This window comes from Sycon ciliatum, chromosome 3, assembly GCF_964019385.1.
Source record: "Sycon ciliatum chromosome 3, ocSycCili1.1, whole genome shotgun sequence".
Classification (NCBI taxonomy): Eukaryota; Metazoa; Porifera; class Calcarea; order Leucosolenida; family Sycettidae; genus Sycon; species Sycon ciliatum.
The window spans coordinates 34,525,580-34,669,758 of NC_088645.1; the positions used below are offsets into that span (position 1 = coordinate 34,525,580).

A 144,179-nucleotide genomic window follows, 5' to 3' on the forward strand; every position below is an offset into this window, starting at 1 on the left:
AATCGGCCGGCCAAAAAAATTCCCGAAAATGAGACTTATCGAAAAATCGCTAAGCTTTTCGCCGATTTTGGAGGGTTCCTTTGAGAATCGCCGAAAATCTACCAAAATGTTTTGCAATGTGCGTTGATGAACGAATGATGTTGATGCAAGCATGACCGCTCGAGCTATCTTCTTCAGTACTTGTAGTACTAGTGCGTTGAGGTCATGTGACTCGTGTCCTTTTTCATCCTCTCAAACAAACATTAGCCATTATCAAGATCATTACTAGTAAAATCGCCAAATGGGCCCGCCGAAAAATTCGCCGAAAACACAAGACTTATGGAACCGTCGGTCAGTGTCGTGCAATGGTATCGCATGAGCTGATCGTTTAATTAATACCTGGTGATATTAGTGGGCATTATAGCGTAACTTGTAGTTCCTTGGTCTTTTTTTATTTTCTATGGAAAAATCGCTAAGCTTTTCGCCGATTTTAGAGGTTACCTTTGAGAAGCGCCGAAAATCTACCATAACTTCCAATGTCTCAACAATTTTGAAGCCAATATGCCAACAATTCTTTTAGCCGATTTTCAAATATATTCCAATTTTGCAGCCTCTTTTCGAACGATCGATTTTGCAGCCCAATCTTTTGCAGCCAAAAACTGATGTATATTTGAGCCGGGCAAAAAGCCGAATAGGGGGGATTTGGGGAAAAACGGGCCGATTTGGGGAAAGTCTAACTACGCCCGTCTGGAGAGCCTCAAGGCTCAACTACTCATCAGCCACGCCGTGCCCTACAAGCCAGTTTCCACTGACACTGTTCCCCGTGGGTCTAGTTTGTTATGACCCAGGCTGGGATCCACACTGAAGTGTTCCGTGCCCAAGGTGTTTGTGGACCCAGTGCCTCAGCTAGGCATTGGTGGATAATGCTCGAAAAGGTGGCAGATTCTGCTCGAAAAGCAGTGAAATTGGCAGAACCATACAAACCTTATGGCGGGCAATTCCTCGAATTCTGCTCCATTTCTTTATCCACATACTAAACATGCATGAAACTTACCAGAAAAAGTAACCAATTCTGCCAATTTTCTGCCTGAATTATCCGCAAAGGCCTAGCCTCAGCTGCCATCATGCTCAACAAGCCCCGGTAGAAGCAGTCTGGAAGGCCGGTGATTGGTCCGGTCAGTGGTCATTCAGCCGACATTATGACAGACGGGAAGCTAGTCCACCCTCTTGTACAGTATCCAATGCTCTTCTGAAGCATAATACGAAATGGCTCCCCACTTCTTCATCCTGTAGTTCACCATGCTATACTCATCTCATGCTATTTGATGGCTTCAGATGGAAGTATTATTTTTCGTTGGCTGAGCGTAGCGAATGAAACGAAAAATGATTTTTTTGCCAGCATTTTCACCATAGTTACGGCGCCAGGATTGCGTCTCCTGTTTTTTTGTCAGTGTTCTCACACTTTTCTCTTTATCGTGGTCTTTCTCTTTTCGTTGTAGTAGTCGTAAGTGAACAAAGACCACACTAAAACTGTGATCTGTATCTTTCCGTTGCGTGTGGGTGTGTCTGCGGTGTACGCAGGGGCAAGCTAGCTGGCAAGAAGTGATGTTGTCTTACAATGACAGTGCCTTTCGAGTTGATTATGTGACAATGACTTGTTGGATACGTCAAGCATTTCAGCTTCTGCTTTGAAGTCTCAAGTAGAACGTATCACACTGTGCATGCACAGTGTGATAGGATAGGGAGAGCAGGTGAAGTAGAAATGGAAATTGAAGGAGTTTCGGCAAACTGCAATTAGAGTTCTACTAGCCTCCATGTACCATCCAGGAATACTGTGCACTCAGCTAGTTCAAGGGTTGAACTACTTGTACCCCCTCTAGAAATGCTTGAGGGAAGAACTGACTTGGCGACGTGCCCGAGTGCACGTGCGGACCAGAAGAGACGAGAAAGGGAACATTATTTTTCGTGAAATTGTTTAATATTTGCGTGATCTGTGATTACTGTGTACAGTATGTGTCAAGTTAGAACGTATCAACTGTGCAGTCCTTTTACATACACATTATTCCTGGATGCTATAATGTCTTCTACGAGTTAGCGTGGCGGCGGAGTCGCTACTTTCCCACTTCGGAGTTGCATCGGATTTTCACTGGACAAGACTGTCAAAAGCAGCTTCCCCACAGCTAAATATTTTCCGGTTCAGCCCCTGCTTGAAACACACTGACTCAGTGCGAGCCGGATGAACACTCCGTGGCCGATGTGCATGATACCCAGAAGGAAACAACACAAAACCAAGAAACCAAAGCAAGCGAAGCAGAGCAACTAGCCTTGAGCCTCGGAAAGCTGCATATGTGCACCAAGCGAGTACAGCTAGAGTGCTGCTCAATGAAATCCAGTCGTGTCACTCACGTACATGCCGGGCGTTGCGCAGCCCTAGACCTACGAACACTGGGCTGAGAAATGGTTCAAAGCGAGAACTGTTATTTTGAGTGTAGCGACTGGATTCATTCATTCATTCAGCAGCACTAGGCTCTGTAGCTGTCAATCCTCGCTCACATGACATGATCGTAACCGTAAACGTAAATGTCCACCATGCATGATTTTTGAAATAAGAACACTCCTGTACACTACACAGTATCATGAATTTTGACGGGCTGCCGGCAGACGTACCTTTGGATGTAGTCTGAATCACATCAATCGGTATTATGGAGTTTGACAATCGTAGATCTACTTGAATGTGAACCTAATCATGTGGAACACAGTAGCTACATGTAGCACTGGTGAACCATCCAATATCGATGGTGCCACGTACAGTACTGCACACCCACTGTACCCGACTGGCCGCCGAGACGTCTGTTGTAGCCCTGTCCGTACAGCAGCACATACATGTACATACTGCATTGGGCTTGCGGACGGATCCACCACGTCCGGCTTATGTGTCTACATCTCGATCTCGGAACGCTGAGGCTGAAGGTGCAATGAGCGCACCCCATCCTGCATTGTGTGACCCGTGCGAGTTTTCCTTGCCACATTTGAGGCCAGAGAAGTCCAAGAACATGGAGATAGAAATTCAACCAGGTTTTAGAAAATTAGGACAGATACATGTACATGTATGCCATGGCAAAATGTATGGAGAAGCAGATCCTAAACCCAGATGTTTTTAGGTGTAAATTGGGTTTGTTCATGGTCAAGTCGGCCCAAATCGGACTTTCCAAAGCCAGCGGGACTGTTTCCGATGAATGAACTGTAGAGTGCTGGACGAATCGCTCCCACGCGCTCCGTTCCTTGTAGTCCACCTCCGAGAACCACTCCTTTGGCTTTGATTTGGGTCTACATGTACATGTACATGATTGTATACTAACTCCTTTTGAACGATATACATGTACTGCGGCAGCTCCGTACTTTCCCACTTTGGGTTGTATCGGATTTTCACTGGACAAGACTGTCAAAAGCAGCTTCCCCTCAGCTAAATTCATATTTTCCGGCCCACCACGCTTGAAACAAACTGAGTACGAGCAAAATAAACAATCCGCTCGTGAAGGGCAAGATATCCACAAGGATACACCTCCAAACCAAGATATTATCAACAATGCTGCAGAGCAGCTACCCTCGAGCCTCAGAAAGCTTCACACGTTGTACATAATCAGCAAGCAATTGCAACTGTAAATCCCCCCTGACATGCCATGGTGGCAACCGCAAACCCAACCCACGACACTTTCCCGTTGTCCAAAAAAACACGACTGCTACCGTACACTGCTCTGTATGAGGGAAATTCACACTCAGACGTGCCTTTGCCCGTAGTCTGAATCGAAAAAATCAGAATTAGAGATTTTTCATACATGTACATCTACATGTACATGTACGTACAATCATGTACATGTAGATGAGCAGTACCGCTCTCCTGCAGCATGCTGCATTGGCATTGTGGACGGATCCACCACCGTGGCACGTTCAGCAGTTATGGGGCTACATCTCGATCTCGGAACGATTACATGTAGATAACGCCACGTTATCATTATCAGTCAGGCCTCCTGTTCTGTATCATGATCGACATTGGTAAACGCTTTTGTGCTGTTTGCGTCTCAAGAAAGAAGGGACACTTCGTTGCTTCATGAACTCAGTTGAGTAGGTATAAGCTCAGTGCTGGTGAACGCTTTTTAGCTGTTTGAGTCTCAAGAACGAAGGGAGAATTGTCTAGCGTAATGAGGTAGTTCTGCTGTGTGCGTGAGCGTGACAGGGATCCGCTGTCTTGAAAGATTTGCGACGCAATCCCAGCTAAGAACGAGGTAAGCGAGAGCGATATAGATTAGTTCCGTTGAGACTTTAGTTAGTGTGGTGTTTGCAGGAAACTCTGTAAAATTTTGTTTGTGTTTTCTTCACTTTTGAGTACCGTGGTTCATTTTACGCCTAGCTGCAGTATAATACATGTACATGTACATGTATGTACTAAACTTATATTTACATATTCATTTCCCTTCGCGGATATTGCTAAAAATTGACATACCAGTGCTCAGTCAACCCCAGAAACGATTGAATGAAGCGAGGGAAATAATCATCCCCTGATGCACAACTAGTATGGTGGGCATGGAAAACCAGTTTGCTAGAAACCTTACTCCTCAGTGCGAACAGATCGTTGCATGCAGTGCATTATTATGTTGAACCGATGCGACCTGCGCGCTGCAGCGCAGAAACACGGCTGTACGGCCAGCGCCTTGGGGCCGCTAAACGTGCTACCGGTCTTCCATGTCCACGACATTGCAATTACATGTACAGTCATGTATGTACGAGTGACTATCTCGGTGTATGCATGTCATTATGCAGCACCCGGCAAGTCAACAAAGCAAAAGGTCAAAAAGACGATATTCCAAAAATATGTCATGTTTTTCTAAGTTCATTTCTACATCTTCTACTGGACCAGATATCGTTTCTCTTCCTGTTTTTCTTGAACGTTTAGCAAAATGTAGTCATGGGCATGAAACCGTGTGGTTATTAGTACTTCAGGGTTTGCTGATTTTCCCATTTCCAAGCGCTGAGCTGCGCAAAAATTGTGAAATCACCGAACGAAATAGGGATCGACGAGAGAACAAACCCCCTCGCACCAATGGTAGCGCACTGCTTCGGGACGGCAAAGTTCCTAAATCTCTCTCTAGAGGCCATCGCTGCTTCCTCTGTGCGAAGCTGCAAATATTCCCTCAGAACTGGCTTACCCCGGGCCCCGTGAAAAAGTCATCGCAGAGACCTACATGACACATTGTACACGTACATGTACATGCAAAGTCAGAGCGAAACAGTAGCTGTCCACAGATTTCTGTACATGCAAAGTCATGTACACGTACAATGTACACTGTACATGCATTGAGATTAGCGATGCGCAAGAGGGAACGTGGCTGATAGCTGATATTGTATTCCCAGGCCAGAGGCAGAACAGTCTAGATCCTGCCTGCAACACTGCAGAGTCGGGACTGCAGTAGACATGACATGACATGTTGTACACATCACAGTCGTGTCTTGCACAGCTACATGTACAATGTAGGTCTACACTGCTGTCAATAGCCTGTCGATGTCATGTAAGGATGTTTTGACAAGGAGGGACATTGGAGGTTTTGCATCTCACCTTGATTGCCGTTCATGCATTTGATCTGAACGCAGTTCACAGTACAAGTCATGGTTCTGATGTGCACGCGCAGTTTGTACAGTTCTAACTGCGAGGTATAGTTACTGTGCTAGTAGACTACAGGCACTGAGAGTGAGACAGTCCATTCATTGAAAACTGGCACCCTAGCGGTACCTGTTTGGTGTCTCCGCGGGTCCAGCATTGCAAACTGGCACCCTAACTGTTTGCTGTCTCCCGCATATACACGTGTAGTGTCTGCCAGCCTGCTCGTGTCTGAGGCACTTTGGGCTTACAACAGAAAGTGATACAGGCTGACAGCACTAGCGGGAGGAAAACAAGCTCTTGGGCTTAGACTCTTCACTTCATAATTCCACACAGCAATGAGAAAGAATGATGGGTTTATATAGGCCAGAGGGAGAGAGCAGCTGGGAGCGAGGGCAAAAGATTACTAGGAAGACAACTGTTGAAAGATCTAAGGAAAAGACCTTTGAATGTGTGTGAGCTAGGGCTGAACAATAACATGGATTCGGGGAAGAAAGCTGTTGGATGCCTAGAACCAGGAAGGAATCTCGCAAGGGATCAAGAGGATCAGTGATGGGGAACGAACTATACAGGAATCAATGTAATGTATAAGTACAGCATGAACGCAATAGGTCATGCCGTATCGGTCTTGCAAGCAGGGCTATCTAGTCCTAAGTGGTTGCGCGTGAGAAGCACTTAGATAGAATGTTCCTGTAACTACTGGTAGAGACTTGGCTGTGTAATCACTGTTCACTGACAGAGCTAGAGATACTACATCCGCCCCTCCTCCGTTGAGACACGTCCTCGTGTCTACGGGACGGATGTTTGTGAAGACAGACAGACACAATCTAGAAGTAGTTTGGTGGACGGATAAGCTGGCAGTTGCGGAGATTGTATGGCGGTGGAGCGGGGGTCGGTGGCGGAGGCGGAGGTGGTGGAGCATGGGGAACGGGTTGATCTGGATCTGGAGGGTGAATGCAGGCGTATACTGTATTGGGTTCGGCGGTGGCGCTGGGCGTGGGAGAAAACGTTTGAGACGGTCAGCATGGACAACCTGGCGACGGAGCGTGTTTGGGTCTTGAAGCTGGATAGTGATATCATCAATGACACGGGTTACTTGGTAGGGTCCGGTCCAGTATCTTTGGAGTTTTGCTAATGTGCCTTGAGGAACAACCGGACTGTAGAGGAGAACTGTATCACCGGGGTCGTATGCAGTAGGAGGACGGGCAGTGTGCTCATATCCATCTTTCTGGCGAGTAGCGGCGCTGGCGTTGTTTTCTCGGGCCATGTTGAACGCATACTGGAATGATGACTTGAGTGCTTGTACATACTCCGGGTGCTTGGTAGGCTGCTGGGCTGGTGGTAAGTCGTGAAGAAGGTCGACTGGAATGGTGGCTTCTCGTCCATACATTATTATTATATATATTTGAGGGTTTCCCAAAGACGTAGTCTAAATTGAAGGGAGTTCCATTATAATGGGAGGCTGTAGGGTTGAGATAGCAGACAGTGGAGGGCTAATAATTCGTAATGAACAGCCTAGCAAGAGAAATACAATTATGCTGAATGTTCCAGAATGGTCCTTTAATCAATGATACCTATAGCCTCGGGGTATGCCTTGAAATACGAAATGTACCGAAACAGAAACACAAAAATTAATAAGAATATGCGCAACGCACAAAGAAGGAGGACAGAGGCATGTCAGTGCGGAGTGGCATTGTGTTTGGTGTCAGAGAAGTGCGTGCAAATGTGACTGTGAAACAGGGAATGCGAGGCTGTGGCTCTCAGGTCTGCGGGCAAGGCATTCCAGACAGTAGCGGTGCGGAAGAGAAATGACCTCCCGGCGTGTTTCCCAACCCGTGGCAGAGTGAATGCGAGTTGGCGGCGGCGACTACGCGTGGGGCAGTATCCCGCTGCTTCAAAAAGTTCTGGTTGGGTGGTGACCAAATGGAAGAATTCCATAAGGCAGGCGATCTTCCTGCGCCAGGATAGACTTGGCCACCCCAGCTGTTTAAACAATGATGTCAATCTGAACTGGGTGAAACCGGTGACCGAGTTGTGGCTTGTGCGGTATGCGAATAGTACTCGTTGTAGGTGAAGGTCCCAGTCAGTGTGTTTCACGACACAGGTAGAGAGCATCTTCTCCAGAGTACGGTTGAACCTTTCAATAAGGCCATCCGATTGTGGTCGGTAGGGTTTTGTCCGGGTCTTGTTGATATCGAGGAGTTTGCAGACGTGTTGGAAGACAAGTGACTCAAATTGCGGTCCTTGATCTGAGTGAAGCGAGAGGGGAACACCATGGCGACAGATGAAACCATCCACTAGACAAGTAGCGACTGTAGTGGCGAGAGTGTCTTGCAGGGCATATGCTTCGTACCATTTCGTGAAATAGTCACCCACTACTAGTATGTATCGGTTACATCTAGCAGTGACAGGAAGCGGACCCATGAGATCAATACCTACTCGCTGGAGAGGGAATGAGGATTGGTGTGCTTTGAGTGGCGCTCTTGGGCGAGGTACAGGAGCTTGACGTTGCTGGCACTGTGTACAGGTCTTGACCCAATCAGTTATATGAGCTGTCATGTGAGGCCAGTAGTACCTTTGACGAGCACGGACCAGTGTGCGCGACGTGCCGAGATGTCCGGAAACGGTAGAGTCATGGATAGCGTGGAGGGCTTCATCACGGAGGACTGTGGGGAGAACAAGCTGCAGGATCACGGTGTTGTCATCATTTACATAGCGTCGATGAAGGAGTCCATTGTGAAGGAGAAGACGGTTAGACTGGGTCCACAGGCGAATAGTAGCAGAGCTGACATTTTGCAGACGGACATCACCCCTGACGGGAATGTCATTGTTAGAGAGCCATTGATGGACAGGTTCAATATCTGGATCGGCTGTTTGAGCAGCAAGCAGGGCAGCAGTAGTCCAGGCTGGTAGCCAAGAATCTGGGTGAGTGGGTTCTTGGATGATAGCATCGCAAGCAGGGTGAGCAACAGGCAGGGGTAAGCGGGATAGAGCATCAGCAGTAACATGGGCTTTGCCAGGGCGGTGTTGGGCTTCATAGTCAAAAGCACCCAGTTTTTCAATCCACCTAGCTACAATGCCATCTGCATCTTTGAAATTGGACAGCCAAAGGAGTGCCTGGTGGTCAGTGCGTAGGAGGAATTTGCGACCCAAAAGATAATGTCTAAAATGGTGGGTGAAATGGACAACAGCAAGCAATTCTCGGCGGGTAACAGGGTAGCGGCGTTCAGAGCGAGACAAAGTGCGGCTAGCAAAAGCAACTGCATACTCACGACCAGTGGAGTCAGACTGGGATAAGACTGCACCAATAGCGATATCACTGGCGTCGGTGTCGATGATGAATGGCCGGGTGGGATCAGGGTAGCGAAGGATCGGAGCGGAGGTCAGGCGCTGTTTGAGCTTGGTGAAGGCTTGGTCAGTTACTGGCGTCCAAATGAATGGCGCTTTCTTCTTGGTTAACTCATGGAGTGGCTTGGCGATCATTGAGAAACCCTGGATAAAGCGGCGATAGTAGGAGGTGAACCCGAGGAAACGACGTACCTCTCTAGCCTTAGTCGGTTGAGACCAGTCGCGAACGGCATCGTACTTGGTTGTGTCTGGCTTAACGCCATCGGAGGTGAAGATGTGACCGAGGTAGGTAACCGAGGAACGCAGGAGGGAACACTTACTGGGTTTCACTTTCAGACCAGCAGAGAGTAGAATACGAAAGGAACTAGGGGGGGGGGGGACGACAAATACGAGCGGAAGGTCACGGGGAATACGCACACTTCTGACACCAGTGTAGTGTCTGCCAGCCTGCTCGTGTCTGAGGCACTTTGGGCTTACAACAGAAAGTGATACAGGCTGACAGCACTAGCGGGAGGAAAACAAGCTCTTGGGCTTAGACTCTTCACTTCATAATTCCACACAGCAATGAGAAAGAATGATGGGTTGTATATAGGCCAGAGGGAGAGAGCAGCTGGGAGCGAGGGCAAAAGATTACTAGGAAGACAACTGTTGAAAGTTCTAAGGAAAAAACCTTTGAATGTGTGTGAGCTAGGGCTGAACAAATAACATGGATTCGGGGAAGAAAGCTGTTGGATGCCTAGAACCGGGAAGGAATCTCGCAAGGGATCAAGAGGGTCAGTGATGGGGAACGAACTATACAGGAATCAATGTAATGTATAGGTAAGTACAGTATGAACGCAATAGGTCATGCCGTACCGGTCTTGCAAGCAGGGCTATCTAGTCCTAAGTGGTTGCGCGTGAGAAGCACTTAGATAGAATGTTCCTGTAACTACTGGTAGAGACTTGGCTGTGTGATCACTGTTCACTGACAGAGCTAGAGATACTACACACGTACAGCTATGTACATGTACCTGTAAAAGTCTGTAGTTGTAGATATCGTGAAAAACAAACTCAGTCAACAACACATCCTACATTGTGTGACCCATGCAATTATTCCTTGCCACATCCGAGGCCAGAGAAGTCCAAGAACAAGGACAAGTAGAAACTGAGGCAGGTTTTACAAAATTAGAACAGGTATGCAATGGCAAAATGTATGGAGAAGCAGATCCTAAACCCAGATACTTTGAGGTTTTATGTGTTTTCTTATCCGCAATCCGGCCCAAATCGGACTTTCAAAAGCCAGCTGGACTGTTTCCGACGAATGGACTGTAGAGTACTGGACGCATCGCTCCCACACGCTCGGTGCCTTGTTGTCCACCTCCGGGAACGACGCTTTTGGCTTTGGTTTGGATCTACATGTACATGTATACTAGCTCATTTTGAACGAACTGGTGGGGCTATTCTGTTCTTCTCCACTTCAAGGTGCATCCGATTTTCATTGGGCAAGACTGTCAAAAGCAGCTCTCCCTCAGCCAAGTACAATATTTTTCGCGGTAGCCCATGCTTGAACCACACTGACTGAGTGCGAGTCAAATGAACGTTCTGCCCGCTAGTGCTCGTGAAGGGCAAGATATCGACAAAGGTACACCTCCAAACCAAGAAACGAAAACAATGCTGCAGAGCAGCTACCCTCTAGCATCAGAAAGCTTCACACGTTGTACATAATCAGCAAGCAATTGCAACTGTCAACCCTGCCTGACTTGCCAGGGTGGCAACCACAAACACAACCCTCAACACGTCCCCGTCATCCACATAATTATTTTGAAACAGGTCTACTACTTCTAGTACTACTGTACTGTACACTGCACTGTATCATGGAAATTCACATTTACACGTGCCTTTGCCCGTAGTCTGAATCGAATCAAACAGAATTATGGATTTTTCATACATGTACATGTACATCTACAGGTACATGTACGTACAATCATGTACATGTACATCAGCAGTACCACTCTCCTGCAGCATGCTGCATTGGCATTGTGGACGGATCCACCACGTCCAGCAGTTATGGGGCTACATCTCGATCTCGGAACGATTACATGTAGATAACGCCACGTTATCATTATTGTCAGGCCTCCTGTTCTGTATCATGATCGACATTGGTAAACGCTTCTGTGCTGTGTGCGTCTCAAGAAAGAAGGGGCACTTCGTTGCTTCGTGAACTCAGTTGAGTAGGTATAAGCTCAGTGCTGGTGAACGCTTGTGTGCTGTTTGAGTCTCGAGAACGAAGGGACAATTGTCTAGCGTAATGAGATAGTTCTGCTGTGTGCGTGAGCGTGACAGGGATCCGCTGTCTTGAAAGATTTGCGACGCAATCCTAGCTAAGAACGAGGTAAGCGGGGGCTATATAGATTGGTTCCGTTGAGACTTTAGTTAGTGTGGTGTTTGCACGAAACTATGTAAAATTTTGTTTGGGTTTTCTTCACTACTGAGTACCGTGGTTCATTTTACGCGTAGCTGCAGTATAATACACAGGTACATGTATGTACTAAAGTTATATTTACATTCATTTCCCTTCGCGGATATTGCTAAAAATTGACATACCAGTGCTCAGTCAACCACAGAAACGATTGAATGAAGCGAGGGTAATAATCATCCCCTGATGTACAGAATTACCGCGGCCGGAGACCTCACTCGTCAGTGCGAACAGATCGTTGCATGCAGTGCACATGTTGAACTGATGCGACCTCCGCGCTGCAGCGCAGAAACACGGCTGTACGGCCAGGGCCTTGGGGCCGCTAAACGTGCTACCGGACTTCCATGTCCACGACATTGCAATTACATGTACATGTATGTACGAGTGACTTCTTCGATGTATGCATGTCATTATGCAGCACGCGACACGTCAACAAAGCAATAAGTCAAAAATACGTTATTCAAAAAATATGTCAAGTTTTCTACGCTCATTTCTACGTCTTCTACTGGACCTGAATTCGTGTTTCTTCGTGTTTTTCTTGAACGTTTAGCAAAATGTAGTCATGGGCATGAAACCGTGTGGTTACTAGTACTTCAGGGTTTGCTGATTTTCGCATTTCCAAGCGCTGAGCTGCGCAAAAATTGTGAAATCACCGAACGAAATAGGGATCGACGAGAGAACAAACCCCCTCGCACCAATGGTAGCGCACAGCTTCGGGACGTCAAAGTTCCTAAATCTCTCTCTCATCACTGCTTCCTCTGTGCGAAGCTGCAAAATTAATATTCCCTCAGAACTGGCTTACCTCGGGCCCCGTGAAAAAGTCATCACACAGACCTACTACTACTACTAGTACTAGTACAATCATGTAGAGGGGACGGTTTCAAATAGGGCATAGGTTGCAAACCGGAACGGACTCAATATTCACTTTCTCTCTTGGTATTTTGATTAGAAAACATATGTCACAGTGAGACTACGATGTGTTATACTCCGAGCCAAAATTTCATGGCTCTGCGATGACCAGAAGCGCCATATCAAGCAGGTGAGTTTTTGACGTGTTGCTTCGCACTGCGACTTGAGTTTTACGACTTTCGAAAAATCAACTTCTTGTCGCAGGTAAAAAGCGGCTCGCCTCTCGCCAATAAAGCACCGCATACCAATCAAAACTAATGGAAGCACACACAAGGCTTATTGTTACTCTGTACTGGCTGTCGTGGAGCGATAGCAATTACCTAATTTCAGACCCAGAGTGAATTTGACGTGCACTCTAAAACGTGTCCGGTTTGGAGCCACCTCTGATTTGAACTTTTTTGAAGCGAAAAATTGGGCAACTTGGAGGCAATGGGTCAACACAAAGAAGTGGCTCAGTTCGATTGACTCTGGCCCCAGAGCAAACTTCAACATGCCAGTTTCCTTCCACAAACATATTTCGAGTGAAAAATCAACGTTGATGATCGGTTTGGGTCTATACAAATTTGGCTGTCAAAGCGTCCCAGTATCGAGCCGTCCCCTCTACATGTACATATCGTCATTACATGTACATGTACATGCAAAGTCAGAGCGAAACAGGTACTACTAGTACTACTACTAGTTGCTGTCCACAGATTTGTGTACGTGCAAAGTCATGTACTGTCGTGGACATGGAAATCCGGTCGCACGTCTAGCGGCCCCAGAGAGCGCTGGCCATGCAGCCGTGGATACTGTAAACAGAACACTGCGCTGCAGCGCGCTGGACGCTGGTCGCATCGGCCCAACATGACGTAACCTCGTTGTGCACTGCAAGCAGCGTTCTGTTACTTCTGTACGCGCTGAGGCCCGGGCGCCGGCCCGGTCAATCGTCTCCTGCCTGCAACACTGCAGAGTCTGGACTGCAGTGCAGTAGACATGACATGACATGTACACATCAGAGCTAGAGTCGTTTCTTCCACAGCTACATGTGTCATGTAGGTCTACACTGCTGTCAATAGCCTGTCCATGTCATGTAGGCATGTTTTGACAAGGAGGGACATTGGAGGTTTTGCATGTCAGCTTGAGACGTCACAAATCATGTGCACTTCTATACATTGCCGTGCATGCATTTGATCTGAACGCAGTTCACTGTACAAGTCATGGTTCTGATGTGCACGCGCAGTTTGTACAGTTCTAACTGCGAAGGTTCATAGACTACAGTACAGACAGTCCATTCATTGCAAACTGGCACCCTACCGGTACCTGTTTGGTGTTTCTGCGGGTCCAGCATTGCAAACTGGCACACTACCTGTTTCCTGTCTCCCGCATATACATCACGTACAGTTACTCAATCTGCGGACAGCATACTGTTTCGTTCTTTTTGAACTCATCAGCGCAGCACAGAGGAAATGAGGCCGAACCTGATAGCAATGGAAATAAAAATTTCCAATCAGGCCCGAACGTACCTTGCCAGAGTGCTCAAACTGACAAGTCAGTGAGCTCTGCGTAACGCAAACAGCAAAGGCACTACCCCACAGTTATGTACATGTACCTGTAAAAGTCTGTAGTTGTGGATATCGTGAAAAACAAACTCAGTCAACAACACATCCTACATTTTGTGACCCATGCAATTATTCCTTGCCACATTTGAGGCCAGAGAAGTCCAAGAACAAGGACAAGTAGAAACTCAGGCAGGTTTTACAAAATTAGTACAAAAATTAGTACATGTATGCCATGGCAAAATGTATGAAGAAGCAGATCCAAACCCAGATACTTTGAGGTTTTATGTGTTTTCTTATCCGCAATCCGGCCCAAATCGGACTTTCAAAAGCCAGCTGGACTGTTTCCGATGAATGGACCGTAGAGTGCGGGACGCATCGCTCCCACACGATCAGTGCCTTGACCTTGTGGACGGTCCCACCACGTCCGGGTTATTTGTCTACATCTCGATCTCGGAACGATTACATGTACATGTACATTACGGTACGGTATGGTTATCAGTCAGGCCTCATGTTCTGTATCATGTTCGACATTGGTAAACGCTTGTGTGCTGTTTGCGTCTCAAGAAAGAAGGGACACTAATTTGCTTCATGAACTCAGTTGACTAGGTGTAGGCTCAGTGTATTCTGGCGAGAAGACGTTTGTCTCCCTTTCTGGAACAGTTCTTCTCAAGTTGATTCCTGGCCGTATTTCTTCTTGGAGGCATTGCGCTCATTGCAACCTCAGCCTGAATTAGTTTAGGACGGTGATTTGTAATCTTCCCAGATCTACGACGTTCGCCTCGGTGAAAGGACAAGGTAAGAGCGAGCGATATAGATTAGTTCAGTTGAGACTTTAGTTAATGTGGCGTTAGCACGAAACAATGTTGGATTATTTTATTTTTTTGTTCACTACTGACATGAGTACAGTGTACCGTCGTTTATTTTTGAGCCCGGTCATTCAGTTAGTGAGCGCGTAGAGCATGTGGAATCCTAATTATTCGATTTCCAGAACTTTTTTTATTACCCGAAGTCCCAAACCATCTGGCTTGAAGGTGGTGCCTATCAAAATTTGATATAAATACTAATAACGATGACATCAAAACGGCCAGGGAAGTAGTAAGTTGTTGTGTAGTATCCCTGCCCGACCAATACGGAAGCAGTACGGAACTAATACGGAGCTTGCCTGATGTATATTTAGTGTATCTCCGTACGTAAGCGTACGTCGTCTGCTGCATAAAAGCGGCTGCGCATTTCTGTTTTGATGAAGAGAAGATTATATTAGATTGGATAGCAATGAAAGCTAACTCGAAGAATAAGGATTCAGCCTCTAGGTGAGCACCGGAGAGAAAGTTATTTATTTTCCCTCTTCTTCTTTCACGAACGATTATATCTCAGGTGTGTACCTGAAAGTAGAATAAAAGTAATTATTGTTGATTTCACCGCGCCTACCACTCGGCTACCCATTACATTGGTGGCAGCGGTGTAGTTTTAAATAAAACAACGTGATTCGACCCCAGACCCCCATGGCTCAACCCGCTGCAGCTCCCTGCGACGAATCAAGGGAGGGTATTCCCCAAGACCAGCAGTGTTTGATTTTCGCCGGCACGCAGTCGGAAGCAGGAGCCCACTCTTCACTTTGGTACTTCGCCTCCGTGGTGGAATGCAGATTTTCGTCAACACTCTTCCTGGCTAGACCATCACTCTTTACGTCGCGCAAAGTGATGCTATCGACAATGTGAAGACCACGATTCAAGACGAGGAGGGAGGTCATTTGTCTGACGCCGAGCTAGCCGCTCTGAGTGACGGGCTCAACCAAGATGAAGATAAAACCTGGCTCGCCCTCCGCCATAGCTCCAGCCGCCGCCGTGGTTACTAACGCTGATTCCAGGTATGGCATTTTCTTTCCTGTCTTCCTTCAGTCTCCCTGTTCTCTTCAGTCTTCCTTTATGCGAGTGTGTGAATCCAGTTTAGTTTGGTAGGCGTCTGATCATGGTGAGCCACGGTTTACCCAGCTAATGTGGGACAATGTGTGTGACAACGCCCCTTATAGTTATAGTGTATTCAGTTCGGTTTTTGAACTCCGATGTTCCTGGCGGGTTGTGCCAGCGTTGTGCAGCAAGAGTGCTGTGGATTTTCAGGTCCTATTTGGAGGACAGTTCTTTCCCCTTTTGACCCCGTGAGATCGTGTGAACCTGGTGTGCTTCTACTTTATGATTTGTTATCAGTTCATTTCTTCTGTCTACTCTAAACGTTATCATTTCCGATATAATTTGCCATCTTCCGGTTGACGCTGTGTTCGTAACTCTTCACTAATTTTTTGAAAACCACGAGGGCGTGATAATCTGTAGGAAGGGAGGGTGTAGTATCCCTGCCCGACCAATACGGAAGCAGTACGGAACTAATACGGAGCTTGCCTGATGTATATTTAGTGTATCTCCGTACGTAAGCGTACGTCGTCTGCTGCATAAAAGCGGCTGCGCATTTCTGTTTTGATGAAGAGAAGATTATATTAGATTGGATAGCAATGAAAGCTAACTCGAAGAATAAGGATTCAGCCTCTAGGTGAGCACCGGAGAGAAAGTTATTTATTTTCCCTCTTCTTCTTTCACGAACGATTATATCTCAGGTGTGTACCTGAAAGTAGAATAAAAGTAATTATTGTTGATTTCACCGCGCCTACCACTCGGCTACCTATTACAGTTGGAACTTCCCTAGTAAAATAATAAAACTACTACTACTAACTACTAAGTTCACGTCAGATTTCTACTTTTGGATCCACTAAGGTGTGAATTCGCTCTAGCGTACAGTGTGTGGGACACTGTGGGTGCCTAGCAACCCACTCATGTCGAATGCAGGTGTGACGTTTTCTTCACCACCTGTCACCCCACCTCCATTACTCATTAGCCAACCCAGTCACCAGCGACATGTTCATTGTGATTTTGTGTATCACCTTGCTGTGAGTAAGACCGCTTGAAAGGTGCTTGAATCCATACAAAAACTGGATCCAGTTTTTGAAGTTTTGCAACCGTTGCTATGCCGGGACGTAGCACTTTCCACTTCAAGCCTAACGTGTTAATTGAACAGTACTGCAGTCTGAAAACCTGTCAAGGCGACCACTCGGAAAGGCGACCACCTGTCCAAGAAGACCACTGAAACCGGGATCAAGGGATACTTTTTCCAGTCAAATGACCCTGGATAAGGAGACCACCTGGTAACAGAGACGGCATTTTGAAGGTCCCTTGAGCGGTTGTCTAAGACGCTCTTGGATAGGATTCACTGTATGATCATGTAACTGCCAGTGGTTTACAGGGTTTTGGGCCGTTACACGCCCGATTGGTTGAGAGACTCACCTCCTCTACCCCTGTCTCACCTGTGAGGTCTGGAGTCGCCACGAAGGTTACCAGGCATAGTGGTGGCCTGCGGATGCGAAGGCTAGTTTATGTGTTTCTGAACATCCAAGCGATGCCAACGCAGATCCCACGAATATGATTATATGAACTGCCAGTACTACATACTGCTGCAGTAATTTGTTTTCTTTTTTACTTCGTAGTACTAGTAGTAGTAGCTCGCTATTGCACTTGCTGAACATGTACATGTAAAGTCATGATAGAATCCAACTGTCAATCTAACATGACCAGTCATGTACATGATTGTATTATGTACATCATGCACTGCCGGGGAATTCCCTGGCCCAGTGCCGGGCCGTCCAAGTCTGACGTCACTGCTTCTTGACAGTGCAAGTGTGAGCTCAGAGTCACAGCACATAACAGTGAGCACTGAGCCTGAGGCTAAGCAGCTGGAGCGCGGCTAGCTAGAATGTCATAACAATGTCATCATTTTGACTGGGGTTCGCGCGAGCAAGAATTTTTTTATTTTATTTCAAGTGAACACGTACCACTTGTCGCTGAGTTTGTAGTTTTCGCTTTGTAGAGAAGGAAAAGCTGTAGTTGATTGGCAATTTGCCACAGCCACTGTTGTGCCTGTACTAAAGTTACTGTCGTTCGGCTTTACATGTACATGTAGCCGCCGTCCAAGAAAGAATGATGGGTGTCTCTGTTATTTCTATCGCGGGTGATCGCTGATTTCTTTAGGTTCTGAGACCTACCAACGCTGGGCACGTTTCCTTGTGCAGCGGCAAGCGAAAATCAGAACTCCTATCTCCCAGGTGTTGGTGAACACTCAGCAGGAAAACACTACACAATGGCTGAACAGCAGAGGAGATGCTCCTTGAAGACAAGCATTAAAAACCTTTTAGTGTCATTTTGATCTCCCGATCGTGCACGAGACCCATGCCCAGTCAAAGTGATGCCGTGACCGTTGGAAACAAGACAAGCGCAGGTAACGCGACTTTTGTTTGAAAGTACTAGCGTGCTCACACGGCTCTTTTGCGTGTACGATTACGATGCACACAAATATCAGGGAGTACAAAACACCTATATGTACATGTATTTCACTACTCTCTGGTGGTATCCTGTGGGCGCGGAGTGGATGTGGATCGCCCCAAGTTTTTACTTCCTTACGGAGAAGACAGCTCACGACGGATGACCGACATGCGGCTCTGGAGTTCTTTTTTTAACTGCTCAGTACCTCACGAGATGAAGGAGAGATCGACTCGGCTCCTCTTGTTCTTCACGTGGACTGTTCATGCCCGTTTGCCACACTTACTCTTTATTTTAGTTCTCATTTTTTGTAATACTTACCACAAGTTACCAGTTCATGTGTCACACTTCTTTGGATTTTAACCTTTGTTTTCCCTTGATCTCTTTAGTTCCGTATTTCCACTGATGATCGGAGCGTGAAAATCGATTTTGGAAACACACAAAATAAAACCTTGAACAAATTGTCATGTTGCGTGGTGATGTCTGCGGCATTCATACTTTTCATAGCTATGATATTACTGTAGTGATTTTGTACAACTCCCTGTTGTTGTTGTTTATTTATTTTACATCGCATGGCAAACGGGTTCTGCCCAATATTATGAAAGCGATGACAACCAGTAAGAAGAGTCAGAAATGAAGAGAAAATAAATGAAAATAAAAATACGAAAACGGAAGTAGCAATGAGGGGAGGCAGGGTCAAGACGAGCAGAAAAAATGGATCTCAAATTTACAAGTCGGGTCATCGTAGCATGATTCTATCGAGCCTCATCAGCAGGTTACGAATACCATTACATTTAACCGAAGTAGAATACGCGTAGCATGCGTTTGAATTCACGGACAGATACTATGGACTTCATACATTCGGGCAGGCCATTCCAGAGTCGGCAGCTGGCTAGGAGCGGTCGGCATGCGCCAGAAGCACTGTGGGCCAGGGGGAGGGGAAGGTTGCGTCCCAATTGACCTCGAGTGGTCATGCCTGTCGGCGGGCCTTGCAATACAATTCGGGACGACAACAGCTCACTGACGGTTCCAGAACGGATTATACATGTAAATGTCAGGAGTCGGAGCTTGCATTCCCCTCGTTCCAGCACCGGGCAGACACCCAGCCTGGTGTACAGGGGAAGAGTGTGGGCCAATCGGTCCCTGTCTTGACTCTTTGCACCCGCGCGGCCGCCGAGTCCACCCACTACGAAAAAGCTCACGCGTTGCGCTCAACATCAGGGTTCACGAATGTTAGTTAGCTTTTTCCTTAAAAATATTCGTTACGACGCTACGAATTTTCGTTGGGCGCAACCTCTCTACTGCGATTAGGAATTTCGCGGCACTCGATCCAATCGCCATGGTCACTTTCCTTTGCGCGTCGTGTGAACACAACCTAACCAGGTTACAACATGTACGTGGAACCACGAGCTTTCACACAGCCTGGCGTCAGCACTCCAAGGCCCATCGTGGTCTGTCGCAGTCTGTTACGCACCATACATTGTATGAATCCGCTTTGCTGTTGAACAGACATTGACATTGGGTTGGTCAAAGACGATGAAAGGTATGACCGAGATTCCAGAGGTACCTTGTCCAAGCTCAGACTAAGACCACCAAACCAAGCCAAAGGACGGATCACTCATTCCCAGATTACTCTTGCCCTCTGCCCGAACTACACTGTACTCTGTAGTCTTCGTAGGCTAGGCTAGCATTATTTATTATGCATGCACGGCACTCTCGTCTTGTATTGTAACTGTAAGCTAGTTGTAGACCTGGTAGACGCACTCTTGAATGCGCTGGACTCTACAACCACGTCAGTCAGTCACCATGATTACAATGTACTTCAACAATTTAGTTCAAAATGAATGGGCCGCGTGCGACCCGTCGTCGCGTCGCGCGATCAGCTGAAACATGTGTTTGGGTTTTCGTAAAAAAAATTGAGAGAATTAATGATGCAATGACAAAATGTGTTCTTTCAATCAAGCGCGTTCGCGCTGCATGCAGCTAGCTACCTGCGCTTCATTTGTGAACCGGTTGCGATCATTTTCTCAAACTATTTTCTTCAAACACTTGTTTGGCGGTCTAGCTCAAGTAGCTGGCGAGGAAAGACTAATAATATTTGTATTTAGTGATACTAGAGCAGCTCGTAGAGCCAGACGATTGCTGTGCATGTCGCAGGTGTCAGCAGGTCCGTGGCGGCGGTCTGCAGAGCGACGATGACAATAATTATTTGTTGGGATCTTAGTGTTGAAGTCGACAGCGAAGCTGAATCGCCCCCGTCCTCACCAGTACCGAAGAGGCACAAGTTGTGGGCGAGTACATTAGGCGACGATCTGCCTTACGGCGTTACGTGCCGTTCAGCTCTCATGAGTGGTCTGACGCAGTCTCGGAAGCGCAGTTTACGATCAAATGTGTCACCGCCAGATTCGAAAGAGTATGCAAGGGCAACGCCGCCCAGAGCATCGTGGTGCTTTCCAGGAAGAACTTGGTCTCTGACTTGGAACTGATGTCGTTGACATGCTCAAGTATTTGTCACCATCTTCAGTTCATTTGTATTTTGCTCCTCCACACAAAAGCCACTAAGTTTGTCTGTGTGTCAGATTGTGCAAAAACTGTCATTTACTATTTCAAAGTGTATGTTTTGAAAGCGGTGTCTGGGGCACTTTTAGGTTGCGTTTGTTCGGTGCCATTCCGCCACCATACCGCCACCATACCAAAGTCATTCTGCCGTGTTTTGATTCCGGAGCGTTTGTTTGATGCACTGGACAGCGTTTGTTCGGTGCAATTCCGATTCCAGTCGCGGAAAGAAATTGGCAGAATTGATTCTGGAGATTCCTAAGAAAAATTGGAATGAGGTCTCATTCCGACCGAAATGAAAATGCGCGGAGGGGCTTCGTCGCTGCTGCATAGCTCTCCAACAAAGCTTCAAACGCCATTATCGAGATACAGACATGCTGGTGGGCGTAATGCAGGGTATATGCTGGTACTGTAACCTCGGCATAGTCATTTGTACGTGGTCGCACACGTCTTTCTTCTCTTTCTCATTCTACTAGCTCTTCTTTCATTCTCCTGGGTGGTTACCAACAGCCAGTGTATGCCGGAGTATGTCGTGTGGCGTGTGCATGTAAAAAAAAGAATAAAAAATGGAAAAAAGGAGAAAAAGGAAAAAAATAGGGATTCACTGGCCAGAAAAAGCCGCTTCTATCAGCTGTGTGGTGGATACCAGGCTAAAATAATTAGTGGCGGTCAATTCATCAGCCTAGCAAGCTGTTGAATGGTGTAATCCCAGCACAAGTTGCTATGTCTACCATAGCTCTTCGCTATCATCGCTTCTGCAATTTGCAGGTCTGAGGTGTGTGTGTGTGTGTGTGTGTGTGTGTGTGTGTGTGTGTGTGTGTGTATGTATGTGCATGTGTGTGGGTACATGTGTGTGTTCGTGTGTGTTTGTGTATTGCAGGGCAAGACCCAGTCAAGAGATCTCGTACCAGCGCGGCCCGTGCATCAGGGCAACTGGCAACGCAGGGGAACAAAATCATGGCCTCTTCAGGACTTTGCTTCGGTAAGTGGTGAGAGGTGAAACTACTGTTGTCGCAAAAAAAGATCCGGCCAAATGCAATGCTAGCTACTGGTAGCTGCATGGTGGGTGGCATGCACTTCCACTGCTAGTGTTAGTGTAGCCTAGTGCACGGCACTTGCTACCAGGCCTGTGCAGTGCAAGTGCTAGACTCGACTGCAGCAGGAAGAGTCTGAGTGCAGTGCAGACTGTTCACTGGTGTGCTGGTAGACCTAGTGTAAATGCACGCAACATGTCACCATGATTCAGGAACAATGAAGTACCGCCGGTGAATGTGTACCATACCGCTGTACCCATGCCATTGGCCGGAGTTTTTTTGTCGACAACTGTATTACGAGAGCATGTCTGAGAAAACCTGACGAAAGTGTGCAAGTCGATCTCTCCTCTTTCGCTCAAAAAAGCACAGCTGACGCCACAAATGATTATGTGGAAAATAGCCGATATACCGGTACAAGCGCTGATGAAACAGCGAGCTATGTCCGCAATTAGCGGGAACTATAGTATTGGCAGACAGTAGAACACCTCTTTTAGCACTGAAGACTTGTCCCTCATCATCGTTTTTGGGTTTTCTCGATATAAATGGGTTTGAATTGTTCCAATCCATCATTCTGAAATACGCCCCAACTCATACCCGCGCTGGAAAGCTGGCCTCTCCGTGACCTCTACTTCAACACTACGCCCAACGCTGCAGAAAAATGCATGTTGTTGAGTCTGACAAGGAAAAGCAGTGGTGATCACTTGTCACTCCAAGCGTAAGGCTTCTCCTTGCGCACCCAACATTTTAGGCTGCACCAAGTAATGTTTTGCCGAATGTTTTTCAATTTGAAACATTCCTCTTGCCGTAAACAGCACCATGTGTCCACACAACCACATTCATGGGCATACCGCGACAACCGGATATGCAGACCCCGCAGACACTTGCAACGCAATCGTTGTCTAAGATGCTGCCACAACATACAAACACGGAGCGCATGCACTCGCAGCCATTGTATGTGTTGCGGCCGTTGTCGCAACCGTTGTCTCTGTGTCAGTCTTTGTCGCAGTCAGGGTCTCATCCGTTGCCTTGGTCACAGCCGCTGTTTGCTTCGCAGTCGTTTTCACAGTCGTTGTCTGTTTTTCAGGCATTGTCACAGTCTGTGTCTCATCCTTTGTCACAACCATCGGCTTTTTCGCAACCGCTGCTTGCGTCGCAGTCGTTTTCGCAGCCGTTGCCTGTTCCCCCGTAGATGTCGCATCTGTTGCCAGTGTCGCAGCTGGTGTCGCATTTGTCGCGGGTGGTGTCGCATTTGTTGCATGTATCGAAGCCTGTGTCGCAGCCGTTGCCTGCATCAGAGTCGTTGTCAAAGTCGTTGTCGTAGACTTAAGCCTCTACCGTTCTACTAATAGCTACTAAGGGCAGAACGAGATTAGTTTTTCTAGAATTGGTCCTTCGAACCCAGAGAAATACTGCACTCTTACTCGCAGTGGCTATTCCGATTGACGGTTTGGCTCTTCAGTCAGTTCGTCTTAGACACTGGGTGTCTTTACACTGAGATACTGTTCCGTTCACGCTGAACAATGTAATCTTGTGACTGCCCTCAAAGTAAAAAAAGAAGAGGAAGCAGCGCCTACACTACGACGGCTCGGGTAGATATTTTCACCAGCCGTACATGACGCCGAAAATGCTGGTGTTAGGATAAATAATATCTAGATGCGGAAAGAGAAAGGAGTTATCACTTACATCGTGCATGCAACGAACAGTCATCCTCCGTCAGGGAGGCAGTTCTGCACTTGCATCCATGTGGTAGATCTACAATTTACCATAATGACATGCATTATGTGTGACTGACTGTCCAGACTCAGTAGAGTGTAGACTTATCTTTTCCTTTCCAGAACATAGGACTGTTTCATCCTTTTCAGAGAAGGGATGGGAGAGCAAGTGGGCCTCACAGCACAAACAAAATTTCATCTCATGAGACTTTTTACGAAAACCTACTGCAATGATAAGGCGTTTGCACCTCTGTTGCTTTTTAAACGGCGTATCAATGTCTCCCGCAAAGTCGAATGCGCCCCCTTGTAGACCCCTTCAGCTGTCTTCAAATTCATGCTTTGGTCATGTGTCGGGGCCTATGCCTATCAGGATTTTCATGTGGGTTGATATTTCACATCTTACCAGACAAGGTTTTGTATGCAAATGGAATTGGTTGGAGACAACCCATTCAATGCAAGCATGCCCAACAAAGGGTGCATACCTGGTCGTAGCGTGTGCAATTCATTTAGCTTCCCATCCTTTCTTTACCCAAACTCGACTGTAGTGTTCCTTCTTTTTAAACTCATGTTCATGTCTGTGTTCTCATTTTCACTTTGTTTGTTCCACTATGTGAAGGTATCCTGATGGGCTGCTTGCTTCTCTTCAGTCCCCTGTTGCTGATTGGCTGCAATGGTAAGATAATTATATTATGGTGGATGAATTTGGGTATGCCAATGTCATTTATTTCATGTGTGTTGGATATCAATGTTGTTTGCTTCCCTGGTGTTGTGTGAAGGCAAATAGTCAAATACCAAATGCAGCATTGTGCTAGTATTGACAGGTCATTGTCACTAGTGATTTGGGTATTGAGTTAGCATTGTGATAGTATTGTCTGGTCACTAGTCGTTTGAGTATTGAGTTAGCGTTGTGACACTGCACTCTCCTGTATACCCATGCAGGTCAACCTGTCAGTTTAATTGCAGATGGTACAGGACAGCACCCACCATACACAGTGACATTTGGTGATGGACAACCTACAGCCGATGTTATCAGTTACTTACCTGGATGTGTTGTGCTCAGTGGATCAGGGCCATGGATTCGACTGGAGAAGACTGATGGTAGTCTAGTGTTGGGTGAGACAGGTGCCTTCTCAGGACTTACTAGTGCAACGGTGAACAGCACAGCACATCCGATACTGGACACGTCATACACTGGCCTGTACCATTGCAGAACAGTGGATCACAACTCTCGCCAGACATATCAACTCAACATTGTAGGTAAGTTTAAAACCATTTCCTATTTTCTGTGCAATAATCTCCTACTGACTGTGTACTCTACAGCATGGTTACTGGAGTAGAATGGAGAATGAAATTGAGAAATGATTTATAAGCAACCATGAATAGAGTAGAGTCACGGTTCACTGCACAGTCCACTGTTCACATTGCTGGGATTGTACAGTCCAGGACTGGTATTTCCACAAGGCTGGATTTCATTTACCAGCACTGTATCTGTATTGTACTGGTACATGCTGCATCATTGATGTGCTGATTGTACATTTTTAAATGTCTTGTACCAATACTGGGGTAAGTCGCTGTGTCACTTCTCAGTGTGCATCGTGTTATAACCGTGAAGTATACACTACAATTTTTTTCCCTAGGGTTCCCTGGAAGAAGGTCATGCCTGTTGGGACTCCTCTAGTCAAATAATACACTCTACTACTACTACTTATACTACTACTGCTGCTGCTGCTGCTGCTGCTGCTGCTGCTGCTGCTGCTGCTGCTGCCGCTGCTGCTGCTACTGCTACTACTACTACTACTACTACTCCACTAAGTACAGTCATTAAGTTTTATTCACGCCACAGATTAATTGCTGACCCTCTGATCATTTGGGAGACTAAAATCCGTCTTCATTTATATTATGACTTATGGTATGAATTCTGGAGCTGAGTTTTCGATTCCTTTGAGCAACTGGCTTGAATTTTTGCTTCCTTTGTCTCCAGAACTGTGCCCTGATCTAGTATCAGCGCACTTCAATTACCAACCCATAGCAAGTTTCAGCAGGGCGATTGGTACGCATATCGAAATCATGTGCCAAGGAGGGTATCTTCCGAGCAATGGTCTGGCTATCACCAACTCTATATGCCAGATTGGCGGAGTCTGGTACCCAAGTCCACCAGGATGTGAAAGTAAGTGTGTATATTAAATATGCGGGCTTTAGGAGTATGGGGAAGTGAGTTGTTTTGGAACTTCATCTGGGTATGCTCAGTTGCCGTACAAGAACAGTTTGAAAGCGGCTTCGAATGGACATGAAGTTGTGCGCAGGTCATTGGTGTCTCAAAGTGTTAACTGGTGATGGAGGTCACATTCTACTTGCTGTGCTTGTCTAGATATAATGATCACTCAATCTCTATACAGAGAGCGAGTGTGCGGGTAAGTACCTAGCTGCATGTACCACAACTTAACATTGGTCTGTTGTGAATTGTGAAATGGTTCCCACTTCGGTGCTTAAGCCTAGTTCACATTCGAGGCAACGGTGACGGTACGGGTTGTAAGGGCTTGTCGGAACGGCTGCGGCGAGATGTAAAAGCCTGTACGATTCGAATGACATTGCAATGCTCAACGTCGAACGGCGCGAGTCATAAGGCATGGTCCGTGACAGATTCACGGACCATGTCAGTCACGTAGTCACAGACTTCTTTTAAATTATTTCTCCTTGCTTGAAGCGCAATCAAGTTCACAATACAGTAAAAGGTGTAACTACCGAACACCGTGACTAGCGACCAGCCTGGTACTACAGACCACCGTGACTAGCGACCAGCCTGGTACTACAGACCACCGTGACTAGCGACCAGCCTGGTACTACAGACCACCGTGACTAGCGACCAGCCTGGTACTACAGACCACCGTGACTAGCGACCAGCCTGGTACTACAGACCACAGTGACTAGCGACCAGCCTGGTACTACAGACCACCGTGACTAGCGACCAGCCTGGTACTACAGACCACCGTGACTAGCGACCAGCCTGGTACTACAGACCACCGTGACTAGCGACCAGCCTGGTACTACAGACCACCGTGACTAGCGACCAGCCTGGTACAACAGACCACCGTGACTAGCGACCAGCCTGGTACTACAGACCACAGTGACTAGCGACCAGCCTGGTACTACAGACCACCGTGACTAGGGACCAGCCTGGTACTACAGACCACCGTGACTAGCGACCAGCCTGGTACTACCGACCACCGTGACTAGCGACCGGCCTGGTACTACAGACCCCCGTGACTAGCGACCGGCCTGGTACTACAGACCACCGTGACTAGCGACCGGCCTCGTACTACAGACCACCGTGACTAGCGACCAGCCTGGTACCACAGACCACCGTGACTAGCGACCAGCCTGGTACTACAGACCACCGTGACTAGCGACCAGCCTGGTACTACAGACCACCGTGACTAGCGACCAGCCTGGTACTACCGACCACCGTGACTAGCGACCAGCCTGGTACTACAGACCACCGTGACTAGCGACCAGCCTGGTACTACAGACCACGGTGACTAGCGACCGGCCTGGTACTACAGACCACCGTGACTAGCGACCGGCCTGGTACTACAGACCACCGTGACTAGCGACCAGCCTGGTACTACAGACCACCGTGACTAGCGACCAGCCTGGTACTCCCGACCACCGTGACTAGCGACCAGCCTGGTACTACAGACCACCGTGACTAGCGACCAGCCTGGCACTACAGACCTCGGTGACTAGCGACCAGCCTGGTACTACAGACCACCGTGACTAACGACCGGCCTGGTACTACAGACCACCGTGACTAGCGACCAGCCTGGTACTACCGACCACCGTGACTAGCGACCGGCCTGGTACTACAGACCACAGTGACTAGCGACCGGCCTGGTACTACAGACCACCGTGACTAGCGACCAGCCTGGTACTACAGACCACCGTGACTAGCGACCAGCCTGGTACTACAGACCACCGTGACTAGCGACCAGCCTGGTACTACAGACCACCGTGACTAGCGACCAGCCTGGTACTACCGACCACCGTGACTAGCGACCAGCCTGGTACTACAGACCACCGTGACTAGCGACCAGCCTGGTACTACAGACCACGGTGACTAGCGACCGGCCTGGTACTACAAACCACCGTGACTAGCGACCGGCCTGGTACTACAGACCACCGTGACTAGCGACCAGCCGTGTACTACAGACCACCGTGACTAGCGACCGGCCTGGTACTACTGACCACCGTGACTAGCGACCAGCCTGGTACTACAGACCACCGTGACTAGCGACCGGCCTGGTTCTACAGACCACCGTGACTAGCGACCGGCCTGGTACTACAGACCACCGTGACTAGTGACCAGCCTGGTACTACCGACCACCGTGACTAGCGACCAGCCTGGTACTACAGACCACCGTGACTAGCGACCAGCCTGGTACTACAGACCACCGTGACTAGCGACCAGCCTGGTACTACAGACCACCGTGACTAGCGACCAGCCTGGTACTACAGACCACCGTGACTAGCGACCAGCCTGGTACTACCGACCACCGTGACTAGCGACCAGCCTGGTACTACAGACCACCGTGACTAGCGACCAGCCTGGTACTACAGACCACGGTGACTAGCGACCGGCCTGGTACTACAGACCACCGTGACTAGCGACCGGCCTGGTACTACAGACCACCGTGACTAGCGACCAGCCTGGTACTACAGACCACCGTGACTAGCGACCAGCCTGGTACTCCCGACCACCGTGACTAGCGACCAGCCTGGTACTACAGACCACCGTGACTAGCGACCAGCCTGGCACTACAGACCTCGGTGACTAGCGACCAGCCTGGTACTACAGACCACCGTGACTAGCGACCGGCCTGGTACTACAGACCACCGTGACTAGCGACCAGCCTGGTACTACCGACCACCGTGACTAGCGACCGGCCTGGTACTACAAAACACAGTGACTAGCGACCGGCCTGGTACTACAGACCACCGTGACTAGCGACCAGCCTGGTACTACAGACCACCGTGACTAGCGACCAGCCTGGTACTACAGACCACCGTGACTAGCGACCAGCCTGGCACTACAGGCCTCGGTGACTAGCGACCAGCCTGGTACTACAGACCACCGTGACTAGCGACCGGCCTGGTACTACAGACCACCGTGACTAGCGACCAGCCTGGTACTACCGACCACCGTGACTAGCGACCGGCCTGGTACTACAAAACACAGTGACTAGCGACCGGCCTGGTACTACAGACCACCGTGACTAGCGACCAGCCTGGTACTACAGACCACCGTGACTAGCGACCAGCCTGGTACTACAGACCACCGTGACTAGCGACCAGCCTGGTACTACAGACCACCGTGACTAGCGACCAGCCTGGTACTACCGACCACCGTGACTAGCGACCAGCCTGGTACTACAGACCACCGTGACTAGCGACCAGCCTGGTACTACAGACCACGGTGACTAGCGACCGGCCTGGTACTACAAACCACCGTGACTAGCGACCGGCCTGGTACTACAGACCACCGTGACTAGCGACCAGCCGTGTACTACAGACCACCGTGACTAGCGACCGGCCTGGTTCTACTGACCACCGTGACTAGCGACCAGCCTGGTACTACAGACCACCGTGACTAGCGACCAGCCTGGTACTCCCGACCACCGTGACTAGCGACCAGCCTGGTACTACAGACCACCGTGACTAGCGACCAGCCTGGCACTACAGACCTCGGTGACTAGCGACCAGCCTGGTACTACAGACCACCGTGACTAACGACCGGCCTGGTACTACAGACCACCGTGACTAGCGACCAGCCTGGTACTACCGACCACCGTGACTAGCGACCGGCCTGGTACTACAGACCACAGTGACTAGCGACCGGCCTGGTACTACAGACCACCGTGACTAGCGACCAGCCTGGTACTACAGACCACCGTGACTAGCGACCAGCCTGGTACTACAGACCACCGTGACTAGCGACCAGCCTGGTACTACAGACCACCGTGACTAGCGACCAGCCTGGTACTACCGACCACCGTGACTAGCGACCAGCCTGGTACTACAGACCACCGTGACTAGCGACCAGCCTGGTACTACAGACCACGGTGACTAGCGACCGGCCTGGTACTACAAACCACCGTGACTAGCGACCGGCCTGGTACTACAGACCACCGTGACTAGCGACCAGCCGTGTACTACAGACCACCGTGACTAGCGACCGGCCTGGTACTACTGACCACCGTGACTAGCGACCAGCCTGGTACTACAGACCACCGTGACTAGCGACCGGCCTGGTTCTACAGACCGCCGTGACTAGCGACCGGCCTGGTACTACAGACCACCGTGACTAGTGACCAGCCTGGTACTACCGACCACCGTGACTAGCGACCAGCCTGGTACTACAGACCACCGTGACTAGCGACCAGCCTGGTACTACAGACTACCGTGACTAGCGACCAGCCTGGTACTACAGACCACCGTGACTAGCGACCAGCCTGGTACTACAGACCACCGTGACTAGCGACCAGCCTGGTACTACCGACCACCGTGACTAGCGACCAGCCTGGTACTACAGACCACCGTGACTAGCGACCAGCCTGGTACTACAGACCACGGTGACTAGCGACCGGCCTGGTACTACAGACCACCGTGACTAGCGACCGGCCTGGTACTACAGACCACCGTGACTAGCGACCAGCCTGGTACTACAGACCACCGTGACTAGCGACCAGCCTGGTACTCCCGACCACCGTGACTAGCGACCAGCCTGGTACTACAGACCACCGTGACTAGCGACCAGCCTGGCACTACAGACCTCGGTGACTAGCGACCAGCCTGGTACTACAGACCACCGTGACTAGCGACCGGCCTGGTACTACAGACCACCGTGACTAGCGACCAGCCTGGTACTACCGACCACCGTGACTAGCGACCGGCCTGGTACTACAAAACACAGTGACTAGCGACCGGCCTGGTACTACAGACCACCGTGACTAGCGACCAGCCTGGTACTACAGACCACCGTGACTAGCGAATAGCCTGGTACTACAGACCACCGTGACTAGCGACCAGCCTGGCACTACAGGCCTCGGTGACTAGCGACCAGCCTGGTACTACAGACCACCGTGACTAGCGACCGGCCTGGTACTACAGACCACCGTGACTAGCGACCAGCCTGGTACTACCGACCACCGTGACTAGCGACCGGCCTGGTACTACAAAACACAGTGACTAGCGACCGGCCTGGTACTACAGACCACCGTGACTAGCGACCAGCCTGGTACTACAGACCACCGTGACTAGCGACCAGCCTGGTACTACAGACCACCGTGACTAGCGACCAGCCTGGTACTACAGACCACCGTGACTAGCGACCAGCCTGGTACTACCGACCACCGTGACTAGCGACCAGCCTGGTACTACAGACCACCGTGACTAGCGACCAGCCTGGTACTACAGACCACGGTGACTAGTGACCGGCCTGGTACTAAAAACCACCGTGACTAGCGACCGGCCTGGTACTACAGACCACCGTGACTAGCGACCAGCCGTGTACTACAGACCACCGTGACTAGCGACCGGCCTGGTTCTACTGACCACCGTGACTAGCGACCAGCCTGGTACTACAGACCACCGTGACTAGCGACCGGCCTGGTTCTACAGACCACCGTGACTAGCGACCGGCCTGGTACTACAGACCACCGTGACTAGTGACCAGCCTGGTACTACCGACCACCGTGACTAGCGACCAGCCTGGTACTACAGACCACCGTGACTAGCGACCAGCCTGGTACTACAGACCACCGTGACTAGCGACCAGCCTGGTACTACAGACCACCGTGACTAGCGACCAGCCTGGTACTACAGACCACCGTGACTAACGACCGGCCTGGTACTACAGACCACCGTGACTAGCGACCAGCCTGGTACTACCGACCACCGTGACTAGCGACCGGCCTGGTACTACAGACCACAGTGACTAGCGACCGGCCTGGTACTACAGACCACCGTGACTAGCGACCAGCCTGGTACTACAGACCACCGTGACTAGCGACCAGCCTGGTACTACAGACCACGGTGACTAGCGACCAGCCTGGTACTACAGACCACCGTGACTAGCGACCAGCCTGGTACTACCGACCACCGTGACTAGCGACCAGCCTGGTACTACAGACCACCGTGACTAGCGACCAGCCTGGTACTACAGACCACGGTGACTAGCGACCGGCCTGGTACTACAAACCACCGTGACTAGCGACCGGCCTGGTACTACAGACCACCGTGACTAGCGACCAGCCGTGTACTACAGACCACCGTGACTAGCGACCGGCCTGGTACTACTGACCACCGTGACTAGCGACCAGCCTGGTACTACAGACCACCGTGACTAGCGACCGGCCTGGTTCTACAGACCACCGTGACTAGCGACCGGCCTGGTACTACAGACCACCGTGACTAGTGACCAGCCTGGTACTACCGACCACCGTGACTAGCGACCAGCCTGGTACTACAGACCACCGTGACTAGCGACCAGCCTGGTACTACAGACCACCGTGACTAGCGACCAGCCTGGTACTACAGACCACCGTGACTAGCGACCAGCCTGGTACTACAGACCACCGTGACTAGCGACCAGCCTGGTACTACAGACCATCGTGACTAGCGACCGGCCTGGTACTACAGACCACCGTGACTAGCGACCAGCCTGGTACTACAGACCACCGTGACTAGCGACCGGCCTGGTACTACAGACCACCGTGACTAGCGACCAGCCTGGTACTACCGACCACCGTGACTAGCGACCAGCCTGGTACTACAGACCACCGTGACTAGCGACCAGCCTGGTACTACCGACCACCGTGACTAGCGACCAGCCTGGTACTACAGACCACCGTGACTAGCGACCAGCCTGGTACTACAGACCACGGTGACTAGCGACCGGCCTGGTACTACAGACCACCGTGACTAGCGACCGGCCTAGTACTACAGACCACCGTGACTAGCGACCAGCCTGGTACTACAGACCACCGTGACTAGCGACCAGCCTGGTACTCCCGACCACCGTGACTAGCGACCAGCCTGGTACTACAGACCACCGTGACTAGCGACCAGCCTGGCACTACAGACCTCGGTGACTAGCGACCAGCCTGGTACTACAGACCACCGTGACTAGCGACCAGCCTGGCACTACAGACCTCGGTGACTAGCGACCAGCCTGGTACTACAGACCACCGTGACTAGCGACCGGCCTGGTACTACAGACCACCGTGACTAGCGACCAGCCTGGTACTACCGACCACCGTGACTAGCGACCGGCCTGGTACTACAGACCACAGTGACTAGCGACCGGCCTGGTACTACAGACCACCGTGACTAGCGACCAGCCTGGTACTACAGACCACCGTGACTAGCGACCAGCCTGGTACTACAGACCACCGTGACTAGCGACCAGCCTGGTACTACAGACCACCGTGACTAGCAACCAGCCTGGTACTACCGACCACCGTGACTAGCGACCAGCCTGGTACTACAGACCACCGTGACTAGCGACCAGCCTGGTACTACAGACCACGGTGACTAGCGACCGGCCTGGTACTACAAACCACCGTGACTAGCGACCGGCCTGGTACTACAGACCACCGTGACTAGCGACCAGCCGTGTACTACAGACCACCGTGACTAGCGACCGGCCTGGTTCTACTGACCACCGTGACTAGCGACCAGCCTGGTACTACAGACCACCGTGACTAGCGACCGGCCTGGTTCTACAGACCACCGTGACTAGCGACCGGCCTGGTACTACAGACCACCGTGACTAGTGACCAGCCTGGTACTACCGACCACCGTGACTAGCGACCAGCCTGGTACTACAGACCACCGTGACTAGCGACCAGCCTGGTACTACAGACCACCGTGACTAGCGACCAGCCTGGTACTACAGACCACCGTGACTAGCGACCAGCCTGGTACTACAGACCACCGTGACTAGCGACCAGCCTGGTACTACAGACCACCGTGACTAGCGACCGGCCTGGTACTACAGACCACCGTGACTAGCGACCAGCCTGGTACTACAGACCACCGTGACTAGCGACCGGCCTGGTACTACAGACCACCGTGACTAGCGACCAGCCTGGTACTACCGACCACCGTGACTAGCGACCAGCCTGGTACTACAGACCACCGTGACTAGCAACAAGCCTGGTACTACAGACCACCGTGACTAGCGACCAGCCTGGTACTACCGACCACCGTGACTAGCGACCAGCCTGGTACTACAGACCACCGTGACTAGCGACCAGCCTGGTACTACAGACCACCGTGACTAGCGACCAGCCTGGTACTACAGACCACCGTGATTAGCGACCAGCCTGGTACTACAGACCGCCGTGACTAGCGACCAGCCTGGTACTACCGACCACCGTGACTAGCGACCAGCCTGGTTCTACAGACCACCGTGACTAGCGACCGGCCTGGTACTACAGACCACCGTGACTAGCGACCAGCCTGGTACTACCGACCACGGTGACTAGCGACCAGCCTGGTACTACAGACCACCGTTACTAGCGACCAGCCTGGTACTACAGACCACCGTGACTAGCGACCGGCCTGGTACTACAGACCACCGTGACTAGCGAGCGGCCTGGTACTGAAGACCACCGTGACTAGCGACCGGCCTGGTACTACCGACCACCGTGACTAGCGACCGGCCTGGTACTACAGACCACCGTGACTAGCGACCAGCCTGGTACTACAGACCACCGTGACTAGCGACCGGCCTGGTACTACAGACCACCGTGACTAGCGACCAGCCTGGTACTACAGACCACCGTGACTAGCGACCGGCCTGGTACTACAGACCACCGTGACTAGCGACCAGCCTGGTACTACCGACCACCGTGACTAGCGACCAGCCTGGTACTACAGACCACCGTGACTAGCAACAAGCCTGGTACTACAGACCACCGTGACTAGCGACCAGCCTGGTACTACCGACCACCGTGACTAGCGACCAGCCTGGTACTACAGACCACCGTGACTAGCGACCAGCCTGGTACTACAGACCACCGTGACTAGCGACCAGCCTGGTACTACAGACCACCAAGATTAGCGACCAGCCTGGTACTACAGACCACCGTGACTAGCAACCAGCCTGGTACTACCGACCACCGTGACTAGCGACCAGCCTGGTACTACAGACCACCGTGACTAGCGACCGGCCTGGTACTACAGACCACCGTGACTAGCGACCAGCCTGGTACTACCGACCACGGTGACTAGCGACCAGCCTGGTACTACAGACCACCGTGACTAGCGACCAGCCTGGTACTACAGACCACCGTGACTAGCGACCGGCCTGGTACTACAGACCACCGTGACTAGCGACCGGCCTGGTACTACAGACCACCGTGACTAGCGACCGGCCTGGTACTACCGACCATTGTGACTAGCGACCGGCCTGGTACTACAGACCACCGTGACTAGCGACCAGCCTGGTACTACAGACCACCGTGACTAGCGACCAGCCTGGTACTACAGACCACCGTGACTAGCGACCGGCCTCGTACTACAGACCACCGTGACTATCGACCGGCCTGGTACTACAGACCACCGTGACTAGCGACCGGCCTGGTACTACAGACCACCGTGACTAGCGACCAGCCTGGTACTACAGACCACCGTGACTAGCGACCGGCCTGGTACTACAGACCACCGTGACTAGCGACCGGCCTGGTACTACCGACCACCGTGACTAGCGACCGGCCTGGTACTACGGACCACCGTGACTAGCGACCAGCCTGGTACTACAGACCACGGTGACTAGCGACCGGCCTGGTACTACCGACCACGGTGACTAGCGACCGGCCTGGTACTACCGACCACGGTGACTAGCGACCGGCCTGGTACTACAGACCACCGTGACTAGCGACCGGCCTGGTACTACAGACCACCGTGACTAGCGACCGGCCTGGTACTACCGACCACCGTGACTAGCGACCGGCCTGGTACTACAGACCACCGTGACTAGCGACCAGCCTGGTACTACAGACCACCGTGACTAGCGACCAGCCTGGTACTACAGACCACCGTGACTAGCGACCGGCCTGGTACTACAGACCACCTTGACTAGCGACCAGCCTGGTACGACAGACCACCGTGACTAGCGACCGGCCTGGTACTACAGACCACCGTGACTAGCGACCGGCCTGTTACTACAGACCACCGTGACTAGCGACTGGCCTGGTACTACACACCACCGTGACTAGCGACCGGCCTGGTACTACAGACCACTTCGTCAGGCACGGAAGGTCTCACATTCAAAATGCACTGTCACTAGCGACTACCTGCTGAACACGACCAGCGACCGCCTTTTCTTGTCCCAATGTCGAATTTGGACCCGTAACTAGCGACCGTGATGTAGCAAATCAAACATTGCTAGAAGCTCCTTCTCGAAATTTTGATGATTTTCCATGGTCGTTTCGATACTACAGCTGGACAAATGAACGCAGTCTCATTTTTACTGTGGAATCAGTGTGAACTGCACTACACCTGTCATAATTTCAAGTGCTGTCAAGAACAAACATGATAGGAAACGTCTTTGGAGAACGCATCCAAAGCGCTCTGTGATCGAATTTACTACTCGAAGGAGAAACTACGACTGAGCGGCTCCCAGTCGAAGTGCAATCACACAGCTCACCAGGTCACACTGACAGTCTGTACTGGCTAGCTAGCATGCTACGGTACATGTGCTCACCTGTACGGAACACAGGCCAGGATACGATGGCGGATACTGTCTGTACTAGTCTACAGTGAAGGTGGGAAAACTCGCAACATCGCCGCATCACGTACTGGTACACACCAGTGCAGTTTACGCTACACTACATCCAAGTCGGAGCGACTGAGTTTCCACTGTAGATCTACACACCGATACCTGTTGCCAGTGTAGTCGCACACAGATGAGGATGGAGTCGATAGTGACTAGTCCACTGCCTGGCCAGGCCAGCGCTGCTCTGGAAACCCAGTGAGTCGACATGTCGTATCGCTTCCGGTGTATAAAAAACTTGATTTTCTCTCTCTCCAAGTGTTGTATGATCTGAAAGAAGAATGTCAGTGCGCAAGTGGTGCGGGACTGTATTATCTGCATTTTGACATACATATCATATAATGGGATCCACATATGGTCGCGCCGTGCAAACCTCTAACTAAAGACCACCTGCCACTAAAGACCACTTTTCCGGGCACCAAGGGGTGGTCGTTAGTTACAGGTTTTACTGTACCAGTTTTTCATGGAAAAAAAGTAGCCCTGAAAGTGGTGGCATTCAAATATTAGCCCCGGGGAATGATAGAACAGTTTCTCTGTCACGCTCCTGAGCTGTCCCTAAGTCCAATGAAGTGGCCTAAGATCATATCTTCAAAAAAATTCAACTCAAGTCGTGCCAGCCATTCTGTGAGTTATCGTGACAAGCGTAATGTTCAAAATGCTAAAATTGTCCTCACGTACGAATCGGGAGTTGTCGGCGCATTGTCGGCGCACGACGACGTCTCCTGTTCACACTCGATTTGCAACCGTTGTGTACTCTTGGGTCTCTGTCTTCACCCATCTGCTGTATTAAACGTTGAATCAATTCACCTCTTGCCCTGGCTTCCCCCATCTGTACGGTAGTAAGGTTGTGTTCCCGTTCCTGGTATTCACGTTCAATGCCGTTAGACCGTCCAGTCGCTTCCCGGTCATCCTCACGTCACGTCCCGTCTCGCCCAGTCGAATGTGAACTAGGAGTTAGCGCCAGGCGGTGAACACTAATGCCACTGGCAATGTTTGAGTGCACACTCATGTATGTGACTGTCTATGTGCACTTAAGATGTCTATAATACATGTGCTAGTGTGTTGGTATCTGTGTGCGTGTTCTGTGCTGTGTTCTATTTAGAAGTCTCACCAACAAGTCCCGATACTGACGGTACGTTCCACTTCTGTTTCTCTTTGCCTTGCACTTTCAGTGAGTGCATCAAGCACTGCAATGGGTTCTGAAAACACTGTAGGACCACTGTGTTGCATCTACCGGTGCAGAAATGAACATTAGATCAGTGACAACACCTTTCTGCAGCATGTACTAGAAAGGATTTGTTCTAGTCGGGCAAAGATGCAGGTGTCTTTCATGGTAGGCTGGATGTGCAGTCTGTATACGAATAGCAGTGCAAAGATGTATGTGTCTTTCAGGGTAGGCTGGATGTGCAGTCTGTATACGAATAGCAGTGCAAAGATGTATGTGTCTTTCAGGGTAGGCTGGCTGTGCAGTCTGTATACGAATAGCAGTGCAAAGATGTATGTGTCTTTCATGGTAGGCTGGCTGTGCAGTCTGTATACGAATAGCAGTGCAAAGATGTATGTGTCTTTCATGGTAGTCTCGGTGTGGACTCTGTATACGAATAGCAGTGCAAAGATGTGTCTTTCAGGGTAGGCTCGGTGTATACTCTATTATACGACCAGTATGTCTGTACCACACCACTCAGCATGTCAGAAGTTGCTGCTGGACCTCTGGTACTGAATTCATTGTTTTTTGGTTGCTACCTTGTTGCCCTAAATATCACAACGGGTGGTTCCTGCACAACTACATCAACAGTCACAGCAACGCCTAAAGCAACATCATTGATACAGCCCGCAGAATTGACAGCAACGGTGAGCTCTGCATCATCTGAACCAAGAGTAAACTCCAATGCTGATAATTCCACAGCGGAAGGCTTGCCGCTTGGCACAGCCATTGGTATTGGAAGTGTGTGTAGTGTCATCGGAGTAGCTGTGTCATCATGGTGCATCTCTTTACTGAGGAGACATTGCAGGTAGGAACTTATTATTGATTCCTAGTTTATACTGGTGTGGCATGTGTACTATTTTCCCTTGATCTGTTCTGTAAAGTACTGCGAGAGCGTTCCGTCTCGCAAGAGCATCCCACCTTGATTTCACAGACAGGAAAAATGATAATCGTATGGCAGAGTGCAACAAAGTGTCCACAGTGTGAGAACCTTGTGTGTGGAGCTCGTGTCCGCTCAGGGAAATTTCCACACACTAAGCGTACAAAAGGTATTCCAGGTTAACGCAGTGGTATTGGTTTCCCAATGCCGTGGTTTGGCTTAGTGGCATATCTGTTCATAGAACATGCAGTGATGACATGTGAAAAATAGTGCTGGCTATTTTCCACAGGTCCACCCCCCCCCCCCCCCCCCCCGGGTTAGACTGAGTTTCAGCATCCGTAGGAATACCACCACTCTGCAAATATATAAGGCGAACATGCAGCTCGTAAAGCAATGGGAGGCCCGCCAGCAAAGGGGTTCAACGACCGAAAAGCCTATTTGCTGCAGCCACATTTCCTTCTTACCAGGCCACAAATTCCTAATTCACTGTGGGATGCAGCGTGGCTGGAAAAATCCTTCCGCTTCCAAGCAGGACTTGATCCTGATACCGGCTCTACCATCCCCTGTGTCAACACACTAGAATACTGCCGAAAACTGGATTACTGATTCGATTATAGAGACTTATTGATAGAAAAGAAAAGAAGCACTGGCAAGAAAGGAATGAAACGACACTAGGTTTACCCTGTCAGTCCAAAACAGGTATGCGCATGCTCATTACCACATTCTCCCAAACGTGGCTGCCCGTAGCACCAAATCTAGACCACAGAAAGCAGACCCACGTGGGCTTGAAATGCGCGGCGAGTAGAAGTTACTTAGGACAATTAATAGAGCAGAACATTGGTTGTATATGACAAAGGTCAGAATTACAATTCATTATTAAGTGCAAGAATATTGAACTTATTGATGATGTCATCAATTCTACTTCAACAGAGAAAAGGCCGGCGACGCCAGCAGCAGTGCATCAGCAGCAGCCGGTAGCAGTGCACCAGCAGCAGCCGGCAGCAGTGGACCTGACGCTAAAAACAGTAATGTCATTTTGATTGGCAATATCAGGATCGAGCAGAGCTGTATTAGCGACAGTACACACGGATGACCGGAGCACATGGATTTGAGATCCCAACAGCATTGATGTGTAAGTCCACTTCCTACAAACCAGTACTACTTGTACATGCAAAGCACAATAGGGAAACTATGGTTCAGAATAGAAATCTCAGTACTCGTAGTCTTCAGGGTGCTGAGCCGAATTGCCTTGGTCCGGGGAAGCGGAGACATTCCCTTCCTCCTTTATTGCCGATCGAACTCACCACTTCCACCAAAACTGGGTGACAGCCGCCCTACTAGATTGTGATTTGTATGCAAAATACCACTGAAAGTGCCATCTCCTTTCAAAAGCATGGAGGAAAGTGATCGACCTATATGTTGTAGTTTATTGGACGCTGAGTCAACTGGTTTTGGTCCGAGAAGGCTGCGATGCAGCTTTCGAGCATTATTCCCAATTTCACACGGTGGGGGAAGAGGATACGTGCTCTGCGTGCACCAGTCAGTGTTCCTGCATGCTACAACTTGCAACCTGTTTGTGTGCTTTCCTGTCACTCGAGTTGAACCTTGGTGTGAAAGTTGTGGCCTGCAGGCATGGTGATCAGGTGAAAGATGTACACATGAGCACGGCACTGCTTACTCGACCGTGTTCAATCGGGAGTAATGGCCCAACGCTGCATCGCAGCCTTCTCGCACCAAACCCCGTTGACTCCGTGTCCAAAAGACTACAACATATGCGCAAATCACGTTTACCCATGCATTAATTAGAAGGAAATGGCACTTTTAGTGACATTTTGCATACAAATCCCCATCTAGGAGGAAACAGTCACCCGTTTTCGGTGTAAATGGTGTGTTTGATTGGGAATAAAGGAGGAAGGGAGTGTCTCAGCTTCCTTGGATCAATACCATTCGACTCAGCACCCTGAAATTTTGATTCTAGGCCATACTCCCGTGCATCTGTTCTGTCATTCCACGAATGGGCATGGAATGCAGCCGGGACCCATATCCCAGAATCGGAATGAGCATGGTAAACAAACGCGCGCATGGACTCGTGAATCTGGCAAACGTTTTGTGCAGCTCCGGAAACGCCGGTCGGTAGTTTTTTTTTTAGTACAAGCACGACATGTTGTTTCTCTAGCCTTGTGAAGATTAGCAGTAGTGGCAATCTTGCTGCCGGACGTTTCTGCATGCGCCATACGACAGTCAAGATGAAGTCGCGGCCGAATGCGGCGTATATCTCCGATCGTCCGTAACTAGGGTGCTTTTGCATGGCGTTTGGCTGTTGCTTCATCATGACTATTTGACCTCGTCTCAGTCACAGAAACATATCTAGCTTTACACGGATTTGAAGTGTTTTTTGGCAGAGACAAGGCAATGTTGTTGGAGGACGTGACGTGACAGGCTCAGTGCCTGTTTGAGTCATTATCTGCTATGGATAGTCGGGCTCGAGAACGAGTTCTGGCTTGTCTCACTGTGATTCTGGAGGAATGGCTCGACGATGAGGAGGAGAAGTGCGAGGGCATCTTTCCAGTTCGTTTCCTGAGCGAACACTTTCTCAGACAGCGAAGTGTAAAAATACTACAAACAAGTAACTATGCCGACGTTACAGTATCAGCATATACCCTGCATGATTAGAGAGAATCGCATTGGAAGTTTTGGTGGCGGAGGTATGCAAGAGCGACAAAGCCCACGGTGGCCGATGTGCATTTTCATTCCGCTCGGAATGAGAACTCATTCCACATTTTCTTTGGAATCGCCAGAATCGATTCTGCCCCATTCATTCCTGGACCGGAATGGGAACTACAAAGAAGAAATGAAGTCGCATGCATTAAACAAACGCACCGGAACCAAAACATGGCGGAATGACTTTGGAATGGTGTCGGAATGACATCGAACAAACGCAATCTCAGGGGATAGTGTAATGCTTCCTAACTGTTTTCTTCCATCCATTCCACTTTGTCTCTCTTTCTTTCTCTCCCTCCCTCACTCTCTCTCTCTCTGTGTCTCTGTCTCTCTCTGTGTCTCTGTCTCTGTCTCTCTCTATCTCTCTCTCTCTCTCTCTCTCTCTCTCTCTCTCTCTCTCTCTCTCTCTCTCTCTCTCTCTCTCTCTCTCTCTCTCTCTCTCTCTTTCTATCTCTCTCTTTCTTTCTCCCTCTCAATGTTGTCATCTTCGGCCTTGTTCTCCGTCAGCTCTACTTCTGCTCTCTCATTCTGTCTGTATTTCCGTGTTTCTTTCTCTCTTCCTGTCCATTTTCCCGTACTCCAGGAAATCGGGCAAGCATGTCATAAACTAGACCACGGTTCTTCTCGCTGACGTGCTCATCTGTACTGCCCTATGTCTAGGACTATCGGCCAACGCATTCACGCACGCACACACGCACATATATATGTGTGTTCGGGCATGACACCAGGCTAAAAATACTGGCGGTCAATTCATCAGCCTTGCAAACTGTTGAATTGTGAAATCCCAGCACAAGTTGTCATGTCTAACATAGCTGTTCGCTATCATCGCTTCCGCGATGGGCAGGTCTGAGGTCTGAGGTTCGTGCATGTGTGTGTGTGTACACACACACACATGCACGAACCTCAGACCTCAGACCTGCCCATCGCGGAAGCGATGATAGCGAACAGCTATGTTAGACATGACAACTTGTGCTGGGATTTCACAATTCAACAGTTTGCAAGGCTGATGAATTGACCGCCAGTATTTTTAGCCTGGTGTCATGCACGAACACACACACACACACACATACGAACATACGCGCGCACAAACACACATAAACCCGCTCACAAAGCTTTCGTATCCACCGTTTGTTTGCTGCGTGCAATTTTCCCCACCGTTAAAGTTGCTGTGCATAATTGAGCATCGCAGCTTCCGACCTACAGTATCTTTGCAAACTGCTTGGGCAGGGGTGGCTCGATCCACACCAAGTTCAACACACACCTGCATGCCACTCTCCTACTTTTAGTCACCAAATGCAAAATCCTACAAAAATTGCCCTTTCCTCATGTGTAACATGTTTGCAATGCCCGCATTACACAATTCATCATAATCAATCTTAGTTGTCACCCGTCCACTTGTATGCACCCCTGGTCACCAACTGCTAGCCAACACCCTTCCTCAGCAAACACTTGAAGAAATAGGATTGTTCTTTTAGGGGTGGCAATTAATGGCCCCTCAGCTGGTTTAGCAAGTTGTATTCTTCCTTTTTTTTAAATAATACATAACTATGGAATGCTTCGGTGCCATGTTTTGTGACCGATTCTGAGCAGTCCCTAGTTTCGGTTCCCTTCCGCCTCGAGAATTACATGTGCTCCCTTTTGCTCTTTTTCTTAGTTATGAACTTTGTATGGATCTGCTTCGCCTTCGATAGTACGAGGGAAGTTGTTGTTTGTTCTATTCCGTGCATTGCCCTTTCTTTCCCGCTTTAGCGCTAGCAAATGTGCCCTGAATTGTCTTTCAATCATATCATCAGATTTTCAAATTGCATCTTTTGTGCATTGCGGTGTTCTGCCTTACGTTGTGTAAGTACTTCTTGAGCCGAGGAATAGATACTCAACGGGAGTAGATAGCATGGTATATATGATGGACCCAGCAGCAGGCCTGTTCCTATAATTAATGGGTCGGTTTGGGTGTTCTCCCTATAGCGGGTCGGTTTGAGTCGCATATATGGACAGCTCAGAGTGCACAGTGCGAGAGGTGCATATCGTATGCCTTATAGACACAAATATTTAGCTGGTCTCAGAGTACACAGCGTCATGCACACTCTGTGCTGAAAATAAGCAAAAAAGCAGATGTAGAAGGTCAACTAACGGAGAACTGTGCTTCAAATAAGCAAAAAGCAGATGTAGAAGGTCAACTAACGGAGAACTGAAGATCAGGGGATCAGTAAAGGTTATGGCTACGGAATGCATACCGGTATCAGAATATTCCCGTAATCTAAACAATAAAATTAATGCCGTTGCGCTACACGTCCAGTGCAGAATCTACGTAAGTTTGGCCTCTGGAAATACACCTCGTACGGAGTTTTCCCGTGTAGGCTTCTGTGGACGCGGTTGTTGTAGCTGTAGTAAAACAGCGGCAGACGATCAGGCCAATTTTTATCTTCCAGCAGGTCACGTCTTAGGAATTGCGCCAGTGTCTGGTTGAAGCGCTCTACCCGGCCTTGACTTTGTGGGTGATACGGTCGGCCGTTGATCTTTTGTGCCCGCATCTCGTCCATGAGTGCCGACAAATCACCATTGTTGAATTCTTTCCCGTTGGCCGTTTGGAGAATTCTTGGAGGTCCGTACAAGTACATCGTAGAAAGGATCACGCGGCACACTTCCTTCGCAGTTTTGCTCTGATGGCACCACCCATCGCGAATCGGCTGTAACAGTCCACAATATTACAGACGTATTGGAAGCCTCGACTCGCTGGGAGCTTTTTCAAGTCCATTTGCCAGCGACTGTTCGAGTAAGGCTGTGTTTACATGAAGCGTTTCAACCCGGGTCAGATTTCAACCCGCCATGTGCATAAAATGAATGGCGCGTTTACATGACGCATTGCGCTTAACCCGGGTTGAAATTTCGCCCCGGGTTGATTTCAACCCTCCCCCCCCCCCCCCCAAGGGGAGGGTTGAAATCAACCCGGGTCAAGAAAATCGTACAACCGTACTTCTCGCGCCAGGTTTGAACAGCACTGCAGATGCAAATTTCGCGCGAACGGATTCACGTGACCATACAGGACTGTAGAAGTGGACTTTTGGCGGCATATCAGTATTTGACCCGGGTCAACTGTGTTCATGTAAACGCTCGCCTCTTTTGTCTGTCGTACAGACTTTCAACCCGGGCTGAACTCGACCCGGGTTGAAACTTCTCATGTAAACACAGCCTAAGGGGCCTATTATTATGTGCAACTCCAGCCCGGGCTGGAGCGAGCGGGCCAGCCCGCCAAGGGTGTTTACATGTGCAAGGCGGGCTGGTCGCCAGCCCGAAGTGAGTTTATATGCACTGAGCACATACCAGCCCGTTGTGAGTATGCAGCAAACACACTACGACTGTATAGTGTGCTGCCCCGGGCTGAAACGCAGGGCTGCAAGCCATACTCAGGTTATAAACCTAACAACTTTTTTTCTCACACAATGTATTCTTCTGCTGATTTCTTTTCGCGCTGTGGCACATGTTTGGTGTGTTGTATCACCTCGTTTCTTTTCCCTGTTTTTCACATTTTTAGCGGTCCATATCACAAGCCGGCTCGTGATAGCGAGCCGGCAGTAGACCTCACGGCATCACCCCGGGCCAAACGCAAAGTGTTTTACGTTGGCAACGTGCAGCCACACTGCTCCGCATCATCAATTGCTGAATGGTGCTCTGCCCGAGGAGTGCAGATTCAGGAAGGTGTCATATTTGCATCCAAGCACTTCAGAACTGCCTACGCACGGGTGACCGTCGAGGCAGCTGATGAGAACACAGTCGGTGACAAAGGGTTCTGGCCGGATGCTCTTTCGCACACGGTTAGGCCCTGGCGTTTTGCCGCGGACAGTTTTGACACCAGCAATGCCAACCAGGCAAACAACGTCCTCTCCTCAGGCTCAGCATGATGGCGCGACCACAGCTGAATCCACTGGCTCGGCCCTACTTCCCCCCTTGCCAGGGTAAACTGACCTTGCTTTCCGTAAATTGCCGCTCAATCGTTAACAAATCTGCCGAACTGTCTGTCATTGCTGATTTCAACAAGCCTGATGTCATCTGTCTAAATGAAACATGGCTAAATCCAAGCATAGCGCTCACCATCTCCGGTTATACCACACTTCGTCGCGACCGACCACCTCATGATAACAAATCCGGTACGGCAACCAGAGGATATGGTGGAGTTGCGATTCTTGTCCGGCAAAATCGCTTCGGAAGAGTCCAAGTTCGCGACGACCTTGCTCGTCCGACCTGTGAATCCGTATGGGTTGAGCTTCACCCAATCGTAGGCTCCCCGACACCCATCCTCGTCTGCTGTACCTACCGTCCGCCCTGTGATATGCTAGCTAGTGCTTTGGTAACCGTTCCCATGTCATCGTACCATGTCATAATGGCTGGGGACTTCAACAGTAAGCACAAACGGTGGTGCCCATCGGATTTAACGTGTCCTGCTGGGGCGGCACTTTTTCGCACCCTTACCTGCTTCGGTTTGGATCAGCTGGTGCAGAGTCCAACGCACACAACATCTTCCGGAACACAGTCATGTCTAGACCTTGTCTTCACCAACCAACCCCTGCTGGCGACGGACGTTCACACAGCTTGCGCTCTTGGCTCCTCGGACCATCTCATGGTTTCATGCCAGTTCGCCGTCTCATTGCCCTCGGATCCAGACCTGCCACTTCCTTCTCGCAAACCGTTCCCATATCGCTTCCGTCGAGTTCCCTCTCAGTGCTGGGACTCTATGAACGCTGATTTCTCCTGCCACGACTGGTCGTTTCTGCAACCAGAAGGCTCTCCCACTGTTGACGCCGCGGTAGATCACTTTGCAGCCGTCCTTGAACGAGGGTTCCAACAGCACCTCTCTAACTTTGCTATCGGCTACAACAACCGGAAACATTCCAACCCAACATCCTCGACATCTAGTCCCCCATGGGTGACACGGTCCCTCGTATCTGAAGTGAAGCGCAAGCGTGATCTTTTCAGCATCTACAAGAAATTCCCAACGCCGGTTAACCGGGAGGCTTACCGAGTTCAACGCAACTTCGTCAAGCACCTTTCTCGTACCTCACACCGCTCCTTTCTAAACTCTCTTTCTGCAACACTCTCCTCCCCCGATCGCCCATCACTCCACCAATTCATTCGCAACCAGTGCCGCGGGACCTCCCGCGCGCCAATCCAGTACCTGACGGACTCCAATGGCAACCGCCAGCACGATGTGAAGGCGATTGCAGACACACTGAACAAGCAGTTTGTTTCATCCGGCATTCCGGAAGATCCGAATTGGGTCATTCCATCGCTGTCCCCAGCCCCTGAACTTAGCGCACCACTCACACGCGTCGTTACCACGACTGCTACCGTCTGTAAGCACCTCAAACTCCTGAAGAATTGTAAGTCCCCTGGCGAAGATGGCATACCCAATGAGGTTCTCAAATGGCTTGCGCCATCTCTGTCCTATCCCTTGTGCCTGCTCTTTAACATGTCATATCGTACAGGAGTATTTCCGTCCGTCTGGAAATCTGCTGTTATCGTCCCGATCTATAAGAAAGGCCAACGCTCTCAGGCTGGCAACTACAGACCAATCTCTCTCCTTCCCGCTGTGTCCAAGGTCTGTGAACGTATTTTCTTTGAGTCTCTGTACTGCCACGTCACCCCAGCGCTTTCACCATCTCAATCCGGTTTCTGCCGTGGAGACTCCACAACTTTCCAACTAACACGTCTAGTACAAGACATCTACACCCAGCGGAACCTCAGGCGGCATGTTGGCATCGTGTTCTTTGACCTAGCGAAAGCTTTCGACACCGTCTGGCATCGTGGTCTGCTTGCAAAGCTAGAGTCCGTCTTCTTGGTACACGGTCCAGCCCTGCAATGGCTCTCATCCTATCTTTCCTGCCGCCACCAGACTGTCAGAGTATCTACCTCCCTATCAGACCCATTACTAGTCGTGTCTGGGGTACCCCAGGGGTCCATACTTGGGCCGCTCCTATTTCTACTGTACGTTAATGACTTGCCAGCCCTTGTACCAAATGTAAGTCTTTTTGCTGACGACACTGCTCTGATGTGCTCCGACAGCTCGGCAGACAACCTCACGGCCTCCATGCAGTCCGGGGTCAACGCTACAGTAACATGGATGGAAACCTGGAAACTGAAGCCTAACCTCGCCAAAACCGAGGCCATGTTCTTCTCTCCCTCGCCCCCCACTCAACTTCTGTATTTTCCTGGTCTAAATAGTACACCTATTAAAGTTGTTAACGAGCACAAGCACCTGGGCGTTATTCTCGACCGCCAACTCTCCTGGTCTCCACAAGTCCAGTCTGTGTGCAAGCGTGCGAGTGCGTCCTTAGGTATGCTACAACCCCACTGCCAACACTTGAATGATAACTGCAGAGAATTGTTCTTTAAGTCGTACATTTTGCCTATATTTGACTATTGCGATATAGCTTGGTGCGGGTTGTCTCAGACTTTACTCCACAGACTGGAGGTACATCAACGCTTGCTTCTGAAAATTCTGTTTCGAAAAGACCAAACATTTGCCTCCCTTTGTCTTTATAAACTTGCTTCCACGCACCCTCTTCTTGCCCGACATCAGCAGCATCTTTGTATCCTTGTGCAAAAAATCTTCCTAGCCCAAGTCCCGAATCATATTGCCAAGTACAACTGGTTTGTTACCACTAGACCAACACGCAATGCCTTATCACTGCCCCGAGCTAGTTCCTCTCTGTTTTTGAAATCCCCTTTCTTCTCAGCATACTCCCTTTGGTCTAACCTGCCTACTAGCATTAAGACATGCCAGGATATCAGGAAATTCACAGTCCAGCTTTCCACACTGTCTCATCCGAAGTGATCCCATGTATTATTAATGTGCCTCCCTTTCTTTTTCTCTCCCTATCTCCTTTCCCTCTCTGACAGCATCTTTCTTTTTTTCCCTTTTAGCTTGCCGTGGTTGGCTATCACCTGACCTCTCATGTTTATTGGCAGTCTTCGGACGGGCCAGGAGATGTTGAATAAATAAATAAATAAATAAATAAATAAATATCAAAGTATTTTGCAAGTAGTTCCCCTTCCTTTTTAATGTAAATCCTGCATGTCGGCAAATAAACAGTGCTCACTGCACGTCCTTCTTGTTGCTGTACAAAAAGCTTCATAGATTTTCAAGACAATATCGGGAATCCTCTTTATAACTTCCCTCAAAAGGTAAAAGTACCTATTTTGTAGTATGAACGCAGTGTCGACACCATAATAATACAACTCTGGCCCGGGCTGGTCTGTTTATATGTGCTTTTTCTGGCCCGCCTAGCCGGGATCCCGGGTGCCTCGAGGCGGGATCCCGCCTCGCCGGGCCAGCCCGCTTGCCATGTAAACGCACCACAGGTTTTGTGTGGATTTGTGGACAACCCCGAGATCCCGTTGCAGGCGGGCTGGCCCGCCTGTCGACCAGCCCGGGCTGGATCTGCACATATAATCACCCCCTAAGTGGCCTTTATTGTTCTTCGTACCAACGCTGTCTTAGGCAGAGGATTCTGTCCGGCACAGTGCTCACATTCGAGTGTTTGGCGCACCAGTTGCAGGACTGTCTCTCGGATGATAGGATAATACGAACACCGTAAGGATTCGTATATCGTCTCGGGTCCCCGATGATCAATACTATGTTCTTCTGCAATCTTGAAGTTGTAGGTTTACGACTCCCTTGATAACATGTCCAGTCCACTACAATCAGTGACGGTCTTAGTTACATGTAGGTCGGACCCCGTTGAACTTTTGCTACTACAGTACAACGCCCTCTACAAAAACATTCCCCTGTTATTTTGCACAGAACCATCATACATTAGGAGCATATGTGAGCATAATGCGGCATAATAATTATGATAACTTTTAGCATAAAAATAGCATAATTCTGCAATTATTTCTGCAATGCGAAAAGCATAATACCGCGAAAATATTAGCATAATATGTCAAGGCCTATCAAGCTACCTTCAAATATTCGTCCTTGTGCAAAGTTGTCTCTGACCCACTGCCCCCCCCCCCTCCCATTTTTCCCATACTTTTTTGTATTTTCACAGGCGGTAGCATGGCAGGAGTCTCTTTGGTGGTAGGTATTTTACTACTCACTTATCGAGAGAACCCTGATTCGCGCGAGTACCTGCAGCACTGCGGTACACATTTTACCACAAGCTCACCGGCCGGGTGAAAACAGTTCTGAGGCAATCGTCAAACTGGCCGTGCATGTCACCTTCTGGTATTTTACTACTCCCTGGTTTGTACTAATAGAAAGTTCGCCTTATCAGTGTTCGTTCTAAAGAGGGATGCGGGTATCTTAATTTTGTTTTGGTCCTTCTCTGTACCTCTCTGTACTTCTCTGTACTTCTCTGTACTTTGATGTTAATTGTGTAAAGCAAATCTTGGCCAAAGTACATTGCGGTAGAATTGATTTCACCATAATACATTGATAAGGCGACTTAGCACTAATTGAATTGAAGCATGCACGATTCCATACCATAGTAGTACACAAGAGAGAGTTTGGAAGCTTTGTCACAACTCCGAGTTTCACGTATCTCTACGATCATCAGGCAACTGATGGATCCAAAACGGGCAGCCAGAACATAAGGGGGAGCAAGGTGGGAAATTCCGAGGGGTGTCATAGGCGACGCGTATCATAGCGCAAGAGTCAGGTGCAGGCGTGAAGTTGCCAAGTCTTCAGACTTGGGGCTATGCAGCAGTAGTTCCGGCATGAATGATATAGAATAGAGCTGGGAGCAAATGCCAAATCCACACATGCCCACACCACAACACAAACATACACCCACACTCTCTCCCTTTTCTCACATACACATACACTCACACGCGCGTCCGCACACACATTCTCTAAATCTCTCTCTCTCTCACACACACACACACACACACACACACATTCATTCTCTATATCTCACACATGCACACGCACACACACATTCATTCTCTATATCACACACACACACACACGCATTCTCCAAATCTCACACACACATTCTCTAAATCTTACATACACACACACACATTCTCCAAATCTCACACAAACATTCTGTCTCTCTCTCTCTCTCTCTCTCACACACACACACACACACACACACACGGCCACAATACTCATCCTTTCATTCTCACACCTACCGCACACATACTTGCACCCGCACTTATCCAATCACCTACACGCACTCTCTTTCTCACGAATGCACACAAACACACACACACACACACATGCGCGCTCACACTCACACACACACACACACACACACACACACACACTTGGCAGCGGGACTACCAGCTACATTCACTTGACCTTGCGCGCAAAGTTACAGAGGTAGAACTTGTTTTCATGACGGCACTTGGACACAAGCTCTGACCTCTTGTTGAGGGAGCGGGTCTTGTTGGCCCAGGCAATCTCCAGCTTCTCGGCCAGACACAGGTTGCAGCGCTTCGAGATGTTAGAGTATGGTGCGGCTCTCCTCACAACGGACCACCTGATACTGTAAGGTTTGTTTTCATCCTTCAGTCTCCAGATGTGTCTGGACAGTCTCGTTGAGGTCTCGTGCTTCTTGTGGCGAATAGTATGTTGATGACCATTGAATCGTGTCTTGAATGTCCCTTCTGTTAATCCAGTGCACTTCTTCATGTCGCTGCCGGTTACATGTGCCCTGTACACAATGCTCGATGCTAGACAGTTTCCTTCCAAGGGGCAATCATTTTTGACACGGCAGTTGCAGGTTCTCACATCCTTGGTCTTATTCTGGTGGTCGCTGCGGAGGATACTATTGTTGTGTTGCTTGATGATGGTGGCGACATTTGGCATGCAACTGTAACTGAACTTTAGCGTGTTCCGGTTAAATATCTTGTATAATTTGCAACCCTTGTGGAAGTGCTTGCTGACGAGTTGCAGGAATCGCTGACCAATGTTCGTGGACACATTCTTACTGAACGGTGGGTTAAACCATGTGATATTCCGGTGTCTCTTCCTTTGTCTCTTCCTTTTCCCACTCTTCCGGCGGAGTATTCGATGTGACGATGGGGTGCTATGACGGTGCTGAAGTCTGTGAGTTGGTCGGCACGCTGGCCCTGGCCAAACTATCCGAGGTGTACAACGGCAGTGACATTTGACTCTACCGCGACGATGGGCTGGCAGTGTTCCGGAACGTATCGGGACCGGAAGTGGACAAGATCAGAAAGCACATGACCAAAGTTTTCAACAGCCTAGGACCAATAATTATCATCCAGGCAAACCTGAAATCAGTCGACTTCCTAAACATCACGCTGGACCTACGCACTGGCAAATACCGTCCATATCGGAAACCCAGCGACCGGCCACTGTATGTCCATCACAAATCCAACCACCCACCAATCATCATCCAGAACTTGCCCTCTTCCATCAGCCGACGACTAACGGACATATCAACGGATGAGGAGACATTCCAGGACGCATCTCAAATGTACAACAATGCGCTCAGAGACAGCGGGTACAATGAGACCGTCCAGTTCTTGGAGGAACGGAAGAGTGGGAAAAGGAAGAGACAAAGGAAGAGACACCGGAATATCACATGGTTTAACCCACCGTTCAGTAAGAATGTGTCCACGAACATTGGTCAGCGATTCCTGCAACTCGTCAGCAAGCACTTCCACAAGGGTTGCAAATTATACAAGATATTTAACCGGAACACGCTAAAGTTCAGTTACAGTTGCATGCCAAATGTCGCCACCATCATCAAGCAACACAACAATAGTATCCTCCGCAGCGACCACCAGAATAAGACCAAGAATGTGAGAACCTGCAACTGCCGTGTCAAAAATGATTGCCCCTTGGAAGGAAACTGTCTAGCATCGAGCATTGTGTACAGGGCACATGTAACCGGCAGCGACATGAAGGAGTACACTGGATTAACGGAAGGGACATTCAAGACACGATTCAATGGTCATCAACATACTATTCGCCACAAGAAGCACGAGACCTCAACGAGACTGTCCAGACACATCTGGAGACTGAAGGATGAAAACAAACCTTACAGTATCAGGTGGTCCGTTGTGAGGAGAGCCGCACCATACTCTAACATCTCGAAGCGCTGCAACCTGTGTCTGGCCGAGAAGATGGAGATTGCCTGGGCCAACAAGACCCGCTCCCTCAACAAGAGGTCAGAGCTTGTGTCCAAGTGCCGTCATGAAAACAAGTTCTACCTCTGTAACTTTGCGCGCAAGGTCAAGTGAATCTAGCTGGTAGTCCCGCTGCCAAGTGTGTGTGTGTGTGTGTGAGTGTGAGCGCGCATGTGTGTGTGTGTGTGTGTTTGTGTGCATTCGTGAGAAAGAGAGTGCGTGTGGGTGATTGGATAAGTGCGGGTGCAAGTATGTGTGCGGTAGGTGTGAGAATGAAAGGATGAGTATTGTGGCCGTGTGTGTGTGTGTGTGTGTGTGTGTGTGAGAGAGAGAGAGAGAGAGAGAGAGAGACAGAATGTTTGTGTGAGATTTGGAGAATGTGTGTGTGTATGTAAGATTTAGAGAATGTGTGTGTGAGATTTGGAGAATGCGTGTGTGTGTGTGTGTGATATAGAGAATGAATGTGTGTGCGTGTGCATGTGTGAGATATAGAGAATGAATATGTGTTTGTGTGTGTGTGTGAGAGAGAGAGATTTAGAGAATGTGTGTGCGGACGCGCGTGTGAGTGTATGTGTATGTGAGAAAAGGGAGAGAATGTGGGTGTATGTTTGTGTTGTGGTGTGGGCATGTGTGGATTTGGCATTTGCTCCCAGCTCTATTCTATATCATTCATGCCGGAACTACTGCTGCATAGCCCCAAGTCTGAAGACTTGGCAACTTCACGCCTGCACCTGACTCTTGCGCTATGATACGCGTCGCCTATGACACCCCTCGGAATTTCCCACCTTGCTCCCCCTTATGTTCTGGCTGCCCGTTTTGGATCCATCAGTTGCCTGATGATCGTAGAGATACGTGAAACTCGGAGTTGTGACAAAGCTTCCAAACTCTCTTTTGTGTACAAGGCTCTGCCCTACATGGGCATTGAGCACTCTTCGGACAGTGAAGCACACCACTTGACTACCATAGTAGTATAGTATTTTATTCATTTATTTTCTCTAGGGCAGTCCCCCAATGTTTGTCTTTTTTCTAAGGTCTACCCCTCCTGGTGGTATACCAGGTTTGTTGCCCTTGCTTATACTGCCAATGGTGTGCTATTGTTAGTATATGTAACTGTATTCGGCTTGTGTGTTAATTGATTGGAGAGAGAGCATTCTTACAACACATAGTGCCTATTGAAAATGCATCTTCACTGATATCTGCGAAAAAGTGTATTCTCTGTGCACTGTTGCATTTTGGCTCCAAGTCCGTTAGTTTGTAATCACAAATCGGTTACTACAAGATTTTTCTCGTACCGGTATAAACTTCCAAGGGATTGGATAACAAACGCCCGATTTCGAAAATTTTATTCAGAAAGTGATCACCAATTTTAAGTGGTATAATAAGTGCTGGCCTAAGGTTTCTTGAAACTGAAGTTTGGACGTTTTGAACGCAGTATAGTATTGCAAAATTGAGTTCATGAACATTTTAAGTTCCCAAAGAGCATTTCATTAATACGCAGACCTACACTCCGCGTGGTCGTTTCTTTTTCTATAGACAACCAACAATCTTTCTTATTGCCACCACCCCCTCCCCCCCCCCCCCCCACCCCCTCCCCCTCCCCCACCCTACCCACAAGTGATGGCGGGCAGTGCTGTTGTGGACATTGAAATTTGGTGTTATAAGCTGGCCTGACACCGTAACTTGCATTTTTCTTTGTAACCAGTTACCGGTAATCCGAACTGTATATCTGCAACACGTCAACGAGCAATGATTAGAGCCCAAAGACAGACAACTTCCCGCACTTTCTTGAGGTAAAAATTCTCATTGTGTTTCGACCACGCAGGCACACTGGGTTGGTCAAAGACCATGATTGAGAAGCGAGAGAGGTACCTGGTTCAAGTCCTGCCTGGGAGCGGTTTTTCCAGCCCTGCTGCAACCCACAGTAAGCTGGGAACTAACGTTACTTGCGGCCATGCACATGGGGTACATGGATGCAGCTAATGGGGTTTCTCTACATTTGCTCTAGTGGTTGTGAGACTTATCCACTAACCCCCTCGTTAGGCGCTGCATCTGCTGGTAGAGTTTACCAGGTGTTAGCGGCCGTCGAGAGTTCCCTTAGGGAACGGACACGACAATTTACTTTTGCTTTTTTAATTTCGCAATTATAACACCTTAAACACAGCAAATTGTCCAGCAAAAGGACATGAATCAGTTTGCGCTAAAAATACAATGTTCAATTTACCTGGAACCCACTTTGGGAGATGCCACCTCTACAACATCTAGAAATGTCGGCACAACTCGTGGTAAAGAAGCTTGGCGACAGGTGAAGACACTCGGCTCACTGTACGGCTCCGGGGAGGACGTAACGCGCCGTACTGGCTATGTTGCTCTCACTGCTTTCTGTACATATGCTACCAGTCAGCCCTTTCGAATAGGTGCACCCCGCTCTTGCCTTACCACAAGTCTCCAGCGAGACGTCCGCCTCAACCCTATCTGCATTTTTAAGCCCAGCTGCCTTCGTGATCTCGGCACCTATGCCCGCGACAGAAAACAATGGAGTAACATCTGCTCAGCCATTTAGTCTAGTACTGCTCTTCTTAAATTTGACCTTTATTACAAGACTCTTCTTTTCTCGCTCCACATATACTGGCATACACAGAGACATAGACAGCGATAGCGACAACACACAAAGTGAAGGGTAGTTGGCCGCAGCCAGATGTGAACCGGACAAACGAGTGATGTATGGAAGCAAGCAAGGACTGAGAACAGAGTGTGTCAGATAGAATGTGCGTGCCAGTGGATAGCAGAAATAGGCCATAATGCAGAACCACTTGGGACCGTCAGATTAATTTTCCTGGACCGAGCCAGCCGGGAAAAAACCCTCGCGCCGACGGACGCATTTGTGAGGGAAAAAGCCGGGTGTATATCCCCAATGGCGATTAAGCATCACTGATGTAGGCATGGCAAGCACATCACGGCAAACAGTGATAAAAAGCATTGATAATATGCACAGAAATAAAGGGTGGGAGGGCAGGGACACTGGTGAGACTCAAAACTGACTGAAGAAGTCAGGAAAAGAATCGACAACAAAGACCGCACCAGATGCCATATTTGCAACTGAAAATATTTCGCGAGAAATCATTTCTCGCCTATCTCGCTGCGCTCGGCCGGCGAGAATTTCGTTCTCCCACTCTCACACACACATGCTCACAGTTAATTCTGCCGTCGTGAGTCCCATTCGGGACGGACACCAGAATAATAAAAAATAATAATTAACCCACCAACCAACTTCCTGACTATTACCGCCGAAGTCGCAACTTCTAAGTGGGTAATAATTAACCTTTCACCTAAAAACCTAAATTGAACGTGAAGTCAAATAGAAGTAACATAACATAGCTTACAACACACCACCACATTGCGCTCTTGGCCGATCCAAACTCTGCACTCACAGCACCATCACCACAGCGAGGACAATTCCGGTATATAGATTGATATTGACAATGACCTTCCAGACAGCTGTTTCGCTCTTCTTCAGCTCATCAGTGGAGGCATATGATGTTGAATGAAAGCATAATAAGAATAGACTGATCTTTATAGGGCTAAATTGGCGCAATTTCGCTTATCCTGCATAGAAACGTGGCATACCCTAACCCTAGAACTACCGGAGGCATCATTATGATGCATTTGCGAATTTCAAAATGGGATTGCTGTTACATGGGGGCTTAGAATCTCCCCAAATTTTTTGTCTTTTATTTATTTTGTTAATGACAGTGTGTTGTGTTTTCAAACATTTAGTACAGTTCCGAAAAGCCAGGGGCTACATAGAACTACCGCACGGCATCATATTATGACTCCACATACCATAGGCATCAATAAAAGGGCGAATTTGGCTTAGAACCACACGTGAATAACGTGAAGAGGAATACATTTGGGAGCAAGGAGATTGGGGACCATGAAGGCGGTGATTTGTACATATGGATATGCTAATATGAACATTTCACGCGTCGTTATGGTCAATATCGTAATCCCGAATCCTGCCGAAACAGACAAATGTGTTTTTCCTAAAATTTGTAAAGTGATTCACTATGTCATCTGCAGCATAGAACGATATGAAGTGCTAGGGCAGTTATAATATTCTAGGAACGTCCTTTGAGTTTACGTTGGTCTGGCGGAAGCCATGTTCAGTAGGCGCATTGTCTCTGCCGATAAAGCATTTAATTTGATTTTGAAAAAACTTGGGCATGAATGCGAGGAGAGTGCCTGGAGCATTGTGAGCGAGCAATTAGAAGTGACCGAACACAGAGACACAATGTCATAGTTATGCTCCAGATGAAGATGAGTGAATACTAATTGCTCCGGCTTCTCAATCAGTCTGATACGGGACCGGAGTCGAGGGAGCAAGCGGATAATGGTGGTGATAAAGCTATGGAGCCATACACATAACAGAACATCAATGTCCAAAACTCGGGATTGATTTCCTTCATGAAGCTGGGTTCTCTGGCAAAGTTGGTAGATAGTGGAAAATGTGTTGCACAAAGCAAGCGCAAACGCGCGCAACCGGTTGTTGTTGCTTCCGAAGTTTGCGGGCCTTTCCGAGATATTCGCAATTTAGAAGATGGGGCAGATGCATTATTTGCATTTATTGACCAGAATATGATCCGTGTCATGATCCACAAGGTAGGAGGGAAAACAGAAAATTGGAGAGGGCTCTACTTTGATTGAAGGCAATATCATGGCATTGGTTTCGCAAATTTTCGCAAGAGGCGTCCTATGTACCCGCAATTATCTGCCGACGGCCCTTCGTCTGGATAGGAATGGACGCCATAATTATAATCAAGTAAAATCCCTAAAAAATGTTTCCAGGAACTACTCTGCTACTTGAGGTTTGATCACGAAGATGGTCTCCCGGCACGACGTCGAACGGAAATTGTTCGTTTGCCATGAGTCGCTACACCACGTTCCCCTTTCGCTCGTAAATGTACTTATAACAGCAGTCAAAGAATGACCAACCTGGCTGAAAAAAATCCAGCAAGTTGGCCCAGCAGCAGCCATTTCCGGGGTAATTTATTTTATTTATTTATTCATTTCTGCACCTCGTGGCATGTCAAGACAGCCAATTGAATTGAGGAGAGGGTGAGACCAACCACAGAAGAAGAGAAAAAAGAAAATGAAGAGCACGTACACAAAGTGGGAAGGAATTAGCAACTTAAAAAGCAATGGGATGCTCAGCGAGCTATGCAGCGGAAGTGGTGACTGTGACTTTGTTTACTGGGAGATACTGAAGTGCTGTCTGACGAGGGTACGGAATTTGGGCATATCTGGAGCTTGTCTAACACTGGGAGGCAGTTGGAGCCACGTGGAGTAGGAGGAAAAGAAAGGGGAATTTACGAATAGGGTAGACCTAGCTAGGGGGAGACGAACGCAGCTTCGGGTGTTGCCACCTGAATTGAACCAATTAAGGGACTGTCAATGAGCAGGGTGCTGGTCAAGAACAATTGAATGTGCCAGGGTGCACTTGGAAGCATCAAGGTAATGTTGCAGAGTGGTAGTGGATGCAGCAGCATACAAGTCTAGATTTGTGATATAACGATCAGTACGAAATATGATGCGCAATATACGGCGATGGAGAACTTCTAATTTACCTATGTGGGTTTTGTTGATGGTGGACCAGGCAGGGAAGCCGTACGTGAAGAGGGGAAGAATGTATGATTTATAAAAATTAATCCGGCAATTTTGGGGCAAATGGGACAAGTGACTTGACATTATGCTGACAGATCGGCATACTTTGGACGACACATGATCAGCATGGTGAGACCAGGAGAGGGCGGAATCTATAACAATGCCAAGGTGTTCATGGTGGGGCGCTACAGAGATAGGGTGACCGAGATCATCGGGAAAGTGGAAGATGGGCACTGGATCTGTGGGAGGGGGAAAAAGGAGGAGCTCGGTTTTGGTCACATTTGGCTTAAAAGGTACCAAGTGCTCATCCAGTGAACAATGTCGTTAATACAGGTCTGAACTTTGGGGTACAGGGTGGCGTGAGATGGGGAGGAAGCAAGGCCAGTGGTATCATCTGCAAACAAAGAAATATTGGGAATTGAATAGGGGAGGTCATTAACGTATGTGAGGAAGAGCAGGGGACCTAAAATGGAGCCCTGGGGCACTCCGGATGTCACAGACGCGGGGTCAGATAAAGTTCCATTTACTGTGACGCACTGATTTCGGTCCAAGAGGTAGCTAGTTATCCAGGCGAGTAGGGAGCCGGAGACACCATGGGCACGAAGTTTGGCGATCAAGCCCTTGTGCCACACGGTGTCGAAGGCCTTGGAGAGGTCGAAGAAACAGATGCAGGAGACCTGCCGCTAATGGACTGAAATGTAGAGTTTGCAGGATGAGCATGGCAAGCAAATGCTCTGACGAGAGGTCTCCCTTTCGCTCCGCGCAATGCCAGCTGCTGGTCTCCAAGATAGTGCACCTGTCATTGGTTCTTCCTTTTAAATTAAAAGGCGCCGTTTACCCCAAGGACTTCTGTTTCTACACATATTGCCGAAAATAATTCCAAGCAGGTATGCTTAGGTCCGTTGGAGTCATTATGATGCCTCCAGTAATTCTAGGGTAGTTGAAATCTTGGTAGTTCTAGGGTTAGACTTAGAGAAATACAGGAACAATAACTGTAATGCATGATTCTAGTAAACAATTTTGTGAAATCCGTGCACGCATGCAGTGTATGTGTGTGTGCTTTTTCCTCAGTCATTTTTTATCTCTATTTTTCTCTTCGTCTTATTATTTTCCGCGAGGTCGCGGTTCTTTTTTTGCTCAGGGGAGGTATGTTAGGCACCTCCTCCCGTACCTTTTCTAGGCGGTCTGCATGCACCCGTACTACGTCATACTCACCTTTCGTTCCGTTGGCCTGGGTAGCTACTTGCGCGCCCATGTTTGCCATAGCTACCCAGGCCCTTTATATTGCGTTGCTTCTCTCTTCAACTCTTTCTCTCTTCAGATAATCTCTTTCTCACTCTTCAATGTAGTCGGTCCGTTCGTCCTGGTCTCTTGTCTCGTCGTCTATAATAAATGTAGTTCCATCAACCTACCTGTTCCCGTTGTCACAACGGGAACACAATTGTGTTAGTGAGTAAGAAACCTCTCTTGTTCGGACCCAACACCTCCATACTTTTTTTGATATGGGAGGCTCGCGTGATGCACGGATCTGGAAGTCAGCAAGTAGACAGGCATGGTCAGATTTGCCAAGAGGTGGCAAGACAGCAACCAATGATTCTCCGGGTAGGTCTGACATAATCACGTCCAGTGTGTTGCGGCCACGCGCTGGTTGGTGGACTGCCTGCTCAAGACGGTGCGGGTAGCACATGTTTTCTTCATGCTCGCCGGCTCTAGTAGAAAAACGTCTTGTACGGGCAAAGCAAATGTTCTTACATATGACACAAAATCTCAATACAACTATTTTAATTTTAAGCTCACCCATTACTGTTCTTGATCTGGGAAGCTCATTGCTCTAGTTGTTCTGCTGCTGTGGAGCACCTCTTGGTTACGTACATTGAAGTCCCCTTCAACTATCACAGCAGAGCTGAGGCAGGCTGTGGAGATGAGGCCCCTGCAGATCACGTCGAAGATGCTGGTGTCTCTTGTGCAATCCAGCTGTGGAATTAACTGCCGCCAGCTTTCTATTTCTAGACTTCGCCCCAACTATTACTTGCACAGCTACATGTACATGTACAATGTCATGTAGGTCTACACTGCTATCAATAGCCTGTCGATGTCGTGTAAGGATGTTTTGACAAGGAGGGACATTGTAGGTTTTTCATCTCAGCTTGAAACGTCACAAGTCATATGCAATGGCAAAATGTATGGAGAAGCAGATCCCGAACCCAGATACTAAGAGGTTTGAAGTGTTTACTTATCCTCAATTCGGCCCAAATCGGACTTTCAAAAGCCAGCTGGACTGTTTCCGACGAATGCACTGTAGAGTACTGGACGCATCGATCCCACACGCTTGGTGCCTTGTTGTCCACCTCCGCGTGAATGACTCTTTTGGCTTTGATTTGTGTCTACAAGTACATGTGCATACTAGCTCATTTTGAATGAACTACAGTGCATTTCAAAACTATAGACGCGTAGGGTTTTTGAAATATTTCAAATTTGGCTGGAACTTTTTGAGAATATTTTTCGGAATATTGCTCAGGACCGCTCCACAATTACTCTCATATAGTTTCTAAACGATTGACGCCCAATTTGGAAAAAAATATGCCCAAAGTGATCACAGATTTTATGTGGTATAGATGCTGGCATAACGGTTTTTGCCTAGGTACGCGTCTATAGTTTGAAATGGACTGTAGTGGGGCTACTCCGTACTTTCCCACTTCGAGGTGCATCGGATTTCCCCTACACAAGACTGCAAATAGCAGCTCTCCCTCAGCTAAATCAATATTTTGCGCGTTAGCCCCTGCTGGAAACACACTGAGTGCGAGCCAAATGAACATTTCGGTTGTGAAGGGCATAATTATATCTACATGTACAAAGAAACAACACCAAATCAAGAAATCAAAAAGGAGCGGACTACTACAAGAAACAATGTTGAGGAGCAGCTAGCCTCTACAATTTTTGAAATACGTCTACTACATCTAGAACTACTGTACTGTACACTGCAATTCACATTTAGACGTGTCTTGGCCCGTAGTTGAACAGAATCACTCGGAATTATGAATTTTTCATGCATGTACGCAGATCAGCAGTACCGCTAGCCTGCACCTGCATGCTGCACTGACCTTGTGGTCGGATCCACCACGTCCGGGTTATTTGTCTACATCTTGATCTCGGAACGATTACATGCACATGTACATTACGGTACGGTATGATTATCAGTCAGGCCTCATGTTCTGTATGATGATCGACATTGGTAAACGCTTGTGTGCTGTTCGCGTCTCAAGAAAGAAGGGACACTAATTTGCTTCATGAACTCAGTTGACTACGTGTAGGCTCAGTGTATTCTGGCGAGAAGACGTTTGTCTCCCTTTCTGGAACAGTTCTTCTCAAGTTGATTCCTGGCCGTATTTCTTCTTGGAGGCATTGCGCTCATTGCAACCTCAGCCTGAATTAGTTTGGGACGGTGATTTGTAATCTTCCCAGATCTACGACGTTCGCCTCGGGGAAAGGACAAGGTAAGAGCGAGCGATATAGATTAGTTCAGTTGAGACTTTAGTTAATGTGGCGTTAGCACGAAACAATGTTGGATTATTTTATTTTTTTGTTCACTACTGACATGAGTACAGTGTACCGTCGTTCATTTTTGAGCCCGGTCATTCAGTTAGTGAGCGCGTAGAGCATGTGGAATCCTAATTATTCGATTTCCAGAACTTTTTTTATTACCCGAAGTCCCAAACCATCTGGCTTGAAGGTGGTGCCTATCAAAATTTGATATTAATACTAATAACGATGACGTCAAAACGGCCAGGGAAGTAGTAAGTTGTTGGAACTTCCCTAGTAAAATAATAAAACTACTACTACTAACTACTAAGTTCACGTCAGATTTCTACTTTTGGATCCACTAAGGTGTGAATTCGCTCTAGCGTACAGTGTGTGGGACACTGTGGGTGCCTAGCAACCCACTCATGTCGAATGCAGGTGTGACGTTTTCTTCACCACCTGTCACCCCACCTCCATTACTCATTAGCCGACCCAGTCACCAGCGACATGTTCATTGTGATTTTGTGTATCACCTTGCTGTGAGTAAGACCGCTTGAAAGGTGCTTGAATCCATACAAAAACTGGATCCAGTTTTTGAAGTTTTGCAACCGTTGCTATGCCGGGACGTAGCACTTTCCACTTCAAGCCTAACGTGTTAATTGAACAGTACTGCAGTCTGAAAACCTGTCAAGGCGACCACTCGGAAAGGCGACCACCTGTCCAAGAAGACCACTGAAACCGGGATCAAGGGATACTATTTCCAGTCAAATGACCCTGGATAAGGAGACCACCTGGTAACAGAGACGGCATTTTGAAGGTCCCTTGAGCGGTTGTCTAAGACGCTCTTGGATAGGATTCACTGTATGATCATGTAACTGCCAGTGGTTTACAGGGTTTTGGGCCGTTACACGCCCGATTGGTTGAGAGACTAACCTCCTCTACCCCTGTCTCACCTGTGAGGTCTGGAGTCGCCACGAAGGTTACCAGGCATAGTGGTGGCCTGCGGATGCGAAGGCTAGTTTATGTGTTTCTGAACATCCAAGCGATGCCAACGCAGATCCCACGAATATGATTATATGAACTGCCAGTACTACATACTGCTGCAGTAATTTGTTTTCTTTTTTACTTCGTAGTACTAGTAGTAGTAGCTCGCTATTGCACTTGCTGAACATGTACATGTAAAGTCATGATAGAATCCAACTGTCAAACTAACATGACCAGTCATGTACATGATTGTATTATGACATCATGCACTGCCGGGGAGTCCCTGGCCCAGTGCCGGGCCGTCCAAGTCTGACGTCACTGCTTCTTGACAGTGCAAGTTTGAGCTCAGAGTCACAGGACATAACAGTGAGCACTGAGGCTAAGCGGCTGGAGCGCGGCTAGCTAGAATGTCATAACAATGTCATCATTTTGACTGGGGTTCGCGCGAGCAAGAATTTTTTTTATTTATTTCAAGTGAACACGTACCACTTGTCGCTGAGTTTGTAGTTTTCGCTTTGTAGAGAAGGAGAAGCTGTAGTTGATTGGCAATTTGCCACAGCCACTGTTGTGCCTGTACTAAAGTTACTGTCGTTCGGCTTTACATGTACATGTAGCCGCCGTCCAAGAAAGAATGATGGGTGTCTCTGTTATTTCTATCGCGGGTGATCACTGATTTCTTTAGGTTCTGAGACCTACCAACTCTGGGCACGTTTCCTTGTGCAGCGGCAAGCGAAAATCAGAACTCCTATCTCCCAGGTGTTGGTGAACACTCAGCAGGAAAACACTACACAATGGTTGAACAGCAAAGGAGATGCTCCTTGAAGACAAGCATTAAAAACCTTTTAGTGTCATTTTGATCTCCCGATCGTGCACGAGACCCATGCCAAGTCAAAGTGATGCCGTGACCGTTGGAAACAAGACAAGCGCAGGTAACGCGACTTTTGTTTGAAAGTACTAGCGTGCTCACACGGCTCTTTTGCGTGTACGATTACGATGCACACAAATATCAGGGAGTACAAAACACCTATATGTACATGTATTTCACTACTCTCTGGTGGTATCCTCTGGGCGCGGAGTGGATGTGGATCGCCCCAAGTTTTTACTTCCTTACGGAGAAGACAGCTCACGACGGATGACCGACATGCGGCTCTGGAGTTCTTTTTTTAACTGCTCAGTACCTCACGAGATGAAGGAGAGATCGACTCGGCTCCTCTTGTTCTTCACGTGGACGTAAAAGCCAGGGCTTGGAGCTTTGGCTGCACAGTGATTTCATCTCGCTCGGGCAACAATGGCAACATTAATTTTTACTGCTGGACCACGATGCTCGCCGGCTGCCTAAGCCTTTTAGAAGTAATACGTTGTTTGCTTCAGACGATTCAATGTGGCACGCTGTATGCCTACGTTAATACACGCGATGATGCCATACACCAAGCTGACAGTCTCCAAGCTTCCATCAACGGCTGGTGGTGATAGTGATAAAACGGCCGAGGAGGAGTCAGGTGGCAGGGAAGGTGATGGAGATGATGAGGGTGAAATTCGTAAGAAGTCAGCTGTGTACTTGCATTTGTTATCTCGTCCCGATTGTTCGAGTGTGTATGATTATTCCCACGTCTCTGTACTGTGTCGTGCCCTTTATGTCCAGCAGTTGAAGGTCCTTGAAGCTGTTTGTATTCGTACGCATAAGCCCGATTTGTGTAAGCAAAAAGAACATGTTTTAGCACTTAGGTTATTTTCGTGAGTTTGCACCCCGTGTTCATGAGTTGTTTCTGCACTGTTCATGCCCGTTTGTCACACTTACTCTTTATTTTAGTTCTCATTTTTTGTAATACTTACCACAAGTTACCAGTTCATGTGTCACACTTCTTTGGATTTTAACCTTTGTTTTCCCTTGATCTCTTTAGTTCCGTATTTCCACTGATGATCGGAGCGTGAAAATCGATTTTGGAAACACACAAAATAAAACCTTGAACAAATTGTCATGTTGCGTGGTGATGTCTGCGGCATTCATACTTTTCATAGCTATGATATTACGGTAGTAATTTTTTAAAACTCCCTGTTGTTGTTGTTTATTTATTTTACATCGCATGGCAAACGGGTTCTGCCCAATATTATGAAAGCGATGACAACCAGTAAGAAGAGTCAGAAATGAAGAGAAAATAAATGAAAATAAAAATACGAAAACGGAAGTAGCAATGAGGGGAGGCAGGGTCAAGACGAGCAGAAAAAATGGATCTCAAATTTACAAGTCGGGTCATCGTAGCATGATTCTATCGAGCCTCATCAGCAGGTTACGAAAGCCATTACATTTAACCGAAGTAGAATACGCGTAGCATGCGTTTGAATTCACGGACAGATACTATGGACTTCATACAGTCGGGCAGGCCATTCCAGAGTCGGCAGCTGGCTAGGAGCGGTCGGCATGCGCCAGAAGCACTGTGGGCCAGGGGGAGGGGAAGGTTGCGTCCCAATTGACCTCGAGTGGTCATGCCTGTCGGCGGGCCTTGCAATACAATTCGGGACGACAACAGCTCACTGACGGTTCCAGAACGGATTATAAATGTCAGGAGTCGGAGCTTGCATTTCCCTTGTTCCAGCACCGGGCAGACACCCAGCCTGGTGTACAGGGGAAGAGTGTGGGCCAATCGGTCCCTGTCTTGACTCTTCGCACCCGCGCGGCCGCCGAGTCCACCCACTACGAAAAAGCTCACGCGTTGTGCTCAACATCAGGGTTCACGAATGTTAGTTAGCTTTTTCCTTAAAAATATTCGTTACGACGCTACGAATTTTCGTTGGGCGCAACCTCTCTACTGCGATTAGGAATTTCGCGGCACTCGATCCAATCGCCATGGTCACTTTCCTTCGCGCGTCGTGTGAACACAACCTAACCAGGCTACAACATGTACATGTACGTGGAACCACGAGCTTTCACACAGCCTGGCGTCAGCACTCCAAGGCCCATCGTGGTCTGTCGCAGTCTGTTACGCACCATACATTGTATGAATCCGCTTTGCTGTTGAACAGACAGGCGTCACAGGCACATAATCATTGACATTGGGTTGGTCAAATACGATGAAAGGTATGACCGAGATTCCAGAGGTACCTTGTCCAAGCTCAGACTAAGACACCAAGACCAAGCCAAAGGACGGATCACTCATTCCCAGATTACTCTTGCCCTCTGCCCGAACTACACAGTACTCTGTAGTCTTCGTAGGCTAGGCTAGCATTATTTATTATGCATGCACGGCACTCTCGTCTTGTATTGTAACTGTAAGCTAGTTGTAGACGCACTCTTGAATGCGCTGGACTCTACAACCACGTCAGTCAGTCACCATGATTACATGTACTTCAACAATTTAGTTCAAAATGAATGGGCCGCGTGCGACCCGTCGTCGCGCGATCAGCTGAAACATGTGTTTGGGTTTTAGTAAAAAAAATTGAGAAAATTAATGATGCAATGACAAAATGTGTTCTTTCAATCAAGCGCGTTCGCGCTGCATGCAGCTAGCTACCTGCGCTTCATTTGTGAACCGGTTGCGATCATTTTCTCAAACTATTTTCTTCAAACACTTGTTTGGCGGTCTAGCTCAAGTAGCTGGCGAGGAAAGACTAATAATATTTGTATTTAGTGATACTAGAGCAGCTCGTAGAGCCAGACGATTGCTGTGCATGTCGCAGGTGTCAGCAGGTCCGTGGCGGCGGTCTGCAGAGCGACGATGACAATAATTATTTGTTGGGATCTTAGTGTTGAAGTCGACAGCGAAGCTGAATCGCCCCCGTCCTCACCAGTACCGAAGAGGCACAAGTTGTGGGCGAGTACATTAGGCGACGATCTGCCTTACGGCGTTACGTGCCGTTCAGCTCTCATGAGTGGTCTGACGCAGTCTCGGAAGCGCAGTTTACGATCAAATGTGTCACCGCCAGAATCGAAAGAGTATGCAAGGGCAACGCCGCCCAGAGCATCGTGGTGCTTTCCAGGAAGAACTTGGTCTCTGACTTGGAACTGATGTCGTTGACATGCTCAAGTATTTGTCACCATCTTCAGTTCATTTGTATTTTGCTCCTCCACACAAAAGCCACTAAGTTTGTCTGTGTGTCAGATTGTGCAAAAACTGTCATTTTCTATTTCAAAGTGTATGTTTTGAAAGCGGTGTCTGGGGCACTTTTAGGTTGCGTTTGTTCGGTGCCATTCCGCCACCATACCGCCACCATACCAAAGTCATTCTGCCGTGTTTTGATTCCGGAGCGTTTGTTTGATGCACTGGACAGCGTTTGTTCGGTGCAATTCCGATTCCAGTCGCGGAAAGAAATTGGCAGAATTGATTCTGGAGATCCCTAAGAAAAAGTGGAATGAGGTCTCATTCCGACCGAAATGAAAATGCGCGGAGGGGCTTCGTCGCTGCTGCATAGCTCTCCAACAAAGCTTCAAACGCCATTATCGAGATACAGACATGCTGGTGGGCGTAATGCAGGGTATATGCCGGTACTGTAACCTCGGCATAGTCATTTGTACGTGGTCGCACACGTCTTTCTTCTCTTTCTCATTCTACTGGCTCTTCTTTCATTCTCCTGGGTGGTTACCAACAGCCAGTGTATGCCGGAGTATGTCGTGTGGCGTGTGCATGTAAAAAAAAGAATAAAAAATGGAAAAAAGGAGAAAAAGGAAAAAAATAGGGATTCACTGGCCAGAAAAAGCCGCTTCTATCAGCTGTGTGGTGGATACCAGGCTAAAATAATTAGTGGTGGTCAATTCATCAGCCTAGCAAGCTGTTGAATGGTGTAATCCCAGCACAAGTTGCTATGTCTACCATAGCTCTTCGCTATCATCGCTTCTGCAATTTGCAGGTCTGAGGTGTGTGTGTGTGTGTGTGTGTGTGTGTGTGTGTGTGTGTGTGTATGTATGTGCATGTGTGTGGGTACATGTGTGTGTTCGTGTGTGTTTGTGTATTGCAGGGCAAGACCCAGTCAAGAGATCTCGTACCAGCGCGGCCCGTGCATCAGGGCAACTGGCAACGCAGGGGAACAAAATCATGGCCTCTTCAGGACTTTGCTTCGGTAAGTGGTGAGAGGTGAAACTACTGTTGTCGCAAAAAAAGATCCGGCCAAATGCAATGCTAGCTACTGGTAGCTGCATGGTGGGTGGCATGCACTTCCACTGCTAGTGTTAGTGTAGCCTAGTGCACGGCACTTGCTACCAGGCCTGTGCAGTGCAAGTGCTAGACTCGACTGCAGCAGGAAGAGTCTGAGTGCAGTGCAGACTGTTCACTGGTGTGCTGGTAGACCTAGTGTAAATGCACGCAACATGTCACCATGATTCAGGAACAATGAAGTACCGCCGGTGAATGTGTACCATACCGCTGTACCCATGCCATTGGCCGGAGTTTTTTTGTCGACAACTGTATTACGAGAGCATGTCTGAGAAAACCTGACGAAAGTGTGCAAGTCGATCTCTCCTCTTTCGCTCAAAAAAGCACAGCTGACGCCACAAATAATTATGTGGAAAATAGCCGATATACCGGTACAAGCGCTGATGAAACAGCGAGCTATGTCCGCAATTAACGGGAACTATAGTATTGGCAGACAGTAGAACACCTCTTTTAGCACTGAAGACTTGTCCCCCGTCATCGTTTTTGGGTTTTCTCGATATAAATGGGTTTGAATTGTTCCAATCCATCATTCTGAAATACGCCCCAACTCATACCCGCGCTGGAAAGCTGGCCTCTCCGTGACCTCTACTTCAACACTACGCCCAACGCTGCAGAAAAATGCATGTTGTTGAGTCTGACAAGGAAAAGCAGTGGTGATCACTTGTCACTCCAAGCGTAAGGCTTCTCCTTGCGCACCCAACATTTTAGGCTACACCAAGTAATGTTTTGCCGAATGTTTTTCAATTTGAAACATTCCTCTTGCCGTAAACAGCACCATGTGTCCACACAACCACATTCATGGGCATACCGCGACAACCGGATATGCAGACCCCGCAGACACTTGCAACGCAATCGTTGTCTAAGATGCTGCCACAACATACAAACACGGAGCGCATGCACTCGCAGCCATTGTATGTGTTGCGGCCGTTGTCGCAACCGTTGTCTCTGTGTCAGTCTTTGTCGCAGTCAGGGTCTCATCCGTTGCCTTGGTCACAGCCGCTGTTTGCTTCGCAGTCGTTTTCACAGTCGATGTCTGTGTTTCAGGCATTGTCACAGTCTGTGTCTCATCCTTTGTCACAACCATCGTCTTTTTCGCAACCGCTGCTTGCGTCGCTGTCGTTTTCGCAGCCGTTGCCTGTTCCCCCGTAGATGTCGCATCTGTTGCCAGTGTCGCAGCTGGTGTCGCATTTGTCGCGGGTGGTGTCGCATTTGTTGCATGTATCGAAGCCTGTGTCGCAGCCGTTGCCTGCATCAGAGTCGTTGTCAAAGTCGTTGTCGTAGACGTAAGCCTCTACCGTTCTACTAATAGCTACTAAGGGCAGAACGAGATTAGTTTTTCTAGAATTGGTCCTTCGAACCCGGAGAAATACTGCACTCTTACTCGCAGTAGCTATTCCGATTGACGGTTTGGCTCTTCAGTCAGTTCGTCTTAGACACTGGGTGTCTTTACACTGAGATACTGTTCCGTTCACGCTGAACAATGTAATCTTGTGACTGCCCTCAAAGTAAAAAAAGAAGAGGAAGCAGCGCCTACACTACGACGGCTCGGGTAGATATTTTCACCAGCCGTACATGACGCCGAAAATGCTGGTGTCAGGATAAATAATATCTAGATGCGGAAAGAGAAAGGAGTTATCACTTACATCGTGCATGCAACTAACAGTCATCCTCCGTCAGGGAGGCAGTTCTGCACTTGCATCCATGTGGTAGATCTACAATTTACCATAATGACATGCATTATTAGTGACTGACTGTCCAGACTCAGTAGAGTGTAGACTTATCTTTTCCTTTCCAGAACATAGGACTGTTTCATCCTTTTCAGAGAAGGGATGGGAGAGCAAGTGGGCCTCACAGCACGAACAAAATTTCATCTCATGAGACTTTTTACGAAAACCTACTGCAATGATAAGGCGTTTGCACCTCTGTTGCTTTTTAAACGGCGTATCAATGTCTCCCGCAAAGTCGAATGCGCCCCCTTGTAGACCCCTTCAGCTGTCTTCAAATTCATGCTTTGGTCATGTGTCGGGGCCTATGCCTATCAGGATTTTCATGTGGGTTGATATTTCACATCTTACCAGACAAGGTTTTGTATGCAAATGGAATTGGTTGGAGACAACCCATTCAATGCAAGCATGCCCAACAAAGGGTGCATACCTGGTCGTAGCGTGTGCAATTCATTTAGCTTCCCATCCTTTCTTTACCCAAACTCGACTGTAGTGTTCCTTCTTTTTAAACTCATGTTCATGTCTGTGTTCTCATTTTCACTTTGTTTGTTCCACTATGTGAAGGTATCCTGATGGGCTGCTTGCTTCTCTTCAGTCCCCTGTTGCTGATTGGCTGCAATGGTAAGATAATTATATTATGGTGGATGAATTTGGGTATGCCAATGTCATTTATTTCATGTGTGTTGGATATCAATGTGGTTTGCTTCCCTGGTGTTGTGTGAAGGCAAATAGTCAAATACCAAATGCAGCATTGTGCTAGTATTGACAGGTCATTGTCACTAGTGATTTGGGTATTGAGTTAGCATTGTGATAGTATTGTCTGGTCACTAGTCGTTTGAGTATTGAGTTAGCGTTGTGACACTGCACTCTCCTGTATACCCATGCAGGTCAACCTGTCGGTTTAAATGCAGATGGTACAGGACAGCACCCACCATACACAGTGACATTTGGTGATGGACAACCTACAGCCGATGTTATCAGTTACTTACCTGGATGTGTTGTGCTCAGTGGATCAGGGCCATGGATTCGACTGGAGAAGACTGATGGTAGTCTAGTGTTGGGTGAGACAGGTGCCTTCTCAGGAGGTACTATTGTACATGTGAATAGCACAGTACATCCGATACTGGACACGTCATACACTGGACTGTACCATTGCAGAACAGTGGATCACAACTCTCGCCAGACATATCAACTCAACATTGTAGGTAAGTTTAAAACCATTTCCTATTTTCTGTGCAATAATCTCCTACTGACTGTGTACTCTACAGCATGGTTACTGGAGTAGAATGGAGAATGAAATTGAGAAATGATTTATAAGCAACCATGAATAGAGTAGAGTCACGGTTCACTGCACAGCCCACTGTTCACAATGCTGGGGTTGTACAGTCCGGGACTGGTATTTCCACAAGGCTGGATTTCATTTGCCAGCACTGTATCTGTATTGTACTGGTACATGCTGCATCATTGATGTGCTGATTGTACATTTTTAAATGTCTTGTACCAATACTGGGGTAAGTCGCTGTGTCACTTCTCAGTGTGCATCGTGTTATAACCGTGAAGTATACACTACAATTTTTTCCCCAGGGTTCCCTGGAAGAAGGTCATGCCTGTTGGGACTCCCCTAGTCAAATAATACACTCTACTACTACTACTTATACTACTACTGCTGCTGCTGCTGCTGCTGCTGCTGCTGCTGCTGCTGCTGCTGCTGCTGCTGCTGCTGCTGCTGCTGCTGCTGCTGCTGCTGCTGCTGCTGCTGCTGCTGCTGCTGCTGCTGCTGCTACTGCTACTGTCGTGAATATGCATCACGAATCCGCGTTACGCTCATTATTATGTCTTTATTTGTTTATGTGTTACATCATGTTGACGTCATGCTGATGTCTTGCTGCACGCATCGCGTGCACCGGTTTGCAGCTCTCAGCCCGGAGCATGCGCAGCGAGCCTGTGGCTCCTTTTTTGCTGCTTTTTCCCTTTTGCATGCTTCACTTGTCACTACCACTTGTCTCTACTTGTCTCAACTAACTAGAACTTGTCTCAAATAAGGTTTTCTGGCGACACTCCTTTTCAAGTCACCCAATCCTTTCAAGTAACAAGTGCAATGTCGTTCCGTGAACCGGAACCACTCCATATTTGAGTTACCAAGACGTATTTGTGCGTGGCTATACAAGCTCTCCCACTCAACAGTTCAAAGTTGCGCACAAACTTGGTGCCGAAACCCGGGAATGCCACCAAAAAAGGCTTCGAGTGCCGATGCTCCTAATCCGGCATCAACTAAGCGGTATCGCGGCAAGATACTTCGACTGCGGAAGAGCATCCAGCAATGCCTCGATGACGGCAACGCATTATTGTCTGGAGCTCCCTCATCTGCAACAGCAGAAAAGCTAAGTGAAACATGTGCATCTTTAGAGTCCGATGTCGTAGCATTTGATGAGGTCTGTGAGCTTTTGTCAAATTGTGTTGATTCCTCCGCCCTGGAGAGCTCTGACGAAGCTGCTTGTAAACAGGAAGCAGACGATAATCTGGACTTCCAGTTCGAAGCTATGAGCGTGATCAAAAAGCTCAAATTCCGAATATCTCAACTGAAATCAGCAGCAGTTTGTCAGACCTCTCCAGAGTCGAGTACTAACAAATCGGACGACGACTCAGTTGTCAAGCTAATGCAAAGCCAGATGAAAGAGTTACTCACCATTCATCGTCAAACACAGGAACAAACTCAATCTCTGCTACAACAGCATAGTGAATCACTCACCACTCAAGCATCTCACAAGTCCACTGTCAATTTACCAAAGTTAGGTTTACCTAAATTCAATGGTGACATCCTGCAATGGAAGTCTTTCCACGACATGTTCATGGCATCCGTACACAAACACACTGGATTAAGCAATGTACAGAAGCTTTCCTACCTAAAGGAGCATGTGACACACAATGCACTCGACACCATTTCTGGTTTGTCTCTGTCAGATGCAAATTATGCTGTTGCTCTTGGCCTGCTCGACGAGCGTTATGGCAACACGCAGGTGCAGGTTAATGCTCACCATGTCGCCCTGATGGAAACTCCACCGGCAACCAACAAGCCGTCCTCGCTCCGTAAGCTGTACGATACGGTAGAACTACACCTACGCAGTCTCAACGCTCTTGAAGAAGACACTGACCAACCAATCTTCATTTCACTGATGACCAGCAAGCTTCCGCGTCACGTGCTTGCGCAACTTGAGTTGCAGAAAGGCATCGATCCATGGTCTGTCGCCGAGTTGAGAGTCAAACTGTGTGCGTATATAGTAGCGCAGGAGACAGCCGAGCGCCAGTCCAGTCATGCCGCCAGTAGCAAACATGAACAGCCGTCTTGCGTACATAAGTCGTCCGTACTTCTTGTCGGCGAGTCGAGTCGCCAGTCACTGCCAAGAAAGAAAGTCTGCGCTTTCTGCCGGGAAAGTCACTACTCCGACATGTGTTCCAAGTATAGCACACTTGAAACAAGGAAACCACGCCTAGGCGACAAGTGTCAACGGTGCCTACGGCCAGGCCACAGTGTTTCGTCGTGTAGTCTGCAGAAACCTTGCTTCTATTGTCGTAAGCCTGACCATCACTCCAGTTTGTGTCCCGTGAAATTCGGTGCACAACCAAGCTCCGCAATGTGTGCCAACGCGGCACCTTTCCAGCCACGTCCTGCCATTACCACAGTCGCAGGCGACAACCAGTCCGTTGTCATGCAAACCGCAGTTGCAGATGTAGTGTCCAACTCTTCCGGTACCCCGACGACGCTGTCTGCACGTATACTGTTCGATAGTGGCTCTTGCCGGTCGTACGTCACGCAGGCGCTCCAGGCGAAAGCCAACCTCAGTGTTCTAGGTCAAGATCACATTGCCCTCTCTACTTTCGGTAGTGCATCGAGGAACACGTCTCAGTACCCACGCGTTGAGGTCAATCTCAAACTGAAGAATGACTCAATCCTTCCGCTGTCCGCCAATGTGATTCCCCAAATCACTTCACCGATATGGCGCGTCCCCTTGGACACCAACAGACACCCGAGCCTCAACACCCTTCCTCTTGCGGAGCCGCTCACGTCATCCAACGATCGCCTGTGTATCGACATCCTCATTGGTCTTGATCACTACTACAAGATCCTGGGCACTGACCGCATCTCCTTTCCCGATGGCCTGCAGCTGTTGGACTCGTCACTTGGTTTCGTTTGCGCCGGCACCGTAGCAACTGAGCACGCCTGTTCGGTAATCGAGAGCAACACCACCTTAGCCGTAGCAAGTCATCGACGTGAAGATCCCTCGTTTGACCTTGAGCGCTTCTGGGCTGTTGAAGATTTCGACTCTCTCAGTGCGACACGCCCCAGCAACGATCATGCGTATGACGACTTTCTCCAATCGGTCGTGTTTGAGGACGGACGGTACACCGTCGGGTGGCCTTGGCGACAACAACATCCGCCTTTGGAAAACAACTTTCCACTTGCTTTCGGACGTTTGAAGTCACTCATTAAGCGTCTTTGTCACGAGCCTGATACCTTCGTCAAGTACAGCAAGGTACTTGAAGAGCAACTATCACTTGGTATCATCGAACGCGTTGCTTGTCCCAGCCAGAGAGACAACTCGCATCCAATCCACTACTTGCCACATCACTGTGTGCTCAAGCTGTCCAGCAGCACCACTAAGATCCGTGTCGTGTACGACGCATCCGCTCGTGTATCGAAGACCTCGCCCAGTCTCAATGATTGTCTGTACCCTGGGCCGTGCATGATCCCTGATCTCTGCGGCATTCTCCTGGGTTTCCGCATGCACCCTATTGCCGTCTGTAGTGACATCGAGAAAGCGTTCTTACAGATGAATTTGAACGTAGCCGATCGTGATGTCACTCGTTTCTTGTGGTTGGATGACCCCAACCAACCAGTCAACTACAGCAATCTCCAAACTCTGCGTTTCTGTAGAGTCCCTTTCGGTGTTGTTTCCAGCCCTTTCCTGCTGTCTGCAACGATCAAGTACCACCTCACGCAGACCTGTTCACCGGAGACAGACGACATTCTCCGAAACACGTACGTAGACAACATCATCCTGGGCAAGGACACCATCAGCGATGCTGTCGCTCACTATCAATCAGCAAAGGCGACGTTCTCCGCAATCAGCATGAACCTTAGAGAGTGGGCATCAAACTCTTCCGAGGTTTTGGACAAGATCCCAGAACACGATCGCTCAAGAAGCACTCGCGAGAAATGCCTTGGTCTCCATTGGGACCCCAGAGAGGATGTCTTGTCCGTACAGTCGCCTAATGCAGCTAACATTGTTGTCACTACGAAACGCCAGGTTCTACAGGCACTGTCTCGCTTCTTCGACCCGCTTGGCTTGTTCGCCCCCGTGTCCATCAGAGCGAAGGTTCTTATGCAAGATATCTGGAAGCTTGCTGTGTCCTGGGATGACCCACTGCCCTCCGACATCCTCAGTCGCTGGCACCCAATAGCCGCCGACCTTGACGAGTCTAGCAGCTATCCGATCTCACGCTACGTCGGCGTACCCACATGTAAGAGTCCGTCGTATCAGTTGCACATCTTCTGCGATGCGTCAGCGATCGCCTATGCTGCCGTTGCGTACTTGGAAAGCACTGTCGGTGACAAGAATCAGCGGCACATCATCTTCAGCAAGACGAAGGTGTCTCCCGTCAAGGGTCAAACGATCCCACGGTTAGAGTTGATGGCGGCAAGCCTAGGATCTCGCCTTATCGTGTATCTACGCAAGCAACTGGACATCCAGTTCCAAGCCACTCATCTGTACACCGACTCAACGACTGTACTCCATTGGCTCAAGTCCACGAAGCTCCCCGTCTTTGAGCAGAACCGCGTCAACGCCATCGCAGCCGTTCCAGACGTTCTCCACCACTACGTCCCGACAAAGCTGAATCCAGCCGACCTGCCATCCCGTGGATTGAGCGCCGCAGCCTTGTTAAAATGCGACACCTGGTGGAACGGCCCCAGCCTGCCGATTGAAGGCACCACTGCAGCAACCGTCACTGTTGCGCCGGCGGAGGGTCCTCCGGAAGTAACCTCAAAGGGGTCGGGGGGTCAGCCATTTGGTCAGGGTTCACAGACAAATAAAAAATCTGATGTATTCCCATATGGCATTGTTGTGAACGACTTCTCGTCGTTCGACTCTTTAGTGCGTGTGTCTGCACTTTGCTTTCGTTTCCTTTGTAGGCTGCGGAAGAAACCAACTCCATCTGGACCTCTCACGCCTAGAGAAATCGAAGCAGCAGAGCAAGTCTGGATCAGCCACAGCCAGTCTGCACACTATGCAGATGTTATCACCGCTCTGTCCAGTGGGAAGCAACATCCGCTGGCAACTAAGCTCAACTTAGTGCTCGACAACGGAGTACTGAGATGCCGTGGAAGACTGGAGAATGCTGACCTCTGCTCCAAATCGAGGTTTCCCGTCCTGATCTCCAAGGAACACGCCATTGCCAACCTGATCATACGTGATTGCCACCTCAAGGTCATGCATGGCGGCGTAGCGCACACACTATCCCGTGTCCGATATCAGTTTTGGATCCCGGAAGGCAGATCAGCTGTAAAGGCCCTCGTGCACCGCTGTCAGACGTGCATTCGCTACAAAGGCGCGCCATACAAGACACCTCAGATGAGTCCGCTACCTTCTACCAGAGTGACCCAAGCGCGACCATTCTCACACATCGGCCTGGACTACTTTGGCCCAGTCCTCGTCCGTACACAGTCAGAAACCGTTAAGGCATGGGTCTGCCTGATCACGTGCATGGTGACCAGAGCTGTTCATTTGGAGCCAGTCCACGACATGACAGCTGCCGAGTTTCTGCTCGCATTGAGACGTTTCGTCGCCCGCCGTGGCACGCCAGAGCTAGTTGTGTCTGACAACGCTCCCCAATTTAAGCTGGCCAAGTCCGCTCTTGACATTGCCTGGAGCAACATTGTGGTGGACACCAGTGTTACGTCCTACATTAGCCACAATCAAATCCAGTGGCACTTCATCGTTGCCAACTCTCCGTGGATGGGTGGAATGTATGAAAGGCTTGTGGGTATTGTAAAGCGTTCTATGCGCAAGACCATTGGGAGACGCCTCCTCACAACCAGCCAACTCGCCACTCTCCTGCCAGAAGTTGAGTCTGTCGTCAATTCTCGGCCGCTAGTCTATGTCTACGAAGAACAGTGCACAGTCCTGACGCCTGGTCATTTTATCAGCCTGTCTGCCACACAGGGGTTCTTCACGGTCAGCAACGACCCAACCGACCCGAATTATCAGCCCATCAATTCCTCTGCAGACAGCCTGTTGGACCTTTGGAAGAAGGGCCAACGACATCTTGATCAGTTCTGGCTCGCCTGTAGGAACGAGTACCTCCTCAGTCTGCGAGAAGCCCACACGTCATCGTTCAAGCAGTCAAGGACTCGATCCTCAACGTTTCCGAAGCCTGCTGACGTTGTCCTCATCAAGGAGGAATTGCCTCGCGGCCACTGGCGCCTTGGACGAATCCAAGAAGTACACACCAGCAGCGATGGCAACATCCGCTCCGCCACCGTCCTCACTTCGGACAAACGCACCGTCAAGCGGCCAGTAAGTCTACTGTGTCCGCTTGAGACCAGCAGTCCCTCGGAATCCCCAGGTACCCCAGCTCAGGAGACCAGCAGTACCTCGGAATCCCCAGGTACCCCAGCTCAGGAGACCAGCTGTTCCTCAGAATCCTCAGCTACCCCAGCTCAGAAGACTAGCACTCCCGTTGCAGTCGTACGAAGACCGACACGAGCCGCTGCCAGCAAGTTTCAGTCCAACTTGCAGGATTTGATCGCCGATGGCCGTGTTTAACTCTCTCTCTCTCTCGCTCGCTCGCTCTCATTACTCTCGCATTCTTTATGCTCTTCAGTAATATCTTTCCACATGTTTTGTGTGAAATTTCTCCTTGTTATTAATTATGGTTAATTCTGTTCTCCGGCCAATGCCCGGGGAGTGTCGTGAATATGCATCACGAATCCGCGTTACGCTCATTATTATGTCTTTATTTGTTTATGTGTTACATCATGTTGACGTCATGCTGATGTCTTGCTGCACGCATCGCGTGCACCGGTTTGCAGCTCTCAGCCCGGAGCATGCGCAGCGAGCCTGTGGCTCCTTTTTTGCTGCTTTTTCCCTTTTGCATGCTTCACTTGTCACTACCACTTGTCTCTACTTGTCTCAACTAACTAGAACTTGTCTCAAATAAGGTTTTCTGGCGACACTCCTTTTCAAGTCACCCAATCCTTTCAAGTAACAAGTGCAATGTCGTTCCGTGAACCGGAACCACTCCATATTTGAGTTACCAAGACGTATTTGTGCGTGGCTATACAAGCTCTCCCACTCAACAGTTCAAAGTTGCGCACAGCTACTGCTACTACTACTACTACTACTACTCGCCTAAGTACAGTCATTAAGTTTTATTCACGCCACAGATTAATTGCTGACCCTCTGATCATTTGGGAGACTAAAATCCGTCTTCATTTATATTATGACTTATGGTATGAATTCTGGAGCTGAGTTTTCGATTCCTTTGAGCAACTGGCTTGAATTTTTGCTTCCTTTGTCTCCAGAACTGTGCCCTGATCTAGTATCAGCGCACTTCAATTACCAACCCATAGCAAGTTTCAGCAGGGCGATTGGTACGCATATCCAAATCATGTGCCAAGGAGGGTATCTTCCGAGCAATGGTCTGGCTATCACAAACTCTATATGCCAGATTGGCGGAGTCTGGTACCCAAGTCCACCAGGATGTGAAAGTAAGTGTGTATATTAAATATGCGGGCTTTAGGAGTATGGGGAAGTGAGTTGTTTTGGAACTTCATCTGGGTATGCTCAGTTGCCGTACAAGAACAGTTTGAAAGCGGCTCCAAATGGACGTGAAGTTGTGCGCAGGTCATTGGGGTCTCAAAGTGTTAACTGGTGATGGAGGTCACATTCTACTTGCTGTGCTTGTCTAGATATGAGCCAGGGACTACAGAAACCACCCTATGGCACTTTTTGGCGAAATTTTTTTTTTCCTCTCAAAATGTTGGTATGGTATGGTAATGTGCTCAAACAAAATTTCAAGTTGATCTGCGATGGTAAAATGTGCCTAACCACCTATTTAATAATGGCATGTCAATTGAGCGATATAGAGCAAATTTATGTACACAGTTTGTAATGTTCGTTGTATATCTCCCGGCATTCTTGCTAGTTAGGCAGCCAAGGGAGCTGACTTCCCTCCGAGAAGTACTGAGCCACATTCTTCTCCAGGTACTGGCGGCGTGCATCTGATATCCCTGGTGCTGGTAATACTGCTGGGCGAACTGCATCCTTGGCTTTCTCCCTGAAGGTTTCATCTTTCAACAGGGTGAATGACTCCTCTTCACCGTGGCATTCCTTCCTCATGTGCACCACACCAGGGCTGTCAGAAGCGAACCTGAAGTGCTGATAGTGCCCGATCCCTTTCAGAGGCTTGAAGATGGTGCTCAGGTAAGTATCCCATTCTCTCCATGACCAGCTGTATGCAAGCGGGGTGTTTGCGGCACATGAGGATGAAGTGCAATCCATGACATCTTGCATAGTGTCCATCTCTAACGCACGGAACTTCTTCTTCAGGAGCCCAAAGTAGCCGTCCACTGCACAGCGAGTATGGCCCACTCGCATGAACGAGAGCTCGATGGTATCTGACATGCCACACATAATGCGCCATGCCATGTAGGCCAGTACAGTTTTATTCTTGTTCTGGCCTACACAGTTGTCCGCGTGAAAGTGAATGTTCCGTTTCCCATCGGTGTGGCATGTTAGGAACTCATCGAGCATCGATACAACTGCATTCGGGCCGTGCGCCTTCTTTCCATCCTCACCGATCGTTTGGCCCTCGTGGAACAGGAAGTTCATTTGCCGCTGGCGGGCCTCTTCTGCAATGCCGAATAATTGAACCCTGAAGCGGACCTTGAAATACAGAGGACCGACCTGGCGAGTATGAAATGGCAGTTCAAGTTGCTGGGCAAAATCAAATGTATAGTGAACTATGCCCTCAGCTTCATCCAGTGACGCCTGCGCGCCGTCCACTAAGTCTCGGTAGTACTGCCGCTCCTCTTGTGCAAGTGATATGTGCGAACGCAGGGCCTGAACACTACATTCCGTCTCTTCCTCTGTACGAGCGACACGAATTTTGTCCCGCAGCTTGTCACACAGTGCGCATACGTCTGTCCTTGGCTTCATCACTTTGATGTGTGCTGTCTGTCTCCTCCAAATGCGGCAAAATGACCTGTAATGAATAGGCGAATACTGTGTGACGGTCTTGGTATAGATGTTGTATGCAGACTTCTTGTTCTTGGATGCTGGTAAGTATACTGGAGGGTCTTCAGCACGACCTCGTTCCGCTGCAGGCTGAGGTAGACCGTACATGTTAGCGTATGAATAAATAAACTGCACTACATCCTGCTCCATGTCTGCTGAAATGGCTAAGTGCTCTGGTATTCTCCCAGTCAAGCCATGGTGTGCCAGTTGAACGACTCCTTTGCTTGCCTTTTTTTGAAGGCGCTTCATTACATGACTTCCAACAGCATGAACTGCCATGAACACGTCTTTGCACAACTCGTAACCACGTACATGATAGCGGAAATAGAAAGGTCGATCACCACCACCAGTCGTCGACTTTCGCATGCTTCCAGTCAGTGCGCCCAGAACAAACTGCTTGAAGCGCTTTTTCGATTCTCGGAGTTTAGAGACTTCAAACATGTAGTCCTCGAGCTGCTGCTCTGGGATGACTTTCCAATGATTCTTCGACTTGCATCCACAACCTCTCTCAATCCCATCGCGTATGTCTGAAGACAGGAGACCACGCTTCACCTGCTCCGTCGTCGGTGGCTCAGGTGCGGGGTCATCTGGCTCGTCATCCGATTCCGAGTAGTCGGTGTCACTCTCCGCGTTTGAAATTTCCGAGCTGTCGGGGCTTGGCGTTTTCGACACAACACTAGCAGCACTCGAGCTTGCTGCGACTCCATACGTCTTCTTCTTAGGTGGCATATCATCGCCGTCGCTGTCAGCATCGGTGTCGGAATCGCTCGCGGACGACTCGTGGGTGCCAGCGCTGAATCCGTAAAAATTCTCGTCGTCCGATTCAAGCGCCTGCGCTATTGCGTCAGGGACTCCACACAGCATCGAGCTGCGTCGTCTACTAGATGTTGTAGCCATAATCAATCACAGCAAGTGGAGCCTCTTGAGTTACTCGACAATCGCTGGGAATCCTATTGTCTTCACCAAACACCTAATCAACATAACAAGAGGACAGCTCTTGAGTCTTGTCGAAACAAAAGTGACGAGTTCTGCGCTTCGCGTAACTTTGAGTCGCGTGACTTTGAAACGTCATAACTTGATTTTGATATCAAACGTCGTAGGGCGGTTTCTATAGTCCCTGGCTCATATAATGATCACTCAATCTCTATACAGAGAGCGAGTGTGCGGGTAAGTACCTAGCTGCATGTACCACAACTTAACATTGGTCTGTTGTGAATTGTAAAATGGTTCCCACTTCGGTGCTTAAGCCTAGTTCACATTCGAGGCAACGGTGACGGTACGGGACGTAAGGGCTTGTCGGAACGGCTGCGGCGAGCTGTAAAAGCCTGTACGATTCGAATGACATTGCAATGCTCAACGTCGAACGGCGCGAGTCATAAGGCATGGTCCGTGACAGATTCACGGACCATGTCAGTCACGTAGTCACAGACTTCTTTTAAATTATTTCTCCTTGCTTGAAGCGCAATCAAGTTCACAATACAGTAAAAGGTGTAACTACCGAACACCGTGACTAGCGACCAGCCTGGTACTACAGACCACCGTGACTAGCGACCAGCCTGGTACTACAGACCACCGTGACTAGCGACCAGCCTGGTACTACAGACCACCGTGACTAGCGACCAGCCTGGTACTACAGACCACCGTGACTAGCGACCAGCCTGGTCCTACAGACCACCGTGACTAGCGACCAGCCTGGTACTACCGACCACCGTGACTAGCGACCAGCCTGGTACTACAGACCACCGTGACTAGCGACCAGCCTGGTACTACAGACCACGGTGACTAGCGACCGGCCTGGTACTACAGACCACCGTGACTAGCGACCAGCCTGGTACTAAAGACCATCGTGACTAGCGACCAGCCTGGTACTACAGACCACAGTGACTAGCGACCAGCCTGGTACTACAGACCACCGTGACTAGCGACCACCCTGGTACTACAGACCACCGTGACTAGCGACCAGCCTGGTACTACAGACCACCGTGACTAGCGACCAGCCTGGTACTACCGACCACCGTGACTAGCGACCGGCCTGGTACTACAGACCACCGTGACTAGCGACCGGCCGGGTACTACAGACCACCGTGACTAGCGACCGGCCTCGTACTACAGACCACCGTGACTAGCGACCAGCCTGGTACTACAGACCACCGTGACTAGCGACCAGCCTGGTACTACAGACCACCGTGACTAGCGACCAGCCTGGTCCTACAGACCACCGTGACTAGCGACCAGCCTGGTACTACCGACCACCGTGACTAGCGACCAGCCTGGTACTACAGACCACCGTGACTAGCGACCAGCCTGGTACTACAGACCACGGTGACTAGCGACCGGCCTGGTACTACAGACCACCGTGACTAGCGACCGGCCTGGTACTACAGACCACCGTGACTAGCGACCAGCCTGGTACTACAGACCACCGTGACTAGCGACCAGCCTGGTACTACCGACCACCGTGACTAGCGACCAGCCTGGTACTACAGACCACCGTGACTAGCGGCCAGCCTGGTACTACAGACCTCGGTGACTAGCGACCGGCCTGGTACTACAGACCACCGTGACTAGCGACCGGCCTGGTACTACAGACTACCGTGACTAGCGACCAGCCTGGTACTACCGACCACCGTGACTAGCGACCGGCCTGGTACTACAGACCACAGTGACTAGCGACCGGCCTGGTACTACAGACCACCGTGACTAGCGACCAGCCTGGTACTACAGACCACCGTGACTAGCGACCAGCCTGGTACTACAGACCACCGTGACTAGCGACCAGCCTGGTACTACAGACCACCGTGAATAGCGACCAGCCTGGTACTACAGACCACCGTGACTAGCGACCAGCCTGGTACTACCGACCACCGTGACTAGCGACCAGCCTGGTACTACAGACCACCGTGACTAGCGACCAGCCTGGTACTACAGACCACCGTGACTAGCGACCGGCCTGGTACTACAGACCACCGTGACTAGCGACCGGCCTGGTACTACAGACCACCGTGACTAGCGACCAGCATGGTACTACAGACCACCGTGACTAGCGACCGGCCTGGTACTACCGACCACCGTGACTAGCGACAGACCACCGTGACTAGTGACCAGCCTGGTACTACCGACCACCGTGACTAGCGACCAGCCTGGTACTACAGACCACCGTGACTAGCGACCAGCCTGGTACTACAGACCACCGTGACTAGCGACCAGCCTGGTACTACAGACCACCGTGACTAGCGACCAGCCTGGTACTACCGACCACCGTGACCAGCGACCAGCCTGGTACTACAGACCACCGTGACTAGCGACCGGCCTGGTACTACAGACCACCGTGACTAGCGACCAGCCTGGTACTACAGACCACCGTGACTAGCGACCGGCCTGGTACTACAGACCACCGTGACTAGCGACCAGCCTGGTACTACCGACCACCGTGACTAGCGACCAGCCTGGTACTACAGACCACCGTGACTAGCGACCAGCCTGGTACTACAGACCACCGTGACTAGCGACCAGCCTGGTACTACAGACCACCGTGACTAGCGACCAGCCTGGTACTACAGACCACCGTGACTAGCGACCGGCCTGGTACTACCGACCACCGTGACTAGCGGCCAGCCTGGTACTACCGACCACCGTGACTAGCGACCAGCCTGGTACTACAGACCACCGTGACTAGCGACCGGCCTGGTACTACAGACCACCGTGACTAGCGACCAGCCTGGTACTACAGACCACCGTGACTAGCGACCGGCCTGGTACTACCGACCACCGTGACTAGCGGCCAGCCTGGTACTACCGACCACCGTGACTAGCGACCAGCCTGGTACTACAGACCACCGTGACTAGCAACAAGCCTGGTACTACAGACCACCGTGACTAGCGACCAGCCTGGTACTACCGACCACCGTGACTAGCGACCAGCCTGGTACTACAGACCACCGTGACTAGCGACCAGCCTGGTACTACAGACCACCGTGACTAGCGACCAGCCTGGTACTACAGACCACCGTGACTAGCGACCGGCCTGGTACTACCGACCACCGTGACTAGCGACCAGCCTGGTACTACCGACCACCGTGACTAGCGACCAGCCTGGTACTACAGACCACCGTGACTAGCGACCGGCCTGGTACTACAGACCACCGTGACTAGCGACCAGCCTGGTACTACAGACCACCGTGACTAGCGACCAGCCTGGTACTACCGACCACCGTGACTAGCGACCAGCCTGGTACTACAGACCACCGTGACTAGCGGCCAGCCTGGTACTACAGACCTCGGTGACTAGCGACCAGCCTGGTACTACCGACCACCGTGACTAGCGACCAGCCTGGTACTACAGACCACCGTGACTAGCGACCGGCCTGGTACTACAGACCACCGTGACTAGCGACCACCCTGGTACTACAGACCACCGTGACTAGCGACCAGCCTGGTACTACAGACCACCGTGACTAGCGATCAGCCTGGTACTACAGACCACCGTGACTAGCGACCAGCCTGGTACTACAGACCACCGTGATTAGCGACCAGCCTGGTATTACAGACCACCGTGACTAGCGACCAGCCTGGTACTACCGACCACCGTGACTAGCGACCAGCCTGGTACTACAGACCACCGTGACTAGCGACCGGCCTGGTACTACAGACCACCGTGACTAGCGACCAGCCTGGTACTACCGACCACGGTGACTAGCGACCAGCCTGGTACTACAGACCACCGTGACTAGCGACCAGCCTGGTACTACAGACCACCGTGACTAGCGACCGGCCTGGTACTACAGACCACCGTGACTAGCGACCGGCCTGGTACTACAGACTACCGTGACTAGCGACTGGCCTGGTACTACCGACCACCGTGACTAGCGACCGGCCTGGTACTACAGACCACCGTGACTAGCGACCAGCCTGGTACTACAGACCACCGTGACTAGCGACCAGCCTGGTACTACCGACCACCGTGACTAGCGACAGACCACCGTGACTAGCGACCAGCCTGGTACTACAGACCTCGGTGACTAGCGACCAGCCTGGTACTACCGACCACCGTGACTAGCGACCAGCCTGGTACTACAGACCACCGTGACTAGCGACCGGCCTGGTACTACAGACCACCGTGACTAGCGACCACCCTGGTACTACAGACCACCGTGACTAGCGACCAGCCTGGTACTACCGACCACCGTGACTAGCGACCAGCCTGGTACTACAGACCACCGTGACTAGCGGCCAGCCTGGTACTACAGACCTCGGTGACTAGCGACCAGCCTGGTTCTACCGACCACCGTGACCAGCGACCAGCCTGGTACTACAGACCACCGTGACTAGCGACCGGCCTGGTACTACAGACCACCGTGACTAGCGACCACCCTGGTACTACAGACCACCGTGACTAGCGGCCAGCCTGGTACTACAGACCTCGGTGACTAGCGACCAGCCTGGTACTACCGACCACCGTGACTAGCGACCAGCCTGGTACTACAGACCACCGTGACTAGCGACCGGCCTGGTACTACCGACCACCGTGACTAGCGACAGACCACCGTGACTAGTGACCAGCCTGGTACTACCGACCACCGTGACTACCGACCAGCCTGGTACTACAGACCACCGTGACTAGCGACCAGCCTGGTACTACAGACCACCGTGACTAGCGACCAGCCTGGTACTACAGACCACCGTGACTAGCGACCAGCCTGGTACTACAGACCACCGTGACTAGCGACCGGCCTGGTACTACAGACCACCGTGACTAGCGACCAGCCTGGTACTACCGACCACGGTGACTAGCGACCAGCCTGGTACTACAGACCACCGTGACTAGCGACCAGCCTGGTACTACAGACCACCGTGACTAGCGACCGGCCTGGTACTACAGACCACCGTGACTAGCGACCGGCCTGGTACTACAGACTACCGTGACTAGCGACTGGCCTGGTACTACCGACCACCGTGACTAGCGACCGGCCTGGTACTACAGACCACCGTGACTAGCGACCAGCCTGGTACTACAGACGACCGTGACTAGAGACCAGCCTGGTACTACCGACCACCGTGACTAGCGACCAGCCTGGTACTACAGAACACCGTGACTAGCGACCAGCCTGGTACTACAGACCACGGTGACTAGCGACCGGCCTGGTACTACAGACCACCGTGACTAGCGACCGGCCTGGTACTACAGACCACCGTGACTAGCGACCAGCCTGGTACTACAGACCACCGTGACTAGCGACCGGCCTGGTACTACCGACCACCGTGACTAGCGACAGACCACCGTGACTAGTGACCAGCCTGGTACTACCGACCACCGTGACTAGCGACCAGCCTGGTACTACAGACCACCGTGACTAGCGACCAGCCTGGTACTACCGACCACCGTGACTAGCGACCAGCCTGGTACTACCGACCACCGTGACTAGCGACCAGCCTGGTACTACAGACCACCGTGACTAGCGACCAGCCTGGTACTACAGACCACGGTGACTAGCGACCGGCCTGGTACTACAGACCACCGTGGCTAGCGACCGGCCTGGTACTACAGACCACCGTGACTAGCGACCAGCCTGGTACTACAGACCACCGTGACTAGCGACCGGCCTGGTACTACCGACCACCGTGACTAGCGACAGACCACCGTGACTAGTGACCAGCCTGGTACTACCGACCACCGTGCCTAGCGACCAGCCTGGTACTACAGACCACCGTGACTAGCGACCAGCCTGATACTACAGACCACCGTGACTAGCGACCAGCCTGGTACTACAGACCACCGTGACTAGCGACCAGCCTGGTACTACCGACCACCGTGACTAGCGACCAGCCTGGTACTACAGACCACCGTGACTAGCGACCGGCCTGGTACTACAGACCACCGTGACTAGCGACCAGCCTGGTACTACAGACCACCGTGACTAGCGACCGGCCTGGTACTACAGACCACCAATGACTAGCGACCAGCCTGGTACTACCGACCACCGTGACTAGCGACCGGCCTGGTACTACAGACCACCGTGACTAGCGACCGGCCTGGTACTACAGACCACCGTGACTAGCGACCGGCCTGGTACTACCGACCACCGTGACTAGCGACCGGCCTGGTACTACAGACCACCGTGACTAGCGACCAGCCTGGTACTACAGACCACCGTGACTAGCGACCAGCCTGGTACTACAGACCACCGTGACTAGCGACCGGCCTCGTACTACAGACCACCGTGACTATCGACCGGCCTGGTACTACAGACCACCGTGACTAGCGACCGGCCTGGTCCTACAGACCACCGTGACTAGCGACCAGCCTGGTACTACAGACCACCGTGACTAGCGACCGGCCTGGTACTACAGACCACCGTGACTAGCGACCGGCCTGGTACTACCGACCACCGTGACTAGCGACCAGCCTGGTACTACAGACCACCGTGACTAGCGACCGGCCTGGTACTACAGACCACCGTGACTAGCGACCGGCCTGGTACTACAGACCACCGTGACTAGCGACCAGCCTGGTACTGCTGACCACCGTGACTAGCGACCGGCCTGGTACTACAGACCACCGTGACTAGCGACCGGCCTGGTACTACCGACCACCGTGACTAGCGACCAGCCTGGTACTACAGACCACCGTGACTAGCGACCGGCCTGGTACTACAGACCACCGTGACTAGCGACCGGCCTGGTACTACAGACCACCGTGACTAGCGACCAGCCTGGTACTGCTGACCACCGTGACTAGCGACCGGCCTGGTACTACAGACCACCGTGACTAGCGACCGGCCTGGTACTACCGACCACCGTGACTAGCGACCGGCCTGGTACTACAGACCACCATGACTAGCGACCGGCCTGGTACTACAGACCACCGTGACTAGCGACCGGCCTGGTACTACAGACCACCGTGACTAGCGACCAGCCTGGTACTACAGACCACCGTGACTAGCGACCGGCCTGGTACTACAGACCACCGTGACTAGCGACCGGCCTGGTACTACCGACCACCGTGACTAGCGACCGGCCTGGTACTACCGACCACCGTGACTAGCGACCAGCCTGGTACTACAGACCACCGTGACTAGCGACCAGCCTGGTACTACTGACCACCGTGACTAGCGACCGGCCTGGTACTACAGACCACCGTGACTAGCGACCGGCCTGGTACTACCGACCACCGTGACTAGCGACCGGCCTGGTACTACAGACCACCGTGACTAGCGACCAGCCTGGTACTACAGACCACCGTGACTAGCGACCAGCCTGGTACTACAGACCACCGTGACTAGCGACCGACTTGGTACTACAGACCACCTTGACTAGCGACCAGCCTGGTACTACAGACCACCGTGACTAGCGACCAGCCTGGTACTACAGACCACCGTGACTAGCGACCGGCCTGGTCACGGTGGTCTGTAGTACCAGGCTGGTACTACAGACCACCGTGACTAGCGGCCAGCCTGGTACTACAGACCTCGGCCTAGCGACTACCTGCTGAACACGACCAGCGACCGCCTTTTCTTGTCCCAATGTCGAATTTGGACCCGTAACTAGCGACCGTGATGTAGCAAATCAAACATTGCTCGAAGCTCCTTCTCGAAATTTTGATGATTTTCCATTGTCGTTTCGATACTACAGCTGGACAAATGAACGCAGTCTCATTTTTACTGTGGAATCAGTGTGGACTGCACTACACCTGTCATAATTTCAAGTGCTGTCAAGAACAAACATGATAGGAAACGTCTTGGAGAACGCATCCAAAGCGCTCTGTGATCGAATTTACTACTCGAAGGAGAAACTACGACTGAGCGGCTCCCAGTCGAAGTGCAATCACACAGCTCACCAGGTCACACTGACAGTCTGTACTGGCTAGCTAGCATGCTACGGTACATGTGCTCACCTGTACGGAACACAGGCCAGGATACGATGGCGGATACTGTCTGTAGTAGTCTACAGTGAAGGTGGGAAAACTCGCAACATCGCCGCATCACGTACTGGTACACACCAGTGCAGTTTACGCTACACTACATCCAAGTCGGAGCGACTGAGTTTCCACTGTAGATCTACACACCGATACCTGTTGCCAGTGTAGTCGCACACAGATGAGGATGGAGTCGATAGTGACTAGTCCACTGCCTGGCCAGGCCAGCGCTGCTCTGGAAACCCAGTGAGTCGACATGTCGTATCGCTTCCGGTGTATAAAAAACTTGATTTTCTCTCTCTCCAAGTGTTGTATGATCTGAAAGAAGAATGTCAGTGCGCAAGTGGTGCGGGACTGTATTATCTGCATTTTGACATACATATCATATAATGGGATCCACATATGGTCGCGCCGTGCAAACCTCTAACTAAAGACCACCTGCCACTAAAGACCACTTTTCCGGGCACCAAGGGGTGGTCGTTAGTTACAGGTTTTACTGTACCAGTTTTTCATGGAAAAAAAGTAGCCCTGAAAGTGGTGGCATTCAAATATTAGCCCCGGGGAATGATAGAACAGTTTCTCTGTCACGCTCCTGAGCTGTCCCTAAGTCCAATGAAGTGGCCTAAGATCATATCTTCAAAAAAATTCAACTCAAGTCGTGCCAGCCATTCTGTGAGTTATCGTGACAAGCGTAATGTTCAAAATGCTAAAATTGTCCTCACGTACGAATCGGGAGTTGTCGGCGCATTGTCGGCGCACGGCGACGTCTCCTGTTCACACTCGATTTGCAACCGTTGTGTACTCTTGGGTCTCTGTCTTCACCCATCTGCTGTATTAAACGTTGAATCAATTCACCTCTTGCCCTGGCTTCCCCCATCTGTACGGTAGTAAGGTTGTGTTCCCGTTCCTGGTATTCACGTTCAATGCCGTTAGACCGTCCAGTCGCTTCCCGGTCATCCTCACGTCACGTCCCGTCTCGCCCAGTCGAATGTGAACTAGGAGTTAGCGCCAGGCGGTGAACACTAATGCCACTGGCAATGTTTGAGTGCACACTCATGTATGTGACTGTCTATGTGCACTTAAGATGTCTATAATACATGTGCTAGTGTGTTGGTATCTGTGTGCGTGTTCTGTGCTGTGTTCTATTTAGAAGTCTCACCAACAAGTCCTGATACTGACGGTACGTTCCACTTCTGTTTCTCTTTGCCTTGCACTTTCAGTGAGTGCATCAAGCACTGCAATGGGTTCTGAAAACACTGTAGGACCACTGTGTTGCTAGCGACCGGCCTGGTACTACAGACCACCGTGACTAGCGACCAGCCTGGTACTACAGACCACCGTGACTAGCGACCGGCCTGGTACTACAGACCACCGTGACTAGCGACCAGCCTGGTACTACCGACCACCGTGACTAGCGACCAGCCTGGTACTACAGACCACCGTGACTAGCGACCAGCCTGGTACTACAGACCACCGTGACTAGCGACCAGCCTGGTACTACAGACCACCGTGACTAGCGACCAGCCTGGTACTACCGACCACCGTGACTAGCGACCAGCCTCGTACTACAGACCACCGTGACTAGCGACCAGCCTGGTACTACAGACCACCGTGACTAGCGACCAGCCTGGTACTACCGACCACCGTGACTAGCGACCAGCCTGGTACTACAGACCACCGTGACTAGCGGCCAGCCTGGTACTACAGACCTCGGTGACTAGCGACCAGCCTGGTACTACCGACCACCGTGACTAGCGACCAGCCTGGTACTACAGACCACCGTGACTAGCGACCGGCCTGGTACTACAGACCACCGTGACTAGCGACCACCCTGGTACTACAGACCACCGTGACTAGCGACCAGCCTGGTACTACAGACCACCGTGACTAGCGACCAGCCTGGTACTACAGACCACCGTGACTAGCGACCAGCCTGGTACTACAGACCACCGTGATTAGCGACCAGCCTGGTATTACAGACCACCGTGACTAGCGACTAGCCTGGTACTACCGACCACCGTGACTAGCGACCAGCCTGGTACTACAGACCACCGTGACTAGCGACCGGCCTGGTACTACAGACCACCGTGACTAGCGACCAGCCTGGTACTACCGACCACGGTGACTAGCGACCAGCCTGGTACTACAGACCACCGTGACTAGCGACCAGCCTGGTACTACAGACCACCGTGACTAGCGACCGGCCTGGTACTACAGACCACCGTGACTAGCGACCGGCCTGGTACTACAGACCACCGTGACTAGCGACTGGCCTGGTACTACCGACCACCGTGACTAGCGACCGGCCTGGTACTACAGACCACCGTGACTAGCGACCAGCCTGGTACTACAGACCACCGTGACTAGCGACCAGCCTGGTACTACAGACCACCGTGACTAGCGACCGGCCTCGTACTACAGACCACCGTGACTAGCGACCGGCCTGGTACTACAGACCACCGTGACTAGCGACCTGGCTGGTACTACAGACCACCGTGACTAGCGACCGGCCTGGTACTACCGACCACCGTGACTAGCGACAGACCACCGTGACTAGCGACCAGCCTGGTACTACAGACCTCGGTGACTAGCGACCAGCCTGGTACTACCGACCACCGTGACTAGCGACCAGCCTGGTACTACAGACCACCGTGACTAGCGACCGGCCTGGTACTACAGACCACCGTGACTAGCGACCACCCTGGTACTACAGACCACCGTGACTAGCGACCAGCCTGGTACTACCGACCACCGTGACTAGCGACCAGCCTGGTACTACAGACCACCGTGACTAGCGGCCAGCCTGGTACTACAGACCTCGGTGACTAGCGACCAGCCTGGTTCTACCGACCACCGTGACCAGCGACCAGCCTGGTACTACAGACCACCGTGACTAGCGACCGGCCTGGTACTACAGACCACCGTGACTAGCGACCACCCTGGTACTACAGACCACCGTGACTAGCGGCCAGCCTGGTACTACAGACCTCGGTGACTAGCGACCAGCCTGGTACTACCGACCACCGTGACTAGCGACCAGCCTGGTACTACCGACCACCGTGACTAGCGACCAGCCTGGTACTACAGACCACCGTGACTAGCGACCAGCCTGGTACTACAGACCACGGTGACTAGCGACCGGCCTGGTACTACAGACCACCGTGACTAGCGACCGGCCTGGTACTACAGACCACCGTGACTAGCGACCAGCCTGGTACTACAGACCACCGTGACTAGCGACCGGCCTGGTACTACCGACTACCGTGACTAGCGACAGACCACCGTGACTAGTGACCAGCCTGGTACTACCGACCACCGTGACTAGCGACCAGCCTGGTACTACAGACCACCGTGACTAGCGACCAGCCTGGTACTACAGACCACCGTGACTAGCGACCAGCCTGGTACTACAGACCACCGTGACTAGCGACCAGCCTGGTACTACCGACCACCGTGACTAGCGACCAGCCTGGTACTACAGACCACCGTGACTAGCGACCGGCCTGGTACTACAGACCACCGTGACTAGCGACCAGCCTGGTACTACAGACCACCGTGACTAGCGACCGGCCTGGTACTACAGACCACCGTGACTAGCGACCAGCCTGGTACTACCGACCACCGTGACTAGCGACCAGCCTGGTACTACAGACCACCGTGACTAGCGACCAGCCTGGTACTACAGACCACCGTGACTAGCGACCAGCCTGGTACTACAGACCACCGTGACTAGCGACCAGCCTGGTACTACCGACCACCGTGACTAGCGACCAGCCTAGTACTACAGACCACCGTGACTAGCGACCGGCCTGGTACTACAGACCACCGTGACTAGCGACCAGCCTGGTACTACAGACCACCGTGACTAGCGACCGGCCTGGTACTACCGACCACCGTGACTAGCGACCAGCCTGGTACTACCGACCACCGTGACTAGCGACCAGCCTGGTACTACAGATCACCGTGACTAGCAACAAGCCTGGTACTACAGACCACCGTGACTAGCGACCAGCCTGGTACTACCGACCACCGTGACTAGCGACCAGCCTGGTACTACAGACCAACGTGACTAGCGACCAGCCTGGTACTACAGACCACCGTGACTAGCGACCAGCCTGGTACTACAGACCACCGTGATTAGCGACCAGCCTGGTATTACAGACCACCGTGACTAGCGACCAGCCTGGTACTACCGACCACCGTGACTAGCGACCAGCCTGGTACTACAGACCACCGTGACTAGCGACCGGCCTGGTACTACAGACCACCGTGACTAGCGACCAGCCTGGTACTACCGACCACGGTGACTAGCGACCAGCCTGGTACTACAGACCACCGTGACTAGCGACCAGCCTGGTACTACAGACCACCGTGACTAGCGACCGGCCTGGTACTACAGACCACCGTGACTAGCGACCGGCCTGGTACTACAGACCACCGTGACTAGCGACCGGCCTGGTACTACCGACCACCGTGACTAGCGACCGGCCTGGTACTACAGACCACCGTGACTAGCGACCAGCCTGGTACTACAGACCACCGTGACTAGCGACCAGCCTGGTACTACAGACCACCGTGACTAGCGACCGGCCTCGTACTACAGACCACCGTGACTATCGACCGGCCTGGTACTACCGACCACCGTGACTAGCGACCGGCCTGGTACTACCGACCACCGTGACTAGCGACCAGCCTGGTACTACAGACCGCCGTGACTAGCGACCAGCCTGGTACTACTGACCACCGTGACTAGCGACCGGCCTGGTACTACAGACCACCGTGACTAGCGACCGGCCTGGTACTACCGACCACCGTGACTAGCGACCGGCCTGGTACTACAGACCACCGTGACTAGCGACCAGCCTGGTACTACAGACCACCGTGACTAGCGACCAGCCTGGTACTACAGACCACCGTGACTAGCGACCGGCTTGGTACTACAGACCACCTTGACTAGCGACCAGCCTGGTACTACAGACCACCGTGACTAGCGACCGGCCTGGTACTACAGACCACCGTGACTAGCGACCGGCCTGTTACTACAGACCACCGTGACTAGCGACTGGCCTGGTACTACAGACCACCGTGACTAGCGACCGGCCTGGTACTACAGACCACTTCGTCAGGCACGGAAGGTCTCACATTCAAAATGCACTGTGACTAGCGACTACCTGCTGAACGCGACCAGCGACCGCCTTTTCTTGTCCCAATGTCGAATTTGGACCCGTAACTAGCGACCGTGATGTAGCAAATCAAACATTGCTCGAAGCTCCTTCTCGAAATTTTGATGATTTTCCATTGTCGTTTCGATACTACAGCTGGACAAATGAACGCAGTCTCATTTTTACTACGGAATCAGTGTGGACTGCACTACACCTGTCATAATTTCAAGTGCTGTCAAGAACAAACATGATAGGAAACGTCTTGGAGAACGCATCCAAAGCGCTCTGTGATCGAATTTACTACTCGAAGGAGAAACTACGACTGAGCGGCTCCCAGTCGAAGTGCAATCACACAGCTCACCAGGTCACACTGACAGTCTGTACTGGCTAGCTAGCATGCTACGGTACATGTGCTCACCTGTACGGAACACAGGCCAGGATACGATGGCGGATACTGTCTGTAGTAGTCTACAGTGAAGGTGGGAAAACTCGCAACATCGCCGCATCACGTACTGGTACACACCAGTGCAGTTTACGCTACACTACATCCAAGTCGGAGCGACTGAGTTTCCACTGTAGATCTACACACCGATACCTGTTGCCAGTGTAGTCGCACACAGATGAGGATGGAGTCGATAGTGACTAGTCCACTGCCTGGCCAGGCCAGCGCTGCTCTGGAAACCCAGTGAGTCGACATGTCGTATCGCTTCCGGTGTATAAAAAACTTGATTTTCTCTCTCTCCAAGTGTTGTATGATCTGAAAGAAGAATGTCAGTGCGCAAGTGGTGCGGGACTGTATTATCTGCATTTTGACATACATATCATATAATGGGATCCACATATGGTCGCGCCGTGCAAACCTCTAACTAAAGACCACCTGCCACTAAAGACCACTTTTCCGGGCACCAAGGGGTGGTCGTTAGTTACAGGTTTTACTGTACCAGTTTTTCATGGAAAAAAAGTAGCCCTGAAAGTGGTGGCATTCAAATATTAGCCCCGGGGAATGATAGAACAGTTTCTCTGTCACGCTCCTGAGCTGTCCCTAAGTCCAATGAAGTGGCCTAAGATCATATCTTCAAAAAAATTCAACTCAAGTCGTGCCAGCCATTCTGTGAGTTATCGTGACAAGCGTAATGTTCAAAATGCTAAAATTGTCCTCACGTACGAATCGGGAGTTGTCGGCGCATTGTCGGCGCACGACGACGTCTCCTGTTCACACTCGATTTGCAACCGTTGTGTACTCTTGGGTCTCTGTCTTCACCCATCTGCTGTATTAAACGTTGAATCAATTCACCTCTTGCCCTGGCTTCCCCCATCTGTACGGTAGTAAGGTTGTGTTCCCGTTCCTGGTATTCACGTTCAATGCCGTTAGACCGTCCAGTCGCTTCCCGGTCATCCTCACGTCACGTCCCGTCTCGCCCAGTCGAATGTGAACTAGGAGTTAGCGCCAGGCGGTGAACACTAATGCCACTGGCAATGTTTGAGTGCACACTCATGTATGTGACTGTCTATGTGCACTTAAGATGTCTATAATACATGTGCTAGTGTGTTGGTATCTGTGTGCGTGTTCTGTGCTGTGTTCTATTTAGAAGTCTCACCAACAAGTCCTGATACTGACGGTACGTTCCACTTCTGTTTCTCTTTGCCTTGCACTTTCAGTGAGTGCATCAAGCACTTCAATGGGTTCTGAAAACACTGTATGACCACTGCGTTGCATCTACCGGTGCAGAAATGAACATTAGATCAGTGACAACACCTTTCTGCAGAATGTACTAGAAAGACTTGTGGCAGGATTTGTTCTAGTCGGGCAAAGATGCAGGTGTCTTTCATGGAAGGCTGGATGTGCAGTCTGTATACGAATAGAAGTGCAAAGATGTATGTGTCTTTCATGGTTGGCTCGGTGTGTACTCTATATACGACCAGTATGTCTGTACCACACCACCCAGCATGTCAGAAGTACAGTCAACTTTGCGTATAACCACACTCGGCCGGGCATCAGAAAAGTGTCCTTATTCGCGAAGTGTCGTTATACCCTAAGTCTCATTACATGTCTACAGGTGGAATGAACTTTGTTCTGGGCAAGGAAATTCTGTCGTTGTTCGCGAATTGTCGTTATATCCGCAGTCGTTATTAGCCAAGTTGACTGTAACTTGATGCTCGACCTCTGCTACTGAATTCCTCGTTTTTGTTTGCCATTTTGTTGCCCTAAAAACATGCGGTTCCTACACAACTACATCAACAGTCACAGCAACGCCTCAATCACAAACATCAGTGATGCAGACTGCAGACTTGACAGCGATGTCAAGCGTGACGGTGCGCTCTGCCTCACCCGCATCAAAGTATTCTTCAACGACTGATGATTCTGCAGAGGAAGGCGTGCAGTCCGCAACAGTTATTGGCGTTGGGATTGTATTCGGTGTCGTCGTATTTGCCCTGTCAATCGCCTTCATCTTTGCAATGAGGAGGCATTGCAGGTAGGAACTTCTTATTGGTTCCTAGTTTATATCAGGGTGGCATGTGTACTCTTTTCCCTTGATCTGTTCGGTAAAGTACTGCTAGAGCGCTCCGTCTCGCAAGAGCATCGCACCTTGATTTCACAGACAGGAAAAATGATAATCGTATGGCGGAGTGCAACAAAGTGTCCACAGTGTGAGAACCTTAGTGAAGTTGGGACACCCTTTTTGAAGCAGGTTTTTGTGTGAAGGTCGTGTCCGCTCGGAGAAATTTCCACACACTGCGTGCAGTGCACAGAGTCATGTTAATCCGATGCGGCCAGCACGCTGCAGCGCACAATGCATGTTCCGCTATCCACGGCGGGCTGCATGGCCAGCTCCCTGGGGCCGCTTGACGTGCCACCAGATTTCCATGTCCACGACAGTAGATGGGGATTTGTTGGCGAAATGTCACTAAATGCGGCATTACTTTTTTTCTAAATGCATGGATGAACGCAAATGACCCTTATGTTGTAGTCTTTTGGACCCTGATTCGACTGGTTTTGGTCCGAGAAGGCTGCAATGCAACGTTTAGCTATTATTCCCAATTGAACACGGTTGAGTAAGTTATCACGTACTCAGGCATGCACCAGTCACCTGGTCACCGTCTCTGCAGGCTAACACGTGAAGATGGTTAGGGCACTTTCCTGTCAATCGAGTTGAACCTTGGTGCGAAATGTGTAGCCTGCAGGCATGGTTACCAGGTGACTGGTGTACACATGAGAACGTGACCGCTTACTCAACCGTGTTCGATTGAGAATACTGGCCGAACGCTGCATCCCAGCCTTCTCGGACCAAACCCAGTTGACTCAGCGTCCAAGAGACTACAACATAAGGGCAAACCGTCTTTTGCCTCTTTTATTGACATTTTCCATAAAAATCCCTATGTAGTAGGGCGCAATCCCCCGGTTTCTGTGAAAGTGGCGCGTTGGATCAGGTGAATTGTGTACACATCTCTAGCTTTACACGGATTTGACTTGCTTGTTTGACAGAGACAAGGCAATGTTGTGAGAAGATGTCAAGTGACAGGCTCAGTGCACGTTGTCATCTTCGGCCTTGTTCTCCGTCAGCACCACTCCTACTATCTCATTCTGTCTGTCTTTCCGTGTTTCTTTCTCTCTTCCTATCCATTTTCCCGTACTCCAGGGCCTCGGGCAAGCATGTCATAAACTAGGCCACGGTTCTTCTCGCTGACGTGCTCACCTGTACAAGACTTCTTCATCGTAACTGGAAGGTTTACTGGTATCGCCATGCTGCCCTGTGTCTGTGCATCATGACTATCAGCCTACGCACGCGCACACAAACACACACACACACACACACACGAACACACATGCGCCTGCACGCACCCACCCACACACGAACACACACGCGCCTGCACGCACCCACCCACACACCCTCGAACACACACACGCACGCGCACACATAAACATGCACGAACACACATGTGCGCGCACGCACATACACTCGCATGCGGCCACAAACACCCACCCACGCGCGTGTTGCGTGCTATTCTCCCCACTGTTAATGTTGCTGTGCATAATTGAGCGTCGCAGCTTCCGAAGTACCTGTGCAAATTCTTCGGCAGGTGATGCTCAATCCGCACGTAGTTCGACACACCCCTGCATGCCGCTCTCCTAGTTTTTGGTACCAAATGCAAAATCATAAAAAATAGCCCTTTGCTCGTGTATTAAATATTGGTCATGCCCGCATTACACAATTCATCATGATCAGTCTTAGTTGTCACCCGTCCACTTGCATGTATCCCTGGTCACCAACTGCTAGCCAACACCCTTCCTCAGCAAAAGAAAAATACAGGACAAAGTAGTGTTGCCGTATTCTCTCCCTCCGCATTTGATCCCGTGTCCTTGTTCTTGTTTTTAGCTTTCTTTTTTTTCCTTAGGCTTTTCAACTTGCTCCGTACATGCACTTACATCATCTTGCGCAAACACCTGTAGAGTTACCTAGTTTAGCAGGCTGTATGCTTTCTTTTTTTTCTTTAAATAAATAAATGACTGTATTGTATGCTTCCATGCCATGTTTTGTGACCGATTCTGAGCAATCCCTAGTTTCGGTTTCCTTGCAGCTCGAGAAGTACATGTACTCCCTTTTGCTCTTTTCTTTGTGATGTACTTTGTATGGATCTGCTGCGCCTTTTATAGCACGAGGCAAGTTGCTGTTTGTTCTATTCGCTGCATTGCCAATTTGCCATTTCTTAACCGCTTAAGCGCTAGCAAGGGTGCCGGTGCATTGTCTTTTATCATCAGATTTTCAAAATTATATCTTTTGTGCATTGCAGGGTTTCGACCTAACCTTATGTAACTACTTCTTGAGCCGAGGAATAGATACTCAACGGGAGTAGATAGCATGCTATATATTTAGGGGGAGTTCTAGGCTCTGTACTAGCTCTGCCCATATCTGAACTGAGCACTGTCATGAGCAACCATAACTCTCTCCCAGTGTAGGGGGAGAGCATAGGTGATAGGTAACAAACTGCAATGGTAGACGATGTAGGTGCGGCTATCCACAGTCTATTGACAGTTGAATCAATGTGTATACATTGGCCCGCTATGCTTGGTGAAAATCTAGCCTGTTTGTTCTTCAGTGCTCCGTTCTTCGGAGAATTCCTATTGCCTGCCACCAGGAAAGAAATAGAGCGCATGCCATACTGCATAGAAACAAATGGGAGAACTAAGGCCCTTTGTGCCCTGCCCCGGGTGCATGCCTGGTGACCAGGTGCAGTCGCCCCGAGCTGGTACTGAGACTGAAGAAGAGGACTAGCAAGATGTTGGGCCAAGCAGCTGCACACAAAAAAACATAGAGCTTGAGGCTAATTGTATGTTCTAAAAAACAGAAGCATGGTGAAGTTCAATAGGCGTGGTTCGATCGAATCCAGAAACTCTTTCTTCACCCCCGACAATACAGTGGCATAAGTTCGAAAAGAGTCGAATGCCGCCATATCGCTGCCAATTGCAAGCTCGATTTTTCCTGAACGTGTACCACCCATCGTTCGGATACAAGCGAATACAGCTTCCGAGATGAATGCAAGAGCCGCAGACGATTGCAGATTGCGGCAAAATAGACGCATAAACTGCATTTTACACACGCTCGTCATGGGGTAGATGGAGCTGCACCAGGTCCAATGGACCAGTGCTCCATGCAATACATGCTTTCAGACTTCACTGTAATGTTGAATACCAGGCGTTGAGTCATGCGTTCCGGCGGGATGCTTCACCACACAAGACACCTAATCAGTGTGGCAATATGACTGGCTGCATGTTCACACAATACTCACGACTAACAAAGACTAGAGACTGAGCACGTTCAGGCTGGGTGTTTCCTAAACACTCTCGTTCACGATTCCAAACCGGCGACAGATGTTGCGCGCAACGGACGGTCCGGGCTCCAGTGGCGAGGTTGCAATGTGAGTTTTTAGTAGAGTCATGACAGTGATCGGTATTTCTTTTTTATTAGCAAGTACAGCCCTACGAATAATCAGGGAAGGAGGACAACTGACATGACACTGGACAACAAGACAAAGGGAAGTAGGGGCGATATGCCGATGTGGTTGGTGAGGCTCATCCGACCGGAGGTCTCGGAATTATTTCCGACAGCGGCTCCGACCTTTTCCCATGCGGCTGATTCCAGGCTTGCAGTCTATCAGTGCAAGTCACCAAGTCACTAGTGTAGCCGAATCGAGTAGAGTCGATAAAGGCGTAAAATAGGGCAGCAAGGTGCTTACAAGACCCGTGGGGACCTTTGCCAGCGGGACACGAACACTCGGCATGGGTGACACGCTCCACGGTATGGCAGTCAGTGCCACTGCCGCCCTTGGTCTGCACAGACAGACAGAGCTGATACGCCCCTTCAACGTGCGTTTTTCGGGCTGACAGCGAGACTTGTAGTGCACACTATTGCTGGATCACGCAACCTCTATTTTCTGTACGTACCCTCTCTCATCAAGTCTTGATGACTTTTTGTCCGAGGCAGAAATGGCTTTGAAATTGCTGGCTGACTTGCCATCTTCAGCAACAGTATCCAGGTAGTACCGCAGCATAGTTTGCACAGTGACCTCTGAGCACAGGAGGCGACCCGCTACAAGTGGTTTTCCATACCAGAGTTGGGGCTTGCTGGTCGTCCACTCCACCAGATGACACATGCACGACACTGCTCGTAGCTTGGTGAGGCGAAGCTGCAACTGCGCCGGATTCAGCCGTCACTGCAGGTTCGGGTCTACACACAAACAACATAATCATGACAGAGTTGGATTTAGTTCGAGCGTTCAGAAAGACAACTCGAAGTTTATTGGCATTGCACTTTCTGATAGCCGAAACCACATAGATTTCAAAACTAGTTTCTAGACCAGACCAGTGCATTTCTCGGATGCTAGAAGGAAGCAGTCACTTAAAGGGGCAGCCTACCCATAAACTTCATATGGCATTCAATTGACCGTAACTTTGGTGTTTCTCAATGGATTTGAGTGAAATTTTGACCCCACAGTCCTGCCACTATGCTGGCCCTCTGGACAATATTATTATTATTTGAGGGATTCCCCAAAGGCCGAAGCCTAAATCAAGGGGGTCTCCGAGAAAAAACATGATTTACAAGTTCTTGCGCCTAGCTGACAGGCTTTCCAGGCCGTAAAAATTCAGAAATTCCGGCATAGTGCCACGGCGTGCGAGCCACCCAGGAGCCGAACAAATGCATTGTACAATTTGTTCACATTTTCTTGCCCATTCTGTCCATGCGCGCGATCCAAACCTAAAGAATGTCCACAAGCACCCATGGATGACGGGATAGGGCCCTTCAACGTGGCCCTGGAATCTGTCACAACGGCAAGAGTGGGCGTTCTCTCACACACTCCCACAGACCCAAGTCAATTTTTGATTTTTTTAGGTTTAGCACGTGCTACGAGGTCGTACCTTTGATACAACATCCAGTGCTGGGACGTCCACAGCAAGCCGTTTCCACAGCGCTGCAAGCCGAATCCAGGATACCCTCAAAAATCAGCAAAAACTACCACTCACGTTCCACTACTGCCTAGTACTGAATCCTACCTGACTTATTGACGCGACTCAAACTTCCAAAAGTCACTAAATCAACGTGAACTACAATAATCAAGCCACATATCTGCAACGTCACGAGGGTGCTGGCAAAAGTCCTGCTGCAAGGTGGCGGGCGAAGCCCGCCGCCGTGCAGCCCAATACGTGGCTAAAAAACGTGATTTTTGGACTTGGAGCAAAATTCTGCACACTTTCGCGTCTTTCCATGATACAAGTTGCGCACGGTCTGCTCACATTCAAATACAGTGCTGCCAACAAATGACAGCGTGCAACAAAAAAATCTTTCCGAGCACGGGCACATTTTCGGCCATAACTCTTGAACGGCTGGTGAGATCAAGCCAAATTTTGATTTTGCAGCTGTTCATGCTCTTTCAACTGATGTAGCACTCGATATGAATTTACAAATTCGATTTTTCAGGGATTTTACGACCAGGCTGCCACCATTAACCGAAATTGCCTGAATATTTTTTAGTTTTTCGAAGAAGTACTGGTGAGTGTTCAAAAAAGTGGCGAAGCGAAAGTCCAATTTTTGTAAACGAACTACAGTAAAACGTGGTGTAAGCGACCTCTGGTTTTAGCGACCACCTGCTGTTGACGACCGTTTCTCCATGCACCCACAGTTCTACACATACACTGTGGGATCTGGTTCTAAACACCACCTGGCTTTAACGACTCCTTTTGCTCGCACCTTGGGGTGGTCGCTTAACCAGGTTTCACTGTATAATTATTGTGGACCAAATAGCCAACACGCATCCCCCTTTCCACTGTCAAATTTGAAATCGAAATGGTACAATTTGCATGCACATCCATATACATACACACCTGCATTGATGGGTGTACTTTTTTTTTTTTAATGTTTCTTTGAATTCGGATAGCTCAACAGTACAGAAGTACAACTACAAAGAGTACCGAATAGAAGGCCCCGAGAACGGGAAACCAAAAAAACAAAAACAGCAACATCAAGTTACTGATTATGCACATTGCTTGAAAGCAAATCACAACAATGATTAAGAGTTAAGCTGTCTTTTAGCCAAATAGCCAATTTGACGCGGAAATCTGCGATAGTAGGGCAGGACTTCAGGTCGTCTGGTAAATACAGTAAAACCTGTAACTAACGACCACCGTGACTAGCGACCGGCCTGGTACTACCGACCACTTTGTCAGGCACGGACGGTCTCACATTCAAAATGCACTGTGACTAGCGACTACCTGCTGAACGCGACCAGCGACCGCCTTTTCTTGTCCCAATGTCGAATTTTGACCCGTAACTAGCGACCGCGATGTAGCAAATCAAACATTGCTTGAAGCTCCTTCTCGAAATTTTGATGATTTTCCATGGTCGTTTCGATACTACAGCTGGACAAATGAGCGCAGTCTCATTTTTACTGTGGAATCAGTGTGGATTGCACTACACCTGTCATAATTTCAAGTGCTGTCAAGAACAAACAAGATAGGAAACGTCTTGGAGAGCGCATCCAAAGCGCTCTTTGATCGATGTTACTACTCGAAGGAGAAACTAAGACTGAGCGGCTCTCTGTCGAAGTGCAATCACACAGCTCAGTCACCAGACTCACCACTACACCAGGTCACACTGACAGTCTGTGCTGGCTAGCTAGCGTACTACGGTATTATGTACTCAGCTGTACGGAACACAGGCCAGGATACGATGGCGGATAATAGTCTACAGTGAAAGGTGCGAAAACTCCCAACATCGCCGCATCACGTACTGGTAGAGGAGACGGCTCGATACCGGGACGTTTTGACAGCCAAATTTGTATAGACCCAAACCGATCACCAGCGTTGATTTTTCACTCGAAATATGTTTGTGGAAGGAAACTGGTATGTTGAAGTTTGCTCTGGGGCCAGAGTCAATCGAACTGAGCCACTCCTTTGTGTTGACCCATTGCCTCCAAGTTGCCCAATTTTTCGCTTCAAAAAAGTTCAAATCAGAGGTGGCTCCAAACCGGACACGTTTTAGAGTGCACGTCAAATTCACTCTGGGTCTGAAATTAGGTAACTGCTATCGCTCCACGACGGCCAGTACAGAGTAACAATAAGCCTTGTGTGTGCTTCCATTAGTTTTGATTGGTATGCGGTGCTTTATTGGCGAGAGGCGAGCCGCTGTTTACCTGCGACAAGGAGTTGATTTTTCGAAAGTCGTAAAACTCAAGTCGCAGTGCGAAGCAACACGTCAAAAACTCACCTGCTTGATATGGCGCTTCTGGTCATCGCAGAGCCATGACATTTTGGCTCGGAGTATAACACATCGTAGTCTCACTGTGACATATGTTTTCTAATCAAAATACCAAGAGAGAAAGTGAATATTGAGTCCGTTCCGGTTTGCAACCGGTGTCCTATTTGAAACCGTCCCCTCTACACACTACTCACTAGTACAGTTTACGCTACACTACATCCAAGTCGGAGCGACTGAGTTTCCACTGCAGATCAACACACTGATACCAGTTGCCAGTGTAGTCGCACACAGATGAGGATGGAGTCGATAGTGACTAGTGCACTGCCTGGCCAGGCCAGCGCTGCTCTGGAAACCCAGTCACCAGTGAGTCGACATACATGTATGTGTCAAAAGGTCGTATCGCTTTCGGTGTATAAAAAACTTGATTTTGTCTCTCTCCAAGTGTTGTATGATCTGAAAGAAGAATGTCAGTGCGCAAGTGGTGGGCCATGGGGGATTGTATTATCTGCATTTTGACATACATATCATATAATGGGATCCATATATGGTCGCGCGGTGCAAACCTCTAACTAAAGACCACCTGCCACTAACGACCACTTTTCCGGGCACCAAGGGGTGGTCGTTAGTTACAGGTTTCACTGTAATTCCAAACAAGAGCCGATTTACTTGAAAAGGACAGAAAGCCAGACATAGATCTATAGCGATTGATACTCATGTTATGAGTTGTAGAGCCGCGAGTAGTTCGGGTAGACGTACAGATGGGAAAGAGGGACTGCAAGCAAACAGCCGGCTTAATACAGTAACAGTGGAAAATGAATACAAGGAACAAAAATACTGATCGATATTGGAAAGAGGAAACATTGAGGTGGTGAAGAAGTGGCGTGATATTAGCTTGGGGTGATGCGCCACAAGCAACTCGTACAGCGCGCCGGTGGAGTGAGGCTAGCTTGTTTCTATTTTTAGCGGATATAAACGAAAGGTATACAGGGAGAGCATATTCTAGATCAGGCTGAATAACACCGACAACGAAAGTACGGCGGGCAAACAGGTTCATCTGGCGGAAAGATCGCCGCAGTACACCGATCTTCCGTGAGGCTTTCCGGACGACTTTGTTAATGTGTTGGTCAAAGGACAGCTTATTGTCAACAACGACTCCTAAGCATCTGGTGCTTTCCACTTCCCCTAGCGTAACATTTGACAAGGTGATTTGCAGTTGTTGCCTTTGTTGTTGTTGCTGACTCCCTGTGGCACGTTTGGGATGGATTTGCATGACAGCGGTTTTGTCGGTATTTATCTGCATACCAATGGAGTCAAGGTGGTTGTTTAGTATCTCCAGTGCCGATGACAACTTGGCTTCGGAACGCGCCTTCGACGGATCACTAGAGTAGACTGTCTTGTCATCTGCGAACATCAGTAATTTTGAACCCGCTGTCTCAGCAAGCCGGGGAAGGTCCCTCAGGTAGACATTAAAGAGGGTAGGGCCTAAAATACTTCCCTGAGGAACTCCTCGAGACACTGCAAGACTTGAAGACTGGCTGGCTTGCGTGACGACACGCTGAGATCTCCCGGCGAGGTACGACGCAAACCAACGCAGGGCGCTTGCATGAACACCCATGCCATGGAGCGCAATGAGTAACTGTTGATGCTGGACGCGATCAAACGCCTTGCTGAGGTCGATAAAGGCTACACTGGTAGTCTCTCCGCGGTCCTGTGTACTTATGCAATGCCCTGTGATCAGTTATACCCATTTCTACACGGCTGGGATTCACATAATGAAGGAGACAGAATCACTGTCAATTTGACGTCACCCCACCCACTGTAGTGAAGTAATGAAATTATACTTCTACCTCGGATAATGTTTTCCCTATCTTTTCCATTGTTTTCTCTATAATCTTATAAAATCAACGAAGATATTCGAAGAGAGGCGGCGAAAATAAGAGTAGGCTCAACGGGAGTGTGAGGACGGTTCTTTGATGGGTGCCTCATTCAGATAATCTGCAGGTAACACGCCAGTCTCCAAAACCAACGTTTCCGACAGTGCTGTGTGTGCACCTTGTCAGAGCAAGCCTGAAACACACTCACCTGAACAATGTAATGCCACTGTGAAGCAGCAGGCCAGGACAATGTCGCAACCATCCATTGAAACATCGATTACCTCCTCGAGACACATCCAGTCTGAGGGGAACGCTCGTTGTCATCTTCCGTGAAAAGGACGCGGAAGGGTCCGAGTACAGTCTTCCGGAAAGGCTGTTGTTGCTAGTGTTGGAGGATCTATTATCACACAACGGGTAGATAATGAAGATCTCCTCAAGAAAATGGCCAAAAGAGGGAAGATGATTGGCGGGAGTACAAGATTGCTCGGCGTGATCGTAAAGACGCTGCTGCCCTGGATGCCTCACTCACATCATGCTCAGGTAGTACGCCAGTCTCCAGACCCAACGTTCCCGACAGCGCTGTGAGTGCGCAGAGAAAGCCCGACACAAACTCATCTGCAGAAAGTAATGCCAGTGTGGAGCAGCGAGATGGTTAATGTCGCAGCCATCTAGTGAAACATCCTCGACACAAATCCAGTCCAGTGAAACATCTATTACCTCCTCGACACACATCATGTCTCAGGGGAACGCTCGTTGCCATCTTCCGTCAAAAGGACGCGGAGGGGCCCAGTACAGTCGTCCAGCAAGGCTGTTGTTGATAATGTTTGAGCATCAACTGGGAAGAAATCCAGTGTGTGTGGAGGACTGGCCAGGGATAGCCCGGAACAAATAGGGTCTATAACAATGACCTCCGTAAAATCTGAAGTTGAGATGGCTGCCAAGCCTGAAACTTTTATATTTCCCAAGCCTGAACCAGTGATTGTAGCAGGTAGAGATGTGAACTGTTCGCCATCATTTTTCCCTAGTAGGCTAGACAAAGTGAACCGTAGAAGGTTGTTGCATAGAGCGTCGTTTCCAGCCAGTGGGTCATCTGCCTCCCAAACGAGAAAGAGGTCCTAATCCATTTGCTTTGCAGGCTTTCAGAGTGCACTAGTCGGTCTTCTGAAGGAGGTACACGCTAAGAACAAGACTTTGCATCGAGATGAGTCAAAACTCTTGTCAGGTAAGGCGACCGTGGTGCCTAAGTGTGTAGCCTAGCTAAGCCAGACAGTCCACTCACCATGATCAACGTGGTAATCAGAGGCCAGATAAGAAGCCAGGGACACTGTTGAGATTCATAACTGACTGAAGAAGTCAGGAAAAGAAACGACGATAAAGAACACACCACATGCCATATTTGCAACCGATAATGAATAATCGAGAATTACGAGTCTCTTTGGCTTCTTATCTGGCCTCTGACTACCACGTTGTTCTACAACTAACTGGCTAACAGCGCTAGCATAATTATCTTGGATGCGCACTCCAACAGCCTTTCAACTAACTGATACTTGCAAGATTCTAAGTCATGGAAATAACATAAGGAGTGTTGGAGTGGGCATCCAAGATTAGATGTCACGCACAGCTCATGAACTGTTACTTTTTGTAATGGGTTGACGCAGCGGAGCCAAGAAAAGGAGTTGCAAAATATTAGAATTTTAGTACTCTTGGGGATGAAAAACATTTTCATAAATCTGGTCTGTTTCGGTCGCATTTGGACAGATCTTTGAAGCAACTTTCGTTACTCGATCCCGGACGATTGAAATCTTATGAATCTTAGTTGTGAGCAACCTCTCTAATGAAATGAACTTTACTTACGTGATGCCCAGGTTGGTCATTGTCGCTTCTGCGCGTTGGTCTCTCCAATACTTTCATTTCGAAATACGTGTTGATAACAAATCGACTTCGGAAGGTCTCTTTTTGCAAGGTGTCACTAAGACTGAGTTAGTTGTAGCATAAACTACACAATGATCACTGGGAGATGAAACAGTGGAACTACGGAGACTTCGAAAGCTAAATGGTTGGCATTCGTAGCGTGGCTGGTGAAGAGTGTCTGTACTGTCACTGTATGCACGGGCCATAGATCTACTCTACACACGCTGTAGATGTAAAGGAAAACTAGTCTCGTACACGAGTACACGCACGGATAGTACAGAAGTAATACTGGAATAACTCAACACGAAACAAGACTGTCTTCTTCTTGACTGCTACGTTTGTGAAAATGATCTGCCGAACGGCAGAAGCCTAGTTTCCAATCTCGACTTTTTCTGACACGTTTGACTTCTGGACCCTGAGTTCGTGCAATCCACGCACGATTCGGCGATGCTTAGAATCTTCACGGGCTTTGAAGCGATTAAGGCAAAAGTCAAGATCACCACATCGGCAGGTCGCCCTAGGATCCCCATCACCACACACACTTCGCATTACATGCAGGATGCAGTCATGATGGATCTGTTTTCTGAGAGGGTGAAGTGCAGCGCGAGCTGACATAGACTGCATAACTATGATAAAGCACTCAAGCTCACCTAGATCTACAATACTCAATAGATGCACGTGACTCATCAAGCTGCTAACTATTTTAATGGTGTGACGTCAATGGGCCCTTGGCAACGTAGAGCACAATGGACAAACAATAATGGCGAGGCCCAGTGGGATACTTTGATCTTGCTCCTTTCTATGGCTTGCACGTACATGTACGCTCAGATTCTAGTCGTCGCGGGTCGTGCGGGCGTGCTTTACCCACGCCTAAAACCTGGTATAAAGGTGAGCGCGGGAACTAGCATTCTCGCAGTTACGTTGGTTACACAAGTCAGTAGTGAAGAAGAAATCGGTTACGTTTGGTGTTGATTCAATACTAGCTGTTTACAGTTCTGACCTGTAGTTTCATGAGACTAGTTTTGTTGTAGATCTACAGCGTATATAGAGCTGATCTACGTGCACTTTGCAATTTGAAAGACTCCTTCTTCACTGCTGTTTTATTCCTCGAAATCACGGTTTTCTAAGCTACAACTTACTCCGTGTGTGACAACCTCGAAGAAGTGTTTTAGCAGACCCTCTGTCAGCACCTGGTATTTCGAAATGTACGCATCCAAGAGAACACCGCGGAATAGTGACAGTGACCCTCCCCGCCTTCAGGTGAGTACATTTTCATTCCTTCAAACAAGGTTCTCAGCGACTGCTTTTATTGAGTATTCAAACGTCATCTGACTCTCATGAGTTTGAGGCTCGGCTTTTTTTCTTCTTCATATCTTGCACTCTGCTGCCGTGTATTTTTATGTTCCAAAATGGCTCGTGGGAAGATGTTGTCACCAATAAGATATTTAGCAGTTGCGTGTCAGTTATCTGGTACATGGTGCCCTCGAGATCGAATGCTTTTGAATAAATGAATAATCTTGGTTACTGACACTATGTAGATAATGACCATCTTGTGCTTATGGTTGAAAAGGAATGTGCACCATACGTATCTGAGTTTGGTGCAGTATTACTAATTTGCTAGTTTTAGAGTTAGATAGTCAATGTGCTCATCTACATGACATGTCATTGTACTGAATGTGCGGACAAAACTGTTGCGTAATTTGTGCGTTAAATGAGTAAATGAATAATCTTGGTTACTGACACTATGTAGATAATGACCATCTTGTGCTTACACTTGAAAGGGAATGTGCACCATACGTAGTTTGGTGCAGTATTACTTCTTTGCTAGTTTTAGAGTTAGATGGTCAATGTGCTCATCTCCATGTACATGACATTGTACTGAATCTGCGAACAGAACTGTTGCGTAATTTGTGGGCTAATCAGCGCAGCACAGAGAAAATGAGACCGAACGTGATAGCAATGAAATTATAAATTGTCCAAGGCCAGACATTGTATAAAGACTGACTTGTAAGAGCGAGTCGTATAACGGCAACGTTCACGATGCCCCCTTTTCACATTTACACTGGAAGTAGGCCTGCAAATTTTACAGTGCAAATGAACTATCAGTGTACTGTTGGAGAACCAACTGGCCGGATGACTGAACAGCGACACAGGCGACTTGCAACTGTAGATCCGTATCTCCGACGCTAGCAACTGGTATAACTGCACTGAGGGTGAGTAAACACAGGCGGATGTAGTTGATTCTGATGATCTCCTTGCGTTTGTTTGTTTTTCATGGTTCAATCATAGGAGCGTGGCGTTGAAGGTCTAAGAAATTTATTGTCGAAGAACGCGTTAGCCCAGTCACACGTACCGCTGAATCCAAATGCAGCGTCATTTGTTCCTCGCGTACTGAGAGCACCGGACCTACCTACGGTAAGCTACCACACCATTGATCATATCAACCCATGTAGTCTTAGCCATAAAATACACCACATCCATCGCCTCTTGTATGCTCATAAAATTCACATCTTATCTATTTAAAACGAAACTCATATTGATAGCAGCATACCTAACTCCAGCGTGCATATTCCAGGCTATAATCTGTACCGCAGAGACCTAGATTAACAGGTTGGTGGAGTTTACCTTTACGTCCATTCTGACATTCACTAAGTGTCAGTACCAGTTGCTGACGCAGGAGTGGAGTGCTTGTTTGTCCGTGTACGTATTAGCGCCAAAGGCCACGGAATTTGTTGTGTGCAGTGTGTACCGTTCACCCAGTACTGCTGTTCATTTTTGGGACCTGTACAGCCAGCATCTTGAGGCGGTAACAAGCAGCGACTGTAGACTTATTGTGCTTGGAGAATTCAACACTGATGTGCCACACCCTACACCCACTAGTAACCATCATCATAAGCACCTGCTCAACTTGTGTGCACGTCCAAGTCTAGAAATGACTATAGCGTAGATGCCAGCACGTATTCCACTCTCTACGCCGAAATTTGGTTTGGTTATGTGACCAATGATGCCTGTCTACAATATGCGTGTGCAGTAGTAGTATGTATAGCAGACCATAGACACACACACACACACACATACGCACACATACACATACACATACACAGAGTAACACACATCCACACACAAAAACACAAAACAGATACACACACTGACACACTCACACATACACACACAGTCACACACACACACACACACACACACACACACACACACACACACACACACACACACACACACACACACACACACACACACACACACACACACACACAACCATACACTCACACGCACACACACACACTCACACACATACACGCACGCGCATACACACTCAAACCCACAAACACACACAGACACACACTCCTGTTTGCTTTGGTTTTTATTATTCCATTTCGCTGCCTCAACAATACAAAGTACACTAAAGTCTTGTTCAGTGTACTTTCGCAACAATACACATGCAAAAAGGCGTTATATGCAAATGCAGGATATGTACATGACTGTATAAATTATAATCTATGAGTACTTCTGCATAGTTCTGCACAGTTTTGACTGATATCATGAGGGTAAGAGAATCACTGTCAATATGACGTCATCGCAACCAATGTGGTAAAGTGATGCACTGAATTTCGACTGGGTCACTGAATTGCCTGTCTTTGCCCTTTGTTTTCTCTTGAATGTCGTAGAAACAAGCGTCAGATGGTGATGTTGGAGCATCAACTGGGTCACAGCCATCAAGTCTAACTTCTACCATATCCTCGAGACAACTCCAGTCTGCGGGGAATGCTCGTTGTCGTCTCCCGCCAAAAGGACCCGGAAGATGCCGAGCACAGCCTCCAAACATGGCTGGTGCTGGGAATGGTGGAGCATCAACAGGGCCGCCTACTACCGCATATGGACGAATGACGTTGACTCCCACCGACCAACCTGGATCTAAGCAGAAGATGAGGGATAGTGATAGTGATTCGTTGCAGAGTGCCTCATTTCCATCGAGTGAGTCGCCGTCCCTTCAGGCCAGAAAGAAGCCTGAATCCAATCGGTTTGCAGAGCTTCGGAGTGCGCTACTCGGCCTTGTAACTGAAATACACGCCAAGAACGAAACCTTGAAAGAGAGGCAACTCCAGTCTGCGGGGAATGCTCGTTGTCGTCTCCCGCCAAAAGGACGCGGAAGAGGCCGAGCACAGCCTCCAAACATGGCTGGTGCTGGAAATGGTGGAGCATCAACAGGGCCGCCTACTACCCCATATGTACGAATGACGTTGACTCCCACCGACCAACCTGGATCTAAGCAGAAGATGAGGGATAGTGATAGTGATTCGTTGCAGAGTGCGTTGTTCCCATCGAGTGAATCGCCGTCCCTTCAGGCCAGAAAGAAGCCTGAATCCAATCGCTTTGCAGGGCTTCAAGGTGCGTTACTCAGTATTGTCAATGAGGTACACGCGAAGAACGAAACCCTGAAAAAGGGCCAGTCCGCACTGTTTTCTGGACATGTGCAAGTGATGAGTAAGCCGAACAGGACTCCCACTGAACAACCAGGGCACAACCAAAGCTGAAGTACAGATGTGTCCGACCAGCCTGAATCAGTATAATACGCAAAGCAGTGATGTTATAATCTCTCGCCCGTTATGTGCCTCACCAGTGTCTACACCCTCCCACCCTTCATGTCTGCCCATCTTCTTCCATTTCTTTATTGGCTGTAGATATGTTGTGCCTGTTTTCACGCTGCCATGTTGCCACTTGGGGTTATACACCCGGTTTTTTCCCTCATTCGTGCGTCTGTCGGCGCGAGGTTTTTTTCCCGGCTGGCTCGGTCCAGAGAAATTAATCTGACGGTCCCAAGTGGTGCTTGTCCTGGCTCTTTTATGTAAGCTGAATGTACTCATTCTTTCCTCCTGGGGTCTGTCCCCCTGTTGCTGCTCCTAGTTTTCTTCTGCATCACGGTTCACGTCTGGCTGCGGCCTACTACCATCACTCTGTGTGCTCCTGTCGCTGTTGTCTGGGTCCATGTCGTTATGTCGGTGTATGTGGAGCGAGAAGAGATGAAAACTAGAAAAAACTGGCACTGAAGGTACTGAGGACCAAGCAGACTGCATATAGGAAGTGTCTTCCACGCCTCCAGCAATGTCATCTATTTAGACAAGCAACCATACTGCTGTACTCTAGCCAGCAGACCACGCCATCAGGGGCATGCCAGTTTCCAGATTTGTCTGAACGGCATAATTGGTTACCACTAATGTGCAAATGGAATCAAATTCCAGACTATTTGTCCAGGTCTGTTTACTGTCACCTGTGACTATTGATGCATGTCTATTCCTAGCTATGTGTTGATTACCAAGCTGTTTCTGGGTTAGCGCTCTGCTACCAGCGAATGAAAAAGAAAGAAAGAAAAGAATGCATCAGCGGGGTGAAATTTTATCACTGTGTTGACCGTGGTTGGGAACGGCGAGATAAGCTAGCAAAAGAGGCGAGCCTGCCTACAAGGTGGCATGACATTTAACATGGTCTATGAACTGTCTAATATTGGATATTGCTTTCATTTTCATGGGCAGCTGGGGCCAATACGAGTATGCAGAGAAAATAGGAGATTTGGTAAGCATAGTTGACAAAGCTCTGGGAAGTACTATGCCATTGCGAGTGTCTCGTGCGAAAGTAAACCAATAACTTGCTGAGATGTTCAGGGACACTGTTCAGTTAAGGTGGCAGACTACCCAAAAATTCGCTGAAAAATCGAATTTGTAAATTCATATTGAGTGCTACGTCAGTTGAAAGAGCATGAATAGCTGCAAATTCTCTGAAAATTGTGTCCCGATCTGACCGGCCGTTCAAGAGTTATGGCCCCTGGCAAGGAAAGATTTTTTTGTTGCACGCTGTCATTTGTTGGCAGAACTGTATTTGAATGTGAGCAGACCTTGCGCAACTTGTCGTATTATGGAAACACATGAAAGTGTGCAGAATTTTGCTCCAAGTCCAAAAAATCAGGTATTTGAGCCACGTATTGGGCTGCACGGCGGCGGGCGAAGCCCGCCGCCGTACAGCAGAACTTTTGCCAGCACCCTTGTGACGTCGCAGATATGTGGCTTGATTATTGTAGTTGACGTTGATTTAGTGACTTTGGCAAGTTTGAGTCGCGTCAAGAAGTCAGGTAGGATTCAATACTAGGCAGTAGTGAAACGTGAGTGGTAGTCTTTGCCGGCTTCTGAGGGTATCCTGGATTTGGTGTGCAGCGCTGTGGAAATAACTTGCTGTGGAGGTCCCAGCACTGGATGTTGTATCAAAGGTACGACCTCGTAGCACGTGCTAAACCTAAAAAAATTCAAAAATTGACTTGGGTCTGTGGGAGTGTGTGAGAGAACGCCCACTCGTTCCGTTGTGACAGATTCCAGGGCCTCGTTGAGGGGCCCTACCCCATCACCCATGGCTGCTTCTGGACTTGTTCTAGGTTTGAGTCCCGCGCACGAACAGAATGAGCACGAAAATGTGAAAAAATTATAAATGCATTTGTTTGGCTCCTGGGTGGCTCGCACACCGTGGCACTATGCAGGAAATTTGAGTTTTTCCGGCCTCGAAAGCCTGTCAGCGAGGCGCAAGAACTTGTAAATCATGTCCTGAGGGCCAGCATAGTGGCAGGAGTGTGTGGTCAAAATTTCACTCAAATCCATCGAGAAACACCAAAGTTACGGTCAATTGAATGCCATATGAAATTTATGGGTAGGCTGCCCCCTTAAAATACGATGGACCAGAACCCATGACTGTTTTGGCGACAGGATAGGGATGGGGCTGGTGGATGCCAAGCTATAGATCAGTAGAGGGGAAAAGAGAGGGTTTACAAAAAATAATTTTCAACACACGTTCATGATGTATTTCTAGTGCATGTACAAGAGATTTACTAAGCAAGAAATGCAAAGCAGTGGCCCCGTACAGAAAGATAGGAAGAAGGGAGCATTTATAAAAGAGAGCGTGATCGTGAAGAAGCTGCTGCCCTGGATGCCTCATTCAGATCATCCACAGGTAGCACCCCAGGCTCCAGACCCAAGTTTTCCGAAATCGCTGTGTGTGCGCAGAGCCAGCGTGACACACACTCATCTGTACAAGCTATTGCCAGTGTGGACGTGAACGCCGGGTGTATGTCGCAGCCACCCAGTGAAACGTCGTCGACATAAATCCTGTACAGTGTAACATGTAATACCTCCTCGAGACAAATCCAGTCTGTGGGGAACGCTCGTCGTCATCTTCCGCCAAAAGGACGCGGAAGGGCCCGAGTTCAGCTGTCCAGTAAGGCTGTTGTTGGTAATAATGGAGCATCAACTGGGAAAAAAACAGTGTGTATGGAGGATTGACCGGAGATCCCTTGGAATATGTAGAGCCTATAGCAATGACCTCAGTCAAATCTGAAGTTGAGATGGCTGCCAAGCCTGAAACTTTTATATCTCCCAAGCCTGAACCAGTGATTGTAGTAGGTAGAGATGAGAACTGTTCATCATTATACCGTAGTAAGCTAGACAAGGTGAACCATAGAAGCGCGTTGCAGAGAGAGTCGTTTCAAGCCAGTGGTTCACCTGCCTCCCAGACGAGAAAGAAGTCCTATTGATTAAATCTCTTTGCTTTGCAGGGTTTCAGAGTGCACCAGTCGGTCTTCTGAAGAACGTACACGCCAAGAACCATACCTTGCAACGAGGTGAGCCAAAACTCTTGTCAGGTAAGGTGACGTGGTGCCTAAGTGTGTAGCCTAGCTAAGCCAGACAGTCCACTCACCCTGATCAACGTGGTAATCAGAGGCCAGATAAGAAGCCAAAGAGGCTCGTAATTCTTAATGATTCATTGTCGGCTGCAAATATGGCATCTGGTGTGTTCTATATGGTCGTTTGTTTTCTTGACATCTTCAGTCAGTTATGAATCTCAACAGTGTCCCTGCCCTCCCGACTTTCATTTCTGTGCATCTTATCATTACGCGCAGCTGAATACGATGGATGTGCCAATGATGGCTCATCAGGCGTGCAGGAATGGATTCAGATGGAAAGCCAAGGTTTAATTTATACAAAAGAGAAAGACCAAGGCACTACAAGTTACGCTATACTGTCCACCTACACGATCAGTTACTAAACAATCAGCTCATGCGATAACATTGCACGACACTGACCGACGGTACTCGCCACTACGTTCTACAACTAACTGGCTAACAGCGCTCTAGCACATATTGGATGCGCACTCCAACAGCCTTCCAACTAACTGTTACTTGGTAGGTTTTAAGTTATGGAAATAACATAAGGAGTGTTGGAGGTCGCATCCAAGATGTCACGCACAACGCGTGAACCTTTCGTAGTGTGTTGACGGGGCGGAGCCAAGAAAAGGAGTTGTAAAATATCAGTATTTCAGTAATCCAGGGGACAAACATATTCTAGTAGATCTGCTCTGTTTCGGTCGCGTTTTGGGCAGATCTTTGTAGCAACTTTCGTTTCTCGAACCCGGACGGTTGACAGTTTACGACTCTTCGTTGTGCGCAACCTCTATAGTGAAATGAACTTTACTTACAAGACGCCCAGGATGGCTATTATCGATTCTGCGCGTTGGTCTCTCCCTCTACTGTTTTTGTGGTGTTTTCGAGACACGGTTAGCAGTTCGGCTTCTTTAGTGATGTATGTATATTCCTACGGCATCACTGGTTTCTACAAATGTGCAAGTGGAATCAAATTCCAGACTATTTGTCTAGGTCTGCTGAGGAAGCACTCTTGTTTGTTGTACTGTTCTAGGGATTGAGCGACCCTGATCTGTCATCTGTGACTAGTGATGTATGTACATTCCTAGCTATGTGTTCATTAGCTATGTGTTCATTACCAAGCTGTTTCTGTGTTAGCGCTCTGCTACCACCAAATTAGGTTTCTTTTCTCTTTTCTCTTCACATTCTTCTACTACTCGTGTTTACCTTATTCCTGTTCACACACACCCATAGTACATTTTATGCATTTTCTGCTGGAGATACACACATCAGGGTATCATAATGTTCATTTTTATTTTTATTTTTAAATTTAATTTCACCGTCCAATGGCTGAGGCCAATGCAAAGGAGGGGGCGTTAGCCAGCCGAGGCAAGAGAAGAAAAAAGAAAGGAAGGAAAGAATGCATCAGCGGGGTGAAATTTTTCACTGTGTTGACCATTGTGGAGAGCGGGGAGATAAGCTAGTAAAAGAGACGAACGAGCCTACAACGTGGCATGTGATTTTAACATTGTCTATGAACTGTCTAACTGCATACTTCTGCAATTTTTTCAGCAATGCGAAAATCATAATTTCACTAAAATATTGGCATAATCCGTCAAGGCCTAACGGTCGGTGTGTAGAGGGCGAGTCTACTGTTTTTGACGTGTTTTCGAGACACGGTTAGCAGTTCGGCTTCTGAGTCCTGACTCCTGACGCAAAGATAGACGTGTGAGGTAACCCTAGTTGGAATCTTACCGTTTCGTTCTCCCGCTAAAAAGAGCTTTCTATCGCCGAAACGGTACCAAACTGATGGTATTTTGGGTTTGGGGTACGAGTGCCGTTGGATCTAGCGCGTGAACTGTAAAATGCAATGTCTACACACACAAAAAAAGGTGCAGGCCGACCGTCGGAAATAGCGTGAACGGTAAGATGCTAACCATGTCAGCCCTAACCGGTGAGAGCTGGCGTCCCCCAGGACAGCATCCTGGGACCGACACTGTTCATCTTGTACACAAATGACGCCGAGGACAATCTCCCTCCTGGAATGGACCTCGCAGCATATGCTGATAGCACTACGCTCTTCATCTTCATCACCTCAAGAGTGTCCATACCTGGCAGCTCTGCTATCATGCAACAGGGTGTGGATGCACTGTCTCGCTGGGGCGTGGAGTGGAAGATCAAGTTTGAGCCCTCCAAGACCCAAGCCATGACAACTGCGCGCACATCATCGCCAGACTTGGCAGCTCCCGGGAACCACTTTCGACGCTACACCAGTCAGCGAGGCAGGCCACCTGAAGCTCCAGGGCGTCAACTTTGTCTCCCAGCTGACATATGCGCAGCACATTCGCACAATCCACTCCAGAGCACAGCAACGCCTAGGCTTCCTGCGGAAGGCCTCTGCTATCCTAGAGCCCCCTGGCCGACTCCGAGCCTACAATGGGTTTGTCCGACCTGTGCTGGAGTACTGTCCCCTGGTCTGGCTTGGTGCGCCACCCTCGCACTTGGTCAAGCTGGACCAGATCCAGCGACGAGCCATCCACATCATCGGATCGGGCTCCTGGCTCCCTAGTCGATCTCTGCGGTGGACAGTGGCCTCGCTTGCATACTTGTACAAGCTATTCTGCCTAGATGCGGACAGCCCGCTAAAGAAGATCCTCCCCCTGGTGCCCAACGTCGACCTCAGGACATACAGCCCACCAGCGTGTCTGCTCAGCCTACGCACCCACACCAGCTATCGACTAACCTGCCAGCACGCACCCGAAACAGCTGTCTTCGCGCATTTCCTGCCAGCGCTGTGCAGACATGGAATGCTCTGCCCCAAAGAATACTGCTGAGACCCTCACACCTGGAGAGCCTGCAAGCCTTTAAGTGCCGTGTCCACCGTCACCTCCAGCTGCACCACTGGAGCTGGGCGACTGAGAGCCTCTAGCAGACCTCTCACACCCACCTCAGCCGTAGTGCACACACCGCGTCTGAGACAGTGTCTTTTTTGAAGTTTTTTCGCTAGATTATAATTATACTCTCCCTCGCTCTATGTTGCGGCACAGTAGCTCCCTTGTTCATGTAATAGCTGGCCTACAGTAACAATTAGGACTTTGCCGGCCAAATAGCTGAGGCTGCGGTCACCTCACCAATCATCTCATATTTTCAATGTTCCTTTTATTTTACTTTAACAATTTCGCAACCTCTCCCTCTCTCTCTCTCTCTCTCTCTCTGTCTCGCTTGCTCGCTCGCTCTCTCCCGCTCTCTCTCTCTCTCTCTCTCTCTCTCTCTCTCTCTCTCTCTCTCTCTCTCTCTCTCTCTCTCTCTCTCTCTCTCTCTCTCTCTCTCTCTCTCTCTCTCTCTCTCTCTCTCTCTCTCTCTCTCTCTCTCTCTCTCTCTCTCTCTCCCTCCCCACCCACTCTTGGTGCGTCTAGGTGGCTATGAAGTCGAGACCCTAGGTCGGCGGAGCTCCCTAAACCTCACCACCACTGCCACGATTCAGGTTGTGCGTGCTTCCCCTACCTGCATCTCATGTTTGGCATTAGGTGGTCTTTGTAAAATATAATATAAAATAAAAATGTCTAGTGACGCTTAGAATCTGCACGTTAATGTACATTGACGCGATTATAGCAAACGTCAATATACGTGACGTCACTACATCCCCCTACGCCCTAGGATTAAGGGTGGCCACATCATGCAATTATTGTGTCCAAAATTGAATTTTAAAAAGCGAAAAAAACTGTCGAAATGTTTTAAAAGAACATTCAAAAAATCCCCCAAAATGCAGAAAAAAATCGATCCGTTGCCAGGGTTTTTACAGTACTCGTACCCAATAGTTAAAAAAAAAACAAAAAAATCCACAAACTGCTTATCATGTGTGTCTGTCTGCTTCCAAATTCGGGGATGGGTGTCAAAAGATCAAAGGTCAAAGGTGTTTGTATTTGAAAGTACTGTTTTCACATGTCAAACTTGGTAATAATATTGAGCAGCATATGTACTCTCTTGATGTGACAAAAATAATTGAAAACATTTTTTGGACAAGCCTACCTAGGATCCCCATCACCACACACACTTCGCATTACATGCCTGATGCAGTCATGATGGATCTGTTTTCTGAGAGAGTGAAGTGCAGCGCGAGCTGACATAGACTGCAACGCACTCAAACTCAAACTCACGTAGATCTACGTGACTCAGCCACTACTGGCACTAGACATGAGTGACCGTACCGTGCACGTACGTGGGAGGTCATCAGTCAGCACAGTCCACGCTTACATTTCATTGTAATCTTTACTTATAAAGAAGAGGCACCTGTGACGTGTGTGTGTCACGCTCAGGCCATGCTGCGGAGCAGCGCTGCCCTGAGCACGCGAAGCGTGCGATCAGTGTAGCTAGCGGCCGCAGAAGCACTGAGCACGCGAAGCGTGCGAATCGTGTAGCTAGCGGAAGCAGCCACAGAAGCACTGAGCACGCGAAGCGTGCGAATCGTGTAGCCACCACCACGTGCTGAGCACGTGTGCTGTTCATGTACTTGCTTCACCCGCATGCCACGTTCGGCCAGGCAACGCTGGCCGCGGGTGCTGCTAGTAATAATAATAATAACGGGGCTGCTAATTTTATAGTGTGACGCCAATGGGTCCTTGGGTACGCGTCGCAACGCAGAGCACAATGGACAAATAACAATGGCCAGGCCAAGTGGGATACAGTGATCTGGCTCCTTTCTATTGCTTGCACGTACATGTACGCTCAGATTCTAAGCGTCGCGGATGGATCGTGAAGCCCTTTCACTTTGTTTACCCACGCCTTAAACCTTGTATAAAGGTGAGCGCGGAAGCTAGCCTTCTCGCAGTTACGTTACAGAAATCAGTAGTGAAGAAGAAATCGGTTCCGTTTGGTGTCGGATCGATATAAGCTGTTTACAGTTCTGACCTGTAGTTTCATGAGACTAGTTTTGTTGTAGATCTACAGGGTGTTGCTCCTTTCTATGGCTTGCAAGTACATGTACGGTCAGATTCTAACCGTCGCGGATCGTGAAGCCCTTTCATGTGCTTCACCCACGCCTAAAACCTGGTATAAAGGTGAGCGCGGGAACTAGCCTTCTCGCAGTTACGTTACACAAGTCAGTAGTGAAGAAGAAATCGGTTCCGTTTGGTGTTGATTCACTACTAGCTGTTTACAGTTCTGACCTGTAGTTTCATGAGACTAGTTTTGTTGTAGATCTACAGCGTATATAGAGCTGATCTACGTGCACTTTGCTATTTGAGAAAGTTGTTTAGCAGACCCTCTGTCAGCACCAGCCGTATTGTGAAATGGACGTATTGGAGAGAACACCGCGCAAAAGTGAGAGTGACCGTCCCCGCCTTCAGGTGAGTAAATTTCATTTCTTCAACCAAAGTTCTCAGCGTCTGTTTTTATTGAGTATTCAAACTTCATTCGACTCTCACGAGTTTGAGGCTTTGCTTTTTTTCTTCTTCAAATAGTGAACTCTGCTGCCGTGTATTTTATGTTCCAAAATGGCTCATTGGAAGATGTCACCAATAGGATTATTGTCGTTGCGTGTCAGTTATCTGGTGCCCGCGAGACCGAATGCTTTTGAATAAATGAATAATTTTGGGTACTGACACTATGATTGTAGCCAGTGACTATCTTGTGCTTACAGTTGAAAAGGGCTGTGCACCATACGTATCTGAGTATGTTGCAGTAATACTAATTTGCTAGTTTTAGAGTTAGATAGTCAATGTGCTCATCTACATGTACATGACATTGTACTGAATCTGCGGACAGAACTGTTGCGCAATTTGTGGGCTGATCAGCGCAGCACAGAGAAATACGACCGAACGTGATAGCAATGAAATTATAAATTTTCCCAGGCCAGACATTGTATAAAGACTGACTTGTAAGAGCGAGTCGTAATGCTATATAACGGCAACGTTCACGATGCCCCCTTTCCACATTTACACTGGAAGTAGGCCTGCAAATTTTACAGTGCAAATGAACTATCAGTGTGCTGTTGGAGAACCAACTTGCCGGATGACTGAACAGCGACATAGGCGACTTGCAACTGTAGACCCGTATATCCGCCGCTAGCAACTGGTATAACGGCATTCATAATGAGCATACACAAGCGCATGTAGTTACACACACACACACACACACACGAACACACACTCTTGTTTGCGTTGGTTTTTATTATTCCATTTCGCTGCCTCAACAGTACAACGTACACTAAATTCTTGTACAGTGTACTTTCGCATCAATACACATGCAAACATGCGTTATAAGCAAATGCATGTACATGACTGTATAATAGATCCATGATTACTTCTGCACAGTTCTGCATAGTTTTCACTCATATCATGATATGAGCGCAACAGAATCACTCTCAAGATGCCGTCATCGCAACGAATGTAGTAAAGTGATGCAATGAATTTTGAACTGGATCACTAAATTGCCTGTCTTTGCCCTTTGTTTTCTCTTGAATTTTGTAGAAACAAGCGTCAGATGATAATGAAACAGATGATATCCTCCAGAAAATGACAAAGAAGAACGAAGAGATTAAACGGAAATTCAATATCGCTCAACGAGATCGTGAAGAAGCTAGGCTCCTTTCTGGCCTGGAGGGACGGGGACTCACTCGATGGGAACGACGGACTCTGCAATGAGTCACTATCAATATCCTTCGTCTCCTGCTTGGATCCAGGTTGTTCGGTGGGACTCCTGTTTGGCTTAGTCACCACTTGCACCTGACAAGAACAAGGTGTGGATATATCCTCATGCAAGGTTTCGTTCGTTTCATTGGATACGGGCATCTTGCTTGCCTGGAGGGACTGCGAGTCTGCGACTCACTCGATGGTAACGACGAAGTCTGGAACGAATCACTATCACTTTCCCTCATCTTCTGCTTGTGTCCAGGTTGTTCAGTGGGAGTCAACGTCATTCGTCCATATGCGGTAGTATGCGGCCCTGTTGATGCTCCAACATTTCCAGCACCAGCCATGTTTGGAGGCTGTGCTCGGACTCTTCCGCGTCCTTTTGGCGGGAGACGACAACGAGCATTCCCCGCAGACTGGAGTTGTCTCGAGTATATGGTAGAAGTTTGACTTGATGGCTGTGACCCAGTTGATGCTCCGACATTACCAACGACAGCCATGTGGGAAGACAGTGGTCGTATCCTGGCTCATCCTTTTGGCGGAAACGACGCAGTCTGCAACGAATCACTATCACTATCCCTCATCTTCTGCTTTTGTCCAGGTTGTTCAGTGGGAGTCAACGTCATTCGTCCATATGCGGTAGTATGTGGCCCTGTTGATGCTCCACCATTTCTAGCACCAGCCATATTTGGAGGCTGTGCTCGGACTCTTCCGCGTCCTTTTGGCGGGAGACGACAAGGAGCATTCCCCGCAGACTGGAGTTGTCTCGAGTATATGGTAGAAGTTTGACTTGATGGCTGTGACCCAGTTGATGCTCCGACATTACCAACGACAGCCCCGTGGGAAGACAGTAGTCGTATCCTGGCTCATTCTTTTGGCGGAAGAGGACCACAAGCACTCCCGGCAGACTGGATTTGTCTACAGGACAAACCAGATGTTTGACTGGATGGCGGGGACATTATTCTGGCGTGCTCCACACTGGCAGAATGTTGCTCAGATGAATGTGTTTCGGGCTTGCTCTGACTTTGCGGACACACAGCGCCGTAAGAACCATTGAGTCTGGAGGCCTGCGTGCTACATTGGGAACTCGGCCTTGTAACTGAGATACACGCCAAGAACGAAACCTTTCAAGAGGATCAGTCCACACTGTTTTCTGGATATGTGCAAGTGGTGAGTAAGCCGAACAGGACTCCCACCGAACAACAGGGACCAAATCAAAGCTGAAGTACAGATGTGTCCGGCCAGTCTAAATTAGTATAATACGCTAAGCAGTGATGTTATAGTTTCCCGCCAGCCGAGCGGAGCAGAGTGAGGCGAGAAATGATTTCTCTCGCAACAAAATTATTTTTCTTGCGAATATATGGAATCTGATTATTTTCTTTTTTTGTTGCCGTTCTTTTTGCCTGACTCCTTCGGTCAGTTTTTTGTGTCTAACCAGTGTCCCCACCCTCCCACCCTTTATGTCTGCCCATCTTCTTCCATTTCTTTATTGGCTGTAGATATGTTGTGCCTGTTTTTATGCTGCCATGTTGCCACTTGGGGTTATACACCCGGTTTTTCCCCTCATTTGTAAGTCCGTCGACGCGAGGGTTTTTTTTTCCAGCTGGCTCGGTCCAGAGAAATTAATCTGACGGTCCAAAGTGGTGCTTGTCCTGGCTTATTTATGTTAGGTGAATGTACTCATTCTTTCCTACTGGGGTCTGTCCCCCTGTTGCTCCTCCTAATTTTCTTCTGCATTCCCGTTGACATCTGGCTGCGGCCTACTACCGTCACTTTGTATGCTCCTGCCTCTGTTGTCTGGGTCCATGTCGTTATGTCGGTGTATGTGGAGTAAGAAGAGATGAAAACTAGAAGAACTGGCACTGAAGGAACTGAGGACCAAGCATCTTTACTTATAAAAGAGAGGCACCTGTGACGTGTGTCTGTGTGTGTGTGTGTCACGCTCCTTATAAAGAAGAGGCACCTGTGACGTGTGTTTTTGTGTCACGCTGAAGCGCTGCGCGCATGCGGAGCAGCGCTGCCCTGAGCACGCGAAGCGTGCGAACAGTGTAGCACACTGTAGCTAGCGGCCGCAGAAGCACTGAGCACGCGAAGCGTGCGAATCGTGTAGCTAGCGGAAGCAGCCACAGAAGCACTGAGCACGCGAAGCGTGCGAATCGTGTAGCCACCACCACGTGCTGAGCACGCGAAGCGTGCGAACAGTCAGTGTAGGTAGACCCAGGTGGTAGCAGCCACGATCAGTACGAGTAGCAGCAGCAGCCGCGCGCAGAAGCACTGAGCACGCGAAGCGTGCGAATCATGTAGCCACCTAGCCTAGGCCATAGGCATAGGTAGCACTAGCAGCCGCACAAGCGCTGCGGACCACGTGAACCGTTCTCTGCAAATAGAAACATCTGCAACAAAAGGATACAAAAGATCTGCACTGACTGCACTCTGCATCTGATCTGCAGTGAAGAGCGCATCGCACTTTTGTTCGTAAGTTTATGAATTTTTTGAGCCGCTTCATCCGCCACCAGGTGATGGACAACCCTGACCAGCCTCCCGAAGGCGTAACAGACGTCCCTCCTTCTCCTTCCAACCATGAAGAACCTTCCTCACCAGGACTTCAGCGGTCTGGCCACCACCACGTGCTGAGCAAGTGTGCTGTTCATGTACTTGCTTCACCCGCATGCCACATTCGGCCAGGCAACGCTGGCCTGGGGTGCTGCTAGTATATATATATATCACTGTGGAAGCTGTGGATGCTTGCCTCAGTTGTACCTGTGCACAAGAAGGTTCGAAGTCCGCAACAAAGAACTACCGACCCATATATCCCTGCTGCCATTACTGTCAAAGGTCATGGAAGCTATCATCAATCGTAGCCTTATGGGATTCCTTGAGCGCCAGCACATCCTCACTGCTAACCTGTACGTCTTCCGCTCCGGCCTGGGAACGCAGGACCTCCTTACCCTACTACACCATCGTTGGAGTACCGTGGCTGCAAGGGGCGGAGCTGTGCGGGTTGTTGCTGTGGATATTGCTGGAGCGTTCGATCGAGTCTCCTACCCAGGTGTGATCCACAAAGCCCAGCGGTACGGTGTATCCGGCATGCTCCTTGCATGGTTGGGGGACTACCTGCTGGATAGGCGCCAGAGTGTTGTCTTTGGTGGGCAGTCGTCCAGCCCACACCGAGTCACAGCCGGTGTTCCGCAAGGTAGCTTGTTGGGACCGACACTGTTCCTCCTCTACACGAACGATGCCGATGACCACCTTCCACCAGGTGTAGATCTGGCCGCTTATGCCGACGACACAACGCTGTTTCAGTGCCTGTCCACCATGAATACCATTGACCACAGTTCGACAGTCCTGCAAAATGCTCTCGATGCCCTTGTGAATTGGGGCACCAGCTGGAGAATTGCATTCGAGCCAGTCAAGTCCCAGGCCATGACTATTGACCATCAACCCGCCTGGGACCTCCCAGCAGTACAGATTGCGGGTGTCCCCCTGAATGGAGAGAGTAACCTCAAGCTTCTTGGGGTAACCTTGGACAGCCAACTTTCCCACCGCAACCACCTCCGTACCATCGCCATCAGAGCACGCCAGCGTCTCGGGCTCCTGCGGAAGGCCTCGCCGCTCCTGGATTCTCGCGGTTTGTACGCCCAGTAATGGAGTACTGCCCATTGGTCTGGATGGGCGCAGCAGATTGTCACTTGCAGCGACTTGATCAGACGCAACGCTCAGCCCTCCACTTGATAGGCCCCGGCGCAATGCTGCAAAGCCTGTCTATTCGGCGCATGGTAGCTGCGTGTACCTACATTTACAAGCTACTGTGCTCCAATCCTACCAGCCCACTTCGTCAGCTCTTGCCTCCCTCTCAAGCCCCCCGACCAGCCCATGTTCGACCCACTCGTTTCTCTCTCGTCCGTCTCGACATGCATAACTACCAGCTTGAGACAGGGCTACCTGTCAACAGCCGGGAAAGTTGCCGTAGCGCTTTCCCCGCCTGTGCTGTCCCTGTATGGAATGCCCTGCCACCCGCCGTCCTCAGCCAGCCACCTGACCGGAAACGGCTTCAAAGTTTCAAAGTGTCTGTCTTCCGGCACATCCGTGCCCAGCAATGGCACTGGGCCACTGACACTTTGTAAGTTGTATGCACATCTGCCCACACACTGCTGCATATTGCCATACGCCTCGTGCCCTGCTTACTCTTTTCTCTGGATCTGAATGTGCACCCCTTACGCATTATTTAATTATACTTCATTTCGTTCTCTCTCCCTCTCTTGCCCCCAACCCTCTACGCTCTCTCTCTCTCTCTCTCTCTCTCTCTCCCTCTCTCTCTCTCTCTCTCTCTCTCTCTCTTTCTCTCTCTCTCTCTCTCTCTCTATCTCTCTATCTATCTCTCTCTCTCATTTATATTATTATACTTTATTTAGTTCTCTTGTTTAGTTCTCTCGCTCCCCAACCCTCCCCGCTCTCTCTCTATCTCTATCTCTCTCTCCTATCTCTCTCCTCTCTTTCTCTCTCTCTCTTTCTTAGTCTCTTTCTCTTTTTCTATCGTTATGATGAAGAAAGGAAAAGGACAAGTGGTGGAGAAGTGTTGGAGCTAGATGTCAGGTTGCCGAATGTCTCAGTTCTCCTTGCCAGTTTTGTGCCATTTTGTAGCACTCGCTGACTGTATAAGATCTGGTTACGTTGGTGGCCAGTTTTTCATAACTCGTAACATTTTGTCCTTTTCCTTTCTTCATCATACACAAAATTACAATAAAAAAAGATTTCGAACAAGACATGCTTGACATCCTGGGACTGACGGAGCCCAGGATGAACGGAGCTAGCGCAGATACGTTGATCTACGACAACGGACTTGTTCTGTACAGTTCGGGTGGTTCGTCGTCCAGAGCTGGACTAGAGTTGGTCTTCTCACCAACAAAACTGATGGCCCTTGGGTCTTTTTCCCTTCCCCAGGGACCCACATGGTTAGTTTCTGGACCCTACAAGAAGTGAAAGAATGTGATTGCTTTCTGAAAGGATTGGGAGAACTTCAAATTCAAAAGTTCTAGGTTTTCTTGGTTCTCTAGGTTTTATGCCTTCTAGGTTCAGTCTGGTCCCATAGCTCGGTGGTTAGAGCATTGCCCATGACAAGCAAGGTGCCGAGTTCGAGTCCTGGTGGGTCTGGTGATTTGTTTCCTTTTTCAGGCAGTTCACTTCCCCGACTTACCATAAAAGAAACTCCACCATTTCCCACCTAACTTTAGGAGTGGCCTCCTGGTGCCAGTATACAAACGAGGAAGGCTTATGGCAGCACCGAACAGTTACCGACCAGTCATGCTCTTTTCAGTTGTTCGCAAGTTGCTGACACGCATCATCATCATGCGTTCACAACAATCGACCACCTCTTTTGTACAAGCCATCAAGCTTTACACTGGGACGTCCCACAGTTGACACCCGTGTCAAGTGCGAATGTGCACTATTCGGTGACTGGAAATACTCTGCGGCACCAATAGACTCCAGCGGAGGATTTGACACTGTTGTCTGCGAGAATTCATTGGCACGGTTGTTTGACTCTGGAGCTGGCACTGATGTCGTTACAACTCTGATCTCGGACACGATTATTATTTTTGTTACTAGTATTATTACTAAGAAAGGGTTTGTTCCCCACACCGGAGCTCGCGCTATTCCGCCGACTTTACTTGACACTTGACTGACTCACGACTGCCATCAGTGAAGTGTCAAGTCATCAGCGGAATAGCGCGAGCTCCAGTGTGGGAGCAAACCCATTTCTATTATTATTTTTATTTTTAACCTACGTGGAGATAATAATTTTAAAATAGATATGAATAGGATGAAGGCCGCAGACATCACGCAACTACGTTACTTGTTTGACATGTATTTACTGTGTATATTACAACAAAAATATTATTGAAAACCCATAATCGATTTTCTTGTTCCTATCATCAGTGGGAAAAATACGGAACTAAGGATACAACCAAAGAAACTGAAGTTAGAATTCGGATAACCACCACAATCACGACACTGTTTCAGGAACGAAACATTCAGTGAAAGGCAATTACAAACATTGTGCTTTCGCAGGGTATTATTCAGAATGTCTATCTGTTGTCTCGTGTATCTCCGCTTGAAATATACAACTAATCTACGTGGAGACAATATTTTAATATAGCTATGAATAGGATGAAGGCCGCAGACATCACGCAACTACGTTATTTGTTTGACATGTATTTACAGTGTATTTTATAACAAAAACATTATTGAAAACCCATAATCGATTTTCTTGTTCCTATCATCAATGGGAAAAAATAATTTTTTTATTCATATTTTACTAGGGGAGTCCCCACAGACCTATGGTCTCCTTACAGGGTGCCCTAGTCACGTGAAGATAGCGGAGCGAATTGCAGCAGGCAGGGATATGGTGCGAATCGCGGCAGGGAGGGAGTTCCATCGGTCAGCTCCAAAATAAGATACAAAGTGATAGCCAAAATACAATCTGGCATGGGGCAGTACCAGGCCGAGCGATTCCTGAAAACGAGTAATTCTAGCAGTGCGGGATGATGAGACAGCACGAGGAGTGAAAAGTAGGCAAAGTAGGGGACTAGCACGAGCATTTATGCATCTATGTAGAAACACATAGAGGTTGGCAGAATAGCGAATATTTAACGGTGTTAAGTGCTGTCTAGCTGGGTTGGATGGAGGCAGAGGGTGGGAAGCTAAAGACAGTGAGAATCGCCCGATTCGCAGTGCTAATAAGAGCGTAATAGGTAGTCTGTCGCAAGAAGTGCACTTATGCATTGCTCGCGCGTACTCCAGGGTAGATTGGACAAATGCAAGATAGACAGTTCGCTTGGCTCTAGCACTGAGAAGGTGACGGCAACGGTGAAAAGCATTGACCTTGCCAATAACTGTACTTCTAATGTTACTTACTTGCTGTTGAAACGACAGATACTCATCTATCATGATGCCCAGGTACGTGGCTTGCTGCGATTGCTGTATACGGCTGTTGCTGAACTGGACTGCACAGTCTGCATGTACATTGGGTTTCAGTAGGGGTAGGAATTGTGTCTTGGATGTGTTCAGCTGCATTCCACGGGCCTCCAGAAAGCTGCTCACCCGGGTCAAATCATGTTCCAAGGTCTCTTTGGCAGTGGAATGAGACGAATCAGCAGCGTAGATGTTGGTGTCATCTGCATACAGGAGGCAGAGGGATGACTGTAGGCAGGCTGGTAGGCGCCTGGTGTACACCGTGACCAGTGCTGGTCCCAGGACTGAGCCCTTAGGGACACCGCAATTGGCCGTGTACCGGGTTCCAGGTGGTTGACGGAGGCATTTCACTTGCTGTGATCGGCTGTACAGATAGCTAGAGAACCATTGCAGAACAGTGCCTCCTACTCCTCAGCGCTGCAGCTCCAGAAGGAACTTACCATGCAGGACACAGTCAAAGGCTTAGCTGAGGTCGAGGAATGATACAGCCACCACGTTGGGGTCCAGTGATCGCTGCCAACTGTCAATGCATAGTGCCAGTGCGTCACGGCATGAATGACAGGAGCGATATGCGAACACTTCGTGATAGTGAAGCTCAGTTCAGCTTCCCATTCAGGCAAAGCGCTTGATACAAACATGGGAGTATAGCAGAGGATACGCTCTCTCCCATTATGTATAATGTGCATGCTGAGGGATCCATGCACCATATTGCTCCTATGTTATCGCACGTAAACACAAAACACAGTCAGCCCAGCTAGCAGATGATCACGAGAATATTCACACCGATGTTAATTGGGACTTAGAGCACTTCAACAAATATGCCACACAGTCAAGTAAGCCAATTTGGTAACCGAACGTTTTTGTTCCCTTCTCATCATGGCCAGGGCGTCACACACCGTACGACTACTGCGACCATGGTCACATACCACTTTGTTGCTAGTGTTGGAGTGTTGCTAGTGTTGGAGCATTTATTATCACAAAACGGGCAGATAATGAAGATCTCCTCACGAATATTGCCAAAAGAGGCAAGAGTTTTGGCGGGAGTACAAGATTGTTCAGCGTGATCGTGAAGAAGCTACTGCCCTGGATGCCTCATTCTCATCATGTTCAGGTAGCACGCCAATCTCCAGACCCAACATTCCCGACAGCGCTGTGTGTGCACAGAACAAGCCTGACACACACTCCTCTGCAGAAAGTATTGCCAGTGTGGAGCAGCGAGATGGTTAATGTCGCAGCCATCTAGTGGAACATCCTCGACACAAATCCAGTCCAGTGAAACATCTATTACCTCCTCGAGACAAATCCAGTCTGAGGGGAACGCCCGTTGTCATCTTCCGTCAAAAGGACGCGGAAGGGTCCCAGTACAGTCGTCCAGCAAGGCTGTTGTTGGTAATGTTGGAGCATCAACTGGGAACAAAACCAATGTGTGTGGAGGACTGGCCAGGGATAGCCCGGAACAAATAGGGTCTATAACAATGACCTCCGTCAATCTGAAATTGAGATGGCTGGCAAGCCTGAAACTTTTATATCTCCCTAGCCTGAACCAGTGATTGTAGCAGGCAGAAATGTGAACTGTTCGCCATCATTTTTGCTAAGTAGTCTAGACGAAGTGAACCATAGAAGCGCGTTGCAGAGAATGTCCTTTCCAGCCAGTGGGTCACCTGCCTCCTAGACGAGAAAGAGGTCCTAATCCATTTGTTTTGCTTTGCAGGCTTTTAGAGTGCACTAGTCAGTCTTCTGTGAAGGAGGCACACGCCAAAAACAAGACTTTGCATCGAGATGAGTCAATACTCTTGTCAGGTAAGGTACCGTGGTGCCTAACTGTGTAGCCTAAGCTAAGCCAGACAGTCAACTGACCCGGATCAACGTGGTAATAAGAGGCCAGATAAGAAGCCAAAGAGACTCGTAATTCTCAATTATTCATTATCATTACCACGTTCGACTTGTGGACCCTGAGTGTGGACCCTGAGTTCGTGCAAGCCGCGCATGATAACTCATGGTTAGCATTTTACCGTTCACGCTATTTTCGACGGTCGGTGTGTAGAGGGCGAGTCTACTGTTTTTGATGTGTTTCCGAGACACGTTTAGCAGTTCTGCTTCTGGGTCCTGACTCCTGACGCAAAGATAGACGTGTGAGGTAACCCTAGTTGGAATCTTACCGTTTCGTTCTCCCGCTAAAAAGAGCTTTCTATCGCCGAAACGATACCAAACCGATGGTATTTTGGGTTTGGTGTACGAATGCCGTTGGATCTAGGGCGTGAACTGTAAAATGCCACATCTACACACAAAAAACGGTGCAGGCCGACCGTCGGAAAAAGCGTGAACGGTAAAATGCCATGTCTAGTGACGTTAACAATCTGCACGTACATATACATTGACACGATTATAGTAAACGTCAAGATACGTGACGTCACCACACCCCCTACGCCCTAGGAATTAGGATCCCCATCACCACACACACTTCGCATTACATGCATCATGCAGTCATGATGGATCTGTTTTCTGAGAGGTTGAAGTGCAGCGCGAACTGACATAGACTGCACAACGCACTCAAACTCACCTAGATCTACGTGACTCAGCCACTAGTACGGCACTAGACATGAGTGACCATACCGTGCACGTACGTGGGAGCTCAGCAGTCAGCACAGTCCACGCTTACATGTCATGTAATAATAATAATAATAATAATAATAATAATAACGGGGTCGCACCCTGTAATAATAACGGGGCTGTTAATTTTATAGTGTGACGTCAATGGGTCCTCGGATACGCGTGGCAACGCAGAGCACAATGGACAAACAACAATGGCCAGGCCCAGCGGGATACGGTGATCTGGCTCCTTTCTATGGCTTACATGTACGCTCAGATTCTAAGCGTCGCGGATCATGAAGCCCTTTCACGTGCTTCACCCACGCCTACAACCTGGTATAAAGGTGAGCGCGGGAACTAGCATTCTCTCAGTTACGTTACACAAGTCAGTAGTGAAGAAGAGATCGGTTCCGTTTGGTGTTGATTCAATACTAGCTCTTTACAGTTCTGACCTGTAGTTTCATGAGACTAGTTTTGTTGTAGATCTACAGCCTGTACAGAGCTGATCTACGTGCACTTTGCTATTTGAGAAAGTTGTTTAGCAGACCCTCTGTCAGCACCAGGTATTTCGAAATGGACGTATCGGACAGAACACCGCGCAAAAGTGAGAGTGACCGCCCCCGCCTTCAGGTGAGTAAATTTCATTTCTTCAACCAAAGTTCTCAGCGACTGCTTTTATTGAGTATTCAAACTTCATTCGACTCTCACAAGTTTGAGGCTTTGCCTTTTTCTTCTTCAAATAGTGGACTCTGCTGCCGTCTATTTTTATGTTCCAAAATGGCTCATTGGAAGATGTTGTCACCATTAAAATGTATTGCCGTTGCGTGTCAGTTATCAGGTGCCCGCGAGACCGAATGCTTTTGAATAAATGAATAATTCTGGTTACTGACACTATGTAGCCAATGACCATTTTGTGCTTACAGTTGAAAAGGGCTGTGCACCATACGTATCTGAGTTTGGTGCAGTATTACTAATTTGCTAGTTTTAGAGTTAGATGGTCAATGTGCTCATTTACATGTACATGACATTGTATAAAGACTGACTTGTAAGAGCGAGTCGTAATGCTATATAACGGCAACGTTCACGATGCCCCATTTCCACATTTACACTAGAAGTAGGCCTGCAAATTTTACAGTGCAAATGAACTATCAGTGTACTGTTGGAGAACAAACTGGCCGGTTGACTGAACAGCGACATAGGTATAACGGCATTCGGAATGAGCATACACAAGCGCATGTAGTAGATTCTGATGATGTCTTTGCGTTTTGTTTCTTTTCATGGTTCAATCATAGGAGCGCGGCGTTGCAGGTCTGAGGAATTTATTGTCAAAGAACGCTAAGTGCCCCAAGGTAAGCGGCCCCTTCTTAATAAGCATCCGCGAAAAAACACGTTTTCTAACCCTCAATAAATATTATTATGTATTTCCTTTTCAAAGAATGACTGGGGGAGTTTTATAACCTTGCTGAAGAGAAGTCCAAGTCTAGAAATGACTATAGCGTAATTGCCTCTCTACGCCGAAATTTGGTTTTGTAATGTGACCAATAACGCACTACGTACAATATGCGTTTGCAGCACTGGTATGTATAGACCATAGACACGCACACACACACAAGCACACACACACACAAGCACACACACACACACAGACACACAACCACACACTCTTGTTTGCTTTGGTTTTTATTATTCCATTTCGCTGCCTCAACAATACAAAGAACACTAAAGTCTTGTACAGTGTACTTTCGCATCAATACACATGCAAACATGCGTTATATGCAAATGCATGTGCATGACTGTATAATAGATCCATGATTACTTCTGCACAGTTCTGCATAGTTTTCACTGATATCATGATATGATGGCAACAGAATCACTCTCAAGATGACGTCATAGCAACGAATGTAGTAAAGTGATGCAATGAATTTTGAACTGGATCACTAAATTGGCTGTCTTTGCCCTTTGTTTTCTCTTGAATTTTGTAGAAACAAGCATCAGATGATAATGAAACAGATGATATCCTCCAGAAAATGGCAAAGAAGAACGTAGAGATTCAACGGAAATTTGATATCGCCCAACGAGATCGTGAAGAAGCTGCTGCCGTGGGTGCCTCATTCCGTTCTTCCCCACGTAGCACGCAGGCCTCCAGAGCCAATGTTTCTTGCGGCGCTGGGTGTGCTCGAAGTCATAGCAAGCCCGGAATAATGTCCCCGCCATCCAGTCAAACATCTGGTTTGTCCTGTGGACAAATCTAGTCTGCCGGGAGCGCTTGTGGTCCTCTTCCGCCTAAAGGACGAGCCAGGATTCGGCCACTGTCTTCCCACATGGCTGTCGTTGTTAAGGTAGGAGCATCAACTGGGTCACAGGCATCAAGTCAATCTTCTAGCATATCCTCAAGACAACTCCAGTCTGCGGGGAATGCTCGTTGTCTCCCGCCAAAAGGACGCGGAAGAGTCCGAGCACAGTCTTCAAACATGGCTGGTGCTGGAAATGTTGGAGCATCAACAGGGCCGCATACTACCGCATATGGACGAATGACGCTGACTCCCACCGAACAACCTGGATACAAGCAGAAGATGAGGCATAGTGATAGTGATTCGTTGCAGACTGCGTCGTTTCCATCGAGTGAGTCGCCGTCCCTCCAGGCACGAAAGAAGCCTGAATCCAATCGCTTTGCAGGGTTACAGGGTGCGCTACTCGGCCTTGTCACTGAGGTACACGCCAAGAACGAAACCTTGAAAAAGGATCAGTCCACACTGTTTTCTGGACATGTGCAAGTGGTGAGTCAGCCGAACAGGACTCCCACCGAACAACCGGGGCACAATCAAGGTTGAAGTACAGATGTGTCCAGCCAACCTGAATCAGAATCGGTGATGTTATAATTTCTCGCCGGCCGACCGGAGCGAGTGAGGCGAGAAATGATTTCTCGCGCAACAAAATTACTTTTCTTGCGTATGTGGAATCTGATGTGTTCTCTGTTTGTTGCTGTTCTTTTTGCCTGACTCCTTCAGTCAGTGTTTTGTGTCTCACCAGTGTCTCCACCCTCCCACCCTTCATGTCTGCCCATCTTCTTCCATTTCTTTATTGGCTGTAGATATGTTGTGCAAGTTTTCATGCTGCCATGTTGCCACTTGGGATTATACACCCGGTTTTTTCCCTCATTCGTACGTCCGTCGGCGCGAGGGTTTTTTCCCGGCTGGCTCGGTCCAGAGAAATTAATCTGACGGTCCCAGGTGGTGCGTGTCCTAGCTTTTTTTATGTCAGTTGAATGCACTCTATCTTTCCTCCTGGGGTCTGTCCCCCTGTATCTGCTCCTAGTTTCCTTTTGCATTCCGGTTCACATCTGGCTGGGGCCTACTACCATGACTCTTTGTGCTCCTGCCTCTATTGTCTGGGTACATGTCGTTATGTCGGTGTATGTGGAGCGAGAAGAGATGAAAACTAGAATAACTGACACTGAAGGTACTGAGGACCAAGCAGACCGCATGTAGGAAGTGTCTTCCACGCCTCCAGCAATGTCATCTATTTAGACAAGCAACCATACCGCTGTACTCTAGCCAGCAGACCACGCCATCAGGGGCATGCCAGTTTCCAGATTTGTCTAAAAGGCATAATTGGTTTCTAGGAATATGCAAGTGGAATCAAATTCCAGACTATTTATCCAGGTCTGTTTACTGTCACCTGTGACTATTGATGCACGTCTATTCCCACCTTGTGTTGATCACCAAGCTGTTTCTGTGTTAGCGCTCTGCTACCACCAAATTAAAAAAAGAAAGAAAGAAAAGAATGCATCAGCGGGGTGAAATTTATAACTGTGTTGACCATGGCGGGGAGCGGCGAGATAAGCTAGCAAAAGAGGCGAGCCTGCCTACAAGTAGGCATGACATTTAACATGGTCTATGAACTGTCTAATATTGGATATTGCTTTCATTTTCATGGGCAGCTTGAGCCGATACGAGTATGCAGAGAAAATAGGAGATTTGGTAAACATAGTTGACAAAGCTCTGGGAAGTACTATGCCATTGCGGGTGTCCCGTGCGAAAGTAAACCAACTATGCTTGCTGAGATGTTCAGGGACACTGTTCAGTTAAATACGATGGACCAGAACGCATGATTGTCTCTGTGGCAGGATAGAGATGGGGCTGGTGGAGGCCAAGCTATATACTTAGATCAGTAGAGGCGAAAAGAGAGGGTTTACAGAAAATAATTTTCAACACACGTTTATGATGTATTTCTAGTGCCTGTCCTGCAGATTTACTAAGCAAAAAATGCCAAGCAGTGGCGCCGTACAGAAGGATAGGAAGAAGGTAGCATTTATAAAATTGACTAATACATTCGGGGGACAAGTGGGAGCAGTGAGACATCAGGCAACGTCCAGATTTGCTAACTTTGTTGTACACAAAATCTACGGGAGAATTCCAGGACAATTGCGAGTCAAATACAACACCCAAATGCATCTACAATCTACAATATTAATAGCCGAATCAAGTCAGGGAAGGGTGAATATGGGAGGGTGGTCTAGTTGAGACAGAAAGACGTTTTGGTTCTTCAAAATATTGGGTTTCAGACGCCATGACAATATCCATTTATGAACAACATTGATTCCATTCTGAAGCTTCATCCACAGATTTACAATGTCAGCGTCAAACTGAAAGAGGGCTGTGTCATCAGCAAAATAGTGGCAAACCATCTATACAGTCAGGCAGATCGTGGCGATCATCAGACAGCAATGATTACAAAAACTCAATGAATGTTCTTGATATAGTGTGGTAAGGTGCTAGTGGAATCAGAGAATTTAAGCGCAAATAAGGTCAAGCGGTGATTCTATGCATGTACTTGCAAGATCAGCGCCTGGTGTACACCGTGAACAGTGCTGGTCCCAGGACCGAGCCCTGAGGGACACCGCAATTGGCCGTGTACGGGGTTCCAGCCCGACTTCCAGGTGGTTGACGGAGGCATTTCACTTGCTGTGGTCGGCTGGACAGATAGCTGGAGAACCATTAAAATTTAACCAATACAATATCAGTATTTTAGTACTCCGGGGACGGAAAATTATTTTCGTACTTCAGAAGTAGATCTGCTCTGTTTCGGTCGAATTTGGACAGAATGATCTTTGTAGCAACTTTAGTTACTCGAACCCGGACAGTTGAAATCTTACGAATCGTAGTAGTGAGCAACTTCTCTAATGAAATGAACTTTACTTACGTGATGCCCAGGTTGGTCATTGTCGCTTCTCATACCACGTTTGACTTGTGGACCCCGAGTTCGTGTAACCCTGGTTGGAATCTTACCCTTTCGTTCTCCCGCTAAAAAGAGCTTTCTATCGCCGAAACGATACCAAACCGATCTTGGTTTGGGTTTGGGGTACGAGTGCCGTTGGATCTAGCGCGTGAACTGTAAAATGCCATGTCTACACACACAAAAAACGGTGCAGGCCGACCGTCGGAAATAGCGTGAACGGTAAAATGCTGACCATGTCTATTGACGTTTACAATCTGCACGTACATGTACATTGACGCGATGATAGCAAACGTCAAGATACGTGACGTCACCACATCCCCCTACGCCCTAGGATCCCCATCACCACACACACTTCGCATTACATGCTTGATGCAGTCATGATGGATCTCTAAGAGGGTGAAGTGCATCGCGAGCTGACATAGACTGCATAACGCACTCAAACTCACGTAGATGTACATATACGTGACTCAGCCTCTAGACATGAGTGACCGTACCGTGCACGTACGTGGGAGCTCAGCAGTCAGCACAGTCCACGCTTACATGTCATGTAATAATAATAAAAACGGGGCTGTTAATTTTATAGTGTGACGTCAATGGGTCCTCGGATACGTGTGGCAACGCAGAGCACAATGGACAAACAACAATGGCGAGGCCCAGTGGGATACGGTGATCTGGCTCCTTTCTATTGCTTGCACGTACATGTACGCTCAGATTCTAAGCGTCGTGGATCGATCGTGAAGCCCTTTCATGTGCTTCACCCACGCCTAAAACCTGGTATAAAGGTTAGCGCGGGAACTAGCATTCTCGCAGTTACGTTACGCAAGTGAGTAGTGAAGAAGAAATCGGTTACGTTTGTTGTTGATTCACTACTAGCTGTTTACAGTTCTGACCTGTAGTTTCATGAGTCTAGTTTTGTTGTAGATCTACACCGTGTATGGAGCTGATCTACGTGCACTTTGCTATTTGAGAAAGTTGTTTAGCAGACCCTCTGTCAGCACCAGGTATTGTGAAATGGACGTATCGGAGAGAACACAGCACAAAAGTGAGAGTGACCGCCCCCCCCCTTCAGGTGAGTAAATTTCATTTCTTCAACCAAAGTTCTCAGCGGCTGCTTTTATTGAGTATTCAAACTTCATTCGCCTCTCACGAGTTTGAGGCTTTGCTTTTTTTCTTCTTCAAATAGTGGACTCTGCTGCCGTGTATTTTTATGTTCCAAAATGGCTCATTGGAAGATGTTGTCACCAATAAGATATATTGTCGTTGCGTGTCAGTTATCTGGTGCCCGCGAGACCGAATGCTTTTGAATAAATGAATAATTTTGGTTACTGAAACTATGATTGTAGCCAGTGACCATCTTGTGCTTACAGTTGAAAAGGGTTGTGCACCATACGTATCTGAATATGTTGCAGTATTACTAATTTGCTAGTTTTAGAGTTAGATAGTCAATGTGCTCATCTACATGTACATGACATTGTACTGAATCTGACCAACTGGCCGGATGACTGAATAGCGACACAGGCGACTTGCAACTGTAGATCCGTATCTTCGACGCTAGCAACTGGTATAACTGCACTGAGGGTGAGTAAACACAAGCGGATGTAGTTGATTCTGATGATCTCCTTGCGTTTGTTTGTTTTTCATGGTTCAATCATAGGAGCGTGGCGTTGAAGGTCTAAGAAATTTATTGTCGAAGAACGCGTTAGCCCAGTCACACGTACCGCTGAATCCAAATGCAGCGTCATTTGTTCCTCGCGTACTGAGAGCACCCGGCCTACCTACGGTAAGCTACCACACCATTGATCATATCAACCCATGTAGTCTTCGCCATAAAATACACCACATCCATCGCCTCTTGTATGCTCATAAAATTCACATTGATAGCAGTATACTGTGTAGTATCCCTTTCCGACCAATACGGAAGCAGTACGGAACTAATACGGAGCTTTGCTTGATGTATTTTAGTGTATCTCCGCATGTAAGCGTACGGTGTCTGCTGCAATAAAAGCAGCTGCGCATTTCTGTTTTAGTTAGATTAGATTTGATTAGATAGCAATGAAAGCTAACTCGAAGAAGAAGGAGTCAACCTCTAGGTGAGCACCGGAGAGAAAGTTATTTATTTTGCCGCTTCTTCTTTCACTAATAATTATTATCTCAGGTGTGTACCTGAAAGTAGAATAAAAGTAATTCTTGTTGATTTCACCGCGCCTACCACTCGGCTACCCATTACATATCATGTACACATTCACAAGTCTGAAGGTTTGTGGTTTTTCAATAAAAAAAAAAGAATATTTAAAAAAACCCTCTCCAGCGTGCATATTCCAGGCTATAATCTGTACCGCAGAGACCTAAATTTACATGGTGGTGGAGTTTACCTTTACGTTCATTCTGACATTCACTCAGTGACAGTACCAGTTGCTGACGCAGGACTGGAGTGCTTGTTTGTCCGTGTACGTATTAGCGCCAAAGGACACGGAATTTGTTGTGTGCAGTGTGTACCGTTCACCCAGTACTGCTGTTCATTTTTGGGACCTGTACAGCCAGCATCTTGAGGTCGTAACAAGCAGCGACTGTAGACTTATTGTGCTTGGAGATTTCAACACTGATGTGCCACACCCTACACCCACTAGTAACTATCATTATAAGCACCTGCTCAACTTGTGTGCAGGTCCAAGTCTAGAAATGACTATAGCGTAGTTGCCAGCACGTATTCTACTCTCTACGCCGAAATTTGGTTTGGTTATGTGACCAATGATGCCCTGTCTACAATATGCGTATGCAGTAGTAGTATGTATAGCAGACCATAGACACACACACACACACATACACACCTTTGACCTTTGACGCCCATCGCCGGAGGCGATGATAGCAATGCTACGGCAGAAGCCATAGCAACTTGTGCTGGGATTGCACCATTCAACAGCTTGCAAGGCTGAAGAATTGCACACATACACACACACACACACACAGAGTAACACACATCCACACACAAAAATTAATACACAAACACATACACACACTGACACACACACACACACACATACACACACAGTCACACACAGTCACACACACACACACACACACACCAAGACACAAAGACACAAACACACACAACCATACACACACACTCACACACACACATACACACACACTCACACACACACACACACGCACATACACACACTCAAACCCACAAACACAAACAGATACACACTCTTGTTTGCTTTGGTTTTTATTATTCCATTTCGCTGCCTCAACAATATATTCCGCTGACTTGCCGAGAAACCTTCGTAAAGTGCCTCGTGTTGCCAGATTTTCTATATGCATCAAATTGTTTTTCTGCTGGCCTTTCCTTAACCCAGTTAGGTAGGCTTGAACGAATGCTAAAGCGAGCTTTGCGTTCAGTGTATGATACTGGTTTTTGTAGCCCATCAAGCACTTTATTTGCGAGACTTGGTCTAGATCGTTTGGCAACCATGTATTGCAAGAAATTACTGTATCTGACGTGGCGCTGTTTGGAAGGCCGCTGTAGTGTCACATTAAGGCAAATGTTCGAACGTTTAAATAATGGTCTTGCAACGCGCAGCCTTGTATCACGCACTCTTAAGTTGCCCATGCTCAGAACTGCCTTTGCCCGTCATGGCGCTTCCTTCCAATGTGCTAAGCTGTGGAATGATTTGCACCCTCTAGCTCGCTGTGTGGATAACTCCGCCCGTTTTAAGAAACTGTTACCCCAATGCCTTGCGTTTTCACGCTAGTAATTATGACTTTCAGCTATGCAAAATGCGAACATGATCACCTATCCAATACCGGTAGTCTACTATGTTAATTATTCATATCTTTTTGCATCTTTCCCTCGAGTGGGTCTATTGTTATTAGGCAATTGTCTGTTATAGTCACCACTATAAATAAAAATCCAATCCAATCCAAAAAATACAAAGTACACTTAAGTCTTGTACAGTGTACTTTCGCATCAATACACATGCAAACATGCGTTATATGCAAATGCAGAATATGTACATGACTGTATAAATTATAATCTATGAGTACTTATGCACAGTTTTCACTGATGTCATAGGCCCATTGCGTAATGATGTCATGCGTACGCGACCAACCTGGAAAATGCCGAGTTGTGGGCAGAAGCAAATCTCGGCCTTGTATTTGTAATGTCAGCTTCTGCCAGGAACACTTTTTCGTAGTCTTTTGTTTGTCGGAGATGGAGGCGCAGGCTGTGAAGCTCTCCGAGGACGATGTGCCTGGAGCATCGTTAGGTCGGAATACTGATGGCTCTCAACGCTTGGCAAGTCAACTTTCCGGGAAAGAATTGAAGCGTTGGCTAGCTTGCCGTAATGCTCGTCGATCGGGAACGAAACCTGAATTGCTGATAGTGCTAAGCTGCTGATGGTGCTGTGACTGTCCCTGCTGAAGTTGATGTCCCAGCTGATAGTGCTGTAGATGCTGATAGTGCTGTCCCTGCTGAAGTTGATGACGAATGGGAGGATGACGAGGAGGATGGTGATTCAGGCACAGCCAAGTACAGCTCGTTCCGTGGAATAGACAAAGGGTTCCAGGTTCTTCAAGTCAGGCCACATCCAGAAGATCCAGTTCAATTCACTGCCTGTCTTTCCACAATTCTGTTTTGTACGCTGCGTCGTCCTGCCCTCTTTCCGTAAGGACAGGAAATACAACGTTCGGATATGCTGCACTGCTGGCGGTGTGTCACATGTCCCTACAGTTCTCACTGCCTACTGCACATGCCCTGCTGGGTTAGCTGCTTCCTGTAGCCACATAGCGGGCCTATTATATGCATTGGAGGACTTTGTAAGGCTTGGCCTGCGTGAAGAGGAAGCCAAAACTTGTACTGAGAAACTTATGCAATGGAATTATCCCCGAGCAGCACGCGTCAAGGCCAGCAGAGTAACGGAAGTCCACCTGAAGAAGGACACGTATTCAGGCAGAGATCTTGGAGAAAAGAAAAAGAGCATCCCGTTTTATGACCCCAGGCCTACAAACCGCAGATTTGTCAACCCTGAGGCAGTTGCCAGGCTGCGTAATGACTTGGAGCGCGTTGAGGAGAAGGCTCTGGTAGAGGACAAATCGGGAAAGATCAAGTGTGGCAGCTCATGTTGGCTAAAGCTACTTGAACCTTCTCCTGTCCCAAGGTCAGATGACTCGGAATGTGACGAGGGCAGCAGCAGTGAGTCAGACAATGAGCGCCAGATGGGTGTACCAGAGTCTTCTTGTGAGGCGCCTGTGCCTGTGGCCGCTATTGATCCGGAATCACCTGCTGATTTTTAGGAACACCGTGTTGCTGTGTCCAGTGCCCGTGCAGCTGAAATTGCAAGGGAGACGAAGGGACAGTCAACTAACCTCTCCTGATACAATGAGCGGCGACTACGAGTGACTGCAACACTTGTTAAGAGCATTGCAAGCCGACGAAGTGATGATTTCTCCACCATCATCAACAGGAAATTGGCTCCACCGCAGCATCCTACAGCGGCTATGAAGTATGGCTTAGCGCATGAACGTGATGCTGTCAAAGCCTACATCACACGTGCACAGACTTCGGATGTTCCTGTTGTCGTCGAATCCTGTAGCGTTTTCATCCATCCAACCAAACCATGGCTTAGTGCTTCGCCTGATGGTCTCGTCATGGTCAATGGCAAACTGCAGCATGTGGTGGAGATCAAGTGTCCTTTCACCATGCGGAATGGTATGTCGCTTCGTGAGTTTGCTGGACGGCGGACTTCATGCTTGACGGATGTTGATGGCAATTAAATGTTGGTCCTCAAGCGAACGCGCACCTACTACTACCAAGTTCAAACGCAGATGTATGTTTGCGGTGTGGAGGCTGCCGACTTTGTCATATGGTTTCCAGATGGTCTGTTTGTGGAAACTGTGGCTGCTGATCATTCCCTTGTGAAGGAGTTTCTGCCCCGACTGGAGAAATTTTATTTCTCGCATTACCTTCCGGCCGTTCATGCTGCTCTAATGTGATGTTGTTCTTAATGTCAACACTGGACTTCTTTGGAACTTTCTTTTCCTAGTTACTTCACCATAGCACTCTTCGAGAACTCACAATCTTCTTTCAAAGTGATTGTTTTTCCATTTAATCATAAAAATTCATACACTGTTTGTACTCGTGGAGTACTGAACACGATTAGTAGGCGTCTGAGTACTGGCGGGGTAAAGGACTGGTTTATTAGATGTGCCAACAGGAAGCACTAGTAAAAGGAATGGCAGCTTAAAACACCATAGGTGACGAAATACAATAATGATCAAATAATAGGGTGTAGGGTGGTGCCAAAACAAGAAAGAACAGAGTAGTCTCAACACAGCAAATAGAAAGAATAATGTGCACAGTGCTAAGCTGCACCTAAATAATAAAGTTTCTGGGAACACCACCGTTATCTGTGATAATAATAAAATGTTCGCTTATTTACACGCCTGTTGGGACTCCACTAGTAAAATAATATGAATGAAGGTGTGAAAATTGTATTGACATCGAGACCATATCAGGTAGCAACCAATGTGGGTTGGTAATTGCACAAAACACACGCTGAGAAGACAGCTTGCTCAAGAATATAAAATAAATTGTTGTCAATGACACCATCCAGAAGACGATATTGCATGCTTACTTTGCCCACAACTCGGCACTTTGCCATGGCACGCGATTACATCATGTCTCCCAAATATGGGATTACGCAATGAGCTTATGAGGGTAAGAGAATCACTGTCAATATGACGTCATCGCAATCAATGTGGTAAAGTGATGCAATGAATTTTGAGCTGGGTCACTGAATTGCCTGTCTTTGCCCTTTGTTTTCTCTTGAATGTCGTAGAAACAAGCGTCAGATGGCGATGTTGGAGCATCAACTGGGTCACAGCCATCAAGTCTAACTTCTACCATATCCTCGAGACAACTCCAGTCTGCGGGGAATGCTCGCTGTCGTCTCCCGCCAAAAGAACCCGGAAGGGGCCGAGCACAGCCTCCAAACATGGCTGGTGCTGGAAATGGTGGAGCATCAACAGGGCCGCATACTACCGCATATGGACGAATGACGTTGACTCCCACCGGACAACCTGAATCCAACCAGAAGATGAGGGATAGTGATAGTGATTCGTTGCAGAGTGCCTCGTTTCCATCGAGTGAGTCGCCGTCCCTTCAGGCCAGAAAGAAACCTGAATCCAATCGGTTTGCAGGGCTTTGGAGTGCGCTACTCGGCCTTGTGACTGAAATACACGCCAAGAACGAAACCTTGAAAGAGAGGCGACTCCAGTCTGCGGGGAATGCTCGTTGTCGTCTCCCGCCAAAAGGACGCGGAAGAGGCCGAGCACAGCCTCCAAACATGGCTGGTGCTGGAAATGGTGGAGCATCAACAGGGCCGCCTACTATCGCATATGGACGAATGACGTTGACTCCCACCGAACAACCTGGATCCAAGCAGAAGATGAGGGATAGTGATAGTGATTCGTTGCAGAGTGCGTTGTTCCCATCGAGTGAGTCGCCGTTCCTTCAGGCCAGAAAGAAGCCTGAATCCAATCGCTTTGCAGGGCTTCAAGGTGCGTTACTCGGCATTGTCACTGAGGTACACGCGAAGAACGAAACCTTGAAAAAGGGTCAGTCCGCACTGTTTTCTGGACATGTGCAAACGATGAGTAAGCCGAACAGGACTCCCACCGAACAACCAGGGCACAACCAAAGCTGAAGTACAGATGTGTCCGGCCAGCCTGAATCAGTATAATACGCAAAGCAGTGATGTTATAATCTCTCGCCGGCCGAGCGGAGCGAGTGAGGCGAGAAATGATTTCTCGCGCAACAAAATTGTTTTTCTTGCGAATATGGAATCTAATGTG

The 144,179-nt window shown here is 49.1% G+C and overlaps 1 protein-coding gene and 1 long non-coding RNA gene across 5 annotated transcripts; both read left to right on the top strand.

Moving 5' to 3' along the window:
* Positions 1-4,099: 4,099 nt before the first annotated feature.
* On the top strand, positions 4,100-97,788 carry LOC135812047 (uncharacterized). 4 transcript variants are annotated; one of them, XM_065325367.1, is made up of 9 exons: positions 4,100-4,262; positions 21,677-21,778; positions 24,159-24,215; positions 24,482-24,799; positions 25,524-25,709; positions 37,480-37,509; positions 38,173-38,389; positions 39,392-39,593; positions 41,766-41,969. In XM_065325367.1, exons 2-8 carry the CDS (start codon positions 21,754-21,756, stop codon positions 39,552-39,554), a joined length of 996 nt encoding a protein of 331 aa, XP_065181439.1. In that variant the 5' UTR covers positions 4,100-4,262; positions 21,677-21,753; the 3' UTR covers positions 39,555-39,593; positions 41,766-41,969. The 4 variants fall into 4 exon arrangements, with proteins under 4 accessions (XP_065181439.1, XP_065181438.1, XP_065181437.1 ...); XM_065325366.1 differs by lacking the exon at positions 4,100-4,262 and adding an exon at positions 11,191-11,351; XM_065325365.1 differs by lacking the exons at positions 4,100-4,262; positions 41,766-41,969 and adding exons at positions 20,227-20,744; positions 97,315-97,788.
* Positions 97,789-108,424: 10,636 nt separating this feature from the next.
* LOC135812706 (uncharacterized) lies at positions 108,425-111,231 on the top strand. The gene is made up of 3 exons (XR_010552927.1): positions 108,425-108,470; positions 109,500-109,625; positions 110,894-111,231. It is a non-coding gene; the product is annotated as an uncharacterized LOC135812706 (long non-coding RNA).
* The last annotated feature ends 32,948 nt before the right edge of the window (positions 111,232-144,179 follow it).

Coding starts and splice junctions, on each gene's coding strand:
- LOC135812047 (XM_065325365.1), top strand. Junction 24,800..25,523: donor ATATCAACTCAACATTGTAG/GTAAGTTTAAAA, acceptor CTTTGTCTCCAG/AACTGTGCCCTGATCTAGTA. Junction 37,510..38,172: donor AACAAGTCCCGATACTGACG/GTACGTTCCACT, acceptor CTACATCAACAG/TCACAGCAACGCCTAAAGCA.